At 33.4% G+C, this 144,179-nt stretch overlaps 12 protein-coding genes, 1 long non-coding RNA gene and 1 other non-coding gene across 21 annotated transcripts; 6 read left to right on the top strand and 8 right to left on the bottom strand.

Annotated features, from left to right (window-relative positions):
- The first annotated feature begins 4,330 nt into the window (after positions 1-4,330).
- On the top strand, positions 4,331-13,634 carry LOC105798130 (alpha-glucan phosphorylase 1). Of its 2 annotated transcripts, none has more exons than XM_012628057.2 (15): positions 4,331-4,620; positions 6,138-6,367; positions 6,458-6,559; positions 6,963-7,139; positions 7,303-7,578; positions 7,982-8,253; positions 8,624-8,741; positions 8,830-9,264; positions 9,379-9,531; positions 10,409-10,537; positions 10,738-10,974; positions 11,073-11,149; positions 12,117-12,303; positions 12,382-12,582; positions 13,382-13,634. In XM_012628057.2, exons 1-15 carry the CDS (start codon positions 4,380-4,382, stop codon positions 13,496-13,498), a joined length of 2,952 nt encoding a protein of 983 aa, XP_012483511.1. In that variant the 5' UTR covers positions 4,331-4,379; the 3' UTR covers positions 13,499-13,634. The 2 variants fall into 2 exon arrangements, with proteins under 2 accessions (XP_012483511.1, XP_012483510.1); XM_012628056.2 differs by having other exon boundaries at positions 6,129-6,367.
- A 600-nt stretch (positions 13,635-14,234) lies between these two features.
- Positions 14,235-16,463, bottom strand: LOC105798131 (pentatricopeptide repeat-containing protein At1g63330). The gene has a single exon (XM_012628058.2). It carries the CDS (start codon positions 16,356-16,358, stop codon positions 14,418-14,420), a length of 1,941 nt encoding a protein of 646 aa, XP_012483512.1. The 5' UTR covers positions 16,359-16,463; the 3' UTR covers positions 14,235-14,417.
- A 21,571-nt stretch (positions 16,464-38,034) lies between these two features.
- On the bottom strand, positions 38,035-40,455 carry LOC105797378 (uncharacterized). Its single transcript, XM_012627361.2, has 4 exons — positions 40,244-40,455; positions 39,940-40,120; positions 39,530-39,801; positions 38,035-39,442 (listed from the first exon to the last, which is right to left on the bottom strand). The coding sequence occupies exons 1-4, from the start codon at positions 40,453-40,455 to the stop codon at positions 38,035-38,037; spliced, it is 2,073 nt and encodes a 690-aa protein (XP_012482815.2).
- Positions 40,456-41,505: 1,050 nt separating this feature from the next.
- On the bottom strand, positions 41,506-42,791 carry LOC128032499 (uncharacterized). The gene is made up of 3 exons (XM_052620853.1): positions 42,694-42,791; positions 42,052-42,549; positions 41,506-41,947 (listed from the first exon to the last, which is right to left on the bottom strand). Exons 1-3 carry the CDS (start codon positions 42,789-42,791, stop codon positions 41,506-41,508), a joined length of 1,038 nt encoding a protein of 345 aa, XP_052476813.1.
- A 12,500-nt stretch (positions 42,792-55,291) lies between these two features.
- LOC105798128 (microtubule-destabilizing protein 60) lies at positions 55,292-59,103 on the top strand. The gene is made up of 8 exons (XM_012628054.2): positions 55,292-56,290; positions 56,379-56,424; positions 56,606-56,695; positions 57,167-57,286; positions 57,374-57,472; positions 58,138-58,197; positions 58,282-58,376; positions 58,826-59,103. Exons 1-8 carry the CDS (start codon positions 55,455-55,457, stop codon positions 58,956-58,958), a joined length of 1,479 nt encoding a protein of 492 aa, XP_012483508.1. The 5' UTR covers positions 55,292-55,454; the 3' UTR covers positions 58,959-59,103.
- Positions 59,104-67,704: 8,601 nt separating this feature from the next.
- LOC105798127 (probable mitochondrial-processing peptidase subunit beta, mitochondrial) lies at positions 67,705-73,305 on the top strand. The gene is made up of 9 exons (XM_012628052.2): positions 67,705-68,446; positions 69,556-69,720; positions 69,904-70,041; positions 70,125-70,276; positions 70,397-70,505; positions 70,962-71,060; positions 72,035-72,100; positions 72,371-72,478; positions 72,900-73,305. The coding sequence occupies exons 1-9, from the start codon at positions 67,784-67,786 to the stop codon at positions 72,984-72,986; spliced, it is 1,587 nt and encodes a 528-aa protein (XP_012483506.1). The 5' UTR covers positions 67,705-67,783; the 3' UTR covers positions 72,987-73,305.
- Positions 73,306-74,423: 1,118 nt separating this feature from the next.
- LOC105798126 (biotin carboxyl carrier protein of acetyl-CoA carboxylase 2, chloroplastic) lies at positions 74,424-76,903 on the top strand. Its single transcript, XM_012628051.2, has 7 exons — positions 74,424-74,751; positions 75,581-75,634; positions 75,732-75,883; positions 75,968-76,301; positions 76,397-76,468; positions 76,565-76,630; positions 76,721-76,903. Exons 1-7 carry the CDS (start codon positions 74,599-74,601, stop codon positions 76,742-76,744), a joined length of 855 nt encoding a protein of 284 aa, XP_012483505.1. The 5' UTR covers positions 74,424-74,598; the 3' UTR covers positions 76,745-76,903.
- A 280-nt stretch (positions 76,904-77,183) lies between these two features.
- Positions 77,184-88,948, bottom strand: LOC105798125 (sister chromatid cohesion protein SCC2). 4 transcript variants are annotated; one of them, XM_012628045.2, is made up of 27 exons: positions 88,402-88,948; positions 87,774-87,883; positions 86,727-86,860; positions 86,560-86,653; positions 86,219-86,475; positions 85,602-85,709; positions 85,046-85,157; positions 84,697-84,793; positions 84,424-84,610; positions 83,879-84,310; positions 83,262-83,791; positions 82,940-83,150; positions 82,813-82,863; positions 82,546-82,704; positions 82,252-82,419; positions 81,445-81,897; positions 80,779-80,948; positions 80,426-80,534; positions 80,072-80,233; positions 79,863-79,967; positions 79,548-79,781; positions 79,053-79,186; positions 78,677-78,970; positions 78,169-78,601; positions 77,984-78,076; positions 77,755-77,880; positions 77,184-77,676 (listed from the first exon to the last, which is right to left on the bottom strand). In XM_012628045.2, the coding sequence occupies exons 1-27, from the start codon at positions 88,680-88,682 to the stop codon at positions 77,446-77,448; spliced, it is 5,475 nt and encodes a 1,824-aa protein (XP_012483499.1). In that variant the 5' UTR covers positions 88,683-88,948; the 3' UTR covers positions 77,184-77,445. The 4 variants fall into 4 exon arrangements, with proteins under 4 accessions (XP_012483499.1, XP_012483500.1, XP_012483501.1 ...); XM_012628046.2 differs by having other exon boundaries at positions 86,727-86,868; positions 87,788-87,883; positions 88,402-88,947; XM_012628047.2 differs by having other exon boundaries at positions 87,788-87,883; positions 88,402-88,548.
- A 6,364-nt stretch (positions 88,949-95,312) lies between these two features.
- On the bottom strand, positions 95,313-98,627 carry LOC105798124 (F-box protein At5g39250). Of its 2 annotated transcripts, none has more exons than XM_012628043.2 (2): positions 98,483-98,627; positions 95,313-96,405 (listed from the first exon to the last, which is right to left on the bottom strand). In XM_012628043.2, the coding sequence occupies exon 2, from the start codon at positions 96,306-96,308 to the stop codon at positions 95,559-95,561; it is 750 nt and encodes a 249-aa protein (XP_012483497.1). In that variant the 5' UTR covers positions 96,309-96,405; positions 98,483-98,627; the 3' UTR covers positions 95,313-95,558. The 2 variants fall into 2 exon arrangements, with proteins under 2 accessions (XP_012483497.1, XP_012483498.1); XM_012628044.2 differs by having other exon boundaries at positions 98,411-98,578.
- Positions 98,628-100,904: 2,277 nt separating this feature from the next.
- LOC105798122 (UDP-glycosyltransferase 83A1) lies at positions 100,905-102,673 on the bottom strand. The gene is made up of 2 exons (XM_012628040.2): positions 102,170-102,673; positions 100,905-101,934 (listed from the first exon to the last, which is right to left on the bottom strand). The coding sequence occupies exons 1-2, from the start codon at positions 102,648-102,650 to the stop codon at positions 101,075-101,077; spliced, it is 1,341 nt and encodes a 446-aa protein (XP_012483494.1). The 5' UTR covers positions 102,651-102,673; the 3' UTR covers positions 100,905-101,074.
- Positions 102,674-107,438: 4,765 nt separating this feature from the next.
- TRNAA-UGC (transfer RNA alanine (anticodon UGC)) lies at positions 107,439-107,511 on the top strand. Its single transcript has one exon. It is a non-coding gene; the product is annotated as a tRNA-Ala (tRNA).
- A 329-nt stretch (positions 107,512-107,840) lies between these two features.
- Positions 107,841-111,983, bottom strand: LOC105798123 (ribosome biogenesis protein WDR12 homolog). 2 transcript variants are annotated; one of them, XM_012628041.2, is made up of 14 exons: positions 111,737-111,983; positions 111,291-111,391; positions 111,033-111,139; positions 110,832-110,867; positions 110,635-110,720; positions 110,404-110,462; positions 110,221-110,331; positions 109,983-110,108; positions 109,593-109,736; positions 109,294-109,402; positions 109,022-109,158; positions 108,898-108,933; positions 108,709-108,802; positions 107,841-108,164 (listed from the first exon to the last, which is right to left on the bottom strand). In XM_012628041.2, the coding sequence occupies exons 1-13, from the start codon at positions 111,900-111,902 to the stop codon at positions 108,710-108,712; spliced, it is 1,311 nt and encodes a 436-aa protein (XP_012483495.1). In that variant the 5' UTR covers positions 111,903-111,983; the 3' UTR covers positions 107,841-108,164; position 108,709. The 2 variants fall into 2 exon arrangements, with proteins under 2 accessions (XP_012483495.1, XP_012483496.1); XM_012628042.2 differs by having other exon boundaries at positions 107,841-108,167; positions 111,737-111,982.
- Positions 111,984-125,989: 14,006 nt separating this feature from the next.
- LOC105798121 (uncharacterized) lies at positions 125,990-127,052 on the top strand. The gene is made up of 2 exons (XR_001134928.2): positions 125,990-126,284; positions 126,644-127,052. It is a non-coding gene; the product is annotated as an uncharacterized LOC105798121 (long non-coding RNA).
- A 241-nt stretch (positions 127,053-127,293) lies between these two features.
- Positions 127,294-130,978, bottom strand: LOC105798120 (uncharacterized). Of its 2 annotated transcripts, XM_052621111.1 has the most exons (11): positions 130,893-130,961; positions 130,488-130,731; positions 130,112-130,206; positions 129,932-130,029; positions 129,774-129,823; positions 129,539-129,634; positions 128,909-128,998; positions 128,712-128,804; positions 128,458-128,553; positions 127,963-128,028; positions 127,294-127,628 (listed from the first exon to the last, which is right to left on the bottom strand). In XM_052621111.1, exons 2-11 carry the CDS (start codon positions 130,698-130,700, stop codon positions 127,506-127,508), a joined length of 1,020 nt encoding a protein of 339 aa, XP_052477071.1. In that variant the 5' UTR covers positions 130,701-130,731; positions 130,893-130,961; the 3' UTR covers positions 127,294-127,505. The 2 variants fall into 2 exon arrangements, with proteins under 2 accessions (XP_052477071.1, XP_012483493.1); XM_012628039.2 differs by having other exon boundaries at positions 130,488-130,978.
- Positions 130,979-144,179: the final 13,201 nt, after the last annotated feature.

Below are 144,179 nucleotides of genomic sequence, written 5' to 3'. Positions count from 1 at the left end.
AATTTGTTTGTTGAATCTCATTCCTTTTTTTTCCGGCTTTGAAATACACATCCTTCTTCATTTGTATTTATCATTTCTCCATCGAAATGAACATAAACAAATAATATTTGAGAACTCATTTAAAAAAAAATTGCTCTCTTCTAAACAGAGGAAATTTTTTTTTCAAACTAGACAAAATGAAAGATTAAATACCCTATATATATTTGATAAATTTGGTGCCGGCCATTGGCCGGCCACCACCAAAATTTTTTAAAACTTTTTTCGTATACTGGTGCCGGCCTTTGACAGACCAAAAGTAAAAAAAAATAAAAATTTCCCCATAAAGGTGGCACCGACCATAGGCAAGCCACCACCAAATTTTTTTTTAACTTTTTTCGTATACTGGTGCCGGCTATTGACAGACCAAAAGTAAAAAAAAATTGGAAAAAGGTGGTACCGGCCATTGGCAGGCCACCACCAAAATTATTTTTTTACTTTTTTCGTATACTGGTGTCGACCATTGAGAGACGAAAAGTAAAAAAAAAAAATTGGAAAAAAGGTGGTGCCGACCATTGGCAAGCCACCACAAAATTTTTTTTTACTTTTTTCGTATACTGATGCCGGCAATTAACAGACCAAAAATATTTTTTTTTTGGAAATAGGTGATGCCTGCCATTGGCAGACCACTACCAATTTTTTTTTACTTTTTTCTTATACTGGTGCCGGCTATTGACAGACCAAAAGTAAAAACAAAAAAATTGGAAATAGGTGGTGCTAGCAATTGGCAGGCCACCACCAATTTTTTTTTTAACTTTTTTCATGTCAATGATAGACTCCAGTATACGAAAAAAGTAAAAAAAAATTGGTGGTGACCTGCCAATTGCTTGCACCACCTTAAAAACTAATTTTTTTTTACTTTTTTCGTATTCTGGTGCTAGCTATTGACACGAAAAAAGTAAATTTTTTTTAATTTTTAAGGTGGTGCCGGCCATTGCAGGCCACCGCCAAATTTTTTTTTACTTTTTTCGTATACTGGAACATGCCATTGACACGAAAAAAGTAATTTTTTTTTTACTTTTTAAGGTGGCAGCAAAATTTTTTTTAAATTTTTTCGTATTCTAGTGCCAGCCATTGACAGACTAATACCCGAAAATTTTTTTTCGTATACAGGGGGTGGCGGCCATTGACAGACCAGGACCTAATTTTTTTTTCTTTTTTTTATACCAGTATTATACAATATAAAAAATACACAGGTTTCGGCCATTGACAGGCCAGAACAAAAAAATATTTTTTTAAGTTTGACACAATTATCAGGCAATCATGGGTCTAAAATACGAGGTGATTCCGACCATTGATAGGCCACAACCCCATTTTACTATTCATTTCAGGTTATTTTGGTGATTGTTTTTAAACCTGAGTTATTTTTGTAAATATAATATTTTTTTAGACTATTTTGATAAAATAGCCTCCATTTTGCGGAGATCATAGATAGACATAATACACACAATCCACTGTATAAGTAGCTTGACAGGATCTACCTTATCCAATCAATTACTTACAAGTGGACGGAGTAGAGCTACATAGCTCTCATATTTCCATTCTCACTCACCCTTTTGTCCTTTTCCCATGGCAGGAAATGTTAAAAATATCTCTTTCAAATTAAAATCTCCTCCTTCCGTTACCAAAACAGAAACTTAAACCCCTCATCGTTCAGATCACGCCTCGTCACCAAAACAAGATTTCAATCTCAACCGAAGGCAGCATGATTTTATTTCGGTTAAAATGTCCCTATAGTCTCTATATTTTTAAAAAATTAGGAATCTAGTCCCTGCACTAGTGTATTTATATTTTTTTAGGAATTTAGTCTTTTTACTTTTCAAGCATTAAAATTCAGGTTTAACTATTAACATTATTTTTTGTTGTTAAATTTGTTACCGTGATATTTTGAAATAAAAAAAGTACTCACTTAATAATCATGTAATTTAAAAAAATATTGTAATTAACTTGAATTTAACATGAAATTTTAGCAGTACTAACAATCGAAAATGAATTTTTTTTCCCCATAAAGGTGGTGCCGGCCATTAGCAGGCCACCAAAATTTTTTTTTTAACTTCTTTCGTATATTGCTGTAGGCCATTGACTGAAGAAAAAAGTAAAAAACAAAAAAAAATTTCCCCATAAAGGTGGTACTGGCTAGACCTGTCCATGGGCCGGACCGGGCCCGAAAAAAATTTTGGCCCGACTCTTAGGCCCGGGCCCGGTCCCGGGCCGGCCCGTCCCTAAATATGGGCCTAAAATTTTGTTCAGGCCGGCCCGGGAAAAAAAAATAAGCCCGAGCCTGGCCCGATTTTAAATAAACACAAAAAAATTTATTTTAAAAATAAAAAATATATTTTTAAAGTATTTTAAAATTAAAAATAAAAATATATATTTATTATATTCGGGCCGGGCCGGGCCGGGCCCGGGCAAAAAAAGTTGAGCCTGAGCCCGACCTATTTTTTAAACGGGCCTCATTTTTTTGCCCAAGCCCATATTTCGAGCCTATATTTTTACCCGAACCCTCTCATATTTCGGGAGGGCCGTCGGGCCGGGCCGGGCCGCCCGGCCTATGGATAGGTCTAGTACCGGCCACTGGCAAGCCACCACAAAATTTTTTTTTTACTTTTTTCGTATACTGGTGCAGGCTATTGACAAACCAAAAGTAAAAAAAAAAAGAATTTTTTTTGGAAAAAGGTGGTGCCGGCCATTGGCAGGCCACCCCCAATTTTTTTTTTTACTTTTTTACTATACTAGTGCTGGCCATTGACAGACCAAAAGTAAAAAAAAAAATTAGGAAAATGTGGTGTCGGCCATTGGCAAGTCATCACAATTTTTTTTTACTTTTTTCGTATACTGGTGCCGACAATTGATAGACCAAAAGTAAACTTGTTTTTTTTTTAAATAGTGGTGCCGGCCATTGGTAGGTCACTACAATTTTTTTTTACTTTTTTCGTATACTGGTGCCGGCTATTTACAGACCAAAAGTAAAAAAAAAAAATTGGGAAATAGGTGGTGCCAGCCACCACCATTTTTTTTTTACTCTTTAAGGTGGTGCCATCCATTGGAAGGTCACCACAAATATTTTTTTTTACTTTTTTTCGTATTCTGGTGCCAACCATTGACAGACTAATACTCGAAATTTTTTTTTCGTATACAGGGGGTGCCAGCCATTGACAGGCCAGGACCCAAAATTTTTTTTTCATTTTTTTTCTGTATACTAGTATTATACAATATAAAAAATACACTGGTTCTGGCCATTGACAGGCCAAAACAAAAAAAAATATTTTTTTAAGTCTGACACAATTATCAGGCAATCATGAGTCCAAAATACGAGGTGATTCTGGCTATTGACAGGCCACAACCCCATTTCACTGTTCATTTCAGGTTATTTTGATGATTGTTTTTAAACCTGAGTTATTTTTATAAATAGAATATTTTTTTTGACTATTTTGGTAAAATAGCCTCCATTTTGCGGAGGTCATAGATAGACATAATACACACAATCCACTGTATAACTAGCTTTACAGGATCCACCTTATCTAATCAAATACTTACAAGTGGACGGAGCAGAGTTACATAGCTCCCATATTTCCATCACTCACCATTTTGTCCTTTTCCCATGGCAAGAAAGGTTAAAAATATCTCTTTCAAATTAAAATCTCCTCCTGCCATTACCAAAACAGAAACTTAAACCTCTCACCGTTCAGATCACGCCTCGTCACCAAAACCAGATTTCAATCTCAACAGAAGGCAGCATGATTTTATTTCGGTTAAAATGTCCCTATAGTCTCTGTATTTTTAAAAAATTAGGAATCTAGTCCCTGCACTAGTGTATTTATATTTTTTAGGAATTTAGTCTTTTTACTTTTCAAGCATTAAAATTTAGGTTTAACTGTTAACATTATTTTTGTTGTTAAATTTGTTCTTGTGACATTTTGAAATAAAAAGTACTCACTTAATAATCATGTAATTTAAAAAAATATTGTAATTAACTTGAATTTAACATGAAATTTTAGCAGTACTAACAATCGAAAATGAATTTTGAAATATGAAAAGTAGAGGGATTAAATTATAAAAATACAAGTATAGGGACTAATTTATTATTTTTCAAAAAGTATAGGGACTATAGGCATATTTTAACCTTTTACTTAATCCGAACTCCATAAGTGGTGATAATAACGGTAAACTATTATCCGCGTGGGCCAATGAAGTTTTGCCAGGTGGAAATCAAGGGAAATGAGAAGTTAAATCGGATCACAGGTGATTGGAACTCCACGCATATTATAATTCTCGTGAATCGTTTCATTTTTCCACTTACATTACTTTCGATCTCTTTCGGTTCACTTAAAGTTCGAAGAGAGATGGCTACGTGGCGATATTCAACGATGCCGGGTGGAGCGGAGGCAGTTTCGAGTCGCAATGCGGTGGGTAGATTCGTCGACTTCAGTCACGGCGGTGGTGGAGGTAGAAGAGTGATCAAATCGGATCAGCTGATGTTGATTAGGAAGTGGCAGCTTAGGCCGGTGAAGAGATCGTTTTCGGTGAGGAATGTGTCGAGTGAGCAGCAACAGAAGGTGAAAGATCTAGTAACTCAGCAACAAGGTTCGATATCCTTCTCTAATTTCTGTATACAAATGCAGATACTCTGTTTTTACTTTTATCTTTCAGTTTTCTTTTTCTTTTTATGTACTTTTTTGCTTGCTCAATTGGAAACTTGTGGATTTTGTGTGTGTATGTGTGTTAATATTTGATACTTAGAAACTACTGATTTTGTGTGTGTTAGATTTTTTCTTATTTTCTTTTCAGACATTAATTAATCATTATGAGGTTTGTAGTTGAATGATCATGAGTGAGAAGCATTATATATTATATTGGAGGAGGATTTATTTAGACAGTATTAAAAACATTTTATATGATTAATACTTTAACTATAAAAATTTTTAATATAATCATACTCATGCACATAAAAGCTTTGAATTGCTTTGATATTTTTATCTCATCCATATTATCAGTATACTTTAAAGGTCGAAAGTTTTTTTACATAACTTGCTCAAAACTCGAATAACGTGATCTGATGGCTGGACTGTTAGAATATTAATTATGCAAAAAGGTATGGAAGTATATAAAACTATTTTAATTTTACTTACACTAACATAAGTGGATCCCACTTCTCTCACTATGTTATATTTGAGAGGTTTTTGTTGCGGCGTTCTTACTGTTGTTTGTTACCTTTTGTGCTATCCTATCTCTTGTTTGATACTTTTAGTATCATCTTTATCTCACATATAGAATCTGCTGATTTGAAGTTAAAACTTTGAATCTCTGATATTAGTTGATGCTGTTGTTTGATTGACTGTTGTAAAAAAAAAAAGAGTTTCAGTAGAAAATAATTGAACTGTTTGGATCTGTTGATGTGCTAGGATGGTAACAAGTCTCACTTTACCTTGTTAACATCGAAAAGGGATTGGGACTTATTATCTGGTTGGTTATTAAGACATGAAACGGATCATGAGTCACGTGACCAGTTTATATTAGCTATCTTACTTCCAATGATTGATTAAAGAGTTTTGAAGTCTTCAACAGCTTATTGGTGAAAAATAAAGGGAAAAAATGCTTGCTTCTTAGATGGTTGAGATTAAGCTATGTTCTTATTTTGCTGATTAGCTAAATAAGTCATACTCATATATATAACATATATATATTTTGAAGTTAACTAAGTCAGTGCTGATATGGCATCATGAATGAAAGTTGGTTTTTCTTTTCTTTTCTTTTTTCTTTTCATATGGAAGATGGCTTTGAAATAAAGAATCATAGATGAAGTGTCTCAAAATGAGCAATATTCTTTTCTCATTTCATAATGAGCTAATTAAGTGCAAAATAATATGGATAAAGCACCGTGACATATCTAAAAACAAACTGTAACTTAAAGGTTATACCTTGTCTAGTCCTGTATAGTCTTAGGCTGAGGTAAAATATCCACAGATTAGTTGATTTTTTCCAGTACAATTTGCACTTGTATTGCACTGGAAAAAAGGTCAAATTTTCTATTGTCCCTCACTTTCCACTTTTTCCTTTTCATTTTAACTTATATTCTGTTTCCTTTGATTTAGAATCTCCAGGCAGTTATAATCCTTTCCCTCCAGATGCTTCATCTATTGCCTCTAGTATCAAATACCATTCAGAGTTCACCCCGTTGTTCTCCCCTGAGAAGTTCGATCCTCCAAAGGCTTTCTTTGCAACTGCACAAAGTATTCGTGATGCTCTCATTATAAACTGGAATGCCACGTATGATTATTATGAAAGATTGAATGTAAAGCAGGCTTACTATTTGTCAATGGAATTTCTACAGGTATGCACTTGTTTGACATTCAATACTTGAGTTCTGTAACTTCCTTTGAAGTTGTTACTATTTCAGCCCTTTTTTTTATTTCTTATATAGGGTCGGGCACTGTTGAATGCAATTGGTAATTTAGGGCTTACTGGAGCTTATGCTGAGGCCTTGAGCAAGCTTGGACACAACCTAGAAAATATAGCTTCCCAGGTTGGTTGGTGCATGTAAATTTTTTATTAGTGTACCTAACTTTACCAACACATTCTGACGATAGAGAATGATTTGAGAGGATAAAAGACTCTCCAGACTGCTATAGAATGACTATAGGTGTTTATCTTGAATTGAACTATATTAATTGACTTAGTTATTGATAACTTCTCTGTTTTATCAAAGCAACAGGCCATATAAGACAAAAATTCATTTGGATCCTTTACCAGCTACCATAGTGCGCCACTCTCTAGAAATATAGAACTTTTTCCTTTGGTTCTTTCTAAAAATCTGCCCTTTCTGATTTATTTCGTGTATTTGTCAAAAAGAAAAACAGGGAGGGTGTCCATATGCTGGCATTCACATTGTTCTTTTACGATAGCTAAATTCTTCAATTGATTTACAGGAGCCTGATGCTGCCCTAGGGAATGGAGGCCTTGGTCGACTTGCCTCCTGTTTTCTGGATTCTTTGGCAACATTGAATTATCCAGCATGGGGTTATGGGCTTAGATATAGGTATGGCTTATTTAAACAGCGTATTACAAAAGATGGGCAAGAAGAAGTTGCTGAAAATTGGCTTGAGGTATACTTGTTCTCTGTTTGTTATCTCTCTTTCAAAGCAATCATTGTAGAAATAAATGTACGCATGTCTATATAACATCTGCATAATGAATGCTAATGTTTTTTTCCCTCTCTGAACTGACCAACTTCTTTATCTTTGTCTTGATTATGGCTTCTCTTTTCAGATGAGCAATCCTTGGGAAATTGTGAGAAATGATGTCGCATATCCTATCAAGTTTTATGGCAAGGTTCTTACAGATTCAGATGGAAAGAAACACTGGATTGGAGGAGAGGATATACAGGCTGTTGCTTATGATGTCCCAATACCAGGATATGAAACTAAAACCACGATCAACCTAAGACTCTGGTCAACGAAAGCTCCATCAGGAGACTTTGATCTATCTGTATTTAATTCTGGAAAACATACCCAAGCAGCTGAGGCCCTATATAATGCTGAAAAGGTCAGTCTTTTTTTTTCGTTATGTGTTTTTGCTTCTGGCAATATATCTGTTAGCTCTTCGTAAGTCAAGCTATTTGTTGGCACATCTCTTCACAGTTTCATCAGACTATCTAACTTCCTGGAGCTAAATCTGGAGGAGAATCTGAACCAAGGTTCTTTACACAAAAGTAATACAACAAAATTTCTGAAATGGTTATTGGTCTTAAAATGGAGTATATATGTCGATAGTTTTGGGCAATTGTTCTGCGGTTGTCTTCTTTCAGAAATATCAAGAATTTTAACTGCACTCTGCACCATTTATGCCCCTAATCACATCTAGTTCAAGTTTTTCAATTTTTGTGTTGATTTTTCATGCACAAGTGGTCGGGTGAGGATGACTCATAATATACATATTTGAATATCAGATTTGCTATGTACTCTATCCTGGGGATGAGTCACTTGAAGGAAAAATCCTTCGTTTAAAGCAACAATACACCCTGTGCTCAGCCTCTCTACAAGATATCATTGCACGTTTTGAGAGAAGATCAGGAGCAAAGGTCAAATGGGACGAATTTCCTGACAAGGTTGCTGTGCAAATGAATGATACTCACCCAACTCTTTGCATTCCAGAGCTAATGAGAATTTTGATTGATGTGAAAGGTTTAAGCTGGAACGAGGCCTGGAATATCACCCAAAGGTATACTCTATGCATGAGAAATCCTTCTTTTTTTTCCTTTTCAAACACATATGCTGTGAGGTTATTGAGAAGCTCAAGCCATACTCTGTATACTCTCATCATCAAATCTACTTCTCTGCAGTTTCTAACACATGCTTTAGTGTAATATAAGTTATTTGTGTCCTTCAATTCTGAATTTTTGCTTGGTACGAGTGCTTGTGCATATTGGGCATTTGCACTTTTCACAATTGCTTATTTTTTTTCTCAAATTTAACTTGTTTATGTTGTGGTTTTAGTAAGTACAAACTAAAATAGATTTTCCCTTTCTAATTTCTTCTTTTTCTTTCCCTATAATGTGGTAACTTGTATACCTTGTAATGCTGTTTTTTAGAACCGTGGCATACACAAACCACACTGTTCTACCCGAGGCTTTGGAGAAATGGAGTTTAGAACTTATGGAGAAACTGTTGCCTCGACATATGGAGATTATAGAAATGGTTGATGAGGAGGTCAGATGGAACACATACATCAAACAAATCCAATTTTTTGGATTTCCTATTCTAACTCAATTTTCGTCCCTCTTTATACTGTTTTCAGCTAATTCGTACCATAGTTTCAGAACATGGTAAAGCAGATTCTAACTTACTGGAGAAAAAACTGAAGCAGATGAGAATTTTAGAAAATGTTGAGCTGCCGGCTGCATTTTCTGATTTACTAGTTAAACCCAAGAAAAGTCCTGTTGCTGTTCCCAGTGATGAACTTGGAGAATCCGAAGAGGAAGAAGAAGCAGAAGCAGAAGCAGAAGCAGAAGAAGAAAAGGAAGAAGAAAAACTTAAGCCTGCTGGTGGAAAAATTAAATCTGTAAAGGAAGGCACTCAGGGGAAGAAAAAGAAGATCCCAGAACCAGTACCGGAGCCCCCAAAGCTGGTTCGTATGGCTAACCTATGTGTTGTAGGTGGTCATGCAGTGAATGGAGTTGCTGCCATACATAGTGAGATAGTAAAAGACGAAGTGTTTAATGATTTTTTTCAGGTAAATGCAATTTATAAAACCTCTTTCAACTTGATGATAAAAATTGAGTTTCTTCAGTTTGTATCTACTAGGAAAATGATTCTATTATTGATCTCTGAGCTCAAATTTTGGCAGTTGTGGCCTGAGAAATTTCAAAATAAAACAAATGGGGTCACACCAAGAAGATGGATCCGTTTCTGCAATCCAGAGTTGAGTAAAATTATAACGAGGTGGACAGGCTCAGAAGACTGGGTTTTAAATACTGAAAAGTTGTCTGAACTTAGAAAGGTAATCTGCCATATCCGTGGCTCTTCTTTTTCTTGTAAAACTTCTTGTACAAATATCTTTATGTTTCTAAACATATATTTACAATGTGCTCTTGGTCTTTTAATTGAAATGAAGTTTATTTGCATTCTCTGTTAGTTTTGTGAATGACCAGTGATGGTATAACTTGGAAAATTTTATGAGACAATAAACTAGCAATGTCGGATAAACCTTTTAAAATGCTTCTTTCACAAGAAAAACAACCAAATTGCCTTTTGTAGCATTTTGTCCTATTTGTCCTGCTGATTAAATATACAGGTGGTAAAAGTACCATGGAGGCCCTTATACTAGGAGTCAGATTGCATTTTGCCCCTTTTGCTCAAAATGGGCAAGTTGATCCTTTTTGTTTAAAATTTCATTCCTTTTTACTATTAAAAACTAGCGTGGCTAATAGAATAACTAAACAGTGACACTTGGCATGTCACGTGTACCTTATTCTGACGTGCCAAGACCAGTTCTTAACAGCAAAAATGGATGGAATTTTTAACAGGAAGATCAATTTCCTCGTTTATCCAATGTATAAGGACTAATTTGCCCATTTCTTGAGTAGAGAGGACAAAATGTAATCTGACTCCTAGTACAGGGGCCTCTATGGTACTTTTACCATTCTAATATTTTTATTTCCAGGTTAGGCATAGCTTTTGAAATTCAAGCAGTGATATTTCATAAAAAGCTACCTTCTAGGATTCTGATATACAAGCTCTTGTGTTTGTCTTTGTCTATAAAAATACTAGATGAGCATTTTTTATGGTTAATTTGAATGACTGTATGTACAAGGAAGCATCTGGATCTTCAAGTTATTATGAAAGAACCTAATCAGTGTTATGGCATATGTTCATAGTTCGCAGATAACGAGGATCTTCAGATCCAATGGAGGGCCGCAAAAAGGAGCAACAAGTTAAAAGTTGCATCCCTCATTAAAGAAAGGACAGGCTATATAGTAAGCCCTGATTCAATGTTCGACATCCAGGTAATTTCTCTTGTCAACTACGCTTTCCTCAAACTTTATGTTTTTAGCTCATAATGTCGACATAATATTGTCCGTCATTCAGTATTTGTATGTGATAAATATTATGAATACTTTCAGACCATTGTAGCTATTTCAGATAGTCATCTCAAGACAGTTAGATCTGAATGCTTTGTCAAAATGTATACTACATTGAATTTCAGGTGAAGCGCATCCATGAATACAAGCGTCAGCTGCTGAATATTTTGGGTATTGTTTACCGTTACAAGAAGATGAAAGAAATGAGTGCTTCAGAAAGAAAGAAAAAGTTTGTTCCACGTGTTTGTATATTTGGGGGAAAAGCGTTTGCCACTTATGTTCAAGCCAAGAGAATTGTGAAATTCATTACCGATGTTGGAGCTACAGTTAATCATGATCCTGATATAGGTGATTTACTGAAGGTATGTCTTGACTGCAGAATATCATTAACGGACCTAATACGGTGTTCTTTCCGGAGATCACTAAGCAGACATAATGTCTTGTTATGTTCTAATTTTAGGTTATTTTTGTTCCCGACTACAATGTGAGTGTGGCTGAATTGCTTATCCCTGCAAGTGAACTATCACAACATATAAGGTATTTCAATTTTATACATTATATGGATAATTCTTTACATAATTTTGCTTTTTGCTTAAACGGTAAGCATGCTATGTTGCTTTGACTCTCCTTTTTTCTTAAAAAGTATCCATGTTTGATGCATATTCAGATAGTGAGGATATGACCCTTAGATTCATGGAAATACTTCAAAATATTGAGTACAGCTGTTGCGAACACATAGTGTCCAGCAAGTCTGAGTCCGAGTAGCATAGAAGCAGGAAAGTTTCCTAGCTTACGCTAAAACTGCTACTTGTAAAAGGATGTAATCTTCTTTATAACTTGGGAAAGCCTATATCAGTTTGATGAAGCATTATACATTATATCAGTTTGATGTAATCTTCTTTATAACTTGCGAAAGCCTATATCAGTTTGATGAAGCATTATACATTAGTTATTTTATATTATTGATGGTAAAAGTACCATTGAGGCTCCTGTACTAGGAATAAGCTTGCATTTTGTCTCTTCTACTCAAAAAATGGATAAATTGTTCCCTCTACATTAGACCAAAGAGCAAATTGGTCCTTCTTATTAAAAGTTTCATCTATTTGTGACATGTCATGTGTACCTCATGTTGACGTACGGTGACTGGTTTTTAATAGTAGAAATGGATGAAATTTTAATAGAAAGATCAGTTTGCTCTTTGATCTAACGTACGGGGACTAATTTGCCTATTTTTTTAGTAAAGTAGGCAAAATGCAATCCAACTACTAATACAGGAGCCTTCATGATACTTTTACCTTAAATTGACTCAACTTCAATGCATGAAACATTATCGAGCTCAAGCTGTTGTGGTTTTGACATAAAAAATGAATTCCTGTTTACTCAGATTTGCAATGAGCTCGGTATATACCTTTATAGGAGCCTTCTATCTCGATTTTATCGCTAAGTTGACACCGGGGCATCTGAATTTCTTTCTGTTCTTTTATGTTGTTTTCCCTTTATGCAGTACTGCTGGAATGGAAGCAAGTGGAACCAGCAATATGAAGTTCGCGATGAATGGTTGCATTTTAATTGGGACCTTGGATGGTGCCAATGTTGAAATACGAGAAGAGGTTGGAGAAGAAAACTTTTTCCTCTTCGGGGCTAAAGCACACGAGATTGCTGGGCTTCGGAAAGAAAGAGCTGAGGGGAAGGTATGTGGTCTAATTACTGGTTTTCCTTCACCCTCGGGTTTTCGTCACCTCATTGACATAGTTAACATCTTACCACAGTTCGTTCCGGATCCTCGGTTCGAAGAAGTTAAGAAGTTTATCAAAAGTGGCGTATTCGGATCTTCCAACTATAATGAACTCCTGGGATCATTAGAGGGAAATGAAGGTTTCGGTCGTGCAGACTATTTCCTTGTTGGCAAAGACTTCCCTAGTTACATAGAATGCCAAGAAAAGGTCGACGAAACATATAAAGACCAAAAGGTGAGTAACCTTTTTTCTTTACATATAGTTTTATTTTACACTCTCGTGCATGTTTCCATTGAGGGATAAGCTCTTATATTGTTGGGTAATATTAATTATTAGTCACCCAACTAAGAAAAGTTACAAAATGATCACTCAACTATTAAAATTTTTCTTTCGATCACCAAGCGGGCTAATGGTGATAATTTTTAAAATTGGCATTATAGCAATTTAACCCTTAACATTAATATATTTTGTCAATTTAATCTTGATTTTCAAAAGATCTAACCCGTAACATTTATATGTTATGTAAGTTGGTCTTTTTTTTGAGACATTTTCACTTAAAAAGCTAAAAAACAAGTTTATCAGCTAAAATTGTTTGAAAATATACAAAACAAATTAGGAACACCAACAAATCCAAGATAATAATTTGACTTTTCTCATTCTTTAAAACTAACTTTCAACATTACAATACTGAAAAAAAAAGTCTCGAGTTACACAATGTGTATATTGAAAAGTAATTTTTTCAGAATTAAGATTAAATTGATATAATTTATAAGTGTTGAAGGTTAAAGTTGTTATTTTACTAATATTCAAAGCTGTCAATATTGGTTAGCTGGTGACTAAAAAAGACAAAAAAAAAAACTAATAATTGAGTGATTGCTAATACAGTTTACCCTACATTATTTTACAACATCCCCTTCACTTTAAATTTGAGTACAGTAATATACTAATATCTAACACTCACACCAAAATCTGATCTGAGTATATTGATATATGTTGATCTGTTACCTAAATGTTGTAACTGTGTGTGTGGTAGGTATGGACAAGAATGTCGATCATGAATACAGGAGGTTCTTACAATTTCAGCAGTGACAGAACAATTCATGAATATGCTCGAGAAATATGGAACATAAAGCCTGTTGAATTACCATAATTTTGGTCAGACTTTTTCAACTATGGGGACTGCCCTTTTGCCTGTTAATAACTGCTCTCTTTGTTATAATGCAAGGAAAACATGCATATTGTAATAAGTCAAGCTTCTATAAATGCAATAAAATTTTGAATAAGAATCGCTTTTAGAATAAAATTAATTTATTATATTATCTAGTAGAAAAAATCAACAATAAAAAATTATTACTTATCACATGCCATTTGGCATTATTTCGAGACCAATGTCGCGACCTTCTTCGCATGACAGAACCTTTTTTTTCGTATCAATCTCAATTCTCAAACCTGATGGTATGGGAACTCCAAACAAAATCTCATTTCCATTCATCGTTCAATGTATGTTCCAATAGGGAGTAAAAGAAAATCATCACAGTATGGAACCTGGTGAAAAAAAAGCCATGAACCCTATGTCCTTGATATCTTGAACCCCAAAATACCATAAAGGTCAAATTATATTTTGCTCCCTCTACTAAATAGTTCTTCTACTAAAAGTTACTTCCATTTTTACTACTAAAAACTGGAAAACTGGTCTCTGAATGTTAAAAACAGGACCAAATTGCTCTTTGATCTAACGTACGGGAACTAATTTGTTTATTTTTTGAGTAAAGGAAGTAAAATGCAATTTGAATCCTAGTACAAGGCTTACATGTTACTTTCACCAAAATTTTGGCCTCGGTTAGCAACACTAGAGCCTTACTCTTAAAGTCATTCCCAGGCAGACATGAATTAAGCCCATAAGAATCCTCATTGTGCATAACAATTATTTGTTTCATCAACTAAACAAAAAATAGACCTTAACAACATTCATTCTAGTTTCCAAAAACTTTTAACTTATCTACAATTAGAAAAATAACAGATCGATTCAAACTCGCAAGTGATTATATTTACACCATCTACGAAACAGTTCAGATCAAAATTGGTTTACTAGATTGTAAGATGAGATCAACAAATATGGTAGCAGTGCATAAATCTGCAGAAAAGCCCTTACCAACCATTTCCGTAAGAAGTTGTGTTGCCTTTGAGGTATAGCCATTTCGAAGAAACCCTTGGACCATTACATTATAACAGCAGCTATCTGGCAAACAACCATTATCTCCCATGCTCCTAAACAACCGGTATGCTTCATCTAGTAATCCCTTTTTACAAGATCCATTGATCATTATAGCATATGTGTAAACACTCGGTTTTAAACCATTAACCAAGATTTCATGAAATAATTCCTTCGCAACTTCGATATGCCCAACTTTGTACAAACCATCAATTAGTATATTGTAAGATACAACATCTAGTTTCAACCTGTTGCTTCGCATTGCTTGAAAAAAATTCAATGCCTCTTTGGGTTTACCATTTTTGCAAAAACCATCCAATAAAATCGAACAAGTCACTAAGTCCGGAACTTGTCCAGAAGCAAGCATTGTTCTCAAAAGTTCACATGCAGTTGAAACTTTTCCTAATTGACACATACCTTGCATAAGAGTGCTGTATGTGACAGTATTCGGGATTGGTCCTGTTCGAGATATTTCACAAAAGAGTTCCATTGCTTCGTCTAACATTCTAGCTTTACAATATCCGTTGATCATGATGTTGTAACTATGTATATCAGGTACACAACCCTTCTTAATCATCAACTGAAATACTCTTCTAGCTTTATCCATTTTGTTTCTTAAGCAATAACCGTTTATTAATGCACTATACATAACAACATCAGGTTCAATGCCGAGCTTTCTCATTGTATCAACAGTATTTACAGCTTGGAAAATCGTCCCCTCCTTGCCATAAGTATCAACCAATATACTATACGTAGCAACATTAGGCTCAATGCCTTGATTTCTCATTGTGTCAACGGTATCTACAGCTTTAGAAACAATCCCAGCCTTACAATACGCATCAACCAATATATTATACGTGACAACATCAGGCCCAATATTGCGCTTTATCATTGTACCAACAATACCTTCAGCTTCAGAAATCATCATCTCTTTACAAAGTGCATTGATCAATATGTTATACGTGATAACATCAAGTGAAATATTGTCATCCACAATTTCATTCAAAAGCCTCGTTGCCTCCTTCAACTGGCCCAAATTACACATACCATGAATTAAGCAACTGTAAATAACAATATCCGGTCTAATACCCTTAACTTTCATTTCGGAGAAAAGATCAAGAGCCTCCTTTAACAACTTGTTCTTACAAAGACAATCAATAACAGTACTATACGCTACAATATTTGGTTCAAAACCTCTTTCTACCATCATCCTTAGAAGTCGAACTGCTTTATTAGAATTCCTAATCTTACACAATCCCTTGAGTATAGTATTGTAAGAAACTAAATCGGGTTTATAACATTTTTCAGTCATTTCATCAAACAAACTCACAGCTTGAGAAATCTTCATTTGTTTACAAAGTCCATTAATCAAAGTAGAAAAAGTTACCACATCAGGTTCAACATTTAACTTCAACATTTTCCCCAAAACAGATAACCCTAATTCAACTTGACCTAATTGACAAAAGCTATTAATCAAGATGCTCAATGAATAAACGTTATGGGAAACTCCTAATAATTCCATTTGGCTACACATAGGAACAACAATGGCATAACGTTTTGATCTAACAATGGATGCTAATAATTTAGTGAATTCCACAATTGAGGGCTTTGGGTACTTCACAATCATCATATTAAACTTAGTCAAAGCATCATCAACATTTCCCCTTGAAGACGTTGACTTTTTTCTTAAAGCTTGAATGTGGGTAACAATGGTGTTTAAAGAAGAAGAAAAAGGAGAAAGATTGCTTCGAACATTAACAATTGAACGAAGAAACAATGAAGAATAAAGCTTACCCATATCTTGAAATTAAGCAAAATGGAAGAAAAAGAGATAAGCTTGAAAGGAAACCACCATTAACAGCGCACAAATCCCAGTGATAAATTGCTCTGTTTCAGTTGGCTAAGGGAGAGAGGTTTTGGTAGGGTTTACATTTATTGATAATATTTTTAAACAGTAATTCGAACGTAAGAATTGAAAATTTCATGATCCAAGTCCCTGTACCCTTCACATATTTACAAATTAATCCTCAATCGAATTTCATTAAATTGGGTTATATGATATTTTTAAAATAAAAATTTTAAAGCAATGCGAAAGCCATGAAAAAAATGAGTTTCTGGGGTTTTATTAAAATAATATGAAAAATAAAATTATTTTAAAAATTATATAAATTATAAATTATTTACGAAAATGGTACTAAAGTCACAATATCAAAACCAATTAATCATTATCAAATAATTATTAAAATAATAAAACAAAATAAAATGGTGGTATTGCACAAATAACACGCGACACCCTACAAACCTTTTAATTCACAAGGGTGGGAGGGAAGTAACTATTGTGTTTTTGGGATATTTGTTATTTAGATCCCTTAATTTTAAATTTTTATTTTAATTCCAACCTTAATTCGTATTTTTTTTACTTAGTTCTAACTTTTAATATTTTTAATTTACTTTACATCTTATATGATTTTTTAAAATTATTAATGCATTTGTATGTATATGGTGAAGATTCAATTTATGGTGTAATAATTTTAGTTGAGACTATTCACACGTCTCTTTTAATATAGACATAACACAAAATTATTATACCAAAATTGAATCTTCACCATATACATACAAAGGCATTAATAATTTAGATGCAAACTAAATTTTAAAAATATATTAAAAGCGTAGACTAAATCATAAAAATATTGAAACTATGAATTAAGATTGGAATTAAAATAAAATTTAAAGTTTAGGGATCTAAATATAAAATATCCCAAAACACAATAGCTGCTTCCCTCTAGACTTGTCCGTCGAGTGTCTGTTGAAAAGTAGATTTGGGTAAAAATATAGAATAAATGAGTTTGGACAAAAAAATAAGGCTCGTTTTCTAGATAGGTCGAGCCTTGGGTAAGCTTTTTTAACCTCAGCCCGATCCAAATTTGCAAAAAAAAAAAAATGTTGCTATTTTTTTATTGTTTTGCCACTGTTTTTTTCATTGTTTTTGCTATCATTTCGCTATTATATTACTATTATTTTGTTTTGTTTGGATATTATATAACTATTAATTTTAAACGTATTTGCTTACCAAGTTGTACTTATCTTAGTGTTATTTAAGTGTTTTTTTTCATTTGTTGGGAAACATTTATTTTAATGTTTTTAGTGTATTTGATATATTATATTTTTTAAATTTATTTTTATATAAAAATTTTAATATGGGCAGGTTGAGCTCAGGTTTTAGTATTTTTATCTGGGTTGAGACAAAATTTTAGATCAATTTTTTGAGTCGAGCCCGAGCCTAAAAATGGGCCTAAATTTTTTACTTGACTCAACCCGAACCTAATCCGACCCATGGACAACTCTACTTTCCTCCGACCCTTGTGAATTAAAAGGTTTGCACGATATTATTTGTGCGATACCCATCTTTTTTTTTTTTGAAAACTATAATCAAAATTGGGTTTTATTTAAAAAAGCAAAATAGTACAGAATCTTAACTCACAACCCAGAAAGTCAAATGGCCTAAAACAAAACTAAAGTCCTAATAAACAAAAGCCCAAAATAGGAGAAAAACTAAACAATAAAACCATTAAAATTAAAACAGAAAACTCTAGAAACCGCATTCAATGTTATAACTATTCCCAATCTGAAAAACACTTTGGAGGTCGTCTTATCTTATCATCTGACATTTCTTGTTTAAGACGATTCCAGATTCCCAAGGAGAACTTCTCTGCTAAGCCTCTTGATTATCCACTTTAAGCTCTCCATTTTTCATCTTTTACCTTCCATTTCTTTAGTCTGGTTCTCTCACCCTATCCCTCTCCTTCTGTTTTTCTGCATATTCGGGGACTTTTTCGATTAGGTAAACCTCCTTCTTGCTTCTCGTTGTTTCGATTGCAATAGAGTGTGCAAGACAATTTGCTGTTCGTGGAGTATATTCGAATCTGCATTTTCGAGGTTTAAGCAAGATCTGTTGAATATCATGTATATATGCCCCTATCTGTGACTTATCCTGACTATTTGTTTTGCACTTTTTGATTATTGATAATGAGTCACCTTCTATGATAATGTTTTCCCATTTCATGTCAATGCCGAGTTGTGTTGCACTTCTACACACGATTGGCTCAGCAGCAAAGGCTGAAGCGTCTTGATTGTGGATTTCGGAGCATGCAAGGAGAACCTTTCCTTCGCTGTTTCTGGCCACAATTCCTAGTGCCGAATGAGAAGATCTTTCGTCATATGCAGCATCAAAGTTAATCTTCACAAACTGATCAGGTGGGTGATTCCATTTACTGACCACTGAAAAACTTTTGGCCTTTTCGTTTCAATCTCATTTAATTCCAGAATATAACTGTGGACAAAGCTTACTATTTGTTTTCCAGATTTACTAACCTTCTTATGCACTCTTGCGTTCCTATCTCCCCAGATTGCCCATAAAATGCAGCAGAAAATCCTACACTGGGCTGAACTACTCTGCTCAAAGGCCTAGACTAGCCACTGTGGGAACTCCAAATGATATTTAGATAGAAAAGTCTGGCATGCTAATTCTCCCTATACTGATACTGAAGTCGGACATTCCCGGAATAAGTGATTCATCGTCTCTGTTCCACTTTCACACCTCGGGCAGATTGTAGTGTTTGTTAACCTCCGTTGTTGCATGTTTGCCCGTAAAGGAAGATAGTTCCATGATACTTTCCATATTGTAAATTTTATTTTTGAAGGTAGGTTAAGTAGCCGTAGTTTTTTTATAGAAACCCTTGTAGTCGGTTTGTAAAGCATAAGCTCTAGGATCTTCATCCAAACTTTGTAATAGTTTATAGGCACTGCGAACTGTATACTCTATTGAAGGCTCACCGTTCCATGCCAGAAGATCATCGTGAGGGTCAACTGCCAGTGGAATGCATAAAATCCTATCAGCTACTTCTTCTGGAAAGGTAGACTCTATCAACTCTTTTTTCCACAATATATGTTACATACAAATTTATTATAGCTATCAATAGTAAATAATTTATATTCTATATAATTTTTTTAATTAATTTTATTTTTCATATTATTTTAATTAAAAATTCCATATTATTCTTTTATCAAAATCGAAAAATTTAAAACCTTAAATACAACATTTTATTTGCTTATATGATCTTCCACGAGTGTAATATCGGTCATGTGAACAAAATTTTATTTAAAATGTCACATAATTTAGTTTAACAAAATAATTATATTTGACGATGTTATCCATCGAACTTTATTTATTTATTTAAATAAAATGGACTTTAAATGCATGACGAGCATAGAGAATAAGAAAAGGACTAAATTGTAAAGCTTATTCAAGCTAACCCAAAGATTATTTGATCAATTGGTAAAGTTTTGATGAGATGTCATTGTTGAGAATTAAATGATTTAGGTGTTAGATTGATGGAAATTCAACTTAGTTTAAGAAAAAGACTAAATTATAAAGTTTAATTGTTAGTTTTGTACATTGGGGACCAAATTGTATAAAATGCAATAACAGCTTGATTTTTCAGTGATGTCAGAAATAGTGGTTCGAGGTCACCAAATCTAGCGAGTAAGTTCGTAAATATTATTATTTAATATTTACGAATCAATTGTGATTTAGAAAATATTTTTGAATTGGTAATTTGTGTTTTATCATGATTTATTAGGTCAAGTGGTTTTAGAAAGTGAGGTATCGAGACCTCGTTTCTATAAACCGAGCCGTAAATATTTTTATAAATATTTACGGAGTGTCATTAAGGTGTTATTAAAGTTTCGTTGAAAAATTTTAACGTTTCGTTAACTAATTAAAAAGAACTAAATTGAAAAAGGTGCAAAACTTGCTAATTATAATATTTAAGTGATTAAATGGCTTGATTGATAAATGAGGGAGGACTTAAGAAATAAATAAACCAAAATTAAAAGGTGAGGTGACATATGAAGAAAAACTAATAATAAAATAAAATGATTCAATGGTAAAATAGTAATTTTGATGAAATTAAAAAAATAAAACAAATTGAATTTAAAGGTTTCTAGACATTTCTTCTTCAATTTTTAGCCAAAACAGCCATAGGAGAGAGAGCTTAAGCTGGTTTTTCATACTCTTGCTTTATGTGAGTTCAATTCTTACCTGTTTCTAATAATTTTTATGTTTTTGAGATTGTTACAATTAAGTTTTTATTTTATTAAAAATTTTGGAAGTTTTCATTGATAATTATTAGATTTTTTGATGAATAACATGGATTTAGAGCTTTGATTGTGTTGTATGATGATTTTATAAAGTGATTTGTTAAATATTAATTTTATGATTAAATTGTGAAAAGGTTAAAATATTAGGGTTTGATAGTAAATTTTGGGTTTATTAGGGATTTTATGAAGACCTAGAATATTTGGATAGATTATTAATTGAGAAAATTAGTTAATTTGATAGATTAACTAATTAATGGATTAAATTGTAAAAGTTTGGGGTAATTGTGTAAATTTGAAAAATAAAAGGGTATTAATTGTGAAATGAATTGGAAATGAAATATATGCTAATGAATGAGTAATTTTATATTTTAGATTAAGATCCGTAGATACTCATGAAAAGGAAAAATAGCGAAATAGTCTCTAAACTTTTACAATTACTACAATTCAATCCAGGTAAGTTCGTACAGTTAAAAATTTAACTTTTGTATAAATTGATGATTGACATTATGTATATATATTCTATTGTTGGAAATAATTTATTGTTTAAATTATAATATTGAATTGAATATTCGGTTTGAAATGAACGTGGGATTTGAGCACATTCGTGTTTGGTGTATGATGGTATTGGAGGGAGATATCAGCATTTTACCCAAGTAAATCGGGGTTCAGCATTTTTTGCGAACTCTCGTGTTTTACTTTCTATTTGGCGTGACTGGGTGGATCAGCTCTTACGAGCTTCTGTTAACGATGTATTCTTATCCATAAATCGTTCTTCGAATGAAAAAAATTCGGTAAGGTGATTTATTAAATGAATTTGAAAGACATATTATTCATTTTTATATTGATTTGAATACGGATGTATTTATCAATAGAAGTTATGAATGATAGAAAATTGTCAGTGAATGGCAGGGAATTGACATGAATGATTTTATTTATTTGATTTGTTATAGTAGGTTCGGTAAGATTTTGTTTAACCCATCGAACTTACTAAGCTTAATTAAGCTTATATGTGTTGTTTAATGTCTTTGTAGATTTTTGGAAGGTTGGAAGATCGGATCAGCACTCAAGTCACACTATCCAGCTTATCTCGATAGTTTTTGAAACATTAAATATGGTTTATATGGCATGTATAGGCTTTTGTTTGATTTTGGTCAAAATTTAGCTTATGAAAATATTATGAATAATATTTTGTTTATATAATCAACTTACATATTAGTACGAGAATAAGGTATAATTGTGATGTTAATATAAGTGATATATGTATGTATGTAATTTGAAATATAATAAACTTTGGTAACTTGGTTAGGTAAATTAAATAGGTAAGTTTGGATATTGGTGGACATATTTTCAAATTGTCATTTGAGGTACCTATGGGTATATTGGTTGTATGTGATAAAAATACATGTTTAAGACTTGATTTTAGCTTGTGCTGAATGCCTTGTCATGGCTTGCTGATGTGTAAATTGTTGAGGCTAGGTTGGTATCAATTTGGGTGAGAAATGTGGCATAAAAAATGACCTATTTTCATCCACATTGGTAGAGACACGGGCGTGTGTCTTAGCCGTGTGAGACACACAGTAAGGTGACACAGCCGTGTGTCCCTTGTATCTTTTAACAATGCAAGTCAGTATGCTCACACGACCTAGCACACGGGCATGTGACTCGGCCGTGTGACCCAAGTCAGAGAGTTACGCAGGTATAGACACCGGTTGGACATGGCCGTGTGTCCCTATTTTGAATGTCCACACGGCCTGAGACATGGGTGTGTCTCCTAACCGTGTGAGTCACACGGTCGTGTGTCCCCTACAACTTCGAAAAATTTCAATGTTTTTCAAAAAATTCTTTAAGTACCCAGTTTAGTCCCGACTTATTTCTAACAAGTATTTTGGGCCCCAATGGCTCGTATAAGGGATAATATGTTTGATTTTGATTGGTTTCTGACATGAAAGTGATATTATATGAAATATTTGTTTATTGATCTGTAAACTTCGGCAATGCTCCGTAACCCTGTTCCGGCAATGGATACAGGTTGGGGTGTTACAAAACTAAATTGGAAATTTAGTATAAATATAAAGTAGGATGTCTATAATGAATAAATGTGAAATCGGATTTTAATCTGAAGGTCTAGATTGAAAGTTATGCTTGTCTCAGTTTTAGATACTAAATTGAATAAATCAAAAAATTTGTATGAATTGATAATTGAATGTGAATTGGTTGGAAATTAATAGTGTTGAATGTTTTATGGCAATTCATAGCTAACGTAGAGGGAAAGGAAAGTCGAAAGTCATCGACAAGTAGCTCAGAATTCCACTTTGTATTTCTATGATTTAGGACCAATTTAATTATTGCATATTCATGTTATTTTACATCATATACTATTGAGGTGAGTCATTATTGGATTATTGAATTAAATTGATACAGTTTAGATTGAATATCGAGATAGAGACTAAATTGAATATAATACAAGTTGTATGAATTGATTAATATGTGATAATTGGTATGAAATTGAGTTGATATATACTGCTTGTATGATGATTCAATAAATTGATGGGTTATTTGGACATGATTAAATATGATTTGAACGGTGTTTATAATAAATTTGAAAATTAGTTACCTATTATCTATTCGGAGTGAGTCGGATATAGTTGATGTAACAGCCTGATTTTGGGGCTAGATGGAACAGTGGTTTTGGGACCACAAATTCGACAAGAAAAAAATTTATTTTAAAATTATGACATGGGTTGCATTATGATAGGTATGTTGCATGAAAATACTGATATGGTAAAATAAGAAAATATAGTGATAAAATGGGTAATTGAGTTATGTCAACATTGGAAAGTATATTTATGACATATTAATCCAAGAAAGGATTAAATTGCAAAAGTGAGAAAAGTTTTGTTGCCCAAGAGTAAATACTCAAAACTTGAGGGGTTAAAGTGTAAATATGAAAAGTTGAAGGACCAATAGTGTAAATATTTTAAGGAAGAATAATCTAGAAACTAAGAAAAATGGATGGATTAGGACCAAATTGAAAAAGGTGAAGAAGTTTGAGGGGCTAAATCACAATTTTACCAAATTAAGTGATGACTCAAGGACGGAATTTTAAAAGATCATAAAGGGCAAAATGGTCAATTAGAAGAGAGAGAAATCTAGAAGATAATGATGATGTTGGAGATATTTTAGATTAATAAATAAATAAATATTAGTTTATTAATATTTTAATTTGATTTTTTTAATGATATTATTTTATTGTTATTAATTTATTTAGTATATATATATGTGGAAAGAAGGATGAAAAGTATCCATCCATTCTCACCATTTTGCATGCATTAACGTGAGAAGAAGAGGGAAGAAAGAAAGCTTTGCTTTCTTTACACTTTGGTCCTTTCACCAAAAATCCACCATTTTCACTTAGAAATCAAAAGAATTTCCATATCCATCAAGAGAGAAAGATGGCAAGGAGACTATGGGGAGCTAGAATATCAAGTTAGATTCAAGAAATAGAAGCTGGAGGAGGGAGAAAATCAAGTTAAAGATTGAAATCAATGGCATAAGGTAAGAACATCAAGATTTTTATATACTTTTGAGTTTGATATTATTGAAAAAGTAGGAAATTAATGTTAAGGTAAAGTTTCATTATATAAGGTTCTATATTCTTGTTATGTTAGTAAAGGCAAATAAGAGAAAGTGATGAATATATTGAAGAGAAAGGAAAGGAAAGTGTTATAAATTTAGTTATCAACATTTTACACTAAAATAGTTTTGAAACAGCAGCAGTAGTCTGACTTTGAAAATCTACCAAAAATCATATGAATTTAATTAGAGGATGAAAAAAATATGAAATTAAAGCTTATTGAGTCTAGTTTCTCATAAAAGAAACGGTGTAAGCAATGGAATTGTAAATTATGAGATATAATAGGTTTTGTGAGATAAGGTCAGAATGATTTTGGGTTCCCCTGTACTGACTTTGGAAAATCAAAAAAAATTGGAGAAAAATAATTAGTGGCTTAAATTTATATGTTTAAATCCTTACTGAGTCTATTTTTAATATAAATAAACGGTAACATCATCCGAATCCCGTACGATGAGATAATTAATTTTTAGTGAAGAAGGGTCGAAACTGTCAGACAGCAGAACAAGGATGACTTTAAAGAATAAACTGTACTTATTGGCTAAACTAAAAATTCTTAAAATTTTATGGTAAGAAGATATGTGAGTCTAGTTTCATATAAAATTAACGTATCTTAATTTGGAGTTCTGTAGCTCAAGATATAAATAATTTAGTGACTATGACTCAAGTGGACAACTTTGAATGAATATAAATAAATGTGAAATTATAGATAATGTTACATATAAGTATGTTATATATATTAAGGATGTGGAATGGAGAGGAGGAGGAGGAAAATAAGTGTATGGATATTCTGCTAGCATGGGTTTGCATTTTAAATGGTTAATTTGCATGATTTGGGCTCTGGACCTGAATTGAATAAAAGTAAAACTTTAGGGGTAATTTTGGAAAAATGTCAAAATGACCAAATTGCATGAAATGAGTTGTTTTATTAAATGAAAATTAATTTTAGATCAAGATCGGGTAGAAAATCGAGAAAATGGAAAATTACTAAAATGCCCTTGTATCTTGGTATTTCGCATATCACTGGTAAGTTTGTATGAACTATATTCGTATAATTTTAATTAAAGTGAATGTTATTTTATGATGAATATTATATGGATATGTGTTTTAATATTGAAATTGAATTATTATTGGTAATATGTACAATTATTAGATGCAAGTGAGATGATTATCTAAGCTTGATTGTGGTTGGTAGGAAATGTTACATTATTTATGTTGTGAAGAATTATAAAAGCATGTTAATAATTTGAAAGTTTAACAATTTATGGAATTTTTATAGTTATTAGATGTTTTGAAATGATTATCGGAAGCTTGTTGGAGATATATCACATTATCCACTTGGTTCTATCGGTAATTTTGGATGACTTGATTCTGGTTATTATGGCGTGTATAAGTTAATTTGGTTAACGTTAGCTCATTAATGTTTTGATTTTGATTGGTTATAAATATGAACGTTAGGTAAAAATGAAATGTCTGAAAATTAATTAGTAAACTCCGGTAATGCCCCGTACCCTATTCCAGTGTCGAATATGGTTAAGAGGTGTTACAGTTGACATGTCATAGGGTCAAATTATCAACTGGAAACCATCGTTACCTAGCAACCCAAGGTGACAATTTATCATATTAAGATAGCAATCATTGCCAGGCAATCCAGGGTGGTATTATGTATATGTTTCGCGTCATCGTTGTCCAACAACCCTGGGTGATAGATCCGTGTATCCGTTCCGAGTCCATGTCTGGTCAATAGGGTTATAAACATACAAATCGAATAAATGGTATATGACATGAAATTGCAATGGAATATATGATAGAATGTGAAAAGAATCAAAATTTAGCCTTAAAGGCCAAATAAGTATGAAAAAGCCATTAGGCTCGTAAATGGTTGAAATGCCAATATGAAATGGAATATATGTGTTAAATTGTTGATGTTGGTAAATGAATACATACATGTAACAATAAATGATTATATGAATTGATTCAATTGCTTATGAAATGAATGATAATGATAAGTTAGTATGCATATTTAGTGAATTAGTGTGTTAACATGAATATATGCATATTTACATTGTTTTGATAGTTGTTGGCATGGTGTAACACCCCTATACCCGGTTCGACCCAAGGAACCTGATATAGGAATATTACATTTGGTGCCAAAGTGATTTTGGCTAATCATTAATATATTTGAACATTAAAAAAAATAAAGTTTTCATAACTTATATTTTACTACCTATCTTAAGTACATGCCATTTATTCAAAATTTTGAAACATACTGATTAAATGCTAAAGTTACATATTTTATGTAATTAAATTGGTTAATTTATGAGAATGCACCACTAATTTTGCCATATTTGTTGAATTTTGTGCAGGAATGCAATTTGGGGCTAAATAGAAGAAAAATGAAACAATTGGGCCAAATTAAAGAAAGAAGCAATGAAGGAGGGCCAAAGTAGAATTTTTCCAATATTAATTAGCTGAAAATTTTGTTGACTTAGTGGGGGAGATTATTTTGGGATATTTGTTGTCATGGAATATTTTTTTCCTTAATTTTCTATGACTAGTTGGCTCCTAATTTAGTAAATCCTCTAGTATAAATAGAGCATGTATTGTTCATCAATTCATCAATAAAAAATATTAAGTTTTTGTCTTTCAATACATTCTCTCTTTTCTCACGTAGCATTGTTGTTTCTTTAGTTTCCTTTCCTTCAATTTTTAATTTCCAGTAGCTAATCACCAAATCAAGCCATTTGCAATTCCTTTTTCAAATTTTTTCCAAATAGTCAACCACCCCACTTTAATATATTCCAACCCTCATACTCAATCACATCACCCACCTTTTCACCCATTTATCTTAATTAATTTATCAAATACCAACATGTCTCAAACCTTAGCCAACTAAACCCATTTTCAGCTTTAGGCCGAAATTAGCCTCGTCAAAACCCGTGAGTTACGAACCCGAGCCATTTAACTCCTAAAATTCCAGTACTTATTACTTCTCCGGATTAAGAGTATGATTTTGTTAGCTCATAAAGTCAGATCAACACTAAGTCAAAAAGGACGTCGTTTGATTTAGTGTGATTAGACGTACAGTTGGAATTCCGAAAGGAACGTTTCTAATCGGTTTTCTGTGAACACATTGGCGTGCCAAGTGGAGATTGTTGTTTGGTTCCGTCAAGGGAAGTAGTAACCGGATTTAAATGTCCCACGCGGTTGAGGGCATTGGTTCGAGCTAGGCTCTTCTAGAACGCAAAGCTGCCGGAGTTCTAAATCACAAACGTTTCGTGGTTGTTCGATCAGTAAGAGTTAGTTATTGGACGTTCCATAACTAATTTACACAAGGATGAGTTGGTGTCTGAGGCGTCCTTGGTAGCTATAACTAGCTTATTGGAAAAGAGGAGTTCATCCAGTTTCGAGGATCGGTTCAAAGACGAGGAAAATTCGCGCCTAAAGCTGAGCTCATTCTAATTAATTTTTTCTTAATATTTATTTCACAGTTTTTATTATTTTGTTTTCAACTTTTACTTTTGACGTTATTTTTCATTAATTTCGGTTTTCAAATTTTATCCCCGAACGTCTTGGGCACGACAGCTGCCCCGACATAAATCTGGTCAAGCGAGCAACAATTTACAGTAAACCAGTCTCTGAGGGATCGACCCTACTCCCTATACTGCATAATTTTCAAACTAAGGCGTAGGTTTATATTGGTAGATTCGACACCCATCACATACTCTCTAGGCAATTGGAGATGTGATGAGATGGATGCTCACAACCTCAACTACAACTCTTCAAAATCACTATACCTACGCGTTGAAAATAAACGCGTTAAGTCGGTGAAGACTTAGTAAGTACCCATGATATTTAAATTCTATTAAATTTCTTAATTTCCAATATCTCATTTCTTTGTTTATTTATCATACTCATTTGTAACTTTTTACTTATTTCACAATTTAGTCCTTAAGTCTTCAAATCAACTTATAAAAATTACTACTATTTTTATACATGTATCATATTTCACCATTTAGTGTAAATTTTCATGATTTCCTAACTATTTCTTTCACAATTTATTTTTACATATTTAACTTACTAGTCTTTGTATTTCTTATACTTCCTCAAATACGTTCAAATTACTTACGTATTCTCTTTACTAATTTAATATTTCAAACATTAATCGAAGATAAACCTTTACCTTGTAACGAAAATTGTTTACCTTTTTAGCAGAGGCCCAATAGACTAAACAGAACACTTACGATACACAGAACTGATACAGAGGTGCATTGTTATGCACTATTAAACAGAGAGCACTAAAGTTGTAACACCCTTAACCCGTATCCGTCGCCGGATTAAAGTTTCGAGGCATTACCATATAAGACACAATTCAGCACAATCATTTATCACCTTTCATGCACCAAAGAATAACAATACATTTGTAACATTACTAAACTCAAATGTCCACGAATCATTTATACTAGATTCGAATATATGAATCATAAAGCCAATCCACATTAAAAGTTTAATCAAACTAACATATGAAAACCAAATTCAAACTGTTGACACCATTTTGTATTGAAAACGGGGTCGACTTGGGTTTTGAAAATGAAAACGAAAATGGGAGTCGCCACCAATCCTTTTTTATGAGGTGTGATCGGATCACCTCAAAAAGCAATTGTTTTTGATAAATAATTTAATTTATTAAAACAACAGTTTTGATCTACGAAATTTAGAAAAATGGGTTCGGGAGTCGGTTACGCACGAGGAAGGGTTAGCACCCTCGTAACGCCCAAAATTGGTACCTAGCTGATTAGTTCACGTCTTAAATGTCGAAAATGAAAAAGTAAAAAAAGTTTTAAAAAATACGATCCTTGTATAAAAATTTGAGAAAGGCATATTTTCACGTTTATTCGAGAAAAAGAAATCACGTCCCGTAAGTTAGGACACGATATCAAAAATTCCCGATGTGAGAATGAATGCCCAAAAATACTTTTGGAAAAGCTCAATTATTTCGGGTTTTATTAAAAGAGATCATGTCCCGTAAGTTAGAACACAATCTTTCATAAATCCCCGATAATATTTAAAAGTTTTGATTGAAACGATTCGTGTATTCGAGTTTTCGAGAAAATTGAAACCCCGTAAGTTAGAGTACGATTTTCTTGAATTCCTAAATACGACATGTTGCTTTATTTTAAAAGAAGTTATTTGAGTATTTGATGAGATGTAAATTTAATTTATGCAAACACAATATAAGGACTAACATTTATTTTATACTATACGAGTACAATAATACTAATGCAACATGAGATAACTATATTAGTAGATTATTAAAAAATAAAAAATAAATCATAAATCATAAGATACAAAATAATATTGACATAATTATAACAATAATCACCCAAATGTAACAATAACCATATTAATTATGTATTCTAGTACTAGAAATATAAAAATGAAATAAACATTAATAAGGATGATCACAATAAATAATAATAATAATGTAGTGTAAGTAAAGGAATAAACAATATAGTAAACCATAAATACAAGAAGAATAAAGAAATACATAAATGCAAAAATAAATAAATGAATGAATAAAACAGAACAACAATGGATGAATAAACTAAATGAACTTGACATTAAATAGATACAGGATCGAATTGCAGTTAAAACAAACTTCGAAGTATAAATTATAATAAAATGAGTGAATAAATAAAAAGGACTAATTTAAACTGAAAATAGAACTTTGGGGGGCCCAAATCGCAAATAAATCAAAAAGGGGTGGCCCGGGACTGAAATAGACCGCGCTTAAGGGACGAAGGGTCACCTGGGCAATATTCCCAGCCCCCAAACACAGTGTTTTAATAATCCAGACCAAAAAGAAAAAACAGAAAATTATATGGTCAAAAATAAAAAAACCACGAGGACCCTATTGCCCTACAGCTCAAAAGAGGAAGGGCTCTTAGCGCAAATAAACCCTTCACCGCAGAAACACGCGGATCCTGAGGGCCAACGGGTCGGGTCACGGGCATTAGGTGAAACGGCGTCGTTTTGGCCACAATATTCAAGCTCAAAACGGCGTCGTATGATGACCTGCATAAATAGCAAAAAAAAGCAAAACAAACATTCTGGTTTCATTTTTTTTAAAAAATAGAGAACTCTCTCTGTTCTCTCCCTCTTTAAGTCCGACCGTCAGACTTCCAGGCCGAAGGCCGCCGTGATTCCACCGCAGGCGGTGGTCGGTGCCTTCAAACACCGGTTTTTTAAAACCCCGCTTTCAAACCCCGCAAGAGAATTGTCCCTTTAGTTCCGGAAAGAAGAGAAAAGAGGGGTCTTTCGTGCCCCTCTCGGTCCGATTCCAACACCAGAAAGAAATTTCGGCGACAGGCTTTCGAAACCGGTAGGCACCCTCTTCCCTTTTTTCTTTTCACTTTCCTTTTTAATTTACAGGAATAAAGAGAATAAGTAAAATAATAATCCTATCAGTGAAACGAAATGCGCAAGAACAGAACAAGAAAGAAAAATTTTGGGATCAACCTTTCTATTTCTTTTAATCTGCTTTTCTGTATTGATCTCGTTAAAAAAAATACAAGGGGAAAATCCGACCTTTTATAGCCGATTTCCTTCTATTTTTTATGCTATTTTTGCTGTGTTTCTTTGCTGCTTGCGTGTACGGTTCCTGTAGATGATTGACGGACGACAGGGGCGGTGACAGACGCGCGGTGGTGGGGGCTGAAGACCAAAGGTCTGCAGCAGGAGGCGCTTAGGGTTTCAGACACTGAAACCCTAAGTTGACTTTGGTTTTCGGGCTTGGGCATTGGTTTGGGCTGAAGGGTATTGGGCTATTCGGGTTTGGGCTATTCGGGTTTTGCTAGTTGGGCTGGTAGATTAGTTTAATTAATTTGGGTTTGCCCGGGGCCTGTAATGTTATTTGGGTATTGGGCTAGTGTTTAGGTGGGTAGTTGGGTTTTGGGTCTGCTGGAAATGGACTGGGTAAAATTGGTCTGTACAGCTGCCCCTCTTTGCTCGTTGTCGCGTAACGAGAACAGAGCAAAGACTAAGAAAGACCAAATTTACCCGGTCTCGCCGAGTCTTGATTTCTCTTAACGCCTTTCTTCAAGTAGCTTTGTTTCAGTCCACTATGTTTTGTTGCGTCGATCCACTCCACTACACTTCAGAAAGATACGATTTGTAGCTTCAATCTTCTTTGCAGCAACTTCAGGGGGATGAAGTTTATGGTTTTAGTCTGCTCCACCATAACATCAAGGAGATAATACTTGTATCTTCGGTCTACTCCACTGTGACTTCAGGGAGATAAGACCTGATGCGATCTACTCCACTGTAACTTCAGAGAGATGAGATCCTTTATTTTAATCCGCCCCACTGTAAACTCAGGGAGATAGGATAGTGTCTTCGATCTACTCCGCTGTAATCTCAGGGAGATAAGATCTTTGGCTTCAATCTGCTCCACTGTAACCTTAGGGAGATAAGATCTGAAATTCTTCGGTCTACTCCACTGTAACCTCAGGGAGATAAGACCTGATGCGATCTACTCCACTGTAACCCGAGAGATGAGATCCTTTATTTTAATCCGCTCATTGTAAACTCGGGGAGATATGATAGTGTCTTGATCTACTCACTGTAATCTCGGGAGATAAGATCTCGGCTTCAACCACTCCACTTATGTCGATGAAGGTAAGGTTTTGTTTTTCGATCTTCACCGATCATTCTCTGGGAACATGACCTGTGTAATGCCTAATTATGCCTAATGATTAGGATGGCATGATCAAAATGAATCAAATGCTCCTAACTAGACACGTGTAAATGGTGTTTGCAAGAATGCAGGATTTTATTATTATTTTTTGAGAGTGATCCCACTTAGGTTGTCATTACTTGAAGTTTATTAAGGCTTTGTAACTGACGCGCTACAACGCCTCCTCACTTGACTGGCTTTTCTGAAGAAACATTTAGCCAAGTTGCCCCCCACTGTAAACCTCAAAGTTAAATCCATTAGGGCGCATCACTGCAATCCAAGGGTAGAAATATGTGGCTTTTCCTCAATCTTCTCCTGCTGTAATTTAGGGATACAGGATCTGAATCTCCTTGGTCTTCTACACCATTCTCAAGGTATCGCACCAAATGTTTATGCATGATTGTGGAATTCTCTTCCAAAAACCTTCTTAACACTCTGTGATCGTTGCTCTTTTGTTCATTGAAGCTTTGTCACCAACACGACATTTTGTCGTTTTGTGCAGTCCATGTTTGGGCAACAAAATCCAAAGAAAAAGTCTAAATTTAGACTCTTCTTTCTCAAATTTCCAACTCTTGAATTTAGTGTTCTAAACAATTATCCTGTTTCAGGTTCCTATATTATTTAGAAATTTTCCAGAGTAATGTGCAAAACTTCTTTCTTGAAAGTTTTATTAGTTCGTTAATCATTATTCCAATGCAACATGTTTGCGAAAAGATCATAACAATGGATAAGAATGAAGCTAGTTCTGATCATAACTCAAATAAAACATCAAAGATAGCGAAAGAAAGGTAACAAAGAAGTGGATTGAGAATGTGCGTTTTCACAAAAAGAAAGGAAGAAAGAAGAAAGAAAGAAAAGAAAAGAATGTATTTTCAAGAATACACATAAGAACTAGGTGCCCCAGTTATCGCAGCTTGAATTTCTCTGTACAAACTTTCTGAAGACCCTTCTGAGTTTGACATGTGTTCAGGAGATCTACAATACTCTGTCAATGCTCCAAGACGTTGCATATCCTTTCTTATTGGTTCAAGTAAAGCAAGATCATCATATGCCCCCGATCAAAATTTGATCCGCTCAAATCACCTGATGTCCCAATCCTGCCCAATACTTGAGTCGCCCTTTCCGGGTTTTTGATAAAGCGGATTGATAGCGGAAAGAAGGGAGTGCGATAGGGCATCATCTATCCGGGTCGGTGCCGGACTCGACTCAAGCCCCCTTTGGTCTCAAAGTGCCCTTTACGGGTTTTCACCTTGGCCTCTCCAAAGTTTTTTTTAGGAAGCAAAGCGCCCTTCACGGGTTTTCACTTTGGTTCCCCTTTCTTTCAAGTGAAGTATTTCTTGACGGAGTCTGCGTTTACAGGATTTGGTAAACTTTTGCCATCCATCTCGCATAGGATCAAAGCTCCACCAGAAAAGGCCTTCTTTACAACATAAAGGCCTTCCCAATTTGGCATCCATTTTCCTCTAAAATCTTTTTGCATAGGAATAATCTTTTTTAGTACCAAGTCCCCTTCACGAAATTCTCGGGGGCGAACCTTTTTATTATAGGCTCGCATCATTCGTTTCTGGTACATTTGCCCATGGTGAATAGCTCTTAGCCTCTTTTCCTCTATTAGGTTCAACTGATCATACCGAGATTGGATCCATTCGGCTTCATCCAACTGTAGCTCAGATAGCACCCGTAGAGAAGGGATTTCAACTTCAATGGGTAATACTACCTCCATTCCATAAACCAGAGAAAAAGGCGTTGCCCCGGTAGAAGTTCTAACAGATGTTCGATAGGCAAGGAGAGCAAATGATAATTTCTCATGCCACTCCTTGTAGGTTTCAGTCATTTTCCCCACAATCCTTTTAATGTTTTTATTGGCCGCCTCCACTGCACCATTCATTTTTGGACGATACGGCGATGAGTTATGATGCTTAATTTTAAATTGGCTGCAAACCTCAGCTATTGTGCTATTATTCAAGTTCATCGCATTGTCGGATATGATCCTCTCAGGCATTCCATATTGACAAATGATCTCCTTCTTCAAGAATTTGCTGACTACTGCTTTCGTGACATTTGCGTATGAAGCAGCTTCCACCCACTTGGTAAAGTAATCAATTACTACGAAGATGAAGCGATGCCCATTAGAAGCCTTTGGTGATATTGGCCCAATAACATCCATACCCCACATGGAAAACAACCAAGGAGAGGTCATGATGTGAAGAGGTGAAGGAGGCGCGTGTATTTTGTCTCCGTAAATTTGGCATTTGTGGCACTTCCTGGCATGATCAATACAATCTCCTTCCATGGTGGGCCAATAGTACCCAAATCTCATGATCTGTCCGGCCATCGTGAAACCACTGGCGTGCGTCCCACAAATACCCTCATGGACTTCTTCCAAAATTTTCTTGGCTTCCACAGCATCCACACATCTTAACAGTACTTGATCCTTCCTTCTTTTATATAACACTTCTCCATCTAAGACATATTCAATGGCTATCTTTCTCAGAGTTCTCTTGTCATTCTCTGTCGCTTGATCAGGGTATTCCCGATTCTTCACATATTGTAGGATACTCTGATACCAATGACAATCATCTTTTCCCTCCTCCTCAATATTGCAGCAATTAGCCGGGGTCTCAGAGATACTCATCTGAATATGCCTCATTGCCTCAAGTCTATTCACCTGAATCATCGAAGCTAGAGTAGCTAATACATCAGCCATTTGGTTTTCCTCCCGTGGGAGGTAATAGAAAGTGATATCGTCAAACTCCTCAGCCAATTCGAGAACTAGTTTTCTATAACCGATTAGCTTAGGATCTCTAGTCTCCCACTCCCCTTTGAGTTGGTATATCACCAACGCTGAATCCCCATATACTCTCAGCACTTTGATGTTCCGTTCAATGGCTGCACGAATGCCCATAATACATGCTTCATATTCTGCCATATTATTTGTACAATCGAAGTCCAACTTGCTAGCAACAGGATAATGATCTCCACTTGGGGATACCAAGACTGCCCCAACTCCATTACCCGTAGCATTTGAAGCTCCATCAAAATTTAACTTCCATACGTGATCCATTTGAGGATTTTCTTCAGTGTTCGCCACATACATCAAGTCCTCGTTTGGAAAATCGAAATTCAAAGATTCATAGTCCTCCAAGGCTCTACTAGCTAGGAAATCGGCTATTGCACTTCCTTTATGGCCTTCCTGATGACATATACTATATCAAATTAGAGCAAGATCGCCATCTAGCCATTCTCCGTTCAAAGCGATCGATTCCATCATATACTTTAAAGGATCTAACTTTGAAATCAGCCAAGTCGTGTGATACAACATATACTGCCTTAGTCTTCGGGTTGCCCAGATTAGAGCACAACACAACTTCTCAATTGATGAGTACCTCATTTCGTAATCGATAAATTTCTTACTGAGATAGTATATTGCCCTTTCTTTCTTTCCCGTCTCATCATGTTGGCCCAATACGCATCCCATGGAATTCTCCAACACTGTTAGATACAATATCAATGGCCTATCTGGACTTGAAGGTGATAAGACTGGAGTATTAGCCAAGTACTGCTTTACCTTATCGAAAGCCCTCTGACACTCTTCATCCCATTCATCCGGATTATGTTTCTTTAAGAGCCGGAATACTGGATCACATTTCTCCGTCAGTTGTGAGATGAACCGAGCAATGTAATTCAACCTCCCTAGGAAACCTCGAACCTCCTTCTGAGTGCGCGGGGGAGGTAAATCTCGTATTGCTTTTACTTTGTCTGGGTTAACCTCGATCCCCTTTTTGCTAACTATGAAGCCTAATAACTTCCCTGATCTGGCTCTAAACGTGCATTTGGCTGGGTTAAGCTTGAGCTGAAATTTCTTTAATCTCAAAAATAACCTTTTTAAGACCTGAACATGCTCTTCTTCCGTTCTAGACTTCGCGATCATATCGTCAACATAGACTTCGATCTCCTTGTGCATCATGTCGTGAAACAAAGTCACCATAGCTCTTTGATATGTTGCTCCCGCATTCTTTAATCCGAAGGGCATTACCTTGTAACAAAATGTTCCCCATAAGGTAATGAATGTGGTTTTCCTCATGTCTCCAGGATGCATCTTTATTTGATTGTATCCAGAGAAACCATCCATGAAAGAAAACAATGAATAGTCCGCCGTGTTATCTACCAAAGTATCAATGTGAGGCAGTGGAAAGTTGTCCTTTGGACTAGCCTTGTTCAAATCCCTATAATCCACACACATTCGTACCTTTCCATCTTTTTTGGGCACAGGGACGATGTTGGCTACCCAATCCGAATACTTGACCTCTTGTAAGAATCCAGCGTCGAATTGTCTTTTGACTTCTTCTCTTATTTTCAACACAATGTCAGGTCTCATTCTCCTAAGCTTCTGTTGAACGGGTTTACAATCCTCCTTTATGGGCAGACGATGCACCACAATGTTAGTACTTAGCCCAGGCATATCTTGGTACGACCACGCGAAAACATCTTTGAACTCTCGGAGCAAATTAATGAGGTCTTGCCTTGTCTTTGCGGTGATTTCAGTTCCAATTTTCACCTCTTTTCCATCCTCTAGGCTCACTATTTCTAATGATTCCCTATGAGGTAGGATCTGCTTATCCTCTTGTTCCACCATTCTTAACAAGTCCGGAGACGCATCATAATCTTCGTCATTTTCAAAGTCGTGGGATCCCTCTAAACACATTTCTTGCTCAAAAATAGGCTCCGCGTTTGAAGCAGCGTCACTCATGTCATTGATATCTGAAGACCTATGAGGGCATATCAAAGAATATACCAAGAATATATAAATTTGTGAATATGTTTGTGCAAAAGAGTTACAAATGAAAGAATTATTTGTAAGACAATCAATCAAATGAAAAATATTTATTTGCATATAAAAGGAAAAAAAGTGACTGATCGAGATGAACGTAGACACGTATTTCATTAAAATAATGATATTTAGGCCCAAGGCCTATTTCACAAAAGATTTCATATCGTTTCTAGGCCAACAAACAACAGGAATGTTTTGAGCATTACTCTGAATAAGCCCTAAAGACTACGAGGATTTCTTGATGATCTAATTGTTTAGCTTCGCTTGTGCTCATAAGGCGGATCTCCAACAAGGCCCTCCTTTCCGTTGCTTCTATGGCGTTGGTATAAACATTTTCCAACATTCTTCCCATGCCGTTACCGGACACTCCACATTCAGAATGAATAAATCCTCCCGACACAAAAGATGTAGATATGTGGGGAAAGGTTAAAGGCTCACACTTAGCTTCATGTCCATTCAAACGCGCCCTTCTTTTCTCTTGTCTCTTCTCTACTTCTTTCTTCTTCTGCTTCATGTCTGGCTTGTATCCTAAGCCAAATCTATCAAACTTTTCCTTCGGCATTGGTGCCTCAATCCTTCCCTGAAGATATTTTCCCAATCCTTTCCCGGGTGAGGCTCCTCTTCCTACCATCAATCGCAACCCCATTTCAGTGGTCCTGGATATTTTCGGTACTGGAATTCTACTTCCCTCCGCAATAAACATCGCGTTCACAAATTCTAACGACCGAAAAGAACATTCTAGTGCCTCATCGTTGATGTCCACATAAGGTGCATCGCTAGTCATCATTGCGATAATATCCTCCTCTGCATCTATTGTTACCAACCGATCATCCGATACCAACTTCACCTTCTGATGTAATGATGAAGGTACTGCCCCTGCTGAGTGTATCCACGGTCTTCCCAATAGACAGTTGTAGGAAGGCTTAATATCCATTACCAAGAAATCCACCTCATAAGTGACTGGGCCAATCCTTAATGGTACCTCAATTCTCCCCATAACCTCCTTTTTTGTTCCATCAAATGCCCTTACTATGCTCTGGCATGCTTTCATGTGCGAACTGTCTATTGGTAATCGACTAAGAGTGGACAAAGGCAATACATTGGTCAGAGATCCATTATCAACCAAGGCCCCAGAGTGTGTACCCTTTGCATCGGACAGTAACATGCAGGGCTTTAGTAGAACCTCTTCCTCCGGATGGTATTTCATCATCATTGAAGAAGATAAAATTGTCAGCACCAATATTGTTGATCAACCGATCCAGCTTGTTTACCGAAATATCGTCAGCCACATATGTTTCGTTTAGCACCTTTAAAAGTACATTCTGATGTACTTCTGAGTTTAAGAGTAAAGCTAATACAGAAATGCGGGCTGGCTGTTTGTGCAGTTGCTCCACAACACTGTATTCACTGTGTTTCAAAAACTTCAAAAACTCCTTTGCCTCCTCTTCTTTTATTGGTTCATTTACCAATGGCTCAACTTCTACTGCTTTCCCTTTCCTCTGTTCTTTCTTCCAATCCTCTTCCCTGGACGACTCTGCTTGAGCGTCATATCTTTTTCCATTGCGCGTGTAAGAACCTATTTCCTGATTTCTTTCTGCTTCTTTTCCCAAAATGGTCACATTACACCCGTAATTCCACGGCACCATTTTGTTATCCCTATAAGAGAAATTTGATGGTTTCTGGATTACAATTTTCGGTGTTACCTGAGCCCTAACCTCATTACCCTTAGGGCGTGAAATAATGACCACAGGATGATTTATTTTTGGAGCCTTTGTTCCCAACTCTGTCGCGTATATACTCCTCATTTCTTTCGCATCTTCATAAAACCTCATCTCATTGTTATCCATCATACTTTGAACCAAAGCCTTGAATCCTTCACATTCTTGGATTACATGCCCTGTTTTATAGTGAAATTCACAATAATTTCCCATCTCATGCCCTTCCTCAGAATCTGAAATAACCAACCCTCTTTTTGCCATTTCTTTCCAGACCCGTTTCAATGGAGTTTTTACTTCAGCAATGTCAGTCTTGACTTCTTCTCCCGTACCTTCGCTAACCATATTCACCCCCTTATCTGCATGATTAGGTAACAGATTCTTTGCGTTAGGTGAGTCGAGAAGTTTGACAACACCTAATTTGATAAGTCCTTCTACTACCTTCTTGAAAGCAGTACAATTTTCTATCGAGTGCCCAGAAATTCCCGCATGATAATCACATTGCGTGTTCGTATCATACCATTTTGGATACGGGGGTTGTAGAGGACTCAAGTAACGAGGAGCAACAACATGTGCATCGAATAAAGTCTGATACAACTCCTTGTATGACATCGGGATTGGCATGAATTGGGGCTTTTCAGTAGTTTGCCTAGCTCCCGACTCTTGTCTTGATGATCCCTGTTGATTAGCAACCACTTTCTTTGGTTGATTCACGGTAATTGACCTACCATAAGCATTCACATTATTCACTTCATTTTCTCTTTTCCTCGGGGGTGCCCTCCTATTATTTTCTCCTCCATCTATTTTTCCACTTTTAATGGCATGCTCAATCATTTCACCATTCATGATTATATCCGAGAAATTTTTTGAAGCGCTTCCCAACATGTGAGTGATGAACGGGGCTTTCAAAGTATTAATAAAAAGCGTCGTCATCTCTTTTTCCAAAAGCGGTGGTTGCACCTGAATCGCCACCTCTCGCCACCTCTGCGCATATTGTCTGAAGCTTTCGTTCGATTTCTTCTCTAAATTTTGCAGAGTTATCCTGTCAGGCATCATTTCTGAGACATGATTGTATTGTCTCAGGAAAGCCTGTGCTAAATCCCTCCAAGTAGCAATTTTAGCTCGGCTCAGCTGATTGTACCACTTTGACGCAGCTCCCGTAAGACTTTCCTGAAAGCAATGTATTAATAATTGATCATTATTAATATACCCCATCATTCTTCTACAAAACATAGTAATATGGGATCCTGGGCAACTAGTCCCGTTGTATTTCTCGAATTCCGGCATCTTAAATTTGTAAGGGAGTACCAAGTCCGGAACCAAGCTCAGATCTTTTGCATCTATTCCATGATAGCTTTCGATGCTTTCTATTACCCTAAACTTCTCTTCTATCCATTTCCATTTCTCCTCAAATTGTTTTGGAAATTCCTCCTTCGCCTTGTCCTTTTCAACCATCTCATCAAGATCTGGGACAGCAATATTATTCGGGCTATCACCGGGATTAGAGCCCGCTCCGGGTTAAAAATTCATTGGGATTGAAGCATCGCCTTGGAACTGCTGGGGCCTAACCGACACAGAGGGTCTCCGCGGATGCAGCTCAGTCTGTACTTACGCATGCGGAGGCGTGAAACCTGGAGGATAAAGTGGTTCACCATTGTTTTCTTCTTCACTAACAATCACAGGACCTTTACCCTTATCTACTCCCTTCAATAATTGCGTCATCTTAGCCACCAGATCATTTTGGGACTCCTCCATCTTTTGCACCATGTCACGCTGAATCTTTTCTATTTGCTCTTTCATTTGCGCCTGCAACTGGTCTTGCATTTCTTTTTGAAGTCACTCTAGCTTCTCCAACCTTTGGTCCATAATTTTTGACTTAGCTCGGGTGCCGTAACTTTGTCAGTTTTCCAGGTTAACTGAAATGATTTTATTCGATTAGGTTTTTTAATGGTCATTAATGCATATGATGTGATGCAATGCATGAAAAGAATGCAAAGAAAAAGAGGCACTGATTCTAATTCAACTTCATTAGAAAACTTTACTAGATAAAGAGTTTCTTTACATAAAATAAACTACATATATGGCTTTGCCCTTACACTCAAAGCCTTAACCTTTCTAAGAAGCCAAGCTAATTCTCGGCCCCTGTCCGACTCTGACTCATACTTCAAACTTAATAGATCAGCCTGAACCGCTAGAGTTTGCAGATGATCAGCTACTTCGCGCACTTGAGCCACCGCCTCTCCCATAATATAATCTCTTTCTCTAATCTGCTCTTGAGACCGACGGAATTGTCTTTGCCACTGCTCATTATTTTCTTCCAGAAGCTCTATCCGGATTTCACTATTTTGCAATGCATTCTCTAGCCCTCCTATTTGTCCTTTTAATTCTTCAATTTTGTCTAAGCTCGCCCTTATTCAACCGTAGTATTACGATTACGGTACTAGTGAAGCGATCTTTCTAGTTCAGTTATCCGGACCTTTAACTCCGTCTTCTCGTCTTGGCAGACTAGTAGACTCTTTCCCAAGGCGACTTCTCGAGCCCGAGTATCCTGAAATTTCTTTTCCCATTGATTAGCTTTCGTCTTTTCCTCCTGAATTTCTTGTCGCCATTATTCTGGCATTTTACCCAAGCCAGCAGCTCTTACCGACCTACGCAACTTCTTGTAATCTGTCTTCAGGCTGTCTAAATCTTCTTCTGCTTTGTTCTTTCCTTTTCTCAATTTATCGGCCTCTAATCTTTGAATGTCCACATCCAGTCCTAACTGCATTTTTTCTTCCTCTAGTTGTTCTATTTTCTTCCCCAATTCTAAACTCCTTTTTTCAAATTCTTGTTTGATGATTTCTATCTCAGAAGGCAAAACTTGTAAGTGTTCCTCTAAAGATCGAGCAGTTTCTGGATTTGACGCCGGATGTTGTCGTTGATCCTTTGATCACGCCACTGACTATACTCGGGGGTAATTGCCGGACCCACGGCTAAGATCTTCATTCGACGAGTCTGGTTCCAGGCATTAGATATTTCTCGAACCTTCTTCTTGTAATTGTCCTCCCTATAGGAAAAATCACAATAGGCCAACCCCTGCGTTGCTGGTATGAATTGTCGTGATCTATACTGTCTTGATACGAGTAGAGGAGCATATCCGATAGCTCCCCATATCCCGAGCAGCGGAACCCAGTCAAAATCTCCACATCGGTACAATATCTCATCAGGAATTAACCAAGGAGCCCTCCATTCAATATCTTCATCCTGGAGATTCTGGAGTATCTCTATCCATTTTTCTTTTGAAATATCATCCCGTCTTGGCGTGCCACCAATTCTCCTAGAGGGGAGTAGCTATCAGAGAATACCCGATAAGAGACCTTTTTGACTTTCCAGAAGTGGCTATGGAACCATGCCAATAAGAGCTGCGCACATCCAATAAACCTTCCCTCCCTTGCTTTTCGACACGCATTCAAGGATCTAAAAGTTTCAGCAAGTATTGCCGGAACCGGTGTAACCCCTTTACTAAGCCGATCGAACAAATCAGATACAGCCTCGTCTATGTGTCCTAAAGCTTTGGGAAAGACCACTAGTCCATAGATACCTAAAGCGAAGACATCGACCCTTTTTTTTAAGTCAGGATGTACAAGCACCAAATCTCGCAAACTTTTCCAAGGAACACATTTACTGTCGCCCTTCTGTTGGATCCGGGCAGCGACCCACTGCTCGCTCATCCCAGTGATGTTCATTAATTTCTTTAACAATGGAGGGACACAAGCAGTTCTGGAATAAGCCTTGTCGACTTGAATCTTTGGGCACCGAAGCAAGGTCGTATACTCCTCCACAGTAGGCGTCAAATCTACTTTTCCAAAAGTGAAACAACTGTAGGCAGGATTCCAAAACTGAGCAAGGGCTCGGAATAAATACTTGTCCACTTTGACACTAAGCAGATAAGGTAGGTCACCGTAGTTACAATAGAACAGCTGCTTGGTCTCGACATCCCATTGATCTCAGACTTCTTTCATTTCTCGAAGGTCATTCTGGATTACACTGATACGGGTGAAATCCCACAATTCTGACACGTACCCTTCGGTAAGACTATCGCCTTTCTCTCGTTGTGTCGTTTCAGCCCATATTCGCACAGCCGCATTATCCTCTACTTTATCAAAAAACCCATTTTCCATGATAAGCTTTCTACCAAGAAACTGAACGTAAATCAACACCTCTTTTAGAATGAAGATGCCATGCAATCACAAACAAAGTAAATTAGCATTAAACACAGAATAAGATTTAAAATAAGCGACAATAAATACAACATTCATTTGGGTAAGCACTAAAATTTGGAGTAGCTCTACCTAGGTCAGTTCTTATGGCTCATTACATGTGGTTTGGTTCTAAAGTAGGGTACCTGAACCAGCAGATTCCTCGATCCTCACCCATTATAGGCTCATATGGACCGAGTTCGATTCAGGGGGATACATTTCCCTATGGCCATGCGGAGATGAAAATCTCACGAAGACATAGGTACGGATATATCCCGAAAGCGATTCACTATCCCATGCGGAGGTGAAAACCTCACGAAGGCGTAGCTTCTCACTCCCACTTAAAAAGGTGTGACCAACGGTCATGCAATGCAATGCGGAAAGATACCAAAATTTAAACAAACAGAGCAATTATAAACCCCAATGATGAAGATTATGATAAAGACAGATAAAATGCGATGAAAGGATCGTAATTTTAAACCGAATTTTTAATTTTTGACAAAAGACAAAAAGTAATCACCACGTGGCTTCACTCTCTTATCGGTGTCCCCAGCGGAGTCGCCAAGCTGTTGACACCATTTTGTATTGAAAACGGGGTCGACTTGGGTTTTGAAAATGAAAACGAAAATGGGAGTCGCCACCAATCCTTTTTTATGAGGTGTGATCGGATCACCTCAAAAAGCAATTGTTTTTGATAAATAATTTAATTTATTAAAACAACGGTTTTGATCTACGAAATTTAGAAAAATGGGTTCGGGAGTCGGTTACGCACGAGGAAGGGTTAGCACCCTCGTAACGCCCAAAATTGGTACCTAGCTGATTAGTTCACGTCTTAAATGTCGAAAATGAAAAAGTAAAAAAAGTTTTAAAAAATACGATCCTTGTATAAAAATTTGAGAAAGGCATATTTTCACGTTTATTCGAGAAAAAGAAATCACGTCCCGTAAGTTAGGACACGATATCAAAAATTCCCGATGTGAGAATGAATGCCCAAAAATACTTTTGGAAAAGCTCAATTATTTCGGGTTTTATTAAAAGAGATCATGTCCCGTAAGTTAGAACACAATCTTTCATAAATCCCCGATAATATTTAAAAGTTTTGATTGAAACGATTCGTGTATTCGAGTTTTCGAGAAAATTGAAACCCCGTAAGTTAGAGTACGATTTTCTTGAATTCCTAAATACGACATGTTGCTTTATTTTAAAAGAAGTTATTTGAGTATTTGATGAGATGTAAATTTAATTTATGCAAACACAATATAAGGACTAACATTTATTTTATACTATACGAGTACAATAATACTAATGCAACATGAGATAACTATATTAGTAGATTATTAAAAAATAAAAAATAAATCATAAATCATAAGATACAAAATAATATTGACATAATTATAACAATAATCACCCAAATGTAACAATAACCATATTAATTATGTATTCTAGTACTAGAAATATAAAATGAAATAAACATTAATAAGGATGATCACAATAAATAATAATAATAATGTAGTGTAAGTAAAGGAATAAACAATATAGTAAACCATAAATACAAGAAGAATAAAGAAATACATAAATGCAAAAATAAATAAATGAATGAATAAAAGCAGAACAACAATGGATGAATAAACTAAATGAACTTGACATTAAATAGATACAGGATCGAATTGCGTTAAAACAAACTTGAAGTATAAATTATAATAAAATGAGTGAATAAATAAAAAGGACTAATTTAAACTGAAAATAGAACTTTGGGGGGCCCAAATCGCAAATAAATCAAAAAGGGGTGGCCCGGAACTGAAATAGACCGCGCTTAAGGGACGAGGGTCACTGGGCAATATTCCCACCCCAAACACAAGTGTTTTAATAATCCGCACCAAAAAGAAAAAATGAAAATTATATGGTCAAAATAAAAAACCACGAGGACCCTATTGCCCTACTGACTCAAAAGAGGAAGGGCTCTTAGCATAAATAAACCCTTCACCGCAGAAACACGCGGATCACGAGGGCCAACGGGTGGTCACGGGCATTAGGTGAAACGGCGTCGTTTTGGCCACAATATTCAAGCTCAAAACGGCGCCGTATGATGACCTGCATAAATAGCAAAAAAAAAAGCAAAACAAACATTCTGGTTTCATTTTTTAAAAAAAATAGAGAACTCTCTCTGTTCTCTCCCTCTTTAAGTCCGACCGTCAGACTTCCAGGCCGAAGGCCGCCGTGATTCCACCGCAGGCAGTGGTCGGTGCCTTCAAACACCGGTTTTTTAAAACCCCGCTTTCAAACCCCGCAAGAGAATTGTCCCTTTAGTTCCGAAAAGAAGAGAAAAGAGGGGTCTTTCGTGCCCCTCTCGGTCCGATTCCAACACCAGAAAGAAATTCCGGCGACAGGCTTTCGAAACCGGTAGGCACCCTCTTCCCTTTTTTCTTTTCACTTTCCTTTTAATTTACGGAATAAAGAGAATAAGTAAAATAATAATCCTATCAGTGAAACGAAATGCGCAAGAACAGAACAAGAAAGAAAAATTTTGGGATCAACCTTTCTATTTCTTTTAATCTGCTTTTCTGTATTGATCTCGTTAAAAAAAATACAAGGGGAAAATCCGGCCTTTTATAGCCGATTTCCTTCTATTTTTTATGCTATTTTTGCTGTGTTTCTTTGCTGCTTGTGTGTACGTTTCCTGTAGATGATTGACGGACGACAGGGGCGGTGACAGACGCGCGGTGGTGGCGGCAGAAGACCAAAGGTCTGAAGAAGTAGCGCTTAGGGTTTCGAATCTTGAAACCCTAAGTTGACTTTGGTTTTCGGGCTTGGGCATTGGTTTGGGCTGAAGGGTATTGGGCTATTCGGGTTTGGGCTATTCGGGTTTTGCTAGTTGGGCTGGTAGATTAGTTTAATTAATTTGGGTTTGCCCGGGGCCTGTAATGTTATTTGGGTATTGGGCTAGTGTTTAGGTGGGTAGTTGGGTTTTGGGTCTGCTGGAAATGGGCTGGGTAAAATTGGTCTGTACACAAACCATACGTCAAAAATTTATAATATTCATACATGTCTACCACTTAATCAACTAACTAAACATATTTTACTATTATAAGACATCATATTGTAATATATATACATTATAATTCCATTAGCCGACTTTTGTGTCTATATAGTAAGGCATTTGAACACCTAAATAAACATCAATCATATGTCACTTTCATTTACTCAACTTACAACAATACATCTATTAAAAACAAACTTACCCACTTGCACATATTTAAACCACAACTAACTATATCAATTCATAACATTAACTAATATCAATATAAATTAATTATGAGTTTTGTACATGTACATATTAACTTAAGTTGAACTATACTACATGGCAAAATAGGCAAAATTATACAAGTACATACAAGCATTTCTACATGACTGAATTTCAATTGTAAAACTAACCAATTCATACATTGCCCACTTGACTATCTTTAACCATTTTCTAAGTTCAATAATCAAATTTAAACATGCCAAAATTTCATATACACAACCAAATCCATTAATCCAAAATTCGGTCATCAAATTTAGCCTAAAAAAATTCATGCCATTTCCATCTTGAACCGTACCTAAAAAAAAAATCACTCATTCAAGCATATAATATGTGCATGCTTAACCATTACAAACTGATTTAAATAACCTTTACACAATCGAACATAAATTCATCAATTCACCTCATCACTGAGCCGAATCACAAGACCAACCACAAATGCACATCAAATCATGTATCAAGCTTACTAAATGAGTTATTTATAAGTCATTCATGTCATTACTCAACCAAGACATATAACCAAAACACCATTCATACATGTCATGGAACATACTTACCAAAATATGCGTATACCATGACCAAAATTACACAACCATCAACTAACTCATTAATCAAACCAAACCATATAACCAAATACCACACATATATACACCATGAAATATACTTCCATAATAAGCTATTGCCATGACCGAAAACACATAAGCATTAAAATCAAGATTAAGCCATTTTCGCATGGCTATATATATATATATATATATATATATATATATATATATATGCATTTCAAAACCAAACATATCAAGCTAGACTATACATGCCATATATCTTAAGCATAAGTTTTCATTCAAGATACCAAAATGGATATCGATAGTGTGAAGACGTTCCTCGATGATCCCGAACTTGAGCTACCTTTAAATATCTAAAAAAAACAGAGAAAGAATACACAAGTAAGCTTTGAAAGCTTAGTAAGCCATAAGAAAATAAATCATCTCAAGTTTATTAGTAATTCAATTCAACTAGGCCGAAATTTAACCAATCTAAACCACACAAACACTCATCACACTTGGAAATTCATAAAATCACATTAAGTACCTTGCCTACCTTTACTTATCATAAACATATAAATTTCATACATACATGATTCATTTAGCTTAATTTCACAATCGTTCTCAATTTGTCATTTCCCGTTGAACCATTCGGAATCAAATAGGATACTTGAATATCTCAAAAAGGTCGTACAATGCCAACGTCCCATGCGTGGTCTTACATGTAATCAAATATCGATGCCACTATCCCAGACAGGGTCTTACACGAAATCATATATGATGCCGATGTCCCAGACATGGTCTTACACGTAAATCTCAAATCGATGCCACCGTCCCAGATATGGTCTTACATGAAAACATATCTCGGAATCCTATGTCATGACATATGTATCCCAACTATTCCTATGATTCATATGAGACTTTCGGACGTCGTAATTCGATCAATTTAAGCTTAATACTAGTCACACCATGCTTAATCAGTTCGACAATATGTCAAATATATACATACCAATTCGGAAATATTTAAAACATATACATTTGAATTTAACAACATTTATTTACTTATGAACTTACCTCGTACAGAGACGAACGGACCGGAATGGCTATTCAACAACTTTTGATTTCCCCCGCTCCAAATCCAATTTATTTCTCTCTTGATCTAAATTAATTCAAATTTGATTTGTTTAATAACATATTCACTCAAATTCATCCAAAAATACATAATTTGGGCAATTTACACTTCAGCCCCTAGCATTTCATATTTTTACAATTTAGTCCCTATTTCAAAACAACACAAAACACTCAAAATTTCACTAAACCCATGTTAGGTCGAATTCTCCTTAGGTCCCTAGCAGCCCATTTATTTCACATTTTGACCCCTAAGTTTACAAATTTTACAATTTAATCCTTAATACACATTTTTATCAAAAATTACTTAATTAAACATAATAATCTAACAACTTATTTTTATTTTCCATCATCAAACAACAAAAACAACAATTTCTCATCAATGGAAAATCACAAAATACACAAAAAAATTCAAAATTTCAAGCATGGGCTAGCTAGTATTCAAAGCAATGATATCAAAAACGTAAAATTTATCGAAAACCAAACAAAATCCATACCTTAATTTAATCTCCAAGGTGTCGAACCCTTAAACAAAGAAAATTGCTTCTTTCCTCTCTTACATTCGGCCATAAGGATGAACACTCCACTATCTTTTTGATTTGTTTTATTTATTTACTTATTAATCTACCATTTACAAAATTAACCTTTGTAATTTAATTAGAAAACCATATAACTAATGCCCACTACCGTCCATACTTTTGTTCAATGGTCAAATTCCATTTTAAGGACTTTAAAATTAAGAAACCATAGCATATAAGTGCTTTAACAAATAGAAAGCCATTTTTTCATTTTACGCGATTAAGTCCTTTACTCAAATTAAACAATCAATCGGTAAAATTAATTCACGAAATTTTCACACATATAAGTTAATATGCTATAAACACCAAAAATAATATTAAAATATTTTTCTGACTCGAATTCGTGGTCTCAAAACCACTGTCCGACTAGGGTCTAAACTAGGTTGTTACAAAAGTGCTATACAGAGAGCACTAATATGCTAATAATCGGAGAGCACTAATGTGCTAATGATCAGAGCGCGCTAAGGTTCCTTAATGACATGCCACTAATATCCTAGTAGTTCTAATCTCGTCTACTTGGGCAAATTATATCATGCACACATATCACTTTTACACTTTTCACATAATGCTTTTACATACTTTACAATTTAATCCTTGTACCAATAATCCGTATACTTATATCTTCACTATCTTTAATACATGTAATATATTTCTAAATTCATTATTCATCCATAATTCACTAATAATCCTTATCATGTATTTCACATATCACTTTTATATATTTTGTAATTTAGTCATTAGCACAATATTTAGTGTAGCAATATATTTTACTTTTAATAACACATATAACATAATTCAATACTTATTAATATTCCTAAATTCACTACAATCAATTTTTCTCATTCTAAGTGTTATGCACTTCACTTTTCTATTTCTAATATAAATTTTCCCAAATTTACGATTTAACCCTTAATTCCCACAACTTAAGAAATAATTGTAGTTTGGATTACAAATTTCATATATTCTTTTATTTTTCACTATGTGCTTTATTATCAATATTTCCTTGTAAACTTTTATAATTTTCCAATTTAATCACCTTTTTTCATAAAAGTTCTCTATTCCTTATTACACAATTTTTCTTTGACATCTCACTTAATTCACATAATTAATTTCACTATCTCATTTTCCACATCAAATTTCTCTGTATTTCACTTGTATTATTTCCACCACATATTTCTCAAGTCTTTCAATTTAGTCCTTGTTTCCATAAAATTTCACATTTTCCCATAATTTCACTTATCTAATACTTTGTATATTTTTGCTAACACATAACCCAACTATTATACTTTTATTTTCCTCCTTCACTTAAGAAATTATTTCACACTATATATATTACTTAATTACCACTTACTTTACAAAATCACATTTTAATCCTTAAATAACAAGAAAGTTCATGGGTACTTAACTCTTTTCTATCAAAATCTCTTATTTTTCTCTTATCCTACCACTTGATTCACTTACTCAACTTCTCTCTTCATCAACATGTCAAAAACACAATATTTCCTCATGAGAAATCTTTACTTTAACACCATTTTTATGCTTTTCTATCACTACTAAGCTTAAAAATAATATAAAACCTTAACATCTATACCTTATTCTCTTGAAACCAAACTTTAACTTGACTTTCTCTCCCCTCTAACTTCTATTTTCTTGAATCTAACTTGATATTCTAGCTCCCTATAGTCTCCTTAATATTTTTCTCACTTGATGGTTATGGAAATTCTTTTGATTTCTAAGTGAAAATGGTGGATTTTTGGTAAAAGGACCAAATTGTAAAGAAAAGAAAATTTTCTTTCTTTCTTTTCTTCTTCTCACGTTGGAACCAGGGAAAGATGAAGAGAATTCTTCATCTTTCTTTCCTTATATACTAAATAAAAATTAATAAAATATAAATAAATGTCAAATCAAAATATTAATAAACTAATATTTATTTAATTAATCTAAAATATCACCAACATCATCATTACTTTTCAAAATTATCTTCCTTGCTAAATGACCATTTTGCCCCTTATGATCCTTCAAAATTTTCCATTGAATCATCACTCATTTTAGTAAAATTCTGATTTAAACCTTCATACTTTTTTCACTTATTCAATTTGGTCCTAATTCATCCATTTTCCTTAGTTTCTAGATCCTTCCACCCTTAAAATATTTGCACTCATATTTACACTTTAACCCCTCAAATTTGAGTATTTACTCTTGGGTTACGAAACTTCTTTCACTTTTGCGATTTAGTCTTTTCTTGAATTAAATACATCATAATATACTTCCTAAATAGATTTTGTTGACAGAACTCAAACTTTGTCCTTTTTTTTTTACTTTATTTCCTTATTTTACTGTATCAAAGATAATATCTCACTTTCTTACTGTAGCAACTTTCGGGGTGTTACACATGGATTTGCATAAGAAATGCTTATGAATTGGAGTTGAAATGAGTAAATGCATATTGGTTTTAACTTGTACATCATTACCTTGAATCATAGATTTACCAATGAGCTATTTGCTCAACGTACGATTTGTTTTTTTCCGTGCGCAGGTAAAGTAGATCCTGGTAGTTCGAGCAGTTGATCTTATAACACCCCTAACCCGTATCCGTCGTCAGAATAGGGTTTCAGAGTATTACCAAGTAACCATAATCTAAATCATTCATTTTCAAACATTAAAAAAGACAATATAATTCATCATTAACATGCATAGAGTCCCTTATTAAAGCCTTTGAGGGCTTAAAATCACTTTAGAAACAATTTGGGACTAAATCAGGAATATTTGAAAATTTTAGGAAAAGTTAGAAAAATTTTAATTGCAGGGTTCACACGGGCGTGTGGCCAGGTCGTGTGACTCACACAGTCAAGTCACATGCCCGTGTGTCTGGCCGTGTGGGCATTCGAAGTAGGGACACATGGTCGTGTCCCAGCCCATGTCCGTGCCCATGTAACTCACTGACTTAGGTTACACGGCCAAGCCACACGCCCGTGTTCCAGGCCGTGTACCCTTCAAAATGGCCTCGCACGCCCGTGTGGACCTAAAATGTGCCTTAAACAACAAGTTTACCATTTCCTACTTGCTCGGGTATTAAGCAACTCAAAAACTGTTCGTTTAACCTATTCAAAACACTATCAAACACATTCAAAACATGCCAAAACAATCATCCTAGGTGCCTAACCAATGTACCCTCATTGGTACCACATTTATATCATCAAAACATATCATCAATGCATCATTCAAATCAAAATTATAAACATGCCAAAATCCATCAATTTGGCCTAGCTCGTATCTACTTAAAACATTAACTTAAATTCACATGCACATATCAAACTTTGGTTCAATTTACCATATCATACTATGGCTTCAAACACAAACACATGTTTATATATATCAAACCAATATTACACTTATAACCTCATTTACAATCTATCAACAAAATAACTATCAACTAAACATCCTAGGTACATACCGACACAAAAGATAAAAATCACCACATTTGAGTTCGGGATCATTGTTGGATGTTGAATCGGCAATCAAAAGTGAAGTACCTAACCTACGCATAGAAAAACAAAACCGTACGTTGAGTAAAACTTAATGATATATCTATATTTCAAACATTTAAAGACAAGAGAATACAAAATGCACAATTTAATTATAAACACATATTAATGGCTAAGATCACAACTATCATATCCCAACCTTTTGAATTCATACATATTAGCACATCATTTCATACTACATTCAATTTACACATGCTATCATATTTCATTTGATTAACAATGTCCTAATTCACACAATTGCTATATAAATAGCTATTCACATATCCAACCACATTTCATTTAAACAAGAGCATTATCCATTCCATATTCAATTCATGAGTATATAACTCATATATTCCATGTGTTTACAACATATTTCACATTCTATTTTCAATTCACTATATCACTTCCATTTCTCATACCATGCCATTTCAATTTCAATTATAGAACTTTATTATTTATTTACCCCTATTAATACGACTCGGACTCGGACGGATACACGAATCTAACTAATACACCAATTTGGCACCCAGTACCTCATCGGATAAATCCAAAGTAATAACTGCGCCTAGCGCTATATACATTGACACCCAGTGTCTCATCGGTTAAGCCGAACAAATTGGCACCCAGTGCCTCATCGACTTGAAGTCGAAGAAATCCCTGAACTCTTCTTATCCTATGGCATGTCATCTATATCCAACTCAACCCGATACAGTTAATAGGGTTCCAATTCACTTTCCAAATGCAACCAATATCCAATTATTATATTTGCACATCATCACATTTACACATATATATTTATTTCAATTCAAATAATCAATACATTCATAATATATATATCAATTCAATCAATTTCAATCAACTTTAATTCAATTCAATATCAAAGTGTCAAATACTCACCTCAACCACTTACCATATGCATTAAATAAACAATACAACAATTAGTAACTAGGTTTGGATTATAGAAATACAAACCGTGAATTCCGAGCTATTCGACGTCGATTTTATCCTTCCCCTTTTTAGTCGAGGATTCCGGTACGACGTTAGCTACGAAATTAAAACAATTAAAATTCATCAATACAACACGATTCAATTTCATATTAAATATTTCAATTTTTACTCAATATTAGCCAAAATTCCAATTTAGCCCCTAAACCGAGACTAATTTTTATTCTTTACATTTAATTCTATATTTTCATACAAATTTCACTTTAAAATAAATTTAACTCCCTATTTTCAATTAAACTCCTCAATTTTGAATTTTTCACAATTTAGTCCCTATTACTCAAAATTTACAATTTGTTCTACGTTTAATCCTTTTCCATTTCTAGCTTAAAAATATATCAATTTAATCCTTAATACTAAAATCATCCAACATTAACAACATTTAAATCTTAACAATTGCTAAAATTTCAACATGGGTCGGGTAGTCCTAGATACCGGGATTCCAAAAATATTAAAATTACAAGAAAAGGGACTAAATTGACTAACCAATTAAAATTTGAAAGTTTGAATCCCTTAGGACATGCGTCTCTCCTTTCTTCTTTCTTTCTCTTTCTTAATTTTGTATGTCTTTCTATTTCTTTTTCTTTATTCTTTCTTTTAATACCTATTTTGTTTTATTACACTAATTATTATATAATACATATATACATTTAACTTAATAATTAAGATTTCTTAATATTATAACATATTTTTATAACATATGCAGTCCACTATTCAAATATAGATATAATTACTATATTGGCCCTTTAATTAATTTTTAATTTATAATTCAACTTTTAACTAAAATGTGATTTAGTCCTTATACCTAATTACTTTTAATTCAAGTAAATTCGCTTAACCGAAACCTAATTAACTACACAACTAACTTTGTAAATATTTATTATAAATATTTACGAGTCTGATTTACAGAAACAGAGTCCCGGTAATATACTTTCCGACACCCCTAACTATTGGATCGTTATAGATCCAGCATCTAGCAATCAATCCTCAACTCAACAGATTTTGTATAAATCCAAATTTTGTCCTAAGTTTAGCATGTACCTAAGTAGAGTCAATTTTGATTTGCTTCTAAGTTCATATATCCTTTAGAGGTAGGGCTTAAAGGAGTAAATTTGGTTAAATAATTGTCACATATTTATAAATTTTGTGTATATATGATTTAAATGGTATGAAAAGCTGTAAGTGCTAATGACATTAGTGAATTTAGTATGAATGTATAAGTTTTGAATGAATTGCACTAAATGGTTGGCTTATAGGTGATTGCATTAGTGTAATGTTGAATAAGGTATTAGAGTGCATGAACTAATGCTACGAAATGACATATATTGGTTGGCTATGAATTGCTTATGTTTGGTAGTTTATTTGAAAAGTTGCAGGTTGATATTCATTTAGAATTTGCAGAAACAGTATGTAACACCGCGACATCAAATGAATATCGTTGCGATGAGATCAAGACTTCAGGCTACAGTGCGACGTCGAATTTGGTCACCAAAACGAGGCTAAAGTAGTATGTTATATCGCAACAAGGAACTCCCTATGTCGCGACGTTAAGCTGAAGTTTTTTCAACATTACAATTTAATCCTAATTCGGCCTCGGGTTAGCATTAGAGCTTTCGTAAGACCCAAAAAATGATTATATGTCATGTCATGTGCTTATATTATTTGTATTTTCATGTTAATTGATATTAATTGAATATAATTTGATTGTAGTTGCTTTGGCAACGAGTGTGACACATTGTATCTTGGATCCGACAATCGGTCGGTTATAGGGAATTAAAGTTTGCATATTTTTATTTAAAAAAATACTAAAATACTCTCGAATAATATAACTTATTTTAAATGCAAAAGGATATCAAAGTAACTTTCGTAACCGAATTGATGTCTAATTGATTTATGATGCAATAATGTAGATAAATCATTCATCACAATATCAATAACTAGTTGGAAAATTAGGTACCATTTTAACAAAAACAATAATAAAAATATAATTAAAAATATAAAAAAATTGAAAATACATTACCAAAATTAACTCATTATAGCACTTTCAAAAAAAAAAAAAACCCTACTAGCCAAAATGGGCCCAGATTACGCTAAACTATAATCCCATTATTGCCCAAGCCAAAATGGCTCCATTGTAATTTTCTAATTAACGAAGGGTATTTCAATATCCACATGATCTGATCTTCTCAATTCATAACGGTTTTAAAGCCCTTAATCCAACGGTCAATAAATAAAACACAACATTTTTAAGCAAGTAATCCTACGGCTCACGGACAACACAAAACTAGCCGTTAGAGCGTCCCAAAAGGCCAAAAGTCCCTCTTAACGTTCCTTTTTTCTTCTCCTCTTTTCTTTGATTTCTTGGTTCCTTCTCATTCAATTCTTTACATCAAAGACTCCAAATTTTCTCTCACTTTCTCGGAATTCTCCATTTTCCCAATCATTCATAAACCAAAACCCAGATTTTATTTTCCAATTTATTGAAAGATTTCTTTTTTTTCTTTTCAATGGAGGTTGCTAAGATTTCAAAACAGAGGACTCCTGTGAAAGACCCAGAAAGTAGTTCTCGATCAAAAACCCAAAAGGTTTCTAAACTTTCCGAGAATTCAGATCCCAACATCTCTAATTCAAGTTCTCCATTAACGAAATCTTCAAAATCCCAGAAATGTTCTTCTAAGAACCCAGTTGTATTATATTCACCAAGAAACAAGCTCCGGGAAAGAAAGTTCGTGGTAGCCAAGAAGAAGAAAGAAAGATTCGATTCGAATCCAACGGCTGTGATAGATTGCAAATGTAAAGACAACAACTTTGGTGGGAATTCAAAGAAGTGTTTGTGTGTTGCTTATGAGAATCTAAGAGCATCCCAAGAAGAGTTCATTAAGAAAAAAACTGAAACTGAAGCAGAGACACAAGAAGAGGTTGATCTGATTGAGAATCTTAGAGAAGGGTATGGATCAGATGATAATCAAGAGATTGATGATGAAATCGAGAACTCAAGCCAAACAGGTAGTTCTACAATCAAGAGAAGGAGGGATAAGTTGATGGAAGAAGCAAGGAATAGTGTACCTTATTCTGGGAAAGTTATGCATTTGGTTAAGGCCTTTGAAAAGCTTCTTTCAATACCTAAAAAAGAAGAACCAGAGAAGAAAGAAGATGAGGAAGAGGAGCCAAAAGAAGATCAAAAGAAGAAGCCAATGAAGTGGGGATTACCTGGATTAGAGCCACCAACGGTGACTACTGAGACTAGGGATTCGTTCCTTCCATCGGAGTTTGTTTTGACTGCTGAGAATCTTGGTTTGGATCGGCGTTTCTCGGTTTCTTCTTCGTGGGATAGCCAAAGAAGGTTAGGCACACCAACTGTTTGATTAGTTACCCCACTACAGTACATATATATTTGCTTTTTGTACTAATGTTCCTGTGTTTATCTGCAGTGTTTCAAGCAGGGATTCTAATGGGGGTCGAAGAAACCGAAGAAATGTAAGTAACCAATCACTTTCTGCTAATTTATTGAATGTTAAATGAGGCTTTTTCCATTGTTAAGCTTTGGTCTAATATCTTATAGCTACTTGTTTTATTTAAGTAATCTCTCAGGCTAGCTATTTTCATATTTCTCCTATAGATATTATGTCTTTTCTTTTAATTTATATGTGGATTTTAGAGCTCTGAATCTACTGGGAGAATTGGTGGGAGGAGATGGAAAAAGCAGCTCAAACCTACTTCTCAGAAACCATTCAAGCTAAGAACTGAGGTACATCTTTTGACTTAAAGTCTCAGTTATCTGAGTGTGTATGGAAGAAGCCAGAAGTTTATATTTGGGGGGAGAGGGAATAAATTATAAAATTTTGATGAGGCCAAAGTACAAACTATCTTTGTATATGCTTGTTATTTTAGAATTTTAAAGGGATTAAACTGAAAAGTTTTCATTTTGGGGCCCAAAGTGTATTTTTACCATTAAACTAACTTATAATTTTAAAGACTTAAATGCCGTTTTTGGGGGGCCAAGCCCCCTGCCTGCCGCCTTGGCGCAGACTCTGTGAGTGTGCAATCGGTTGGTTCGATTAAAAATAATTGAAAAAAGACGATTGGTATCAGACGACCAACGTAATATCATGACTGAATTAGACGAACCTACCTAGTTGGACTTGGACCACGTATGTTATTTGTTTTGATGTATTCTTATTTTATAAGCTTTTCAATTACTGGTTATTATTTATTACAGCAAAGAGGAAAAATGAAGGAAGAAGAATTCATGAAAAAGATCCAAGAAATGATGGTGGAAGAAGAGAAGCAACGGATCCCCATTGCTCAAGGCCTCCCATGGACAACTGATGAACCAGAGGTAGTAAGCCACAAAGAGACACTTAATCATTTAAATGAATTCAAAAGTATACTTTATCATCTATTTAACTGTGTCTTGTTAATGCAGGTCCCCATCAAACCTCCTGTTAAAGAGAACACAATACCAGTAGACCTGAGACTACACAGTGATGTGCGAGCAGTGGAGCGTGCTGAGTTTGATCATCAGGTTCATTTTAATACGTTGGCGTTTCGTATTTTGAAGTACTTTAATGTGTATTTGGTTGGTAGTACATATAGATTTAGCTTTGAGGCACTAAAATGTAGAACCTAATTCATGTTTTTGTGCTATGTTGTCCCAATTTTTCTTCCCTTGGAAGTGCTTATGTCCGACACATAATCAAATAGAGGTATTCTATTTGAGATGTGACCCACCAAAAAGACCCTTCATATGTATATGCATACATACGTTGATGTTCATTGGTACTCTTGAAGTGCTTTATTGTGTATCCAACATATAGACTGGTAATACATATAGATTGAGGTTTGAGGCATTAAAGGAACCTTGCTCATGTTTTTGTGCTAGACTGCTCAAATTTCGTATATATTTTTTGAAGTACTTATGTTCATATTTTTATTTATATATATTAGTGTTGATATTTTGAAGTGCTTTCATATGTATTTGATTGGTAGTACATATAGGTTGAGGTTCAAGGCATTAAAATGTGGAACCTTAATCATGTTTTTTGCGCTATGTTGCTCCAACTTTTCATCTTTCTTAAATCATTATGTTTGATGCATATTTAGATAAGAGTATCGGTATTGGATGTGACGCTCCAAAGACTCTTCAAATACATTAAAAATTTTAAAATAGTTTGTACGTGTGTGTCACAGGTAGCTGAGAAGATGAGTTTAATAGAGCAATATAAAATGGAAAGGATGAGACAGCAAAAGGTAAAAGGATGAGAAAAATGCATATGATATAAAGTTGTTTGCTTGTTTCAGGCTCTATCTAAATTAGTGTTTTGCCCTTTGTAGATGGAAGAAGAAGAAGAGATAAAGAAGCTGAGAAAAGAGCTCATTCCAAAAGCACAGCCTATGCCCTACTTTGACAGGCCTTTTGTTCCCAAAAGGTAAAGATTTTTTGCGGTTAAAGTACCTAGGAGGTCCCTATATTATACAGACAGATCAAATTAGTCCCTCAATTATTAAATCGATCAATTTAGTCCCTATACTATTAAAAAGAGTCAAATAAATCTAAATCGTAACAGAAGTAACATTTACCATATAAAAAATGTCTTGAAACTTATCTTTTTCAAAAGATTTTATTTATAGAAGTATAAACTTTAAAAGTATTAACAGTAAATGATGTCCTTTCAACAATAATGTTAACTCTGTTCTAGTTAAATTGTTGAGGCTGCTATAATAGAGAGACCTCTCAGATACATTCACCAATTTTTGCCTTTGGTTTTTAGCTTCAAACTTCTCAGAACATCATTTGAATGCTTACCGATCTATGTCACTCTAGTTCTTCATTTTGTTTGTTTTTTATGGTAATGTGTGCGGTTTTTATGTTTTTAAGGTCAACAAAGAATCCAACAATACCAAAGGAGCCAAAGTTCCACATTTCACAACATAAGAAGATAAAATGCTGCATATCATGGAGTGACATGAGTTCATACACTTTCCAAGGCAATGAAGTGAGAGATATATAGGTTTTCCCTCTCTGAAGGATGATTTGATTTTTTTGTACATGAGAGCAACTAATTTAGTTGCAATTTTGTGCCCTTTTTTTCCTTCTTAAATGTGGAAAACAATGGGATCAATGAAATGATAAGTGTGCTGCTTGTTAACTTTAAATTACTCATAAATTTGAAGAGCAAAAAACCTATTTTAATTTCAACATAAATATTGAAGTGAAAATGTTTAGCATCCTATAAACCACATTTTGTAATGTATAAATTAAGAATTTGAATTTTAATCTAATATATTAATCGCAACTGCGCGCATAGGAAAACTCAAATATTTTAAGATGTAGTCTCAACTTTTGCCAACAATGTCAAGACTCATGTATTTTGACCGAAGCAAATCTCTTTATATGTTACAAATCTTAACTTTGTTAATAATTGTTTTAATCCAATGGATCTACACACCTCTATAATTTAGTAAAAATCCGGTGAATTTACTCTTAATTCACTAATGAGACCAAGTTTCTATTTGTTAATTTTATCAAATAATTTAATTTGAAATATTTTTCTTTAAACGTATATAGCATGTACATTTTTGTTTTTCTTTTGATTTTTACATAGACAAAAAATATAGGAAAATAGGACGATTTTGGAGAGAGAAACATAAAATGCCTCCTCCAAAAGGCGTTTTTGTCCAACAGTCATTTTATCCAATGGTAATTTTTTTTTCAATTGTTAAAATTTTAAACAGCTAATTACATTTTTACCTTCCAACGACTATTTCATTTTTCGTATAAACCCTACTTATTTTATTTTTTCTTCATTCAATCTTATTCTCTCAATTCTCTCTACTATTTTATTCTCAATTTTTCATTCAATTTCTCTCAAATTCTTCTTGTCTTAATTTTATATTTCGTAATTTCTTTAATTTTATTTGATTTTTATAATTTTAAAATGTCAATGCATCTTATTCGTTTGGATGACAAACACATTTCTAACATCCAATTACAAATAGTTAGAAAATATTATTACTATTTTTATTTTAATTGATATAATTATTAAGTTGTTAATATTATTAATTTTATAAATTTTCTATGTTTATATAATCAGACTGAAGATTGAATTATCAAGACGTATATGCACAATTTAAGTGTGAGGGCACTGCGTGTTATTGAACCACATTTGCGAGAGAAAGGATTCTTGCATGTGTCTCATACGTTGGGGGGATTAAATTGGAGCCCCCACTTATCAGTGCTTTGGTGGAAAGATGGAGACCCGAGACACATACATTCTATTTTTTGTGCGGTGAGTGTACAATTACACTCGAGGATGTAGCATTACAACTCAGTTTACTGATTGATGAGGCAGCCTTGCGACCAACTATTAGGCAAGGTTCCACACAAGTTTAGTGGTAGTCGGATAAAGATGAAATGGTTAGAAGACAATTACTCATATACCGACAACTCCGTTAGTGCCATTGAAAGACAACAATACGCCTGAGCATCCGTACTAAGGTTAATCGAAGGTTTTCTAATGCTAGATAAATCTTGAAATCTGGTACATTTAAGGTGACTCCTACAACTAATCGACTTAAAAGAAGCGAGGTGACTCAATTGGGGATCAGTTGTGTTGGCGACATTGTACCGAGAGGAAGTACAAAAAATTAAAATTGGTAATTGCATACTCCTTCTTCAATCATGGGCATTGTACCGCCTACTATTTTTACTTCCCCGAGTAAACGTCCCTTATGAATTCTCACTCATAATAAGGTAAAATTCATTTAATAATACAGTTATCATAATATTTTTTTCATTATTATAATTTTAAAATAACATATTATTTGAATAGGTGGAACAATGACGCGAGTCATATGGATATATCAGACGAGCTCGAAGATATTTGATTTATTGTTAGATCAACAATAAGAAGCTGATGTTAGTTTTTGAAATTTTCAAATATATAATATTTACGTAAGGATTTGAAATTTAATATCAGGTACGTAACAAAATTTATAATTTCATACTGTAGTTTGAATGAATGTCATACTTTGATCTGAGAATTTAAGAATGCATTCTGGTAAAATTTTTAGCGAATATCAATATCTGGCACGTTAAAGTGTCATTGATAGTTTTTGCAACAGTTGAGATACACAAATTTGACCAGGAGATGTGCCAATTCGAGTTTATGCAAAATATTTTGCCATCACCCCAGGAACTTGATGAACTTCATAAGATAAACTTGTAGGGAGAACCGGTGAAGATTGGTCTAAAATCCATGCCAAATATATCTACATATGGGAACATAGGTACAATTTTATACCTATGCACAAATCAATTGTCCGACCGGATTTGGCAACCTCTTCGGATTACATGACATGGTTTAAAATTCATGGTAAGCTATAACTATTGCTGGAGGAGGAAAGGAGTAGGCAATGTCATCGTAGAAGGCTAAGACGACCCCACATAAGGCCACGATCGAGAGTACATGCATCGAGTTCATGATCATCAGCTTCAATCCCAAATACTATACTGATGGGTGCATCACCTTTCGGTCAGTATGGTTCATATTTTTCTGGTGCTTTCACTAACCCATTTTTTTGGATGATCTTGTGACATACCTACAACAACACAAGTATTTCAAAATAAGTAAGACAATGTCAGAGATTAGGTCAGAATCTAATTTTGGACGATCTTGTGATGTACCTACAACAACATAAGTATATGGAGCATTATATTTCTTGATTATCCAAAACCTCGTCTTCTTTCTCACAGGTGACATGATTTTTTATGGATATCTACTGTTATGCTTTGCACACTAGGCCTCATATTTTTCTGATTGAAATTTTGTAACCTGAAAGTTGACCTCATATTTTATGTTATACCGCTTCACTACAGCAACAAAAACATCTTTGGAGGAAAACTCCTTTCAGCTTGTAAATTGTCGACATTTAGCGAAGAACTTGCATAGTTCGATCTTCTATGAGTAAGTTTTGGAAATTCTAACCCACCTTCAACATCAAGATCAACATTAAGCATGTGGGGTGGAGGTACATATGTCGTGGAACCCGGATGGGTTCTTCCAGCATTATCTAGACCTTCACCTTTAGAACCACTCTCTTCTGGTTCAGTAGAAACGACCTTTGGTTTAGAAAATAATGTAATTTCTGAACCATCTGGCTCGAACTCCTGAATTGGATCGTTATCAATTTTAGATCCCTCTTCGTTATCAACCTCAGTTACATGTCTAGGGTTGGATGTCCCTTCGTCGGTGCATGTTGTAAGGATTACATCATCCATTCTTGTAAACTCTACATTAAAACCAAAATTACTTGCAAATTGCCCACTAATGTAGGCTTGATGGCATACTCGTATAAGTGTTTCCAGTATATAACATTGGCATTTTGTAGTTAAAATCAAAAGCATTAACAAAATGTCGTGCCAGATTCTCAGGCTTGAGAATTTTGAGTTTAGGGTTAGAGTTCAGCAGAAAGAAAATGTGTGGGAAGAAAACGCATTCAGCACAACCTTAACCCTATCAGGGAATCCCATGATAAAATTTTAGAATCCAGGAATCTCAAGATAATTTTCAAACACCCCATCCTTGGAATCCCAGATGGTCACAGGCTCTTAAATACTTTTTTTTTTAAATTTCCCCCAATTGCCTATATAAAGGGGGTTTTGCTCTCCCTACTCCATCAACTCCCTTACCCACTGTCTCTTAAAAAAAAGTTTATTTTCATTTTTTTGTTGAGTGTTGAAATTTGGAAGGGAAGGTTTATTTATGTTGGAGTTTTAGGGATAAATTGTGATAGTTTTAAGATATGTTTGATTTCATGGTGATATAGTAATGCTCGGAGACCCATACATTTCATTTGTCGTGTAAGGAGTGCACCATCACCTTAGAAGATATCACATTGCAACTCGGGGTCCCAGTTCACAATGGTTATACAATCACCTTTTTTTCAAGTATAACTAGAGCTCCTAGTTGGCGGTGGTTATGCATCACGGGTTCAAGTATAACTCCGGTCCCCAATTGTCGATGGTTATGCGGTCATAGGTTCAAGTTTCATGTCACTAGAAGAGGATACTTTATAAACCCTTTTTTTCCTATGATTATATCTCAAAACTTATGTATGGGGTTTATAAAGTATTCTTTTCTGGTGGCATGAAACTTGAATCTGTGACCGATAACCACCGCCAATTGGAGGGTCAAGTTATACTTGAACCCATGATGCATAACCACCGTAAACTAGGAGGCCTAGTTATACTTGAAAAAAGGTGACTGTATAACCACTGTGAACTGGGACCTCAAGTTGCAATGTGATATCTTTTAAGGTAATGGTGCACTTCCCACACGGGAATTGAATTGTGTGGGTCTCCAAGTGCTACCGTATCACCATGAACTTAAACATACATTTAAACTATCACAATTTCTTTCTAGAACACAAGTACAAATAAATCTTTCTCCCCAAATTTCTAACACCTAACACAATTTTTTTTGGAAAGGACAAAAACGAATCCTGGTGGAAGCATTTTTAGCTGAGGTGGCAGTCAAGAGGCTGAAAGCATGTCCTATAGGACGTGCACATCAGCTAAAAACGTCTTCTGTAGGGGTGTTTTCTGTTTCTCTATTTAAAATCAACCTATTTCCCTAAATTTGAGAAAAAATGACCTAATTTGCTAATTAACTTTTAAAAGTGACATTTTTTGCTAATTACCCTATGTGTATGTCATGTCACCACATGTTTTTTTCAAAGAAAAGTTCTAATTTGACAAAATTAACAAAAAAAAAATTATTGACCTAAAAAACTAAAACTATACATTTCAAAAAATAAAAAAAATAAAAGTGGGTAAACTATACTAAAGTAATGATCAAATTATCAAAAAAGAGAAATAATCAAATTATAGTAAATTGTCTAAATCCACAAAACCGCATGGTACATGATCTTTTATACAATTTGACTTATAAGTTATTATCTATATTTATACTTATATTAAGTTAGGGTTGAGAAAAAAAAAATCTACCAAGCTGAAAACCGACCGGAATTAAGGTATTTGGATGGTTTATGGAATGCAACTTCAAAAATTACGGTTATTCGAAACCAAACTAAAATCTATTTTTTACTTAATATACTTTTATTTTTATTTTTATTTTTTATGATACAAAATAATTATTTTATATTAAAATAGTTAAATAATTTAAAAGTTCTTCAAAATTTATTGTTTTTTAAAATACATTTATGATTTTTTTTTGAAATTTTGTCAAATAATATTCAAAAGCCATAAAATAAAGCTCATTTTATCAAAATAAGTCTAAAAAATCAGAACAAAAAATTAATATGAAAAAATCGAGAACCAAATTGAGCCAAACCGAATTATGGAAGGTTTGAAAAATCTAAAAAGTCTGACCAAACCGAACCACTATCACCCCTTTAAACCCCTAATTGAGTTGGTGTCATGAATCAATCAAGCACCAATTTAGTTGAAAATTTATTAAAATATTCTTTTATATACAAAGTAAATTATATTATAATGAGGATGTTTTTATCATTTTACATTTTATATAAAATCGATAAAAAAAAACTCAATCTAAAAATATTTGAACCCCACGTAATAAATTTTGAATCTTTACTTTTACCTTTACCATTCCAACCAAAGATGCATTTTATTTTTATATCATTTTTAATAAATATATGTATTACATAGATGAGTTAATCCGTATTTTGGGGCTTGAGCTTTGGTTCCTACATTGGGCTGAACTTTTATATTATTAACTAAGTTAATCTTTCAACTAGATAATTGTTCTTACATTGGGGCTCAAACTACAGAATTGTTCTCACATTTGGGTCTAAACTTTTTTCTTGATCCAAGTTAATCCTCTAACTTGACAATTGTTCTCACATTAGAGTCTGGATATTTTTCTGTCCAACTTTTTTTTCAAAGAAATATCAGGGACTAACTTATAACCAAGAAAAATATAGGCCTTAATGTGGGAACAATTGTCAAGATCAAGGATTAACTTGGACAAAAAAAAAGTAGACCCAATTTGAAAATATTTGCCAAGTTCAGGCCCCAACTATTGCATTAACTCTAATTTTTTCTCATCCACATCGTAGGTACGCCATAATCTAGACTAGATTTAAACATATTTCTTTAGTATACCAAAAACAAAAATTATGAATCAAACTTTTGTTCTCTCGAAAACCCTAATTTCAAGAGTTTTTTAAATGGTGAATACTTAAATTACGCATTTACCTTTTCATCTTTAAACTTAAAGATGACCTGGTTTTAGTAAGATTTAAAATCTTTTAGTGCATTATCCATAATAAACGACTATATACATCTCTTTCCACATTTCACCACTCAATTTCCTCATTTGCCCGGTTGTTGTAGAAAAGTTAGGATGGTTTTTCATGGTAGTTCACATTGTAAGGGGTACGTCGAGTCATTAAAATAGGGGGTTCCCCTCTTAAATAGTGTGAAAAATTACTAAAAACGAAGAGATTCGCTAGAATGAGTCAATTCCATAAGAATGAATTTATGATAAAATCTCCATTGAACGGATTAGCCTAATTTGGTAAACTTCATTAGAGTATATATGTAATGAACTCTAAAATTGTCTTAATGCCTTTTGTTATTTTTTACTTTATTTTTTTCACCTTTTTTTATGTAGTCTTACTTGGCATGTTGTAGTGTTGTCTATTGAAGCCTTAAAAGGCTATGCCCAATGGGCCTAGCAATCGTTTTTTAGTGAGTTGAGGTCTTAAGAGACCACGCCAAATGGGGCACTAGAGCCGTAAGAGGCTTCTCTAAGAGTGACATTGGAGCCTTTGGTAGGACAACACTAAAAACGACATTAGGGTCTTAAGAAGCCTCACCCGACGGGGATTTAAAGCCTTAAAACGCTTCTACAATAACGGCATTTGAGGTCTTCGGTAGGCCTCACCCAATGATGTATTGGAGCTTTAAGAGGCTTCTTCGAGGAGCGACATTAAGGCCCTTAAAAGGTCATGGCTAATAAAGCGTTACTTTGATAAAAGGTTGTTCCCGTTGCAAACAAACTACCATACTTACCAAATTTGTAAAAACTCAAAATTTTTCGATGTCAAAAAATTTGTAAAGCATTGAAAATAAAAAATCTAAGACGTTCTGGAAAGTTAAATAAAGATGTTTTTCGAAAACGGGTATCAAATTATTTTTATGACTTAGTATAATTGAATATCCATTATTAAATTGCATTAAATTAATTAGAGTTTAGAAATTAGAATTTGAGTTATGAACTATTTTGAAAGAAAATTAAAATTAGTGAGGCAGATGTCTTTAATATAGAAATTATAATTAAAAAGATGAGGAGGCCTTAAATGGCTATTAGATGCTATTAGACCAGAGACTCATTAGCAAATGACCCATTAGCCAATTTCAATTGGAGGGAATGTTATTCTAACTCCCATTAACTCCCTCATTCATTTTCTTTTATTCTTCATAAAAATTTCATTGATCTCAACAAGGTAAATATAATTTCTTCATGAAAATATAATTTCATTGAGACTTCACTAAATTAGCAAAAAACCAAAAAAGTACAAGATAGAGATAATTTCAACAAATAACCTTAAATTCTGAAGGAACACAACATTTTGATTAAAACTTGAAATTCCCTAAAATTCACAAAACTCTCTCAACCTCAAAGATGATGATGGTGATTAATCTAGGTTATAACAGTCCCTTTTATAGGCTAAATTCGCAGGTTAAACATGACTAAAATAACCATAAACTAATCAGAGTTTAACTGGGAAACAATAGCAGAGTTTAACTAGGAGAAGAAAACCCGATTGAATTGGAAACACTTCGCCACGTCGCAACTCATATGTCCCTCGTCGGGACGTCATTTTTTGTGTCATCGCAACATTGATTCATAAATACGAGGCACACTCCACAATGACATTAAAACAGTGAATTTGAGAGTTGGTATGGTTTTGGGTAGATTATTGAAGTTTTGGATGAGTTGTAGAGGCTGATTTTTATTGGTTTTATACAGGGTTTAAAGTGTTTTCAAGTTCTAAATCTTAATCATACAGCTTAGGTGAGATTAAATTGGAGTTTTTGAGAGTTTTGGTTAAGTGTTAGAAAAAGCGATGTTGAGGTTTTACTTAATCAAATGCATTGTTACTCATTACTTTTTGACATTCTAACTTGGTTCTATGTTTCTCTAAATTATTGGCTTCGGTTTAATTTGTCATTTTTGGATGAATAATTCTATTAATGATGTTTTGAGATGAATGTTTGAGACTTGAAAAGTGTTGTGGTAGAAATTTATGTTACCATTTGAAAAGTGTTCCGATATAATTGACATGCCATAAGACAAATTTACTTAAACACTCGAGAGTTATGTTTATGATGCTTGTATGCAATTGCTGGTGTGTCAGAGGCTTACCAAAACAAAAAATTATGAATCAAGCTTGTAAGAGGGGTAAAGAGACTACATCAGTAGTCACTCAATTATTAGTATTTTTTTAATCACCTAACTACAAAAAGTTACAAAATGGTCACCTAACAATTCAATTTTTTATTTTTGGACACCAATTGGTTAACATAAAAATGGAAACACCCAAAAATCAATAGTTGGGTGACCAGAAAAAAGGAAATTGAATAGTTGAGTGACCATTTTATAACTTTTCATAGTTTGATGATTAAAAAAGAAATTTCTTATAGTTGGAGGACTAAAACTGTAGTTTACCCTTCTTCTTTAAACTTAAAAACGACTGCAGTATCCCTAATGAACAATCACACCCATCGTCTCTTCCTAATTCTCTCAAACCCTAAAAATTACACAGTGGGGAAAAAGAATCATCAAACATGGCGACCAAGCAGCTGCTTTCTCTTGCTCGCCGGTCCCGCAAGCCATCATATTCTTTCACCGCCGCTAGATCATCTTCTTCGGCCGCCTCTCCGCTCGCCGCCGCCGAATCTAAAGAAATCTCCCCTCCTCCACCAACCGCCATGATCTACGATCGATTAGCCCTCGCCGTTAAATCAAAGCTCCAAAAGCTCGAAAACCCAGATCCTCGTTTCCTCAAATACGGTTCCCCTCACCCAACCGTGACATCCCACACCCACATCTTATCTTCTCCCGAAACCAAAATCACAACTTTGCCCAATGGCCTTCGTGTGGCAACCGAATCTACCCTGTCTTCCCACACAGCCACGGTTGGGGTCTGGATCGATGCAGGATCGAGATTTGAGACCGAGGAGACGAATGGGACAGCGCATTTCTTGGAACATATGATATTTAAAGGGACAGAGAAGAGGTCTGCGAGGGAACTGGAGGAAGAGATTGAGAATATGGGAGGCCATTTGAATGCTTATACTTCTAGGGAACAGACGACTTATTACGCTAAAGTTATGGACAAAGATGTCTTTAAAGCGTTGGATATATTGGCCGATATTTTGCAGAATTCGAAGTTTGAGGAACACAGAATTAGTAGGGAAAGGGATGTGATTCTAAGGGAAATGGAAGAGGTAATTAAAAATCATTGATATTTGGGGTTTCTAAGTAAGGTTTCTTTTTATAATATATGTTTTTATATGTTTAGAATGTATTGTTCTCAGGTATTATAGAAGGGAATAAATTTGGGTTGTTTGTGTTTTTGCTTGGCATTAGGAGCTGAATAAGTTATGTGTTTATATATATATGATCTTTAGGAAATGTAGAGTATAATGTTAAGGAAATATAATCAGCAGGGAGAAGGATATGATTTGCTAAAAATGGATTTTTTAAAAAAAATTGGTTTTGGCTTGATGTGTGTTGGGAGGTAAAAATTGTGTTTGAGCCTGTGTTTTGCCTGATTTTGATTTGGTTATTAGTGTGTTTTTGAATGGTTTGTGTTTTAGTGGTTAATTTAGGAAGTTGACTATTTACTTTTAGGGTCAAAGGAGGTAATTGGATTGTTAGATCAATACAAATTATTATTGGCTTCAGGGTTTTTATAGTAAAGATATTAAATTTATTTGTTTAAAATAATTTTCTTGTGTTTTTTTACTAATATGTGATGGAAGTCCTTAGTTTCCGAGTAGCTGCTTTAGATGGACTATTTGGTTGAGGCTTGGCTGGATCGAGTTTCACTTTTCAAGCTGAAGCTCAATTCGAGATAAAGACCAAATTGTTTTAGCTTGTTTGATTAGGCGTATTTACTTAGTAAAAAATGAGCTTAATTCAGATTTTCTAATTTGAGCTTGATTGGAGATAAAGATTGAACTGTTCAAGCTCAAGTTCAAATTGAAAGTTTCCAATGCTAATTAAAAGAAAAAAAGCTCAATTAGGTTAGAAAGCTACTCAAGTCAAACATAAGATATACGAAATGGCTTGTATAATATTTCAAGTTGCTCAAGCTCAAATTGTCAATGATCAAGTTGAATTCAAACTTTTTAGAATGTAATTCGAGTAGTATGCAAGCACAGGTGTCTCATTTGTTTCCCCAGGTGCGCCTATTTGGTGTTAAATAATCTTTTGTCAAGTCTCATAAAGATGTTTGTTATCATTCTTTTCTTTATAGATAATGCCAAATGCACTTGTTTTGGTTCTATGTTGATTATCCATAACGCAAGCTATCTTCTGGGGAATTTTGTAGGTTGAGGGTCAAACGGAGGAGGTTATTTTTGACCATTTGCATTCAACTGCTTTCCAGTACACTCCTCTTGGTAGAACTATTCTCGGACCTGCTGATAATATTAGGACGATCACCAAAGAGCATTTGCAAAGCTATATTCAGACACACTATACTGCTCCTAGAATGGTATGCAAAGAACTAATCATCTTCTCTTGTTGTTCATTTAACACGACATGGCTATGCGCTTTAAAGTTTAAACTAAGGAATACCATGTTATTCTGTTGATCTCCAAGCATATTATGTAAATACTTTGTGCAATAGTTGTTGATCGGTTCTTATAAAATTTGTGTTATTTGGTAACTATTACAGGTCATTGCTGCATCTGGTGCTGTTAAGCATGAGGAAATTGTTGACCAAGTGAAGAAGTTGTTTACCAAGTTATCGTCTGATCCAACCACTGGTTCTCAGTTAGTTATGAACGAACCAGCAACTTTTACTGGTTCTGAGGTGGGGTGTCATTTCTTTCGTAAATTTTGAACTGTTTTATTCAGTAACATTCACTTTCAATGCGATATACCCTCTGAAATCAGGTTAGAATGATCAATGATGATGTTCCTCTGGCGCAATTTGCTGTTGCTTTTGAGGGAGCTTCTTGGACAGATCCAGATTCCATTGCGCTCATGGTTATGCAGGCAATGTTGGGTTCGTGGAGCAAAAATGCTGGGGGTGGAAAACACATGGGGTGAGCTTTATTCTTATGCTGAATCTTGAATCATATTTTACACTAAATTATGTTCAAGTCTCACAATGAAACTCTTATGTTGCAACAATGTTTTGATTAGCTTTCAAATCCTTTAAACAGCTCTGAGCTGGCACAAAGAGTCGGCATTAATGAAATTGCAGAAAGCATGATGGCTTTCAACACCAACTATAAAGATACCGGTCTTTTTGGTGTCTATGCTGTTGCCAAGGTGAGGTTGCTGTGTTTCTGTACTATGTTATGATTGAAATAAAAGTTTTGCTGAAAAAAAGGAGGATCAAATCCTACAAGTTTGATTGACAATTGTTTAGATAAAAGATCGTAATATTACTTGATACCATCTGAATAATTTTAATTCATCTTCTTGCTGCATTTTCCTATGAGAGTGGTTTAACCTATGTTGCTCCAACTCTGCCTTTTTCTTAAAGTACCCAAACACTTTTTTGGATACGGGTATAAGATCTGATCTTCCAAGGACCCACCAAATGCATGAAAAATCTTAAAAAGTTTAGCATACAAATGTTGGACACTCACCAGTAACTGACACACCTGAGTCTGAAGAACATAGGGTGTAAAAATTTTGTTTTGTTCACCAGTACTTGGCTATTTGTATATTTTTGTTCTTTTTATTTTATTTTGGGAAATAATTTCTGTGTTATGGTTTCAGCCTGATTGTTTGGATGATTTGGCTTATGCTATTATGTATGAGACAACCAAGCTAGCCTATCGTGTTTCGGAAGCTGATGTCATTCGTGCTCGTAATCAGGTAACTACAAATGCTGCTATCTTTTATTATCGTTTGATACATGCTAACTTTGAAACTTTGTTTGATTTCGTTTATTCAAGCCAAATTCTATTTCTTAGTTTTTTACTTTTATAGTATAAAAATAAATATTGTTTTCCTAAATTGTTGAAAGAATGAAAAATTACTATTAAAAAAATGTTTCTTTTTAAAAAAGTTGAAGTACTGATGAACTGATCCAAACTTATCTACAATTTGTTTTCCGAAACCAGACTGAGCCATTATCATCCTTGATTAGCAGACAGAGACATCTGTATTCCAATTTCCAAATCAATGCCTGTGCCCTATAAATAGTGAAGGTTAAATTCTGCTATTAGTCCTTGTATTTTCCGAAAGTTGTGGATTTAATCCCTATACTTTAATTTGGTCATTTTTGGTCCCTATACTTTTCAAATCTTAAAACTTCTTTCCTTACCAAATGATAACTATTAAATTCATTAAGTTTATTTATTTATAAAATCTTATGTGCCGAACATATTATCATAAATCTAATGTTATGTCAGCATATTATTTCCACACATTACTCACTAAAAATTCAATTAATGGATTAATGACTATCATTTACCTCAAGGCTGAAATTTCAAAATTCGGAAGTATAGGGACATAAAATAATTCAATTAGAGTATATGGATCAAGTCTACAAGTGTACGCGTAGTACATGACTAGTAATTGAATTTAATCAAACGAATTTGATTGCTACTGTTTTGGTTAAGACTAAAAGTTCAAAATTTGAAAAGTACAGTGACTAACATTGACCAATTTGAAAGGCACAGGGATCTAATAGATAAAATTAAAGTATAAATGCTAAATCCACAACCTTTGTGAAGTATAGGGACTACTAGCAAAGTTTAAGCAACGGTGAATGTATTGTTTCTCCTGTAATTAACTTGCCTATCGAACTTGCCATTTGCTTAACTACTACTGTTTATTTTTTGCAGTTAAAATCATCCTTGATGCTTCACATAGATGGAACCAGTCCTGTAGCTGAAGACATTGGACGCCAGGTACAGTTTTTTTCCGAAACTATAAAGGGTTTTAATTCCAATGGTGCATGGAATTCAAGCAATCACATAATTTGAATCAGCACAACAGCTGTTTTTTATCCAAATAAAGTTCTAAATGATTCAAGGACAAATCTCAATTCACTGGAAACAAAGATTTTGTTTTGCTCATACGGAATTGTATGATCTTAAATAGTTGTGGCAAAACACTTGTGTACCTTGTTTATTACTTATTTCGAGCACTTATTTGCCTTTGGCCTCCCATCCTTGCAGCTACTTACATACGGTCGGAGAATCCCATTTGCTGAATTATTTGCTAGGATCGATGCTGTTGACCCCAGCACTGTTAAACGTGTGGCAAACCGATTTATTTATGACAGGGTATGAACTGCAACTAAACCTAGCCCTTAACTACCTGTGCCACCTTACGGGTCGAGCTAATGAACTTTTATGGGATGAGAAATTGAAATTCTATGAGAAAAAATATCATAGAGGTTCTTGTACTGAGAATCAAATTGCATTTTGCCCCCTTTACTTAAAAAATGGTAAATTAGTCATTGCACGTTAAATCAAAGAGCAAATTGGTCAAATTACTGTTCAAAACTGATCCTCCTGTTAAACGTTCATGTGCTAGTTATTTTGTTAGCTAAGCTGGTTTTTAATAGTGCAAATGGATGAAATGTTTTACTAGAAAAGGTCAATTTACACTTTGAATAGAGCGCAAAATGCAATCTGACTACATGATATAGATGGTACTTTTACCAAATTCTATGATATAAATGTTTGTGTTTGGTTTATGCAGGATGTCGCCATTGCTGCCATGGGTCCTATCCAAGGTTTGCGCGACTACAACTGGTTCAGACGCCGTACTTACTGGAACCGGTATTAGATTAATTTGCTTTTTCTTTATCAATGGGATCACCTTCTTGGGGGGAATCACAAGAAAAAAAGACATTTTGGCACTTTTATATACAAGCAAAGTTTCCAGGGAAACAAACAATCAAGGGTAAATTTTATATTCATTTTGTAGTCTTCTTGGTTCTGTAATAAGTATGGCTGTCTTTAGTGTTTGAGCTGAGAGAATCAGAAATGGCCGTAATGTATGTTCTATTTTATTTTATTTGAAGTATTCATGTCCAACACATTGAGAGGAATATGAAGGATATTTCAAATAATTTGGATATGCCCCTGTTGGATGCATATATTCATTTGCTTGCCAAGTAACATAGGTTGGAATGTTGAGCTGCATTTGTGGTTGGGGGATGGTAGCACTAAATGTCATTTATTTTTGAGCTGAAAATATTGGGTGTCACCGCTGGCAGTCCAACTGCCAGTTTGCTAATTGCTACCCATCATTTATATTTTGCATTAGCTGGTTAAATTTTGCTATTGGTCCTATACTTTGTAAGATTTGTGGATTTAATCCTTATATTTTAATTGGTATTTTTAGTTCTGTATTTTTGGATTTTTAAAATTTTAATTCTCGCCAAATTCATCAATTTGATGCGTGAAACATATTAAATTTCATGGTAGTCTTTACACTTATTAAAAATTAATGAATAAATTAATGATTATAATTTTGAAATATTAAGTTTTAAATAGTAGAGAAATTTAAAATAATAAAATATCTATAAAATTTATAATTATACACATTATTGTTATTATTTTGATTAGGATTAAAGTTTTAAATTTTAAATAGTATAAAGATTAACGTGAAAGAATATTACTTAAGTTTATAAGTTCTAGGAAGTAGAGGTATTAATGACAGTTTTAACCTTCTAATTTTATGGTCCAAATTGATTGATGCCTTTAATTTATATCAGGTGATGCAAATAAGGATCTTAATTTTGAAATTGATGTTTTTTCAGTGCATAAATTTTACATTTTGGGTTTTATTATTGGGAATATTTTAATTTACTAAAAAGTCATAATAATGTTTAATCCCAAAATTATTTAATTTTAGTTTTATGTGCTTAACCTTGGTGTGATATTAAGTTAGGGATTATAGTTTTACATAAAATAACATTCTGTGTCTAAATATATCATTTCAAAGCAATTTAATTTGATAATTAAAATATATTTAGAATTTTATACCATTTAAATTCATTGAACAAAAAGTCTAAAATCTAATTTTTGAAGAAATAATATTTGATGGATTATCAGTGAATAATAATATAATATTTTATTATTGAATAAAATAAAATAATAGTGAATTGAGTTATAAAATTATGAAAAAAAAGAAGCAGGCGACATGTAGTTGAGGTTAGTTAAAACCACGAAACAGTGTTCATCGTAACTATCGAACTTCAAATATAAATAAATAAATAAACAAAAATTCATTTGAAAAAAATTTCTGCTTTCGCTTTTTGCTATTTTGGGGTTTCTTTTCTTTTGTTTTTCCGAAGATTTCTCTCCCCATTTCTTAAATCTCATCGCCGTCATTTCCTTTTATATATAAAGCTGAAAACTAAGCCTGGGTTTTGCTTTAAACCTCCATTAAAATGGCTTCTTCAATCTCTGTTCCATGCCCTAAGATCTCTTCTTTTGTTAAACCAAAGCAAACCCAAAAGATCTCTTTTGCTCTTCCTCATTGTTCCAAGTCTTGTTTCTCATTTGGATCTTCAATTAAGGTCCCTGCATTTTCTGGATGCCAGGTTGCTTTTTTATTTTTCTCTTCTTTTCTTTTGGTGTGTTTTGAATAGATATGGGGCTTAAGTTGATTATATGGTTAATGATTTTTTTTTTGAGGATTTTAGTTTGCAATAGTTCATGAATGACTTGTTTATCATTTTATTTCAAGTACTTAAATGTGATTAATTTGTTCTTAGAACCTTATGAAACCATGGTTGAGCACTGCAAAAAGAAAATGAAGTTACTTTGTGTTTTATTTAGCAATGATGCATAGAATTGCATTAAATATAAATCCATGTATTATAGATCAATAGCAAAATACTTGGGTAAAAGTACTATGGAGGTCAGTTAGATTGCATTTTGCCTTAATTTCGTCCATTTGTACAATTAAAAACTAGCATGTTTGACAGAGACTGCTTTTAAAAGTATAAATAGATGAAACCTTTAGCACAAGGATCGGTTTGCAATAACTAATTTACTTTTTCTTTAATAGAGGGGGCAAAATGCAATCAATGTAATTTGACTCTTAGTATAGGGGCCACATATCCGTGTCTAACATTCGTACTCGAGTTCAAGCAACATGGTTTGACAATTACTATGTTTCTAGTATTCCCCATATGAGAAATCAATTCTAGATGAATATCTTAGTTTTTTCTGCTTGGGTTTTTAGTGACAGAACATTGAAGGTTTCTATCAAACATATTTGTTTTTTGAGACAATCTCGACATATATGAACATAAGTGTCCTTTTTTAGCAATCGAAAAATGCCCGGATACGATAATCATGTCTGCATTGTAGTCATCGGTTCAACATCTCGGTGATATTGTTTCTTGATGTGGCTGTGATTTACAGTGGCATACTGAGAAGAAAACTATGGCCTTCAAAGCACGTGCAAAGCTTAACGAGGTGTGTTTTTTGACGGAGAAGTTAATTGTTTTTCGCATTTAAAATGAGAGATATATATCGATGTTGTACTACTAAATATAACTTTGTGAACTTTAAGGTTGCAGCAGAGAAATCTTCGAATTCTGTACCGGTAGTTGACATGAAGTCTAAAGCTGCATTGCCAAAGGAAGATGATAAATCTACTGGCAATACAATACCGGATGTTGCAGCAATCTCGGCTTTCATGACACAAGTATCGGACCTTGTTAAGTAAGTTGGTTCATTTACATAAAATGTGTTGTATACGCGAAGCATCAATTTCGTAATCGATGATGTTGGTGTTACTGTGAATAGGCTTGTTGATTCGAGAGATATTACAGAGTTGCAACTGAAGCAATCGGATTGTGAACTTATAATAAGAAAAAAGGAAGCTTTGCAGCCACCGGAACAAGCACCCCCAGTTTTCATGCCACAGTACATGCCTCATCATGCCATGTTTCAAACCCCATTTCCGGCAGCAGCCCCAACAGCATCACCGGCACCTTCAAACCCAGCCCCTCCACCACTAGCACTGCCCTCAGCTGCATCCCCGGCTAAAACTAGCAGCTCATCTCATCCTCCACTCAAGTGCCCCATGGCTGGAACCTTCTACCGGAGTCCGGCACCGGGTGAACCGCCATTTGTCAAGGTAATTGCTTGTAGCTGACTCATAATTTAGTCGGAATTTTTCATTCAGTGATACATGAAGAAGATTTGGATACTCATTTCAAATGGTTTTTACAGGTGGGAGATAAAGTACAGAAAGGTCAAGTAATCTGCATCATTGAGGCAATGAAACTGATGAACGAAATCGAAGTATGTTCATACTCTTGAAAGTGTTTACTCCGATCATTTTTCTTGTTGAATGTCTATATATTCATTTGTGATTCATAATTTTCGGTTCCAAATCAGGCTGACCAATCCGGAACCATAACTGAGATACTAGCTGAGGATGGAAAAGCAGTTAGTGTGGACATGGTAACCTTATTTTTTCCTATTCTATATTTTCTTTTCGTTATATATATATATATATGGTCTGAATCCACGGTCATATTTGGGAAATCGCAGCCTCTATTTGTGATTGTACCATGAAGGAGCAGATTGAAGGTTACGTGACAAAGAAGAGCATTGGTTTTGGTTTAATCTGTAATTTTTAAACTAATAATTATGGTTGTGTTTGTGGTTTTGGGAATTATTAACACTACTGTTGATGTTTTTTGATATCAAGGCAGAATTATTATTATTATTGTAGAGAGCTTTTATTTAGTATGAATTTTGAATGCTCATTTGCACATAAAAATCTCAAAATTATGTTTAATTATTAATTCTTTTTATGAACTACAGTTTCAACAAGTCGATTTGATTTTATCTTTTAGTGGGAAACTACTCTAATTTAATTATAAATTAAGAATGTCAAAGATCAAATATCAATCATATTATTAAAACAATGGAAGTTTCAGTGTAACGAAAGCCACACTTTCAAAACACTACCTGCATTTGGGAGATGCATAAATGAATTCAGACGAATAGATTTCATTAATTTTTTCCATCTTATAAAAAGACCACAAAAGTTACAAATGGTGTGTTGCCAAGGCAGCAGCAATGACCCAAACATCCCATTCTTAAAATATCAAAAGTGGATTTGAATTAAAAACACTACAAAATGGAAACCATCTAAAATGAATAAAACCCCAAGCAGTCCTCATCACCCTAAACCTCCCTATTTCATTTCTTTTTTCCTTCATTCTAATGTACATGTTAGCGTACCTGTCATTTTTATATTTACATCTCTACTATCGCTGCCGACTGCTGCTTCTTATGTTGTAACTTTTCCGTCCGCTGTTACTCATCCGACGAACACCACTCCCACCTGTCCACTCTTCATCGTAATCATCGTCTTCATCCCCACCACCGTTCGTTCGCACCGCTTTTCCTCCTTTCCTCGGAGTTGGTCGCTTCCTTTTGATATTGGCTGTGAATGTTGAGTAATCGATTGCATCTTCCCTCAACGCGTTTTTGTATTCCTGTATAAAAGCCGTGTAAGAACAGTTGACAATGAAGTTCAAACTTCTAAACCTGACATCCTAGTTTGTTCAAATTACCTGATATCTCTGCACCAATTCTTGATAGGTGCTAGGCAAGGTTGTCTGTGTTTCACTGATGTCAAAGGGAACGTTCTGCCTCGTTAGAACATCCCCCGGTTTTATGGGTTCAGTTGGAGAAAAGGCCTAATTTGTACAAAATAAGATTCACCAATGAGGTCAGTTTCGTATCTGCGATTCATGGTAAAATGTTCCGAAAAAAAAGAAATGGCATAAGCGTAAGTTCAACCTGGCATCTTTGATCGTTCAGGCTATAAACAATTTTTAGATGTCTTTTTAGCTTCATAAGAAGCTGTAATGCAGTAGCGGCAAGAACGTCAGCCTGAAAATAGAAAAAAATGGTTTTCATCCATGAAATTCAAAACCAGTCGATGCAGGCCATAGAAAACTAGGGTTTGCAGGGTTCGAAAGTACCTGGATTTTTTGAATTTCATCTTTGGAAAGAGCACGAGGTTCAGAAGGGGCCATCTTATGCATTGTTGTCTCGATTGCAGGAGGATAATGTGAAATAGACTGATAACTGAAGTTTTGTTGGATTGTACCATTCAAATCGATTGATGTCATGTGAAAGAAAGGAGGCTGAACCACAGGCGGCTCCTGAAATGTTCCGTTCAAATCAAGCGTAGCCATATGATTATAAGCAGCTTGACTATAATCCGGCTGAACTATCCCGTTATTACTAGTCATCATCTGAGCATCTGTTTGCAGTAAATTTGAACTCAAGGTTTTCAAATTTGCCTCAAGAGCCCCTGCTCTGACTTGTATCACTCGATTTATGGTGTAGATCAAATAAAGTGGTTCATCCGGAGATGAAAATGGTAACAAAGCAAGAGTTTCCGTACAATACCTGTAAAAGGGAAATCAACTTCTCAGCATAATTAATCAAGGAAGAAAGTTTTAGATTTGGCAATGAGTAACTCACATCAAGAAAGGTATAACGGAATCATTCCAGATAGGAGTATCAAATTTGCGCACAATTGAGGACATGAATTTGTTCCTAGCAACCCGATTTCCACGAATGAGCTTGTAAATTCTAGAAACTCCCAACCTTGCTTGTGTTAAAGACCCAGCATCAGATTTCCCTTTCAAATTTCCAGGAAGCTTTGATTGGGATTTTTCATTAGGATTTTCATGTGCATTGCCACTAATTGAGCGCATGAAGATAAATGACAGCTGAAGCCCATCCCCCAGTCGGCTCTCGAAAAAAGCAGGATATCTGAAAATTAAAGCTTTTATTAATTAATTACGATAAGCAAATGTAAGGACACAAAATGATTTCAATAGCACAAGGGAAGTACTTCTCATTCATATTCATTAGCAAATGATGAGCCAACTTTTGGTTGACGTCCAGAGGATCCGTTTCTAGGGCTATAAGGCATGGGACACAAGTAATAGGATGAACAAGACCTTGTCGAAGAACTACTTCCACTATCTGCATCGGTAAAATATCACAAAAATTATCAGTCCAAACAGACCTTGTAAAGTCAAAATCAAGAAAGTCAACCATTTTACTGATTAATAGAGAATCATACATGCAGCATCTGGTAATAGTTCGATACTAGAATTGGAATCATGTAAGGCTTTCAACGCATCGATTTTTCTTTTCCTTTTTCCCCTTTTCAAAGTCTACTTTCTATCCAAATGAACAAATTGTACATAAATTTTTATAAATTTCTTAATCCGGACAAACTGCCACCCATAATTTTGTTGAAATCTTACATATATTCACTCAGATTCAGAGTACCAAAATTGCTTCGTCCCAAAGAAATAAGACAAGGTAAACAATTTCTCACCTTTAGGGCAGATTGGCGAACTTCTTCGTTAAAGTCCAGGCATCTCCCCAGAATATTATCCCAGTACAGCTGGACTATACCCCCACAAATGTTAGTATCGCCAGCACCTGCGGCTACAGGTACACTGTGGCCACCTTCTACAGTATACTGAACTTGATCATCACTCGCTTTATCCGTTTCCATTTGACTTTCCGCATCAAGAAGATATTCCAACAAATTTTGTAACATTTGCATCTGGTGGAGAGAGTTGCTTAGCATGCATCTTGTACATAGAAAGATAATTGTAATAAAGAAATTAAGTGATGACAATTTTACCTTAAGACGAACATTAGAACTCGCTGCTAATGCTGCCTCTAAAATCTTTCCAATGTCCTTTTCCAACATATATTCAGGTCTAGCAATTAGAGCAAAACCTAATGCCTAAAATAATAAGCCATAGGAACAAAAGAATATGTTATATATTAAAATATGTTCGCACGGAGATGAAGTAAACTCCGAGATAAGTAGGAAAAAAAGGGTCTTACCTGCAAAGATCTAACCTTTATGCTAAAATCATCCATTTGAAGGTACTTTTTAAACAAACTAATACTGCTAGCAACATCGATATTTTTGCTACTAGAACCACCAAACAAAGAGTTTCCGTAGCGGATAAGCAATCCAAGACAGAAGAGAGAGCGCCCCACTTGCTGCAAAAGATAATAATAAAATATAAAAGGAGCTGACTTCAACTTTATGATTCACATATAAAGTTTTTCATAGAAAGAAAAGACAACCGAACCAAACCTATTTCCATAATCAAAAAGAAGATCTGTACATATGAACCAAACTAGCCAAAAAGATTGCAGGTGGGAATAACAATATTATTTATAGCAATGAACCTGCTTGTTATCAGTTGCCCGGGAATCCAATAATTTGAAAAATAACTGAATGAGATACTCAACAACATCGCCAGTATTCCCTGCCTTTCTACTCACTGAACAAAGACACCTGCAATGAGAAATAAAAATAAATGAGGGAACTGAAAGCAGAAACAGAATACCTTTTGAGTAGAAACACCTGCCTTTTTACTCACAAATATAGCATAGAATCACATTCCAAGCATACAAAAACTCGAACAAACAATAAATTTAGACCTCTGGCGGAAATAGAATTTAATATGAAGATTAAAATTTAGCAAACAACTGGAATCACACAAAAGTTGAAGACGCTAAGAAAGGGAAGCTGAAGATACTTGATGCAAGCGTGGACAACAGTCAAAAAAGAATGCCGGACGATCATGTGCTTCAGATCTTGTTTTAGTTCATCACCAACACTAGGAGGCAACTTTCGCATCAACGGCACAACGGCATCAATTACAAAGATTATACTCTCCAGTAACTGTGCACCAACTCTGTTATCAACCTGAACACAAGAAGTGAAAAAGCAATTAAGGTGAAACCCCCACAGCCTATAAACCATTGGATTACAGCAGTGAAGAAAAAATACAGGAAGCAAAATTTAGAAAATAATCAATGACAATAGAGAAAATTGAAGGAATTAGCCTAAAACCTGAAACAACAAAAAACTGGTCCAATAACAAGAACCATAAGATTGACATGCCCAAAGATGAGTGGAAAGGAGCAAAACTTCAGTGCAGTCCAGAGACAAAGAATATCATATTCGATGTAATCCAACAAAAATAAGACTAGTCTGTTATTTCAAAACTAACATTATTGGCTTTCTGGCAATTAAAGCTACTAAAAAAGCAGGTAGCACAGAATGGTTGGTTATTCAAATGAAGATAGCTAGACTGTAAACACAAAGATCATGACTTAAAATATGAATGCAGACAAGAAAGCTAATAGATCCAAAAGACACCTGATTCCATCAATGTCATTAAAAGAAAGTATAAAATAACCTGACTCTTAAGGTAAGGCTGTAGTGTGATAACAAATTGGGAAGGATCTGAAGCTGGCATGCAAAGTGATGGGTCCACAACACAAAATGCGTGCAAGGCCAACACATAGGGGAGTGTAGGAACTTCTGCTTCCACATTACTTGTTTCTTCTGTCTGCAATATTCTTTCCAATAAGCACTTGCACATCACTTCACATCGCCTGCGTACCGCAGCAAGGGAGACAGGGTTGATTCCAGCAGCTTTCGCTGATTGAGGGAAAAAATCAAGGACCAAGTTACGTTTAATGACAGTTACAAGAAACTGATGATTAGGCAACTGCCTCAGTGTTTCAACAATCTGCTCAGTCTTCTTAGCCACCTCCAACGGAATGGAACTACCATCTCCAGGATACTGAGTCTGCATTCCAGATGGTTCTTCAAACCAGAACTCATAAAATGTCTTACAAACAAGATCCTGAAGATGAAAAAGAAGAGACTAAGAAAGAATACTGCCAGAGCAATAGTTTTGATGTTAAAATATATATTACAAAAATGTCCAATGTCACTTCATTAAGTTAAAACAAAAGAAAAACAGGACTCATAGTTTGCATCACCAGGTTCTAGGTACCACGGTAATGCCCTTCATACAACAAAAACGCCCCAAGATGGTTTTTAATATACAAGAAAAGGATTATTTGCACAACAATTTTGCTGATGCCTCAGTCTAATATTTGAAAAGAAGAAAAAAGTAACTCTTAACACCACAAAGGTACTGGCATTAGTGCCTCAGTCTTTGACATGAAATACATTGTTATTGTTTCAGAATTACCTGAATACTTGATTCATCGTCACTAACACGAGAAATAATCTCAATGCAAGCATTTGTAAACCCTGAGAAGTTAGGATCCGCATTGCACATATCTCGAATAATTTTGATTGCTCGTTTCCGTACACTGACTCCAGTATCTTTAATCCTCTCTGCTACCTTCTCAAAGTACTAATCATCCCCATATTTTAGGAAAAGAGAAAAAGAGGGGGGGGGGGATGAAACAGAAACAAGTGTTGTCAATAAAAGATGCCCAGCTTTAATAAGATGGACTAGTGGAGTTCAAGTAGGAAGTACCTTTAAACTAACATCTGGATGTGAAGCAATGTGCCTGCCAACTAGTTCCAATGCAGCTTCCCTGACAGATATTGCAGAGTCACAAAACCTTCCCTCAACAGCCACTTGAACACGTTTGTCACCTAATACCTCTGGATCGACTTCTACAATAATACTAACCTGCCATGATCAAACACATGCAGAAACTTGGTTTGTCAACATAAATGAAAAATGAATATGCTAAATCCAAACAATAGTAATGACAAGTTGCAAGAAGTTTTCACTTACTGCTCGTAAAGCCTTGGCCCTAATAACAGGGGAGTTTTCTCTTAAGCTAACCTGGAAAGAAAACATGTAATAAGAACCAGGCCTGCCTTACCTACTAAATCAAGGACTTGCAAAATATTTTACTAACCAGAAGCAAGTAAAGAATCTTGTCAAATCCTCTAGAGAAAGAATTATTTTGTCCCAGTGCTAAAGCAATTTTCTTGACTGAATCCCTTAAAAACAGTGAAGAAACAGTCCCCGAATCACGCACTATTGCTTTTGATCTCAGTCTAGAAACATAGTAATTGAAATTTTGTTGAGATTTTGGGCCGTCTTTATACCATAAGCAAAGATAACACCTGCATCAAAGAACACAAGTTTAAACAAAAAACCAATTAGGAAGAGTTACTTTGAGTTTTCAATTCTCACATGCATAACAGCCAGGAAAGAGATTTCTTAAAAGTATATACCATCGAACAAAAAGATGGGCATCATCAGCAGAAGCAGCATCTTGAAGATGATTCAAAAGCATCTGCTGAACAATTTCAACTTTCGTAATTGGATCAGAAGATTTAGAACTTTCTGAGCGACCACGTTTCGGTTTCTCATCATCCTTGTACTGCGATTCACAGTATGATTGCAATACAAGAAGCTGCTTCTTACACATGCAAAACTGGCAGTACCAACTACGGTTAGGACCTTCTTGTTCTCTTACCCCCATACAATCACTGTGGAAAAATCTTTGACAACCTTGACACCTATATAACACTTTCTCTTCCTTTCCATCAAAACAAATAGAACATGCACCTTTTGGGTAACTACGATCAGTATCATCCCCACTAAGCAATTCTTCCGATATCCAGAACTTGTCCTTCCTATTGAGGAGAGCATCATGCTTCAACCTTGCTGCTATTGTGCCTAGAAGATCAATTGCCATTGCACGAACAGAGGTATCCTTAGATTTCAGACCTGCATTTTGGAGCAGTAAAACACAAAGAACCTGCAAACAATAGCTCCTTAGTTTTGAACCACTACCATCTTTATCCAAATACTAATGATGAAATAAATATAATCAATCTTTTTTCACCTCTAAAATAGGAGCAGCAGCAGGGTATTCAGGTAGATTTAATGTTGTCAGTAAATCAGTGACAAGATTCTCAATCATCAGTTTCAACTCAGAGGCCTCTTGAGTCTTTACAGAAGCAAGACGTTGAAGGACACGAGTCCAGAAATGACAACATGTATCCTGAACGGATTCATGGCATTTAGTTAAATAACCAGCATCAACTGACACTTCCAAGATGGGACTTCCAATTGATGTTTGATTTAAAGCTTCAGGAAGGTTAGCACTGCTATGAACCAACTGAATCAGCAAAGCTGTAATCATCTGGATCTGCCTCTGTTCTTCATCAGGTAGGTGATACGCTCTTAATGCTCGCTTTGAAACAGGCAACTTCCAGAGAAGCTGAACCATTTCATCTATTATATATGTTCTATGTTGGGTATATGAGTAGAATATCTGTATCAAAAATAACACTCGGATTAAAGAACAACATCTAATTGCCATAATTTACCTTAAGCATTTAATCATGTCTATCCTTTTAACCGCAAATTGAACATCTGGATCCATACCCCAGTTAGCAAGCCAATTGCTTTGAGTTGCAAGAGCTGAATGTTGTCCACCAAAAAAGTAGTAAAGCTTGTCTTTAATAGTTGTAGAACACAACTATCAGATAACTTCTCAATCAATAACAAGTCTTTGAGTAAACCAAGAATAGTGCAGAGCTTTTGTAGTATAGCATTCACAGCACCAGAGACCCTATCAAGGAAGAAGTTAAACAATAAGAAGACACCTAACTTCTGCTACACTAAATTATTTTCCATAATACTAATGAATAAACACACTTATTCATCGCTGATTTCTTTGCTTTAGCAGTCTTGGTACTGCGTCTTTTCTTGCTAGCAGACCCCAGTTCAGCATCAGGCTCCTCATCATCATCATCTAGAGGAAAAAACGTAAAATTAAGCTGTTCAGTACTAGAAAACTAACATAATATACCCAGTACCATTTGACTGACCATGAAATCTAGAGAACAGACTAGAAAAAAGATACAGTTTTATTATAAAAAATGAAGACAATATGAACTTTTGACACACTGTCACGATTATTGATGCAAATGAAGACAATTCTGTCATTGGTAAGATGCACAGAAAAAAAAGATGCAGCACATTTTGCATAAATCAGATGGCTAACCTTCAACTGCTCCATTTTCACTTGGTTTATGCAAGGCACGATATGATGGGTCATAAGCTGACATAACATCTGTTATCTGGTGCCTAGAGAATTCTAAAATCCTTTCAATAATCTGGTGAGAAAAAAGAGAATAAATAATCCATGCTACAACGGCAGAAACAGACAAGCAGAATAAAAACTGAATGCAAGGTACAGCAGCAGGGATCATCGTTTAACAAAAGATATGATGTGAGCAAAATGCACCAGCCATAGCCTTCAAAAAGTTTCATTTTGATCCCTAACTCTCAATTTTTTAATTTAAATTCCAAACCTTTTTTAGTGTTATCATTTAGTCCTACCCATAATGAATTCAATTAAAAAATAGAGAAAGAGCTTGCATGAAAACCACCCTCTTGACAGATGAGACTTCCATTTATTTTAACAGATTTTTAGCAGTCAGGAATTATTGGAATAATTTAAAAGGTTTGGACTTTGAATGGAACAACAGAACGCATAAGGACAAAATGAAACTTCACCAGAAGGTCAAGGTTAAGAGCTACCCAAATGAGGCACATACCTCTTCATGGTATAATTGCTTTGGCATGTCATTATGTGCCATTATTGCCAAAGAAGCATGAATGGACTCCAGGGCACAGAATACTAATGAGAATACATCTGAGTCTTGCTGAAACATTTGAACAAAAATGAGTTAAGGCTTATGAACCACAAGATGCTCCTGATATAAATCCATAACACCAGGAAAACTGAAAAAGATCAGAAATTTTTAATAGACTTTATAGGAACACCACACAGATTTGTTTAATTCATATTCTGTTATCTATTAACAGTAAGCACATTTTTCATTTTTGCTTTCAAATTCCTCTTGCATTGTTACATATAAATTAATAAGAATCCTTCAGCAAAGTAGAGGAATCCTTGAAAAATAAGACAAACATGAAAACTAATCTAGGAAATAGGCACACAGCATCAGTTCTGATTGATCAAGAACCATCAAGTGCCAATGCAAAACCTGAAACAAGATGCTGCTAAACCATCCATACCCAAAGGCAAAATGATATTGCTTAAGTTTGAACCTAAGAACTATCCCTTCCTGTTTCCAAGCATGATAACAGATGAGAACAAAATAATAGTTGCAACACTACGCACACCTAAAGCCAGATAATCATCACTTACATGTTCACATTCATCAATAGACAAGCCTTCTGCCCGATGTATCTGATGATCTAGAACCCGTAACAATTTCACAAGAATATCTACAGGAACCAAATGTAGAAGTCTCTTTGCACGTACTGACATAATTTCATTTACAAGCATTCTAACATCATTAACTGGCAATGATAACCACTCCATCTCATCCCTATCATCAGTAGGAATTTGAGCTCTGCTGCAGAAGTCTTCTAGCAGCTCACGGAAGTTCCCAATTATAGCATCTAAAGAAAAACATTAGAGGCAAAATAAATGTGTTAATACAAATGAGAGGAGGGAGCGGAGGAGTAGGAAAAAACCAAGGCAACCTTGAAGCTCTGAAGGATCTGGTAGAACTGATGACCCAGTGTCATCAGCCTTTTTCTTTATTTTTGGCTTCTTGGAAGACGATTTTGGCATATCCTGCAATTAAACTATAAAATTAAGTATGTTAAGATAGTCAGGCTTTAATAACTAAAATGAAACCCATCCATACATTAGCAACAACATCAGTCTGCTGATTGCGATTGCCGCGAGTCTCTCTTTGGAATTGACCAATAAGAGGAGCACTTGACTCAGATGGCTTCCTTTCAAACACAGCGCCACCAGAGTTTTTCCCCTTGACAAGACCTGAGAGACTTGAAGAAATGCAATGAACAATAAGCCCAGATAACAACATCCAAGAATGTGGGAAAGAATACAACACAGAAGATTGCAAACATACAAAGTCAATGGACAGTAACAAAACAGAAAGGACTTTATTATATCAAGCACTCCCAAAACATGCTTTAAAATGCAGTGGAAAGTGGAAAAGCATCAGTGGTATGAAGAATAGGATGATAAAGTATACCCAAAAGGGAAAAATAAAAAATTGACTTGGAATTTAGACATACACTTTTGCTTAACCAATTCATAGTAAAAGTGGCAAATCAGCACACGAGAGGAGCTGTAGCTTAAGTGCATTCATGCATGTACAATTTCCAGAAACACACATGCACCATAATCTTCCTACCAACACATCCCATCCACAATTTCTCTGCATTACTCTACTAACTTTCATACAACAAACCATAAGCTAATATGCCCTATTTCTTATATGGAACAAAAGCATATAACCAAAAGAATCTACACCACTTTTCATATATATATATATATGCCGACTATTTCATGCACAATGCAAATCATCTAAGTTAAGGGCTACACTATCGTGGTAGAGATTTTTCATTTAATAGCATCTCTGATGCAGAATAGAAGGATATTGAATTCTAAAGTAGCAGCATATCAGTCTTTCATCATGCCATAAAGCTAAGTGGGATTCATCACAACAGTTCTCTTGTAGGTAAGTACAATTTTACAAAGACTTCAATAAGCTAATGAAATAATTCAGTGATCTCTCTAGAAATCACACTCTAATTTTGTAAAGGGACTTCCCCATCTACATATATCAGAAAGAACTATCATGCATTGGCTCAATTCCTTTAGTACTCCCATTTATTAGGGCATCAGATAAGATGAACAAGAGAAACGAGAATACTTTGTTTACCAGGGGTAACATACTCAAATGCTGCAGGGTTGTATTGGAGAACTTGTGCATGAAGTTCCAAGGGCTCCAAATGGTCATGCGAAACTGAATCTGCCTCATCCCTAAGATTCCTGCACCAAAAAAAGAAATATATTCACTTGCTTACACCTAAGACTGGCATCTCAAATCCATAACTAATCATTTAAAATTCCGTTGTTTGTTACTTTTTTTATATTTGGCTTTTTTTTATGGAGAAAAAATAAAAAATTTCTGAAAAATCAAAATTACAGTTATTTAACATAAAACGCATAATTTTCCTTTCATCTTTTCATAAATGATAGAATTACATATGCTCTCTATATATAAACCGTTCTTTCAAACGAGTATAATTTTACCTTTTAACAACTTCGAACAGAAATATAGAAAATAGCGAACGCCGAACAGCAATTAAATCAAATAGCAACTATGTGGGAGCTTTAACCAATAAATTCAAATTATTCAAAAAAAGAAGAAGAGATAAAGCTTATATAATCAATAACAATATCAAAGACTTAGAAGTCCAAATATTTTCTTTCAGATTTCACTGCATTGAGAAAACACTAAAGAATTGAGCTAAAATTTCAAATTCACTAGAATTTTAAACACTTACAGATATGAAACGTCAGTTTCGCGAAGCAGATCAGCAATTCGACTAGCCTGAGCTATAATTTGAGGTCGGTTCAAAGACCTGGAAGCTCCAACAGCCGGGTCGTCAAACAGCCGGAGCTCCAGATCCGAAGCACCACAGAAAACAGGCAACGAAGGAAGCGGCAAGCACTGCGCCACCTCGGAGTGGATGGTGTTGGTCAAGCCGATACCACAGTGGGCCATGTCCATTAACCTCTGCCCCGGTTGATCCGAGACCCAGGACGAGCTACTTGGATTGCTCATCGATCCGTGAGGGATTTGGTGCAGATAGAGAGCATGAAGAGAGTTGAAAATGAGTGGCTCTTTTAGTAAATATTGTAGGAATCTAAGGGTAATCTAAAAGGAATTAGGGTTTCATTTGAAAAAACCAAGAACAGAAGAGGTTTTGAGCCCTAAGAAAAAAGAGAACAGATTTGGGAAGAAAGGAAAAAAAAAATTAAAAGAGATAAAATAAATGGCGGGGAAAAAGTGTGAAATTTTGGGGGGGGATTTTTCCTTTCCGTGATTTTTATTATGACAAGAAAAAAGATTGAAATTGGAATCGTCGAAATTTAGCAAGTTACTAAAATGCCCTTGGTTGACCCTATTTCACTGCTTTCTTGTCTTGCTGGCTGTTAGAGTCTCGCAGAAAAGCTATATTTGCGTGATTGAATTGGACTAATTTTCTCTTAGTCCCTGTACTTTTGGTATATTTGAAATTTAGCTTCACTACTCTTTTGGTTTAATAATTTAAGTCCAACGGATAACATCGTCAAAAGCAGGGGCGAAGCCAGAAATATTTTTGGGGGAGCCGAGATTAAGTTATATATTTTTTTATGATAGTTAAAATGTAATTTCATCATTGTATCAGGTTATATCTATATGATTTTCAAAATGATTAAATTGAAATTCTAACATTTTTGGGGTCAAACTATTATTTTATCATATATTTTTTGATAAAGTGATACAAGAATGTGAGAGATAGGAGAAGGATGTGGAGGCCAATTCACCCAATCGGGATGGAGAGCCGGAGGTTACAAAGAGTGAACGTAAAGGGAGGGTAGAGACTAGGTGCGAGGAATAAGTTGCTAGGGTGTAGGCTTTATTTGCTTGGGAGTCGATCCCCTCTTTATTATTCTTGGGGGTATTTATAGGCGGGGTTTCGTGTAACATGATGTTAACGTTTTGAACTTGCCATCTAACAATCATTGCGGAATGCGTGGAGTGAATGTCTTCGATATGACGAGAATGTCATTCGTGTTGGGAACAAATTTTTTATTTTTTATTACTTATATGGCTTTCGCAAGGCATTAAATTAATCACTTGACTAAATTATTTTTATTTTGAAAATGTCAAAAAAATAATTTACCGATTTATATCTATTAGACTTTAATTCTTAAATTCGTGAGATTGAGTAAAAGAACTTCATTTTAAATGTGCAAAAAGTACGAGGACTGACAAGATAGTTAAACATTATCTTTATCATTAAACTCAAATTATTTTTGCAAGAAAAAATAATGTGAGTTTCTTTATATGTACTTGCTTAAGCAATATAAGGAAAGCTTCACTATTATTATTGTTAAGGTTGTTGATATATCAAATTGGTTTTTCATCCAGCTTTGGAGTGCAAGTCATAGATTTGTTTATGAGTCAGGTCTATAGATAGTATTTATGTTGATTTTATTGCCCAAGTTTAATTTGACTTAAAAATTATTTGATTTTTACTCAAATAGAAAACTAAAAGTTTGAGCTTGACCTAACTTGCCCATATTTATATTTTTAATTATTATTTTTGTATGAAAAAGATTTTTTTAAAAATCCTTAAATACACTTAAAATAGCTAAATTAAATACTCCCAACACATTGAAAACACATTAAAATAAAATATTGAGAACTTAAAAACACCTTGAAATAGTAACATTACCAAAACAACAAAATATATTATTGTACTTTAACACATATAATTAATATATTTATAATATGATATATGTTAAGGCAAGGTGAGCTGATTATTGCTAAGTGACACTTGGTAATGCCAACTACAGACTGCCATTGAGGTAGTTTTTTTACTTATCGTATTTAGATTGACAATTTAATGAAGAAAATATTTGGATATGTTTATGTGTTGTTATATTGAATATACTTTGGTCCATCTATGGAAACCAATCCATAGGCTTTGAAGATTGGATTGGATTTGAGTGAATCAAATTAACCCCTAGAATGTGGTGGATCGATGTAGATTGTGTTGTTTTTTTGGAAATATATATTTGATTGGTTGTGTTTGGAAAGTTGTAATTGCAATAACTATTTTCAATTAATTACTTTGTATTCACTTAGATTCTATGTTAGCAAGCCGAAATTGATATATGCTTTAAGGCTTTTTTGGGTTATGTATGAGAGCTTATTGAGTGCATTTTAATCTGTTCATTAAGAAACCTTTTTTTTTGTGAGAGAGTGCAAACTGTTGTTGTAAACATTGTTGAGTGTTTCTGCCTAAGTTCTCAAGCGGAGGATTTGAAAGTGAATGTTCTAGTCTTTAGGTACAAAGGTGAGATATCTATACTTGGGGAATGATGGAGTGTGAATCGCTTGTTGTATTTATGAACAAAGATAGTTGAATTATTCATTAAGCTAGGCTCCGCAAACGTAGGGAAATCAAACTGCATAAACAAATCATTGGTGTTATTTGTTATTCACTAAGCACTTCGATTGTTGTTTTCATTTTAAGCAAATAAGCAACTTAAGGTAGCAACAATTAGTATCAGAGTGAACACTTAACGTATTTAGTTGTGAATCTTGTTTTTTTTTTTTTTCTGACTATGGAAGGTTCGTCAATTACCCGTCCCCCTGTACTTGAGAATGGTAATTATCCCTACTAGAAGGCTGGAATGAAAACCTATATTAAGTATGTTGATGATAGGGCATAACATTCTGTTCTCATTGGCTAGCAAGCTCCTACTATTGATTCAGATGTTGGAAAGGTTCCTAAGACTGAGGTTGAATGGACTATTGGAAGAGAGAGTTGCCAACGCAAAATATAAGGCCATGATATTATCAAGTAATCCAAGATGTTGATTTTGACCACCAAATTAAAGACTTTGAGAATGCAAGGTCTTGAGGCAATTGGTGAGTCATATACTAAGTTGTGTAACCTGTCAATCAGGTATTTGCCTTTGGTGAATAGTAATCCAACTCTAAACTGGAAAGAAAGGTCTTCAGGTTATTACCTAAAAGGTTTTCTATCAAAGTGACTGCTATTAAAAAGGCCAAAGACCTGGAGAGCTTGAAGATTGTTGAGTTGATAGGGTCCCTACTGATTAGTCATAATTTGATATGTCAAATTAGGCTCTCGAGTATTTAATGAGTTTGTTTTCAAGTAGTTTATGAGTTTTTTTATTTTTTTTCAATTCTTATATTATAGTGTCAATGATAGGTTTTCTTAAAATTGTAACAAGTTAACACTTATTGTATATAAAATATCTTGAAACTTATTTTTTTCAATTGATTCTTTTTAATAGTAGAAAGACTAAATTGATGAAATCCGACCTCTTAATTATACTCTATAAAAAGAGAGATAATAACGTAGTAAGTTTGTTATGATAGTGAAGTTGTTGTCAATTTTGATGTCTATCCAGCTAGGAAAATGGTATTAGGTTAAGTGTCGCATTTTCCTATTTTGACTCTTTGGATCTCATCTTATTTTTGGCCTTTTTTTTCTTTATATATATTTCTATAAAAGGTTTCATAAATGATTTGTTATTCAAATTTTATATTTGTAGGTTAAAGTACTACGGAGATTCTTATATTAGTAATTAGGTTATATTTATCTCTTTTATTAAAAAATGGACTAATTACCCTTTCTATATTAGATCAAAGAACAAATTGGTCTTTCTAATAAAAATTTCATCTATTTCTTCTTTTAAAAATTTATCATTATACGTCAAAATGAGGTATACGTGGCACATTATGTAATCTATCGATTATTTTGTTAATCTCTTGATTTTAACAATATAAATGGATGAAATCTTTAATAGGAAAAATCAATTTGCTCTTTAATCAAACGTAAATTAATTTATCTATTTTTAAATAAAATAAAATACAATTTAACTCCTAATATAAGGTTGTTGATAATGATTTTACCAATATTTGTGTCTTTTATTCAACGAGATACCCAACAACATTAGGTTTCTTTAACACGTGGCATGATGACTCAATTATAGAAATAACTAAAATTATAGAAAACAAATATTTTAGAAAAAAAATTATAAAAAGAGTCAAAGTTTAAAAATATATAAATTCTTTACGATATCAAAAATAAAATTGTAAAACATAAATTAGCTAAATTTTTTAAAAAATTACAAACAATAAAAGTATATAAAATACAAAAATCTTTACAAAAATAAAAAAATGCACAAAACTTTTAAAAATATATAAAAGTTAGAAAATTATAAATATATAAAATTAAAAGTTTTATTAAAATTGAAAAAAATATATAATTCAAAAATAAAGTGACCAGCATTGACCGGTCAACGTCAGTGAATTTTGTTATCCAATTTTAAAATATTTTTCGAATATTTATTTATTTTTGGAAATTATATATATAAAAAATATTAACTACAAATTTTTCAATTTTTTATTTTATGTATATTTTAATCAAAAGATTTGGTAGAAGTAATATATATTTGAATTATTAGAATTTTAGTAGACCTGTCCATGAGTAGGCCCGCCCGCCTCAAATATGGGAGGGTTTGGGTAAAAATATAGGTCCGAAATATAGGCTTGGGCAAAATTTTAGGCCCGTTTTAAAATGGGCAGACCTCGGCAAGATTTTTTGGCCGGGCCCGGCCAAAAAATATTAAATATATATTTTTATTTTAAAATATAATAGTTTTTATTTTAAGTTTATTTACTTTCATTTCCTTGACTAGTGTTACAAAATAATAATAATAAAACATCAAGTTTGTTTTATTAATCAAATGTTAGATTTTGTTACAACAATTAATACAATTAATACAATTAATACAATTAATAATTTGATAAATTTACTAATCAAATGTTAGATTTTATTACAACAATTAATACAATTAACAATTAATAATTTGATAATTTTACTAACAATTAGTTTTAATTTTATTAAAAAAATAATTTTAATTTTAATTAAAAACGGGTCGGGCCGGGCCGGGCTCGGGCCCTATATTTTTTCTTCGGGCCGGGCCTGGGCAAAATCTCAGGCCCATATTTCGGGCCGGGCCGGCCTAATAAACGGGCTGAAATTTTTTGTGGGCCCGGCCCGGCCCATGGACAGGTCTAAATTTTATTATAGATTTTTATTTTTATTTTTTTATAATTTTCTAAAGTTTTAAGGTAGTTTTTGTTTTGAAATTTTTATATATGTTTTTTTAATTTTTATATATTGGATTTATAAATTTTTATTTATGTTTTTATATTTTTTAAAATTTTTATGAATTTTAGTGCATTTTATGAATGAAAATTTTCTCTTAAGCTCACTTGAACATATTCTAAACGCTTCACTCTTTTTCATTCATAATGCTTTTAGTCCGTTCCGTACTTTTATTCTCTCACTTTGCTCTTAACCCTCACAATGTTTTTATTCACTCAACCTTTTTTTTTTCATTCACGCATAGTTTGCGAGAGTTCTATACTCATTATATTGTACCTTTTTTTTTTTCACTTTTCACTCATTTATTTTGAAACCTCCTTTATATCTCTACCTATCCCTCAATATCTATGGTCCGGCGTCTAATCCAGTGCAAACGAAGAAAAATGAGACATAGATGGGATGAGTATATACTCAAATTTTGGTTCAAGGTTTCACTAATAAGGCTTAAGCAAGAAAAGTAAATTTCATGCTTGAATCCAGGTACTAAGGTTACATAGCATAAGGGTTAGTTCACTTAGACCCTAGCTTGACCAAACAATACCTTAGGTCATTTCTAGACAGTTTAGCTCATGGGTTCAATCATGCCATTTTATGATTCCACAATAATTTAAGGTTCAAAGCAGATATATGTGTCTCCCTATACAGCTATTCATCATATGGTATAAATTATAACATAATCACCTCTAACCTGTTACATGTTGTAATAAAATCAACTAATTAATTTAACTCTAGAAACATAGAATTTTTCTATTATCATGCTAAATTTACATGTATAAAGAATGCACTACCCATCATTATATCACAGACCAATCATTTGCGCTGTGGCAAGCTCGAGTACCATGCAATAAAAATAAAAATAAATTGACAGCCAAAAATAGGTAAGCATAAAAATTCTATGTAAACCAAACCAGATAGCTTTGCAGAAGGGACATGTCCTGAATAGGTGGTGTAGGGTTGGGTTTTGTCGGCATTTCCACATAATAGGCACTGAGAATTTGAAATTATTCGACGATGACTGAGGACTTTTTGGAGAGGAAGGCGATCATGGCAGAGTTTCCATAGGAACACTAGAATTTTTGGGGGAAGTCGAATTTCCCAGAGAGCCTTCCAACTGATGCGATAGGTATTACCGGGGGTTCTGGGTTGACCTTGGCTTCAAGATAGTGCCTATTTGTTCTGGAACGCGCAGTGAATCTCATTTATGGTTGCATGTGTCTCTAAGCCATGATGCCAAAGTTTGAGTGGATGATTGGCTGTAAAGTGCCATTTTGTTTCCAATGATTGAAACCCCATCTCCATGAGTAAATGGGGCGTGGTTGCAGAAATAAGAAATCTTGGGAACCGCAATATTTTAGCAAGTAACAGAGATTGCAGAGGAGTGCATCATACTAGTTTTTAAAATCAATTGTTGAATTTATTCTATTATCAAATTTGATCACCTCCACCCTAAATACTTGTCAATGGCATTGTCGTCTCCACAACACAAGCTTACATTGTGATTCAAATGAGCAGTGTGGTAGCCATAGAATATGTGAAAAGTTAAAATAAATACGAACCGTTCATATTTATTGATTACAATGAAACAACAGACAAACTATATACAAACTTATGGGCATGACATAAAATTATGTCAATTGAACTATTTCCAGTAAAGAACATCCCGTCAAAAAGCACAAGCACGGTGAACACTGAATCTGGTTCATGTTCCATCCCGAACCCAGCTTCGACGCTTCTGCCATTCATTTCCAGTCTAGCATGTCCAAAAGCCACAATACCTCATCTTTGGAACTGGCAGTATTGCGAAAATCCATTTCAATCCCGAAAACATCAATGATACCGTCGTCTCCATCTTCCAAAAATAGCAAAGAGATCCATGCTCGGATTCCCGAAATGAAAGGGTAGTTGGGAGAGAAGTTGAGGTACTCAAAAGCTAGAGCCCTTGAAGCACTGCGATCGATATAATCAAACAGGGATTTATTAATTATGCAGGCAACCTTATTGGAGTCCTTCCGCTCCACAAGCACTGAAATGCTCACAGTGTCGCCCCAAGGAATATTGAACCTCGGGTCAACTGGTAAGGTCATCTTGTACTCAGGACTCTCAAGGTGAAACTTAAGTGTGTTACAGATTCCAGTCGGCAGGAACTTGATTCCGGTCTGCAGGACAGGGCCAGGGACAACTTCGGAGAAGACCAATTCATCTTCGTTCCAGATATCAATGAAGAACTCTAAATCATCAAAGGAAAGTCTCGGAGGAAGAAGAGGTTGTGGACGCTGCCGTTTATAGAAGGTTCGATAAATTCTGTAGTAGGTCACGGTATGAGAGTTTGGTCGCTTGCAAATGGAAGGCCATCGTTTCGCACATACACATTTCCAAAAGTAATCATCTTGAGCCATGTGTCTCCATTGCTTACAGACCACCATGCAAACCGCAAGGTCTACGCCATCTAATAAAGGAAAAACAACCTTCAACACTTCTTCGGATAACATTTTCTGATTGCAAAATGAACATCAACAGTTGACTCCTGCAAACCAGCAATTGTTCATGGCATGAACGGGTCTTAAAGAAACTAATAGCTGATGATTCCTGTGAAAAATACAAAATTAGGCTTTAAATCCCAATAGCGTCCATGGACCGGCATCTCGAAATAAAAATATTGCACATAATGAATAAAGATGACCGTATTAAGAAAACAGAAAACAGCAACATGTAACAATGCATTTAACATAAAAGATTGTATAAAAAGATATTAACTTCATCCAAAACTAACACATTCATTCATGCAACATGATCTGTCCTAAAAATGTCCTCGAGAAAAGAAGAAGAACACCAGTTTTTGTCTCAAGCAAATAATAAAGGTTCTAGGATCTTGAGTGCGCCTTCCACCCTATAAAACACTGTTCGGGTCAAAGACTTCCTCTTAGTACGAATGCAGCACATACAAAGTCTAACTTTCAGCAACAACATAATATAAACCTATGATTTGAGAGCTAAACCCGAACTGAGGTTAGAAATGCAGCTCATACAAAGTCCAAGTGGCAGTGACACCATAAGACAAATCTATGGCATGAGGGCTGAACCCAAACTCAGATTACAAATGCAGCTCATACAAAGTCTAACTTCACCATAACATAAATCTATGATTCAAGAGCTAATCCAAAAATCGGATTGCAAATGCAGCTCACACAAAGTCTAACTTTCAGCAACACCGTAACATAAAATCTATAATTCAAGAGCTAAACCTGAACTCGGATTACAAATACAACTCATAAAAAGTCTAACATTCAGCAAAACCATATATAAATCTATTACAATAGAGCTAAGCCCGAACTCAGGTTATAAATGCAGCTCATGCAAAGTTTAACTTTCAGTGACACAATAACATAAATCTATCAAACGAGGGCTAAACCTGAATTTGGGTTATAAATGCAGCTCATGCAAAGTTCACAACATAAATCTATCAAACGAGGGCTAAACCTGAATTTGGGTTATAAATGCAGCTCATGCAAAGTCTAACTTTCAGCGACACAATAACATAAATCTATCAAACGAGGGCTAAACCTGAACTTGGATTACAAATGCAACTTATACAAAGTCTAACTTTCAGTGACACCACAACATAAATATATTATATGAGAGCTGAACCCGAACTCGGATTACAAATGCAGCTTGTGCAAAGTCTAACTTTCAGTGACATCATAACATAAATCTATTATGAGAGCTGAACCCGAACTTGGGTTACAAATACAACTTATACAAAGTCTAACTTTCAGTGACACCATAACATAAATATATTATATGAGAGCCAAACCCGAACTCAGATTACAAATGCAGCTTCTACAATGTCTAACTTTCAGCGATACAATAACATAAATCTATCAAACGAGGGCTAAACCAGAACTCGGATCACAAATACAGCTTAAACAAAGTCTTAACTTTCAATGACACCATAACATAAATCTATTATATAAGAGCTGAACTTGAACTCGGATTACAAATACAGCTTATACAAAGTCTAACTTTCAGTGACACCATAACAAATCTATTATATGAGAGCTGAACCCGAACTCGGATTAACAAATGCAGCTTATACAAAGCCTAACTTTCAGTGACAACATGACATAAATGGATGATAGGAGAGCTAAAACCGGACTATGGTTACCTTTCCTCCTTAAAAGGATCTGATACACAAACGCAACAAGAAAAAACACACGCATTATGAGATTTTAAAGCACTTTATTTACAATATTAACACTTGAAGAACATGATCAATAAGTTGCAACTCACATTATATGAACTCAGAAACACATAAATCTTAAGCCTGAGCTAAAAATTGTCACTACATCCCTTAATTCTAACAATTAAAACAAAATCCAAATTGAAATTCTATAATAATATAGCCCTCAAAAACTAGTTTCGACAATGAAAGATGACTAAATTAACCAAAATTAAAACAAACCCAGAAACATAAACATCAAATCAAATCCTATAATTTATTATGAGTAAAAATTAAACTTTCTATTCCATAAATGAAAAAAGAATCACAAAAAAATGGGAAAAATTTTCAGAAAAGAAAGGTAAACGAACGAACCCGAGATCGAGATTAGCCAAAGAAATGAGAAGCAAATTTGGGTAGAATAAATGATTCAGAAATATAACACACCTGACTGATCCGTAGAAATTTGGGGATTTTTCTTTTGGGTTGGGGGGGTTGCGGTGAAAACAAGATAGAAAATTCTGATTAGAAAAGCAGAGAGGGCTGCTGATTAGCAAAAGTGGATATTAATAAAATATGGGACAAAGCTTCCACGTACAGCAATGGTTGTTGACCTCCCTTTTTTTTCTTAAAAAGAGATTGGTTTATTTCATTTTTGGTCCCTCTATCATGTAATTTTTTTAATTTTAGTCTCTTTACTTTAAATAAGGAAAGGTGGCTGGGGTTATTTACTTTGTGGGGACTTTATCTTAAGGAATAAAGTTAGGTTAAATTGTTTGGAGGCAGAGGAATTTTCATATTTCAAAATTTGTAAGTTAATAAATAATAATATTACATTTTGATCCTTTAAAATTTATTATTCAATTCTGACCCCAAAAATTAGTATAATTTTTCAATTGTGTCTATCAATGGTTTAATATTTTAAAATATTCATCCATTTTACTGAAACTCTTTTTATATTTTATTTTTAAAATGCCAACCCCATTTATTGCAATTTAAAATTTTAAAATTTATTGCAATTTTAATAATTGAAGTGAATATAACACAACAAAATTACATTTGAGACCATAATTTGTTACTAAAATATTATGAAAACAATTATTATTTACCAAAATAATATGGTCCCAAATTATTTATCAAAATATTATGTTTTTTCACACTAATTTGAATTTTTATATTTTGATCACTATCTGGTGATCTAGTATCTTGAGGTTACAGAGATTCTTTATCTTGTTAAACTTGTCATCTCGAAATCCCAGATTACTCTGTCACTTCAGGACGATTTGGGTCTCGGGATTCTCAAATCGTCACCAATGATAATAATTTGGCGTTAAATTTACTTAAATATTGTTTATTTCATATTATTTTGACAAATAATTCTAAGCACATTATTTAAGTAAATAAATTGTTTTTTAATAACATTTAGGTAAAAAAGGCATTACAAAATGGTAGATTTACAAGATCCAATTTTTTTTCATTTTTGTTTTAATTAAAGATAAAACCTAGAACCAACTAGAGATGAGTGCAATGTTAAATAACATTGCATTCTCAAATTTAGATTCAAAATAATAATAATAATTATAGACTCGAAAGAATTAATATTTATGAATCATGAATAATTACATTTAATCCAATATTTCTACTATCAATATTGATGCACATAAGTAAAATTGATAAAATGTTAATATAAAAAAGGCTTAATGCTCAATTTGGTCTCAAACTATGTTGTTTTCTCATTTTATTTATTTATTTTAGACTGACACTTAAATTATCAATCTGTTACTTAATTCAATTTATTTTTTGCTACGATGTTAAAAAAACGGTTGTCACATGGCACTTAGACTTATTTAAAATAAAAACAATGACTCACCATTGACTAGATGTTGACTGGCTATTGACTTGTGTTAACTGTCCACATCACCTTCTTTTTGTATTTTAATATTATATATGATATATTGTTTAAAATGTAAAAATTATATATAATATATAAATAATTCAAAAATAAAAAATCTAAAATATATAAATTTAAATTTTAAAAATCAAAATATTGTGTAAAAACTATATAAAATTAATTTTCTTTTCATAAATTTTAATTTTTTCAAAAATCAAAATTCTAAAATTCAAAAAAAGATAAATTTCTAAAACTTGAAACTTTTATGAACTTTATCTATTTTGGAAATTTGGATATATTGTTTTGAATTTTTAGAATTTAGAGTTCTTGAAAAAATTATGACAAATTTTCTAGAATATAAAATTTTGAAAAATTAAGTTTTTTTGGAATTTTTTAAATTAAATAAATTTTTAAATTTTCTAAAATTAATTTTATATAATATTTTGATTTTAAAATTTAAATTTATATATTTTAGATTTTTTTTGAATTATTTAAATAACATATTATATATAATATTAAAATACAAAAAAGAAGGGTGGCATGATGTGTTCTAATAACGCCACGTGGATAATCAAAGTTGGTCAACGATAGTCAATACCGATTAACATATGGTCAAGAGTAGATCAATGTTTTCATTTTAAATAAATTTAAGTCTCACGTAGCACATTCTTATTGATTCCACGCGGTAACCGATTTTTTAACATGGTTACTAACAAATGAGTTAAACCAAATAACGGAATGATGATTTAAGTAAATAAAAAAAAGATTAGGGACCAAAATAAGAAAACAAACCAAAATATTGAGAATTAAACCTTAAAAAAATACTGTCTTAATTTAACATGGATCTTTTAAAGCTGACAAAGTGAGTTCTCTCATGTATGGGTTGTTGTCCACGTTGGCATTCAAAATGTTTTTTTTATTAACACGGTCCACAATTGTACTTGTTTGCACCAATATTACACGTAAAAGGACTAAGAGGGACCAAATTATAATTTTTTTTATTTTTAAGAGCTTTTTATAATTTTTTTTAAAATTTGAATTATTATAATTTTAAAATTATTTGCTAACGTAATATAAAAATAAATAACACATAGATACAACTCTCCCAAACAGACGTCTTGTCCAAAGTCTGTGCATATGTAATATACCTATTCATTTAACCATTTGACAAAATCCTTCAAATTATTGTTAGATCCACCGGTTTCTGCGATGCTGTTCATGAGTGTTTCCTTCAAAGCCATTGATTTTGCTTTGTACTTTTCATTGCCCACCAACTGTTCGACCTTATTCCTGATTTCATTCCTTGTAATGGTCCCTCTCCCATCTCTTTCAAACCCCAACCCAACACCCCAATACTCACAAATATAACTTTGGTTAAAGAACTGATCAGCAAAATAAGGCCAACACAAGAAAGGGACGCCATTGCTTAAACCTTCCATTGTTGAATTCCAACCACAATGGCTTATAAAACATGCAATGGAAGGATGGGAAAGAACCTTTTTCTGATGTACCCAATCCACCATTTGGCCTCTACTACCGATTCTCTCTTGAAACCCTTCTGGGTAAGCACTGTTTCTTCCATTTGGTATATCAGATCGAACTACCCAAAGAAAGGGTCTGCCTGTGAGTTCGAGCCCAAGTGCGAGTTCTTGGAATTGGGTGGTGTTGAAGGTTGTGAAACTGCCAAATGCAACATAGATGACTGATTGTGGTGCTTGTTGGTTCAGCCAGGTGAGGCAATTTGAATCAGTTGGTTTTGACTTTGGTGCTAACAATGGACCTATAGGTTTGATATTGGGAGCCATTGTGAATGCTGCTGGTTCAAGTTCATAGGCTGAGTTGCAAAGCAACCAATCAGTTAATTTGATGGATTCATTGTTTCTAACCATGAGTTTGAAGATGTTTTTTTGTGCATTGATGTTGCCAATGCAGGCCCAAACAAAGTTCATTGTGTTCATTGGGGGCATATTTGGTGACAACTTGATCATCTCTCTTTTTAATGGAGTTCCTGCAAAGAAAATCCTTTCAATTAATAGTTGCAAACACAATGGTTTTTCTTGTTCAGCCCTAGTCCCAATATTGGAACAATTACCAAGTTCAATGATTAACTTAAATAAAAAAAATTCAAACCCAATGCGAAAACAGTTACCTCGTTCAAATCTCAAAGTGAAAACAATTACCAATTTATTTAACCCCAAACAAAATATGCTAACAATTGAACATTTAGAGATATAGGAACTTACCATCTTGATCAATAACTCCATCATCAATCAATTTTGGGATACTAAATCCTAACACCAACAATGCAGCTGCTGCAGGACAAAAAGCAGCTCGTTTCATTCCATGTTTCTTTGCAATTTCCAAAGCCCAACCTAAGCTTTGATCTGCAATCACACAGTTTATCTTCCTTTCTGATCCATTAATCACTTCAACAAGCTCCTCTACTTTCCTTGGCATGGTCTGCAATATTGCTTCAGATATCTTCCCTGGTTGGTTCCTTTCCTCCAATGGTCCGAGCCCGTCTGGAACCGAAACGAGATGAACCCGATTACCCATTTCTTCTCCTCTCAATGCCAATATATCCATGGCATTTTGATGATTAAACTCCAGGGTAACAAATGTGATTTTGAAGCCATGTTTGAGTAAACATGATGAAAGGTCCATTAGGGGAATTACATGGCCTTGTGCTGGGTATGGAATTACCAAAATATGTGGATTTTCCATGTTGTTTTGGTACTTGAAATCATTTTTCCGTTTAATAACATATATATATCATTGAGATATTGTGTTTTGATGTTGTTCTTTTGTGAATAGAATCTTGAACTTGAAATCTGTACTTTTTTCTTCATCATCATCATCATCATCATCTTCTTTGTTAACTATAAAATGGGTGCATTATTTCATTGAATTATTGAGCTCATTCTGTTTTCATTGACCTACCGATGATGCCGACATTTTTGAGTTCTTGTGGATTTTGCACTCAACAATTAATTATTAATCATTAGTTTTCAATAATTGGTAAATTAAAAAAAAAAACACTACCACACTAAACTTTGCTTATTAATAAATTAAATCATTTATGCTCACCCTGAGGCAAAAGAGTGACAAAGAAAAATAAAATTACAAAAATAAAATAAAATTATACAATGTTGAAATATTAAGTGTTAAATTTTTATAGAATTAAAATTAAATTGACATAAATTATGAATGTTGAGGTTAAATTTGCTATTATGTCAGTTTTAAAAGTGGCCACCGTTAGCCAGCTGATTATAAAAAAGGATAAAATTAAATAGTTGAGTGACCAAAAAAGAGATTTGCTAATAGTTGGGTAATCATTTTGTATCTTCAAATAATTGGGTGGCTTAAAAAAATTATTAATAGTTGAATGATTACCATTGTAGTTTATCCGATAAAATAAAATTTGTATGCATGTTGTCCATTTGAAGTAATTAATGAAGTTATTATAAATAATTTATTTTATTGATAATAAAAATCTAACCATATAATTTAAAAAAGAGCAAACTATTAAAATAGTCACTTTTGTTTACCTCGGGTTACATTTTAGTCACTTATGTTTGAAATGTTATGTTTTAGTTACTTACGTTAACGTGTTGTAACATTTTAGTTACTGAGCCATTAATTGTCGTTAATGGTGTAACAGTAAGCTAATGTGGCACGTTAAATCATCATTTCAAACAAAAAATTTAGGTTAAATTATATAATTGATCCCCATATTTTTTTCATTTTGAGCAATTTAATTTTTTTCTTTTATGTTCTTTTAACTTTTTTTTTACTTTCCATTTTCTTCTGCTTCTCTCTCTGTTTTCCTCCATTCTCTATCTCTTTTAATATAGTTTTTCTATATTTTCCATTTGTTAAAACATTTTTTTGTTTATGAAAAAAGAAAAGGAAAAAGTTGAAACTGAAATAAAACTTACTTTGCATATTCTCACCCCACAATTACAAACCCTCATCGTCCATCATCGCTTTAACGAATCAATTTGGATCGTTCAATGACCTAGTCCCCAAGCTCACCTCACTTGAAGACCTCGCCAATCATGACTTATGGCAGTCCATCCTCAATAAAGTTTCCTGAGCACGTTCCTTTAACCTCCTAACTAACCTCACGACCACCTTATTTATCTTACCTACAACATTCTCGCTTTCTCGAAACTACGTTATTTCATGGATTCTTCAAACGAACTCTACACTCTCAATGACTAAAACAACCACCATACGAAACTTACCCTCAACTTTACCCAAACCAGTTTGGTTCCATGTCCCTTTCTCTCTTCAGTTCATCCATGCTCGACTTTCAATCAACTTTGCCTGGGAATATCCAAAAAGGTTTAGATCAATTTTATCGTTTACTTAATTTTATTCATTAGAAAATAAAAGAAAAGGAAACGAACAATTGACACGGTTCTATAAAAGTTTGGAAATGGAAAAAAATTGTTTTGAATATAAAGATTTCAATTTATGTTTAGATTTGATTAAGGATATGGTTTTTATATTGATTAGTTAGATCTAATTTTAGTTTCAAAATTAGTTTATATTCAAATCAAGATTTGATTAAGAATGATTGATATTCGGTTTTCAGTGAAATTCAATTTAGAAATCATGTGAAAGAAACAAGGACTTGGTTTATTTGGTGGGCAAAAATAATGTTTCGTGTTGAAGAATATGAGAAGAGAGAAAATAAATGGGAAGAAGAAAAGGAAAATAAGGAAATAAAAAGAAAAAAAATAAATTGTTCAAAAAAATAAAAGTATAAGGACTAGTCTTAACAAATGAAAAACATAGAAAAACCATGTTAAAAGAAATAAAGAAGCGAGGAAAACAGAGGGAAAATGAGAAGAGAATGTAAAAAAAAGAGAATTCAAAGAACATAAAAGAAAATAATTAAATTGCTCAAAACGAAAAAAATATAGGGACCAATTGTAGAATTTAACCTAAAAATTTTGTTTGAAATGATGATTTAACGTGCCACGTCAGCTTACTGTTACACCGTTAACAACAATTAACCTTCAATGACTAAAATGTTACAAGACGATAACATAAGTGACTAAAATATAACCTGAAACAAACAGTAGCAACTATTTTAATAGTTTACGCTTTAAAAAATGATGTATTTGTAACTTTAATGTAAGTTGATGTTGAATTCGGTTAAAATGTATCAATCATTTTGATAAAGTTTATTTTAAAATATGTTGTACTATTTTCTTAATGTAATTGTTAATTGATAAGATTAAGATAAAAATTAGATATTAGGAGATTCTATTTCATGTTTTAAGAATTTTAAATTGATAACAATCTTATGTTATTTTATCTTCATTCGAATTATAAATATACAATTAAGGGTTAGCGTTCGATGAATCGAGTTAAGGGTCATTTGATTGTCGATAAAATATTTTCCGTAAAATGATTTACGGAAAATATTTTACTTTTCTATAAAATGATTTCTTGGAAAATATTTTACGGTGTTTGATTGAATCTGTAAAATATTTTCTCATTGCTTGATGATTTTTGAAAATATTTTTCGGAAAAGTTGTTTTACATATATTAATATATATTAATAAATTTTATATTTTAAATTATTTTTACATATATTGCAATGATTTATTTATAAAATACTCAATTATTAAGCTACAATATTAATCGTTATAAATTGAAAAAACTAATATCAAATAAATTATTTGTAGTTGTGTTAAAAAACAAGTATTGAATAATTAAAAAACAAGTTCTTGGAAAATCGATAAATGTAAGCGATTTTCTCACGGAAATGAAGGAAGGAATGAAGGAGGCGATAGAGAGGAGAGCACGGAAAATGTCTTACGGAAATTGAAAAGGTAAGACATTTTCCCTAAAATGTAACCCATTTTCCCTTGTTTTGGAGTTCATTTTCCAAATGGAAAATGTTTTCCGCCAATCAAACGCTGGAAAAGTTGGAAATGATTTTCCGGAAAATCAATTCCGTCAATCAAACAGACCCTAAATTTTTTTTTGAGTTACTTGAACTGACGAGCCTTATTTTATCATTCTGAGTCGATTTAGAAATTTTCCTAATCAAGCTGAGTGAAATTAAATTTGCACCGACCGGAATAAATTTACTCGAGTTAAATTTTAAAAAATAAATCAACCGAATTGGAATCATGTTCACAATAGAATTAACTTCCGAGTTAAAGAATATAAATTCGAGTTTTTTTAAAGCAAAATAAGAGAGGAAAAAAAGAGATAATTTAGTATGATAAACTTGATTTGGTAACTTATTTGTTTGAGGTTCAAATTTATTATTTTGGATTTTATGAAAATTTATAGTTTAATATTTTATATGATTTTAAGAATTCTACCTTTTGAATTTGTATATATATTTATAAAATTTGGGGAAAAAATTATAAATATTTTAAAATTTTGAAGATTATTTTGTAATTTTTTAGAGAAACCAATTTACTCGTTTTCAAAATTATCAGGGACCTAAAGAGTATTTAAATCAGTTTGTTATTGAAGCTACAAAATTCAATTTGACTCAAACTTGAAAAATCAAATTAAGTATTCGAATTGATTCATAACAACCAAATAACTCGAATAATTGAATTGTATTAACTTAAAAAATCATTTTCTTTGTTGACTTCTACATATAACATGGTAGAAGTGGGGTCCACTCCACTATTAATTAAATGCACTCCTAAATATGCACTTGGGAGTGAGTAAAGGTCGGGGTACAAACAAATTTATTTTCTATTTTTTCATACTAATATTTGTATTATTTAATTAATTTAAAATTACTTTTTAGTAATCGATTAAGTCTTGAATTGATTAATATGGATATTGTTGTTAATGCAGTAGGACGTGGGTTCGAGTTCGCTGAAGTACATTATCCTCCTATTTATGAATTGGGAGCTATGAATAGTTATGAGTAGTGTGTCCAAAAAGAATAAATACGATCAGAAATTATTTATAATTTATTAGAATAAACTATAAAAAATAAATTTTGAACACTCAACTATTAATTTTTACATTTTCTTAAAATTACAATTATTTAAACTAAAAGAAAAATTGCAATCCATGCCAAAAATTATTCCAACCACCATTTTCCCTCAAAACCAAACAATAATCATTCATATAAAACTTGAAAATATTGATATGTAAACGTTGGGTAGTTTTCTATAATTTCTAATTATATTTTTATTTTATAATTTATATTTATATTTTTATTTTTAATACATATTGAAGTGTCACATGGCACATACTTTTTTTTTTTAACCACAGTGGCTGAATCGACTAAAAAAAAGTAACTTTAGATACCAAAATGAAAAAATAAGCTTTAAGCCAAAAAGAAACAAAATCGAATAATTGGATAACAATATGACCAAAAAAGAAAATTATCAGTAGTTGGCCCACCTCTGCTGCATTTTACCCTTTTTATAGAAATTTTAATCTACGTTGGGTTAAATAAAAGAAATCCTATTTACATAATGAAATATAGTTTTTCTTAAGACCAAGAAATCAATCGGGGATGTAGCTCAAATGGTAGAGCGCTCGCTTTGCATGCGAGAGGCACGGGGTTCGATCCCCCGCATCTCCAATCTTTACATTAAACAATAACTATTTTTGTACAAATAATATCTTTGATAACTGTATAAAATGTTTGTAGAGATAAAACATTTCACCTTCTGCTTCATCATTTCTTTTGATTATGGGGTTGAAGAGCTTGTTATACAAATATTTTGAAAACTTTAATTAAACCTCTTATAAAATTTTAAAAAAATTCTTATTACAACTTCCAAAATTTTTGAAAATTCTAATATTTTAATCAAAGCTTCGTTATATTGGAGTTTTGTCATATTTTAAAATAAATTCAATTATAAAATAACAACTATATATATATATTCAATGTAAAATGAACTGCTGAAATTAACAAACCAGGATCAGGTCCGAACAAGTCTTTTTGCTATTCGAACCTAAACCGAGCCGGTAAACATATCAATATCAGACACACACCCATATTCGAATTCGAGTAACATAAGTTTTGACCTTATATCCAAATAAAAGAGAATTGAACACAAATAGAACATAATCCTATAAGTTATATAACACTTGAAGGAAATGATGGCTTGTTTACATATCCTGAACAAAATTGATAGACATTTCAGACAATCACAACCATTCTTTAATGCCTAAACCCCTCACTTGATACCAATTTCACCAGCTCCCTTCTCGGCTCCAAACATGTTCTTTCTTCTTTTGCAAGAAAAGGCCACCATAACATGATGAATGAAACAAAAAGTAGACATCACTTATGTGAGGAATAAAAACCCGGACCAGTTGAATTAGTTTAACATACATTTAAATAAGGTTTACCTTTTGCTATTAGTGCCTATACTTTTTTCAAAATTTTAAAATTTTTGCCTTCATTAAGATAAGTTCTGCTATTTCCAAAATCTGATGAGGCAAACATATTATTATTTGTGTAATGCCATGTCAGCTTATTATTTCCACAAGTTACTTACTAAAAAACTAAAAATTCAGTTAATGGATCAGCAACCATCATTTGCGTCAAAACTGAAATTTCAAATTTTAAAAAAGTTCAGGACTAGCAATTGAATTAAAACAAACGGATTTAACTATTACTATTTGGGTTAGGATGAAATTATCAAAATTCAAAAAAGTATAGGGACTGAAAATGACCAAATAAAAGTACAAGGACTAAATCCACAACTTTTGCAAAGTACAGCGACTAATAGCAGAATTTAACTTCTAAAATGATATAGCTAAAATTTACCTCAATGGATAGAGATGTCCGAAGAAATTCGGAGCTGAGTGTCCACCCCACCGCTCACCACGCAGTCACCCTTCCACCAGTCTGCGCATAATACCTAAGACAGCCAGGCCACGACATTAATGGCGGATTTTGGATAGGTTTCTCAAAAACTACATCAAAAGAATTTAGCAACAGAGATTAGAATTGTACCTTGTCTTTGTGCGTATCGATGATAGAAACAGGCCACTGCCACACAAAAAGTAATCATCAAAACGATGTCCAGAAAAACAATATACAGTTAAATTGTGAGAATGTAGAGAATACAAAACGATACCGCTGTTCTTAGATCCCACAACATTACTTTCCCATCATAAGATGAAGAAAGTAAATGAAGAGGAGACGTATTGTGCCACTTGCAAGCTGAAATCCAAGAACTATGTGAAGAGAACTGAAACGTGGGTGCCGATGTTCCTTGAAAAGTAGAAAAAAAGTTTCAAGTGAGATGGAGTTTCAGTGGTTTCATGTGTCTGCGCATGCAAAAGTAGGAGAAAAAGAGGAAGGGAAAAGAAAAAAAATATATCATACATGAAATTATGAATGACAGACCTGGTTTACGAGGATCCCATATTCTAAGAACTGGATCGGAACCACCAGCAGCGATGAGAGCCAATCCTTCACCTCCTATATCAATGCAGTTGAGGGCCTTGCCACAGAACTGTGCATGAAAACAAAAGAGGGGCCGGGTCAGGGAAGTGAAGTAAATGAAAGCAACCTAAGAAATAGTATCCTTTTACCCTTTTTTCTCAGATGAACAAAAATGGTACATCCAAACATAGAACACAAGTGCATGCAAATGAAACAAAAAATGGATATAGAGGGAGAAAGAAAGAGACAAATAGACATACTATATCAGACAAATCTTTGCCTGTCTCGACATCCCATTTTCTGACAGAGTGATCCCATGATGCCGAATAAATTGTATCGTGCTGAGGCCAAACCACAGAGGAGACGCACTGTGTATGGCCCACAAGTGTAGAGACGGCCTCTCCCTGCACAAAACATGAAGGATGTAAAAGAAAAGCCAATGCTTATAAATAAATGCCCAAGATTCTTTAGAATAAAATTGTTATGTCATAAAAATTTTGGAGAGAAACATCAAATTAACAATAATGATTATGACAAAGAGCTCATTCAAAGCAAGGATATTCTTCGAGGCAGTTTATATGAATGATGGTAAATAAATCAGCTACATGAAAATCAAAATGCAGAGGGAGCAAATGAAAAGGAGGGCATACCTCTGATTGAGACTCCTCAATTTTATTATTAACCTTCCTTTTCTTGATTGATACCGTGTCCCCATTTGTATCAGTGTCATTTGTCCGCCATAAATTGATCGTACAATCCCAAGAACCTGAGCAAATCTAAATTAAGAGACAGAGGCAATGACACTGATGTTAGAAATCAACATTATCACAATATGATAAAGACAGATAAAAAGAAAAAGAAAACTACGGTTCAAAGAATAGCTAATACCATGTCTCCAGATGTCTTTGCTGCAATGCTGTGTACAGATGCATTATGCCCACGTAATATCTTGAATGCTCTTATCCTTGCAGGATGGTCAGTAGAGTCCTCTGCATCAAACTTTTTAAGGAAAAAGATGTATCAATTGGTACTTATTTTTGCACTTCGAAAAGAATTCATTTTTCATATTACCTTCCACAGTCTCAGAGTTCGATCTTTTGAAGCAGTGGCTACTGTTGCACTTCCTGCCCCTGCACATGCAAGCAACCCTAATCATCAGTACGATAAAACAGAAAAGGATATACTTAGAGTAGACTTAGGGACGTCCACTAAATATCGGAAGAAAACAACAGCTTGTTTGACACAATCATACATAAAAATGCTTAATATTGATGACTAAAATGTTATAGATGACCACTAAACCTTCTGAGTTGATGATACGAACAGATGAAATTGCACCACTGTGTCCTTCTAGTATATGCGTACACCATCCAGCTTGTTTCCATATCCTTAAGGAAATTATATAGAAAAGAAAACAAAAACACTATTTCTGTCAAATTAAATTCCTCCGAATAAAACGTCCATAAACAAAAAAAAAACATGAAATTTAATCTATTTACCTTCCCAAACTATCATAGCAACCAGTCAAAATGAACCTGCAAAACAATGTGTACTAAGCAGTTTTATGGAAGTGTAATGCCAACAAAATCAAAGTCATTTAATCTTCCTTTATAAATAAGACTAATACCCAGAATAACAGTAATGCTACGGTAAAAGCAAAATGAAGCACCCGTGCAATGGTAACATATTGGAAGGCTTACCTAGGACTAGAACCGTCAACAGCACTGACCCAATCATCATGCGGAGAAGGCTCTTCCTCTTTTCGAGGGGCAACAGCTCTTATGTATTCAATTTCCAAAATTTTCTCCTGCAATTGTTCATTCAAGGAATTAAGTATAAGGACCAAAACATAGTAATTGCACATTTCTCTTTAGTTGTTTTCACAAATTCTTTTCTACTTATTTAAAACTCACTAAAGTAAAATGCAAACATTAAAAGGGTTAAAGGTAGAAAAGTACCGCAGAAATGCCTTTGACAAGAAGAAACTGCTCAAGTGACATCCGAACCAGCTCCCCATCGATCAGGAAATCAAAGGGCTCGGTTTTCCACTCAGAATCCACTGCTCATAGCCACAAAATTTCCAACTTAATAACAGCAAGAAATAATAATGAACCAGAAAACAATTAACTGAATTATGCAAACAGCTCTAAAGCCAATGGCTTGAACTAAGTAAGAGTCAAATAAAATTTTAAGCATCTAAATACATTACCAGCTTAAAGGAAACTATAAGTTAAAAACCCAAAATTACTAAAGAAACCAAGAAACATTCAATTACCCTGAAATACATACTTTTAATGACGTTATTGCAGAAACCCAAGAAAACCCCAAATCAAAACAAAAATAAACTAACTTGATTACAAAAATAAAAAAACCAAAAATTTCTTAAGAAACTAAAAACCAATACCAGCTTGAAGAAGCTTGTTAACAATGGAGGAAAGGCCTAAACGAGAGAGGTCAGAAGGGATGGCAATGGCTGTTGTCGGAACTTTATATGGTGCTTTTAATTTCGTTATAAATCGGACTTGAATCCTCCTTGAGTTGCCTTCATTGGTTTCTCTTTCAATTTCCATTTTGAAAGAGGAGACGAAAATCAGGGTTTCAAAGTTAAGGGAAAGTTAGGGTTTAAATAGGGTTTTAAAAATGGCCTAAACGAAACTGGGCGGCGCTGAGAGTTAAATTTGCACAATTTAAATATAATTATTATTTAATTAGTTATTATATTAATTTATTAATTGTCGTAAATTATTCCGTTCAACTTGTAATAATGGATTTTGATTTAACTTTTGATACAAAATTATATCTTTTTTTTTTTGTATCTAATTTTTTTGTCTCGTTTTTTTATAGATAAAAACCAAAAACAATTACAATATTATTCCAGTATCACCATACATAAACCGACCATCTAACCGTAAATGCTCCACGATCGTTTCTGGGGGTCTTTGGAATACTATCGAGTCATAAGGGAAAGTTGTCATCATTCCAGCCAACCTATGTGCAGCTACATTAACTTCTTTTAGAATCTGCTTTATTACCACTTCTACTGCCTCTTACAAAGCTCTTGGATTCTCAAAGTTGGGTCCATGTACAATTTCCCACAAGATCAATCTAAAATGACTTCCATAACTTGAGCACAATCTGTTTTGACCATAATATTTACCCAATTAGCATCCCACGCCATGATGAGTCCATCGTAGATAGCCTAAAGTTCAGCCTGCACGACACTGCATCTACCAATGTTTCTCCCAACTCCGCCACGCCATGTACCAAATTCATCTCTTGCCACAACAGTTATGTACGCAATCCCCGAGATAGGGTCCTTTGCTCTATTTGTGTTTAACTTTATGCACCGCGCTAATGAAAGTGTCCAGACTTGATCTTGTCTCTTCCTCATAGCACTACTCACGGAAGTTTTAGGCCTATGTTTGATGGAACTCACCCAACACCACATTGAATGGAGAATGTGAGAATTATTAAAGACTTCCCCTTGAATTCTAGAAAATAATTTCGTATAAAGATTGCCATTCAACTTCCATAAATACTAAACCAAACTCATTTCTTAAATTCATTGAAAGCCACTCCACCAACTGAATAGAAAAAAAAATTGCACTAGAATCCTCGAAATGATTACCTACTTCCATACTTCTCGTGCGTTAACACAATCACGAAAAACGTGAATAGTAGACTCTTCAACATTCCCACAAAGTGTACAAGAAGGATCCCCAACCAGACCTCCTGTACTGTTCGACATCGGTCAGCAAGTGCTCCTTAAGCACCAACCATAGAAAATGTGTTACTCTTTGGGGACCAGAAAAGGACCAAGCCAGCTTCCATTTGTTACCTTTTGGATTTAGAGAATTCTGAGTAAGGAAGTTATAAGTAGATTTAACAGTGAGCTTACCAAAGGCGGACCAACTAGAGATCAATTCATCTTTTCTAATTAAAGGGCTTGAAGGTGAAATGCCTGCAATATCAGAAAATATGTTATTATCCAAAAAACATCTTAGGTAATTCCAATCCTATCTACAATCAGTTAATGAGACCTCCTTTAAGGTAGTATTCACATTAATACTCTCAGTGTTATGACATAAATTGGTTAAAGGCCCGATCTCTAGAATCTAATTATCACTCCAAACCTTTATAAGACTACCATCACCAACTGACCAAGCAAGATTTTGACATAAGATTGACCAAATCTTAGACAAGGATCTTAAAACAAAAAAACACGACCCCCTTGAAATATTTTCAAGGCACACCTCCGTAACATTGTATTTGGCTCTAAGAATCTTAACCCACAATGCTTGTTTATTAGTGAAAAGATTAGACCCTAGCTTAAGCAAAAAGGAGTCATATTTAAGATTTTGGAAACCAAGTCCACCCTTAATAAGAGGTTGACAACAATTCGACCATTTAACCAAAGACATATTTTGCCTTCTTGTATCTTTACCCCAAATAAATCCCCATGCAATTCTTTTAATCTTGATACATACATTAATAGGCATTTTAATAGTTTGCATAAAATAATTGGGTATCGCTATGAGAACCGACCACACACGAGTGACTCTTCCTACCATGGATAGCATTTTAGCATTCCAACTATCTAATTTCCTCCTGATTTTATCCATTATAAACTTGAACGTGCTTGTTGTCACCCTTTGATGCATCAAAGGCATACCCAAATAGGATCCCAAGTCATTCGTTTCAACAAAACCAATAATACTACAAATTTTAGCTTTTTCAAAAGGCTGCATATTTTTAAAGAAAAACACCTTCGTCTTACTAGCATTCACTTTGTGTCCTGAGGTAGCCTCGAACACATCTAGTACTTTCCTCACCATCTGTGCCTAATCAATATTGACTTCCGTAAACAAGAATAGATCATCAAAAAAAAATACATGCGATAAAGTTAGGCCATTCTTTACAATCGAAATAAGCCTCCAAGAATTGTCCTGAACACCTTTATGAATAATTTGACCCAATCTCTACATGTAAAGAACAAACATATAAGGGGAAAAAGGGCACCCTTGACGGATTCCTCTCATCAGACTAAACCCCTCCGAAAGACTTCCATTCCAAACAATCTGCATAGACACAGAAGTAATGCAATCCATAATGATCTTAGAAAATGAAGAAAGGATACCTGCATCAAGTAAAGTGTCTTCGATAAAACCCCACATTAGTCTATCATAAGCCTTTTCCATATCCACCTTGATGGCTATCCACCCCTTCATCCCCTTCTTTGTTCTCATTGAGTGAACGATCTCTTAGGCAATAATAATATTATCCGTTATGTAACACCTCAGCCTGATCTGATTCACCGGATCCAGATTTCAGGTGTTACCAAACACAACATTAAACAACTTTAATTTATTGAGAAACTTTTATTGAATTACAACATTATCTCTCAATAATTTGAAGACATAAATAAATATAAGAAAATACATGATAGTACCTGTAACAATCTGTTTTTCAGCGGTGTCGAAAATAGTGGTTTCGGGACCACAAATTCGACGAGTAAGTTTGTATAACTAGTATTTAAATTATACGAGTCAATAATAATTTTTATATTGAATTTTGAATTGATGAAATTTAATTAATTGAATTAGTGGTTAGTATAAGTGGTTTAGTCCAAAAGTCAAGTGGTTTTTGAAAATGAGGTATTGGGACCTCGTTTCCGTAATTTAAGACCATAAATATTTTTATTAAATATTTATAGAGTCGTATTATAGGTGTATTAAAGTCTACTCTAGAAATTTTAGTGATTTGCTCGTTAATTAAGGTAAAAGGAGTTAAATTGTAAAAGAGGTAAAAGTTATTCGCTATAGATTTAAAATACTAAAGTGACCAAAATGGTGATTAAACCATGGTCAAAAAGTCCAAGCGGTTGTGACGTGATTAAACCCACTAACTTTTGGGCTATTTTCTCATTTAGTCCTAATTAGTTTAAGGTTAAATTGAAATTAAGCTTATTTAGTTAAAATTTTAAAATAATTGAAGGAACAATTGTGAAATTAAACCTTTCTTAGATGATAATTATACCATATTTATATATTATGGACATTTATGGACATGTTTAATGATTTTATAAGTTATAATTGAAGGTTAGTTTTGTAATTAGCTAAATGATAATTTAAATTGAAAGATTAAAAGGATAAAGTCATCATTTTCTTTCCTTTTTCATGTTATGGAAGCTGAAACACCATGGTTAGGGGTTTGGAAGCTTCACCAAGCTTGAGTTCTTCAATTGGGTGAGTAAACTTCGCCCGTTTTTAGTAATTTTTATGTTTTTGAGCTCGTATTAGCTTGATCTAGCTAATCCGGAGACTAATTTGTAATACTGTTAAACGTTTGGGATTATTCCATTGATGAGGTTGGATATTCTTGAAGTTTTATGATGGATTATTAAGTTTGTCTGTTAAATAGGACTATTTTGTAAAGTAGTTTTTGTTAATTTTAATGTTTAATGACTAAAATATAAAAGTGATAAAATTATAAGGACTTGGTGTGAAATAATAGCAAGTAGGGGCTATAGAAAGGTATTGAATAATTCGGCTGAAATTAGTTGTGGTTAAAAATGGTTAAATTGCGTGTTTTGGATTTAGGAACTAAATTGCATAAAAGTGATATATTGGGGGTAATTTTCTAAAATGTTTGAAAGGACTTAATTGCATAAAATGAGTTAATTTTACCGTTGGAATTAGTTGAATGAAAGAAATTATTATTCTAGATCAAGAATGAGTTGAAAATCGAGGCATAAAGAAATTATAGAATAGTCCATGTACATTTGTCATCGCTGCAGTTTAGTTAGGTAAGTTCGTACTATTATTTTTATGCTTATAACAATTCTTACATATTACATGTTTTATTAGAATTTGATCTAATGTTACATTTATCTATTGAATGTTAAAGAATAACTAATAAATCAGTATAATGAGTACATGGTGTACCTGAATACCAGGCCTTGGGCCGATGATTATTAGTAGGCTTTGAGCCGGTAAGCATTTAGAAGGTACTATGTGTCAGTGATCATTTAGCAGCTACTATGTATCAGTGATATAGACCGTAGCGATGACTTGAGATCCTACATATATTGTGAATTCTTTGCAGCTTGTGTGTGTAGCATCGTGAGCAGGTTAAAGTTCTAAAGTTAACTCGAATGAGTGATACCCTTTCGATTACCTGAAATGACATATTATTAGAATGATGATTTGGTTTATGATCATTTATCATATGACATTTTGATGATATGAATTATCCAAGTATAAGTGTTTTCGAAAGTTGAAATAATAGTAAAATGAAATATGATTTTAATTATTGTACTGCGCAATACTCACCTGTTATGAGTTGTGATTGGCAGGAATTCTGTTAATAGCCTTGTGGCAGGAACTTCTTTTCATTAATCTATTTATTTGAATTATTAGGTTTAATTCGGTAAGCTTTATCGTTTAATCGACGAGCTTACTAAGCTATATGAAAGCTTACTCGAGTTATTATTATGTTTCCTTGTAGATATTGTTTTGTGGGAATAGGGAGATTGGATCAATCTAAATAAATCACACTATCGAGGATTTTGGTAGATTTTGAATTCGACTTGGCTTATATGGCATGTAATAGGAGCATTTGGTTATGTTATGTAATGTTTTATAAGTACATGTAATGTGTTTTGGTTGTGCATTCGATATTGTGGTATGGGTAGCCAAATGTGGTTTGTATGTGTAATTATAAAGTTTAATCCTAAATGGACAAGCATGAAAAGGTAAGTATGACATGAGTGAGGTATGCAATGATAGAATTGAGTGCAAGGTATTTTGAGTGTGGAATGATGCATAATTACTTATGTTGTATAACTTGGTGTGCTTACGATTTTGGTGAGTTTTACAACTCTTGATACATGTATGCATGATCCCAACTTAGACACAAATGGGTACAAATGTGGGAGTCAAATGGTAAGTTGTTAACTTATATGTATGCTAGACGTGGTCAAGTGTGAAAGCATGGAAGACTAACCAAGGTAATGAATTGTTAGATGATTGAGACGTAGTGTCATGTTTAAGGTATGGTATGGTGAGATTGAGATAGGTTAATTGGTGTATATGCTATCATTTGTGAATGGTAGTTAGGGTGGTGAAAGGATAAATTCTCACAATATGATTTTATGTATGATATATTAGTTAGGTCATAGGTTCTTGATTTGGCATGTTATGTTGAATTTTGAATGTGTTTTGTAGCTTGAAAACATATTTCTTGAGATGGTATGGATACTTATGCATTTGGATGAAAGATAGACTTATTTTGAGCCATTTTTAGGCACACACAGTCTGGGACAAGGGCTGTCACACGACCGTGTGTCACACACAGGTAGCCCACACGGACGTGTGCCCTAGGTGTGTTAGGTGCAGGGTTTACACAAGTAGTCACACGAGCAAAAACATGGGCGTGTGGCCCAAGCCAGTGAGTTACACAGGTGGACACGCGGGCACGTAGAGTAGTCGCATGGTTGTGTGGGATAGCCACACAACCATGTTTAGAGCCACACAGTTTGGGCTCTGTCACACGGCCTGGACATACGGCCATATGACCCTTGTAGTGAAAATTTTTATTTTTCCCTAAAAGTTCTAATTCATTTTGAATTGGTCCCTGATTGTTCCTAAATTATCTTTAAGGTCTCGTAGGCTCGATTTAAGGCCTGTAAGTGTATGTTTATTTCATTATGAGTTAAATATGTATTTGTTAAATTAACCTGATAATGGAATGTTATTATTATGAATGTTTCAGTTTGTATGGTAATACTCCATAAGTGACGGAAATAGGTTATGGGTGTTACAATACCTGAAATAATTTATCACAAAGCTTTTCCATAAAATTCCCTTACTATATAAAAATACCCTAAGAAACAGACTTTTAAGGATAACTCAACTCAATAAAACAAAATACTATACACCACCACCACAGCATTGTACGTATAATAACCTGATACGTCTCTATCCTTCGCCTAGTCTTGGCATAGTCCTTCATGGTGTAGTCTCACAATACTCAAACCTACAATAAAGGATTTATCAGGGATAAGTTCGTGAGAACTTAGTGAGAGAACACCATTTACCTTAGCTGGTACTTAGATAAAGTATATGATAGTTCATCATAGCAATCTTCTCAGTCTCAGTCACATGGTTTTGCTTCTAACGAATACTTTCCTTAAACTCAATCTTTCCTTTCTATAAACACTCCAATACCCAAGCCTTGATCTGTGCCCATTTCTGTATTTAATCGATGACTTCTATTCTTCATATATTTTCTTCACTCTTATTATTCATAAGTCTATGCAAATTATCTTTCAAACACCAATGCAACTAGAATGTCACTTCATACGTATACTTAGCTTAGAACTAATGTAAACAATCACAATTCATAGAAGAAAAGTTACACAATTGGCAGAAACTTTCTTTGGACATTCAGATACACATTTTCGTTCAAAACATCTTTCCACTATTATACCATTTCAACCCAGTATCTCTTCGGTCCATTAAATTCCATTCATGTCTTAACCATGTATAGTGATGAACATATGGTCGATTGATAATTTATAACACATAGATTTAACTATGCACACCGGAAAGCCATACTGAATGCACAAGAGTTCTTGGTGGTATATCTCCATGAGAAACTATATGTTTTTTTCAAGCATTTTGTTCAGTATTAGTAAAGTGGCATAATATAGGCATGAACCTCGAGAGTTTCATTAGATAATCGTGAAATGAATTCTACATTATTTGAAGGGTACTCTTGGTTATGGCATTGTGTTCTCTCCAAGTGCATTACTATCTCTAACTGCTTATTTTGATGTTGATGATCGACATTGCACATCTGTTTATTGTGTTTTTCTTGGTGTTGACATTGTTTCTTAGAGATCACAAAAACAACGGCTTGTATCTAGATCAACAGTTGATGCCAAGTATCGCAGCTTTGCTGACACTGTCTGAAATCATTTGGCTTCATGCTCTGTTGAAAAATTTTGACATTACTTTAGTTGATCCACCCAAAATTTGGTGTGAAAATTCAAATATTGTTGCCATGACAGTCAATCCAATTCTCTATTTGAAGACTAAACATGTTGATTTAGACCTTCATTTGTGAGGGGGAAGGTGTTTAACAATTAATTTCATGTTGGTTATGTTCTTGCTAAACATTGGCTAGCAAACATTCTTACCGAACCTCTCATTCAACAGTCTTTTCTTAAGTTAAGAAACAAGCTATGTGTTGTTTCTAGTAATGATGCTTTACACATGCTCTCTCAAAACGAGTCAGAAAACAGGTTGGATATTAACCAAAATGAGTGTTCATACTAGCCAAACATTCTATCAATGTCTATTAAATGAGCTGGAATTTATCACTTATGTTTGCATAACACGTTAGCCAGGTGGTTACAACAAATGGAACATTTGTTTAATTTGTTATGATAATTATCCTTTCCCATGTTCTATAAATGGGGTCATTTTCTCTCTACTGTAAGTAGGCCTATATGGAATATCAAAATGATTATTTTATCTTCTTATTAGTCTCTGGTTCTTTATAGCTCTTTAATAGAACTTGGCTTATAATTAGCGAGTCTCATTGAATTGAATACAATTGAAGTTAGAGGTAAGCATTCGATTGAATCGAGTGAAAAAAGTTTGAGTTAGTTGAGTTGACGAATCCTATTTTATCAATCAAACTCAATTTGAAAAATTTTCCAAAAGAGTCGAGTTATATGAAATTCGAATTAAGTTTAAAAAATAAATCAATTCAAAAATAATTATAAAAGTTTTATTTTTCAAAAATAATTATATATTTTTTTAATAATATAAGTAAAGGTTTTGCAAATTGATCTTTTAAGTAAGTGTTTTTTTCTTTTTTCAATAAGATCCTCTCTTATGTCATGTCCCTACTACCGTTGTAAAATATATAATAGTTGGAATTATCATAGATGTTCCAAAGATGAAAGGTGCACTAGACAAAGTCGTTTAAGCTTACAATTCATTGCCATGAGTACAAGTTGGAATTATTTGGTTTTTTTGGTTATTCGAGTTAACAAAATTTAATCCAATTTGAATTTGAAAATTCAAATAACTTAAAATTTGAATTTTATTTTTAAAAAATTTCGAGTCGTTAAAGTTTTGCTCACCCTTAATTGAAACACTCCAAATTTTAAACGGATGGTAAGAATTGGAGTAATTACACTTAAATTCAATTTTCATATACATTGTTTAAGTTTAAAATGCTATTGTTATTCAGTAATAATAGTTCTAAATTTTATGGCATAATTTTATATTTAAAATATAAATATATTTTATTTTATTGAAGAGAAATAATTTTAATACATTTTGACTTACTAAATAATTAATTAAATTAATTATATAAAACTTAACTAAATTAATTAATAATTATTTATACTTGGTCAATACACCAATCGTGATAATAAAGAGTATATGTTTAATGTTTGATAAGAAATAACTCAACAAATAAGAATACTAGAGTAATTTGTATAGGGTATTTATTTTTCTTATTAATAGTAAATGTATCGTGGAATGCTTTATTGAATTAACATATTATGCATGTTGATTTGATTTTAACGGTACGTTTGATTCATTGAAAAATGGTTCCCGAACATTTGCATAATTTTTGAAAATGTGTCTAAAAGTTGTCACAAAATAAATATTTCCATAACTTAAAAATATTTCTATAAATTTAAGTATTAATTATAAGGTAATAAACAATACTAATTCAAAACACATTTTCATAAAATATATTTATTGGTCAGCAAAAAGCTTTGAAATTTAAATTTACAAAGTCAATCCTTATTTCAAATTTTGGTAAATAAGTTGTAACATTTATAGAAATATGCATAGTAAAGTAGATATTGGTGAGAAAATTTCCTTTGCTATATATAAATTTGATAAACTGTAAATTATGAGTTGAAATTTTTTTTCATAAACTTTTAATTTTGTATGGTTTTCTTTTTTATGGTTGTTAATACAATATTTCAACAAGGAGAAGGAGATGATGGAATTAAAGAGGTTGGTTCACCTATGATAGGTGGAGAGTCGGAGCGGAGAAAATTCATGGAGTGGGAGAGGAGAGTAAAGTGGAGAGGATTGATGACTTAAGACGTATTTGGTTCATTGAATGTAACATTATGATCCGTAATATTACATTTCAAAATAAGATTACACTACAGTGTTTGGATTGTCAATATTTCGATCATTCCATAATCACATATCATGAAATAGTGTTAAGATGCCGTAATATAATGTGAAATCTCATTACGATCCATTTATTAGGTTATCTCACAATTATGATTGGTGTTGCAATCACTTTTAATGAATTGTTATAATTATAATTTATAACTTTATTTAAACATCGTATATTTACTTATTAATATACAATTTGTAATAAAAGTTAAAATTGTAAAAAAATTATAATAATTTTATGAAATTGATATTAAAAAATATTAAAGGAACTAAACTAGCTTAAAAAAATTATAATAAGTACAATTGAGTAAAACTGCTTTTGGGTAATCTTATATTTCGTCAACCAAACACATGAGTATTATATTCTAGCCAAATGAACCAAATAAGATAATCTCACATTCCACTCATAATCTTATATTCCCGTAATCTTATTATGGAACGTAATTTAAGATTCTACGAACCAAATGCGTCCTTAAGGTTTTGGGGTATTTATAGGACTGCCTTTTATTTGGTAGTGCCACACAGTCGGTAATACGAAGGGTAAGCCTACTCGTAAAGTTGACTAGGTGGATACAGATTAATTATTGCTAAATGTAGTACATTGTAATCCTGTTTACTAAAATAGTCGAACCAAATTGCGAATATTTTAGACAATTTTAATAGAATTGCATCATTTTATGATGCATGCCAACCAAATTATTTACTAATTTAATACCACGGAAGAATTAATTTAACAAGTACATGAACCCTTAACTTAATAGCAACGTATTTTTGACTTAACAATAATGTTTATATGTCAAATTTAATGTTGAAATACTATTTTATATAAATCATATATTTACATTTTACTTTGATTTAAATTTCACAACACCCTATATAAATATATTTATCCATTCGATTGTGCTTTGTGATATTGGGTCGATATTATTACATACAGGAGTGTCTTGGGCTCGTTTTTATATCAATGGTAGGAACAAACAACAGGCCGAGTTGGTTGTTGAGAGATTCTGCTGGACGATGGTTGGTTTGGGGATGCTTTGGTGTTTCAAGCGGAAGCTTGATCAGTGCTGGAGGGTCGATAGGGGGTATAGAAAGGTGGAACTGGAGAATGACAACGCTCTACTAGTCGAGACCATTCGCCGCGGCATTTCTGTGATCAGTGGTTTTGAACTGCGACAGCTGAAAGTACTTTGTAATCGGGACTGGTATCTCGTATTCAGGAGTGTAATAGCTGAGTTGACATAGAGGTGTTCAAACGGTCAATTTGGTTAATACTCAAACAAAATGCAAAAATCTTTAACTAGCAAGGAGGTCAATTTGCTTCGAGTAGATAGGCCAGGAACGGATGGCATGACTGCAGATGCGGCTGCTGGAAAGTTATTACTTAAACAAAACTCTAAAAATAAAATATAAGAAAAAAGTTGTGATAATTATAATTTACAATTATTAGTTTAAAAAATTTGTGACGTAAACAAAAATTGTGCTAATTCTTTTTATGTAAAATAGAGTTATTACTTGAATAGAATTTTAAACATATTAATTATCACTTAATTAATATTAGAGTTAATTATGTTATTTAATTATTTTTAGAATAATGATAATTTGCATTAATTATATAAAGTAAAACTGTATTAGATATTAAATAGGTTAAAAATGCTTTAATTATTGTTTGAAAGTTTTCTATTATAATATTTAATTGATAAATTAATATATTTGAATTATATTTAATAATTCAAATAAAAATTATTTTATGCTAATTATTGCAATTAAAATATAATATTTTTAAAAAAATTAATTAAATATTAAATATTTCCTTATAATAACAATTTTAAGTAACTTTAAAAAAAATAAATTTTTTCATGGTTTAGGAGAAATTATTTTATGGATCCTTCTCACCACATCATTTGAATTCGAAAGTTAAGGTTCAGGGTTTAGAGTTCGAATTTAGGTCTAAATTTGTAGTTCGGAGTTCAGAATTCAATGTTTAGTGTTCAGGGTAGAAAATTATCAAAATGATGTGTCAATAACATAGAAAAATTAGCTGAAATGTCATTGAATAATTGGAAAGGGACTAAGGATGATACGATAGGAAGGGTCTATGGTCCATAAAATAATTTCTCTATAGTTTAGGGATTACTTAATTTTTTGAAGAACTTTTATACTACATTTGATAGGAGTATTATTTTTTACATATGTTTTAATATATGTGTTGACACCATTTTTTTGATAAAACGGAGTCGACTTAAATTTTGAAAATGAAAATAGGAGTCGCCACCAATCCTTTTTGATAAGGTGTGATCGGATCACCTTGAAAAGTGGTTGTTTTTAATAAATGATTTGTTTTATTAAAACACCAATTTTGGTCCACGAAATTCAAAAAAACAGGTTCAGGAGTCGGTTGCGTACGAGAAAGGATTAGCAACTTCATAACGCCCAAAAATTAGTACCTAGTTGATTAGTTAATATATAAATGTCGAATATTGAAAACATTAAAGAATTTTAAAAATACGATCCTAAAAACTTTTGAACAATATGGGTCGGAATTTAAGATTCTCTTATTCCGAAAGAATATCATATCCAGCACCTTAGGATATGATACTTTAAACTCTCGAAACCAAGATCACCTTATGGCTTCCAAAACCCGTATTTTGAAATTTTAAAAGGATATCAAGCTATTTGGCTAAACGAGAAATCGAAACCCAACACATTAGGACACGTTTACTCGAATTTCCAAACGCAAAATATTGCCTTTATTATTTATTAGAAAAATCCTCATCTCGAGAAAAAGACATGTCATATCCAATACGTTAGGACACAACGTATCAATGCTCGATACAAGAATACATGCCAAAAAATTTATTTATTTAAAAAAAAATTAATTATCTTGGGTTTAGAAAAGAGATCATGCCCAGTAAGTTAGGACACGATCTTTTCTTAATTCCCAAAAGCATTTAAAAACTTGAATTTGAAAAGATTCATTTATTTAGATTTATTATAAAAATCGAAACCCAGAAATTAATGTACGATCTTCTTGAATTTCTAAATACGAAATGTTGTTTATTTTAAAACCATATTGAATAAAATTAACTTAACATAAAATGGTAGGAATAAGCATAGCGTTAGCATGTATAACAAAATGATAATGATGATACAAGCACAACTAATATAAGCAACAATTAAAAAGATGATATACATATAAAGAGTCAAGTATATATAAAATAATAGGTAAATAAAAGGAATTAAAACATCTCGTAATGATAATAACGAGTACATAAATAAATATCAAATAGAACGACAAGAACAATATGAATAATAATGGATAAAATATTTACGTATGTATATCAATATATTTAAGTTATAAATTATAAAAAATGCATGAATGTATACATGTATATAAAACAAACATACATATCTATGTATACATAAATTATAAAGCTTAAGAAAAATAAGTATGTATATATATATAAATAAAAACATTGCATGTATATATAAAATTATAAATCATAAAATATGTAGGGATGTATATACATATAAAAAAATCTCAAATACGTATAACTATGCAGGCATGTATAAAAATTATAAAGTAAAAACATAAAGAGGTATATATATGAGTAGAAATATATATGTAGAGATATATACATATGAATTTTAAAATAAGTATTTACATATATAAAAATATATTTTTTAAAATATAAGGAACATGTACAAGTATGTATATATATTCTTTGAAATTATAAAATATGAAAGACATTTATATGTATGTATATGTATAAGTTATAAAATATACGTGTACGTATATACATGTATTGTAGAAACGCATGTGTGTATGTGTACATATATGTATGTATATAAGGCATAAAGTATAAATAGTATATATGAGTATGTATACGCAAATAAATTAAAAAGTATGTACGTATAACCGAATGAATGTATGTATACAGCAGAAAAATTGAAATTAAGATAACATAAATAAATGCATAATAACAATGATGATAATAATAACGTAATGTAGTGGCAATAATAATGTTAAAAATAATTAATTAAATAATAAAATAACTAAAACATGGACTAAATTGAAATAAAAACAAAAAAAGTGCAGTTTCGAAATAAACAAAAGAGGAAGGACTGGTTTGAATGCGCGAATGACATAGAGGGGCTGGAAGGGTAATTTTCCCTTCTCCTCTAAAACGGCGTCGTTCAAATAAGGATCGAACTGAGATCGCGGAAAATTATGGGGTAAAAATTTAAAAAATGTAAAACTTGATTAAAAAGAGTTAATAAAGAGGAAGGACTAGGGTAGCAATTATACCCTAGTCACAAAACACGCGGATCCTCCTGGTAATGGGTCGGGTCACGCGCGGGTCGCGCAAAACGGCGCCGTTTTGGCGCTGAGGTCGTCAGCTGAAACTATGTCGTTTCGCTTCCTCTATTTAAACCCAATTTTTAATTTTTTTTTCATTTATTTCCCCATCACAGAAAAAAAACTACAAAAACCTCTGAAACCCTTCCCCTCTCCGGCCTGGGCTTCGACCAGTAGCCACCCGCGGCCGGCGCCGCCGTGCACGGTGGCCGGCAAGAGTAAAAAGGGTCCCTTTTTTAGACCCTAACCCTCTGAGCCCGGATCTAGTCTCAAAACAACCAAAAAGCAAGAAAAAGGGGGCGTTCACGTTCTCAACGATCCATTTTGGCACCGGAAAAGAAGTCTCCGACGACAGACGCGAATCGACTCCGGTAAGTTCTCTCCCTCTTCTCTCTTTTTATTCTTATTATTAGTATCTAAACATAAAAAAGAATATAAAAGATGGACAGAAAGAAAATGATGCAAATCTTAAAAAAAAAGCTTTAGAAACTTGTTCTTGTTTTCTTCTTTCTTCAATCTCATAAAAAAGGAACCCCCTTTTACAGTGTATTCGGTCTTTGCCGAAAGAAAAGGAAAAAAAACGAAGAAAAATATCCCCCCCCCCATATTACAGTGACGAAGCCCCCCTTTTGATAATGATCTCCCGCCTTTTTTATCCCTCCAAATGATACAATAAAAATGTTATTTTCTACTGCTTGGTCTCTGCTTTGCGTGTTCTTTCATCTTGCAGGGAGTCAGAGGGCAGGTATGGCAGCAGCGTACGGCGCACATGGGAGCAGCAAGGGATGCGGCGCCCTAGGGTTGGGGATTAGGCTTTTTTGCTGAAACGTTTTAGGTGATTGGGCCATTGGGCTAGCTGTTTTTGGGTTTAATTGAGTTTGTTGGGCTGGGGCAAATTTGGGCTTTGTACAATATGAGTCGGTAATGAATTAATTTAATTGGTAATACATGACTTAATTTTAGCCAGAAGTAGAAATAATATCCGCTTATTTTGAAGATGTTTTATTTTTTACAAGAGTTATTACTCATCTTCCTAATTTCTAATTGTTCTTTATTTTGATGTAACTATTGTAAAACATTTGTAATAAGCGTATTATTACACTAGTAATCAAATGAGACATTAAAGATTTACGTAATCATTTCATGGTTTACCCATTAATTTCTTAAGGTTGTAACTAGTAAGAAATTAAGTAACTTTTCATGGTTTAAGATTTTGTTATTTTTTAAAAGGCCTTTAAGGTTTTAAGTAACTCTTAAGAAATTAAATAATTTTCTTAAAGACCCTTTAAAGTTTACTTAGTTTCTTAAAACCCTTTTACCATCTAAGAAATTATGTAATTTTCTCATAATTTAGGAATTAATTAATTTATTAAATACTCATTAAAGTTTAAAGTACCCATCAATAGTTCCCATTTTTTTCTTATTTCTTTCTTTTTAAAAAATATTTATATTATGTATATATACAAGAAAAAAGATAACTAAGAGACAGAGAAATCCACAGTTGAGTTATTACTTGAACTGAAAAAGCCCTAATGCTGATACTAAAGCATCTACCTTCTGCAAATCTGCTGCAATGGCTCTTGGTCTCGGAGTTATTTGGCTCGAGCAAAATCCGCAATCAACTTCACAACATTCCGAGGCTTATCGACATGACAAAGGTGACCGCAATCCGGCAATCGTTGCATGCTTGCATTCGGAAGCTCGAAACGCAGTCTCTTTAAACATGTCAAGAAATAAATCACCAAGTTAATAGGGAAAACAACAAGATCATCAAGAATAACCATGAAATAATTTGTGTTCAACAAGTAGCTCTGTAGACTCTTCATTTCCCCTAAGGTATTCGTATCCGCCTAGCACATACTCAAATACCGATTGGTATGAGGTATGATTCTTTGGATACATGAAAACTTAAAAAGGAAACTGAGTATATCCTTAACGGGTACATACTCATCCCGATAGTCACTCATGAGTTAGGGTAACATGGTTATTCTCCGACTATTATGCGCTGTCCTAAAGTATGATTTCATATGGAAAATGCCGAAAACTCACCATCGCCAGTTGGTTGCTAACTATCTTATCATTCTCGCCGCAGATGATCAGTGTTTTCTGTTTCACCTACAGAAGCGGAATTCAGACAGAACATTACAACAAAGCATCGTACTTCCTAACATAAATTTTTCTTTGACTTCAGACAACTTAATATTATGTCAAGATGTATCAAACCACTCGTCCTTCAAAATAGCTGGACCAATCAAGAAAAATAACCTACCATTTGGCCTCATGTGCAACATATACGAGAAAATAATACTTTTCAAAAGAAGCATTCTTTAGCGGTTCTTTTTGTGCATTCTATAAACAGTACACGTACAAAAGACTCAAAGCCTTAGAATACTCGTCCCCCCATAGTCCTCATTAACTTATTACAGGTCCATACGTCCCATGTATTACGAGAACAAGATGTTAGAAACTACGTGCAAGGGCCTATAAGGACCGATGTTTACATTTTAAGCCAACATATGAACCTTGAAATTTTCATCACCGTACCTGCTTTATTTTGGACACTACATTGTACCCTCCACTAACCATAAAATTAACAGTCGCGTCTTTCCACCAAGGCATGTGGCAATGTAACCGACCAACCTATGTTGTCATCCAAAACCAAAAACGATTTTAGCTTTTATACATAGAGACTTGTTGCAGGAGAACAAAAAACAAGAAGAGCGTTAAAATTTAAATCTTGGTGTTCAAATAGTAGCCGGAAATGGAAGGAATAAAGGAAGTCTGATCTTAAAACTTACATTTGTCCAGTCTAAGCTCTTGGATAATGGAATGCCATCAAAAGCTAATAGATTAGCATAAAGGCGTAAAGGGAATGTTTTTAGTAATGAAACCTAATCCATAAGAAATATGAGAATATTAGTATTAAGCTCTTTGATAGAATATATGAACAAGGTAAACAGAAATATCGGATTATGTAACGGAAATGAAACATCACCCCAGCATAAGCTACTACTTTCGGTAACTTTGCAAGGTTTCCCGTGCCTTCTGCATAAACACTCGGATTGATCAAAACCAACTTTTCAACCTGAGAAATATGGGAAGTATTGTTTTTAGTGCGAAAACAGGAAGGCCGAGTACACAGACTCATAAAAGCAAAACGGACAATACTTCAGTAAGCTATTCTACAGCATATGCAGAGCTAGAATGCCTCTGCAACTGCTACTTATTTGGGCAGGCTAGCTTAATCAGTTGTTCATTGACAATTGATCCATTTTGGACCCTCAATCTATCGTTCCAGCTAAAGATGGATATTCCATGTGCCAGGACAATTTCAAGTTCAAATACTCCAATTCAGAGCCACAACAATAAATAACGAAAAAGATCAGATGACTGAATGAGAACTACTACACATTTGCACCTGATACCAAGATCTTTGACATGGATATTTCTTAGAATTTCTTTTTAATGGAAACTATTTGACATTTGCCAGCGATTCTATGTTACTCGGACTTGGAGGTACTGTCGAGTACGGATATGTGTTTGACATGAGTTTGTTCAATTTTTACAGCAGCCACCATGCAAAACCAGCCATGACAATGAGGTAAATCATAGAGGAGAGACTTACAGCTTCGGGATAATTTACTGCAAAATCGATTGCAACAGCAGCACCGAGACTTGGTCCGACTAAAACCATTGGCCTTTTGATGTACGACTTCCAAAGCTAGAATAATAAAAAATAATATAAATTCAAGGACTGATCACCCACACATCTTGAGCCCAAACACAGATGCAATGTTTACGAATACATGGCAAGAGACAACAACCGAAGAAGCATTTAAAAAAGAATTCGATGAATATACCTGATAAAAGTGGTAACGCTTTGATGCTACATTACAAGGTGGAAGCCTTCCTGGTAAGGGGGGAAAAATATAAACACAAATCGTCATCAAAGCACACAGTAAGAAAATAGACATAAAGACAAATCCGGTGGAAATAGTTAGACGATGGGAAGATGAACCTAAATCAGAGAAACCCCAGCCGAGAATATCGAGAGCCCATGCTTCCAAACCGGATTCTTCCAGCAACGGATAAGCACGCCTCCATTCTAAACAAGAACTAAAGGACAGCAACATAATGAAACAAGTTCAGTACGAGGCAGGAAAAACTTATAATTATTGCAAATCAAAATACTACTAACCTATCAAAGCAATGGAGAAGTGCAACCGGATTGGCATCGGTTTGTGCTAGTGGTTGTACACAACTACTCATTATATAACTTTCAGAACATCCAATCTGCAATTGTAAGAACAACATTGACATTAGTTCATAAGTACTGGTATCCGACATAGGTGTGGTTTTTTACCATATCTGTGTCGAGTACATACTTGTATCTGACCCAAGTACGAGTAACATAGTACTAGACAAACTGTTCTTTTATCCCAAATACTGAATCAATTAAACAAAAAAATCTAAAAATTCTCCAATCACATACACCAGCAAACTCATAGAAACAAACAAACAAGTGGAAGAAGACAACAATATAGGCAGTTAAATGAAGGGAGAAAAAAAAAAACCTGAACTGGGAGTCTTTTTATTCTCCTAGCTAAATTTCTTGCAAAAGGGTCTTTGATTTTTTCAATCTCTTTGGGAAGAAATGGAGGGAACCCATTGTCGCCACCACCGTCACCGACCACCTTAAATCCACCATTGAATCTTTCACATTTCTTTGTTACTGTGATTCCTGTTAATGTTGGTGGTGGAAGTGAACCCAGTCTCAGAGCCGCCATTACCGTACCTTTTTGCTTCTTCCACAAATCCCTTAAGGCAAACTCTAAACAAAATCAAATACTAACCCGAAGCTTAAAAAAAAAAATGAAACTTTCAGAGTTCTCTCTTTTTGAGATTTGAGGAAGTAGAAAGCTGAGAATGGAATTCTTTTTGTTGCGTAGTACAGTGCTTGTTTGGCATTTGTTGCTTACTTTAATACAATGATGAAACTTGGCTTCTAACACATTGTCCAAGAGACCAAAAATTCAGATGCTTGTCAGTCAGGCTAGACTACCAGCAGTTCCGTATGAACACCATATTTAATATGTTTGATAATAGGGAAATTTGTTAAGAAATGGTAAAAATTGATGTTACTATTTTTCTAATTTTAATTGGTATAATAATAAATTTAGTTCTCAAAATTTAGATATTCTATCAATGTGGTCTCGATTTAACAAATAATGTTTGCAGCATTTGTATAGATGTGTAAATGATGTGGCTAAATTTATTGGACTTTTAAAATCAAAACCAAATTGACAAAACATAGAAATGGCTAAATTTGTTGTTATACCAATCAAAATTATGTACAATTGACAAAAGGCATTAATATTGTGATTAATTATCCTTATTTGCTCACTTTCAAAGTTGATAGGGATTAAATTGCTCTAATTCTTTTAGAAAGATCAATTTACTCAATTTTAAAATTGAGAGGACTGGAGAGACCTTTTACCAAATTTTATTTAGTCATCAACATTTTTAAAATTTGATTTTTTGGCATAATAAAACAATGTTTACCCATTTTATTTTAATTTGATCCTAATTATATAAAAATTAATAATAACTCTTAAGGTTTACATATTTTATCAATTTGATTCCTATTCTAAAAAATTCCAAAAAAATTGATAACAACTCTAAAATTTTATAAAATGCATAAACATTTAATTTTTAATATTATCAATTATAAAATATTAATTATTATTTAATCTCCTATAAATTTTGGTTTTTTTTCTCTCATGCACATTACAGATACTCTTCACAAATTAGAAATGGTTTAACAATTTAGAAAATTCAATTTCCAACAATGGTTGCCTTCGTCATTGGTACAGCCAAACCCAAAATAACTCAAAATTTTACTCTTAACTTCTTTTCAATCTCATCATTCCAAATTTTTTAGTGTTCTTTTCACCAAAATCTCCCAACAGAGTGTAGATCTTGGATTGTTTATCTTTTGTCAAATAGTTGCAATAGTAATTTTGTAAAATTAGTCATACGGTGAACCAAACATACTTGTTATACTCTTATTCGCGATAAGACATGTGGCAAGCTTAAAAGACGCTTGAACAATAAGCCTGCTATCAATAAGCTGAGAGGTCACCTGTGAACTCACCCTTCCGGGAGTTCGGACAATGGATGGCCTGATCTTAAATATGGAGTAGTTTGGTCACCAAACATCATGTGGGCTCAACTACTTTATTCCATTGGAGTAAAAATGAATGACAAGATCTGTCTTAACACAGACATCCTTATCCCATCGAGGACATCCCTCCAACAAGCTTCGTAATGATGGTTAGATGGCAAGTCCAACACGTTAACACTATATTGTACGAGACCTCTGCCTATAAATAACCCAAAGAAAGTTGAAGATTGTTGGATCTGGTGCCCTAAATATAGTATATTCGTTTGTACACTTATAATTTTTTCAAACAGACTAGTTAGTAAAATTATTCATGAATTACATTAATACCTTTTGTATGTTGTCCTTGTTGGATCTGGGACCCTAAGTGTAGTATATTCATTTGTACACTTATAATTTTTTCGAACAGATTGGTTAATAAAATTATTCATGGATAACATTAATATACTTTGTATAATGTCCTCATGTGATTTTTGTAAGTAAAGCAAAATAGAAGCAAATATTAGCTCACTGTTTATCTAATGTTTAACTAATACTAAGCGGTATTACATCGTTAGATCGTAATATGAAAATACAACTTATATTAGTAGACGAACCTAAACATGTCCTTAGTTTAATCGAAAATGAGAAAACCAATTGAAAGACTAATATATCGTCTATCAAGTCCAATTGGGGAGATACTTTATTTTGGGCATCGGAGTGGATGACCCCCAGAAAATAGAGAAATATATGTGACTAACTGGATTGATAGTAAATCAGATTGAAAAGTAAACGTGGCCATGAGTCGTTTATCTTTGTGATAAATGACTTGATTACTATTTGATAATAATTGACTTTTCATGAAAGAAGATGTAATGATTACCATGAGATAAAACAAGATCATATTGGGAGAAATGCTTTATCCCAAAGAGATTAAAGATATCCTATGAGGGTAACACACTGATGACAAGATCATTGGATGAGCATTGAGTAAGTAGCTTTCGTAATGGTATGTAATAACGGAGAGCTCAGTCATGATACTATAATGGAATGATTTTGTGACTAAATAAGTTTATAATTAATAAGCAAAAAGTTAAAACTTAATTATTGTAACACCTCTACCCCATATCTGAAGTCAGAACAGGGTTACGGAGCATTACCAGACTTATAGCTCAATCAATCAAACATTTCATATACATTTCTCATTCAAATAAAAAACAATTCATAATCAATCATATTGTCCCTAATACGAGCCCCCGAGGCCCCAAATAGACATTAAAAATGGTTCGAGACTAAACTGAGTACTCAAGAAATTTTTAGAAAAACATTAAAAATTTTCAAAGTGCAGGGGACACACGCCCGTGTGGCCAGACCGTGTGTCTCACACGGCTAAGAGACACACCCTTGTCTCAGGCCGTGTGGGTATTCGAAATGGGTCATACGCCCGTGCCCTTGCCCGTGTAACTCACTGACTTGGGTCACATGGCCCGACTACACGCTGGTGTGCCAAGCCGTGTACCATTTGAAATAGCCTCACACACCCGTGTGTCAAGCTGTGTGCTAAGCCGTGTGAAGCTACTGACTTGATTTCTATAGGGGTATCAGGGGACACACGGCTGAGAGACACGCCCGTGTGGACAAAAATAGGTCATTTTCTAAGCCATATTTCTCACCCAAATTGGTACCAACCTAAGCTCAAAAATTTACATACAACCATGTCATAAATAGGCATTCAAAACCAACCAATATCAAGTTTATAACATGTTATGACCATACATATAACATGATGTCTATAAACACCTCAATTGACCACTTATAATCATGCAACTGTGAATCTCAACATACCTAAATGGTCAAATACACATATGCATCATTGTGCCTAAAACTTAACATGTATATCACTTATCAATCCAAACCATTAGGTACCCAAAATACCAATTCCCAACCAAGGCATTCACATGGCAACCATACATCACATACTATAAGGCTATTTACATAACCAAATTATACCAAATTCAAGCCAAATTAAATGGCTAAAACGCAATAAAATATATGGGCTACCATTAGCCAAAATGACCTATACATGCCATTTAACCTAAAATATAAAGTCAAAAGTACCAAAATGACGTTTGATAGTGTAATGTGGTCTCCGATAACTTCCAATCCGAACGAGCTTCCGAATCACTATAAAACACGAGAAAATAAACAGAGTAAGCAATTAAGCTTAGTAAGTTTGTATAATACAGAATTAAACTTACCATTTAACCACAAATTTATGTAAGTAACTCAAAGCATAACATAATTCAATTTGGCCAAAGCCTATCACATAACCATTAACCAAGTTAGCCATATATTCATATAAAACCGAGAATCATGTATGAATTCAGCAATTATTAAATTCCATGTACATGTACCATCTATACCGTGTATCCGTATATCATATATAAACCATTTCCATGTAAATACCTGTACTAGTTCGTATTGAACTTGAGTAATCTAGTAATAATACTACACCCGTTGAATCACTTAGAATATCGTTAGATACGCGAGTAGTACATGCGAGATGTACTAAACTATAAATCTGTAAATTCTTGTACATGTATGCTCATACGAGCGATAAACATAAGCTCCTTCGAGCTGAATATTGGTAAGCTCATATGAGCTGTGAAACGGTAAGCTCTCACGAGCTGAAATCGGTAAGCTCATATGAACTGTGGTGTGTCTGCAACACATGCAGGACCACAACCAAATTGGTAACCCTAATGACATGTCATTTGTATCATACTAATTCTTAAGGTTCAAACGAGGCTTGGTATTTTTCGTATGTCATCGGTTATGCGCTCGATAATTATACATAATAATTAAACCATTCGCATACATATATTTCAATTAAAGCATATAAATACACAATTTAATTATGCGAACTTACCTCAAACTCATACGAAGTTAAAATGATTGGTTAGTCCACTACTTTATCTTTTCCCCGATTTAATTTCGGATATTGCTTTTATTGATCTATATAATCAAATTTAACCAATTTAAACCTCACTCTATTTAATTCAATCCAAAATTCATGTTTTGGAAAAATTACTATTTTGCCCTCATACTTTTGACCTTTTTACAATTCAGTCCCTAGGCTCGTAAAATGAAATTCATGCAATTTCATCCATACTCAAGCCAAGCCGATTTCTATACATGCATATAGCAGCCCAAATATTTCACAATTTCACACATTTACCACACAAATTTCATATTTCACAAATTAACCCCGAATTGACAATTTCAACAAAACTCACTTAACAAAAGTTGTTTATTAAACAACAAAAATTCATTTTCTTCCATTAAACTTCAAAAAATTATCATATTCATCAATGTAAAATCTCAAAATATTCAATAGTTTTGCAAATTAGTCCTCTAGTTAGCTAGGTTAAGCTACAACTATTCCAAAAACATAAAAATTAATAAAAACGAGACAAGATAACACTTACATGCAAGGGACTTTCTTTGCAAAATTTTCAAGTTTTTCCAAAGCTCTTCTTTGTTGAAAAAATCAGCTCATGCATGAATGAAAAAGATGACTCATTTTTGTTTTATTTAATTTTAACCTTTAATTACCTATTTACCAAATTACCCTTACTTAATTGCCAGGCCATGCACATCCACTATCACCTTTAATGTTCTAATTACCATATAAAGACCTCCAATTTAATGTTTTATAGCTATTTAACACCTTTAGCTAATAGAACACCACTTTTGTAGTTTATGCGATTTAGTCCTTTTTCACAAATTGAGCATACAAACGGTAAAATTTCTTAACAAAATTTTTATACTATCATATTATCAAGCTGTAGATATTAAAATAATATTAAAATATTTTTTTGACTTTAGATTTATGGTCCCAAAACCACTGTTTTGATTTAACTGAAAACGAACTGTTACAATTATAAATTATTTGAGCCCTAATTACATATGTCCAATCGGTCCTTTCGGTAGCTTGTTGAAACCAAAAAATAATTGCATGTAGAATGAAATGAACAAAAATGGATAGAAATGATAAAGTAGATAAATGAATCACATTCCCAAATTTTCAAAACTTGCTATAAATATATATCACAAACCGGGTCAATTTTTAAATTTTTATTTTCCATTGTGCAAGAAAACCATTTACGAATCGAATTTTTTCCAACACGTAAAGCCCTTAAATTTTGCGCACCCTGATGTATGTGGCCCCATGAACGTCAGTGTAAGAGGTGGTTACGATTGTTATGTAACCTTTATAAATGATTATTCTAGATTTGGTTATGTGTACCTAATGCATTAAAAATGTGAAACCTTTGAGAAATTCAAAGAGTTTCGTATGAAAGTAGAGAAACAATTAGGTTTACCCATAAAGACACTTTGGTCTGATCGAGGTAATGAATACTTATTGGATGAGTTCATAAGGTATCTAGTAGAGAATAAGATATTATCCAACCTATTCACGTCAGAACTCCATAATAGAATGGTGTGGCAGAGAGAAGGAATCAAACTTTATTAGACATAGTGCCCTTAGTGTAGTATATTCATTTTGTACACTTGCAATTTTCAAACAAATTGGTTTAATAATATCCATTAATTACATTAATACCCTTTTTATATTGTCCTAAATGGTTTTTTCATACAAAGAAAAATGAAAATAAATATTGGCTCACTGGTTATCTAACATTTAACTAATACTAATCAGTATTAAATGGTTGGATCGTAATACGAAAAGATAGCTTGTATTAGTAGATGAACCTAAACATGTCCTTAATCTAAACGAAAATGAGCAAATCAATTGAAAGACCAATATGTCATCTATCAAGTCCAATTGGGGAGATGTTTTGTCTTGAACATTGGGGCGAATGACTTCTAAAAGATAGAAATATAGATATGATTGACGGGATTGACAGTACACCAGACATGACCCAAGTATAATAGATCCTAGATATTTTTATGGATTTATTCACTTGTGACGTTCGTAGTGTGACATACCTTAATCTCGAGTGGATGATAGAATATGTATGCGTGACTCGTATATTTTGATGTAAGTAAAAACCCAAGTTAAAAAAGATAATGAACGAAAAGCTGATGTGTTGGGTATACGACTTCTGCTGCATGTAGCATAATTGAAAATAATGGAATTTATAGCCCAATTAATTGGTAAATGATATTCTTTCACTGGCATTACATGATAGATGAAAAGTAAACTTGACCACGGGTTGTTTGTTTTTGTGATAAATGACTTGATTATTATTTGATAATAATTGACTTTTCATGGAGGAAGATGTAACGATTACAATGAGATAAACAAGATCATATTGGGAGAACAGATTTATCCCAAAGAGATTAAGGATATCCTATGAAGGTAACACACTAATGATAAGGTCATTAGACGAGCACTGAGTAAGTAGCTTTCGTAATTGTATGTAACAAGGAAGAGCTCAACCACAATGCTATACTGGAATGACTTCAAACTCCTGAGATTTTATTACTTGAATATAATTTGCACTTGAGTTATAGATCTAGAAAGTGTCCGGCATATGTTATTATAAGTTTATTAATTTTAGTTTTAATCCTAGATTAAAAGTAATATCATATGATAGTAATAATAATACTCACAATAATGTTTTGAGTAAAAATAAATGTGAAGTAGAAAGATGTAGTTATGGAATAGGTATTATAAAAAGTTAAACTCAAAAATGTAAGTAAATATATTGTGATATATAAGTAAGAGAAGTTTAAATTGCAAAATTCTGACATAAAATCTTTCAATTTAAAGAAGTAAATGAAATTATTCTCTAAACCTTCATCCTTCCATTGGTTTTTTAAATTATAATGTAAAATATAATATATTTTGGAAATTAAATGTGAAATTATTATCACATAATATATTTATATTTTAAAAGAGATAATGTTAGCATTTATTATGGTTTGTAATGTGAAATGATATTCAAAATACCATATTGACCATCATGAATTGTGGTTACAACATTTAATAGTATTATGTATGAATTAGTTGAATGGTGGTTACAACATTTAATAGTTCTATGTATAAGTTATGTAATGATGTTGGAATTTTTGAATGTAGTAGTATTGTTGTGGGATATAGAAGGAGAAGTGTTTAAACGGTCGGTTCAATTATTAATTGAATTATTTGAAGCGTAAAATTTTTAACTGTTAATCGAACTGAAATATTTCGATTAATTCATTCGAATAATCAAATTAAATTAATTTATTCAATTAATCTTGTTTTAACTAAACTATAAACACCTTTAAATGTAAGTACAGTCTCATTTAATTTGCACAACCTTTTCCTAAAAGTAACACATGATAAATAGTAACATTCCAATGAAGTGTCAACTTCCAAAATAGTTGGATTACTTGTACTTCTGCCAACCTATTGTAGAGGATGAAAAATTTATAATGATATTAAAAAATTACTATGAACTATCTTGAAAATAGTAGTATCCAAATATATATTCGTCTTGATCGGTGTAATAAATTCTTCAATTTCATTATGCACAATTAATTTATTGATAATAAAATATTTAGGGAAATAAATATTTGGTGTGAACCAAAGATTGTGTTGCCCTCAAAAGTGTAATATATTTGGTTAATGTTTGATGAAAATTTATTAAATAGAAAAATATGAATATAGAATTTAAATGACTTACCAAACTGTTAATAATCAAGCTCGACCTTGGAATTATTTGAGAATGTAGTCTTTTAGGGCCCAGGGTTGGAAGGGTAAAATAAATATATTTTTAACTTTTAATGTGAGAAAAATATCAGACTAAAATAAATTAATTAAGTATTTAGGGTTTTCAATTTTCACCATTAATGCTTCATTTATTAGAATTCCAAATTTTTTAACTCTTATTATATTATATTTTATAATTTATTATAAAGAGCCTAATTTATTTTTCAACTAGAATCCCAAAATATAAAAAAAGGACCTTTCATGGGACTGTAAAATGGAATCATCTATTTGATAAACAGTAGAGCCCCAAAGCATAATATTCACAAATATCAAATTAATTAAAATTTTAAAATTAAAATGTAAATTACCTACACCATGTCTTCTATTTATATCATCCTCTTTTATAAAATAATAATCCTAATATAATAAGTTCACATAATTACAATTAATATATCTATATAATTATAATCAAAATCAATCAGTATAATACGTAAATTTATTGATAAATATAATTAATGGATTTGTATTAAATATTAGAATTAATCATTACAATACACAAATTAATTATAAAATAATAATTAAAATGCTCAAAATAAATCTTAAATAAAACCCTAAAACTAAAATAAACATGAAATGAAAAATTTCCAACTCACATGGGATACTATTTAGCAATGCATTGATTTTCGTGAAAATGGTTCAAACTTTCCACACGCATTTATTATTGCTTTATATATTTTTTAATAATCTCGATATAGTTGTGATTCTTTTTAATAAAATACTTAAACTACTCATAGTTTCTCTCAACTCATAATTCAAAGAATAGCGCACTTCAGCGCACTTAAATCCACATCATCTTATATTGACAACAATACATATATCAACCGAGTTAAGACGATTACTATCATAAATATAAATATGCTAAGAACATAACCCCACTATCGGCTTGACTTTTAAAATTTTATTTTATTTTATTTTAATTATATTATTTTTAAATAATTTAACTTAATTAATTTAATTTCAATAAATATACTTTTAAAGTCAATAAATATGGTTTAAGGTGTCTGTACTAAAATGAAACCTACATTACATGCTTCATGTTTACAAATTTGATGAGTAAAACTTTTAAGAAATTTTAAAGTTAATCAACCTAATTTTTTTTTATTTTTTATGATAAAATACAATTTTAAATTAATTTTATTGTGATAGAATACATAATGTGAGAGATTGCCTCTTATTTTGACTAAACAACACGTGACGTCTCGATGAGTAGCACATCTTCGTCCTGATACGATGATCACTTCGTCCCGACAACACAACTGTTCTTCACGTCCTGATAACATATCAAGCCACATCATGACATGTCAACGTGTAGTCCAAGTTTTTCGACTTTTTTTCCCATTTAAACTCTAATTAACCTAGAGTTATTCTAGTCAAATATACTACGAATTTCAACCTATGAATTGGCCTTATTCACTTTAGGTTTTATACACAACAGAAATATTTAGATTGAGAGAATTTTGTTCTTTATTTCGAAGAGTTTTTCTTGTGGAGTTTCGGGTTTTCCTTTAATTCTTTCCATCTTTTGTACTCTATTTTATTAAAGTGAAATCTCCTTTTTCTTGTGGTTTTTATCCTCTTTTGAGGAGTTTTTCCGCGTTAAATTTTACATGTTCGATTTTTCATTTTGTTTTATTTACTTGTTTGTTGCATACACGAGTTAATTCCCTACAAACTGGTATCAGAGCTAAGTCGATTTTTGCATTTGGCCCATTCAGAGATGGCAGCATCAATGTTTAATATCGACAAGTTCGATGGCATCACAAGTTTCATTTTGTGGCACGTTCGCATGTTAGTAATTCTAATCTAAAGTGATCTTGAGAGGATCCTTGCAGAAAGAAAATTTGACGACATGGAACAATCAGAATGGGATAGGCTAGATAAAAAAGCTCTATCCACAATTCAATTATGCCTAAAAAATAATGTATTACATGATGTTTTGAAGGAGAAAACAATATACACGTTATGGAAGAAACTGGAAGCCTTGTACATGACGAAATCATTAGTCAATAGGTTAATATTAAAGTAACATCTCTACACGTTCAAAATTATATTATAAAAATAATTTATGCATTTTATAAAGTTAAAACAAAATATATTTAAAAATTATTATAAAAATAATTTATATGTTATAAAAGTGTGATAATATATTTATTTATAAAAATTATAATCAAGTACGAACACAATTTATTTATATATCCATGCTATATGTTACAAAATAATATATTTATTCATAGAAAAATGTTGTAATTTTTTTATCATAATTTCTTTTAAAAACAGCTCTTTAAAGTTATGACAAAATGTTATATTATTTATAAGAATAATTATGAAATATTTAGGTAATTTATAAAATATTTTTATATTATAATTTTCATTTAATTTAAATATTATAAAAAGGATATAACTTAGTATAAGTATTTCTCCAAATTAAATTTATATAAGGTTTTATAATTAAAGCTACAAACTATTTAGACTGTAAACCCAAATATTATAAGGTCAATGTTAATTATGCAATTAAAAAAGGTAGAGGAGTTTTGGGGAACTCCTACTTTGGTGTGTAGCAGAGTTAAGTAGAACCTATTCTGATTAATTGAAATTGCATTGCATTCGTAAGACATACATGGCTTTGAACATTGAGATATTATGTAGATGAATTGATTTGATTTACTGATATTCTGTATTGCTAATTAATTGTGATGTATTCTATGAATTGATATTTTGTATGTTTTGTCTACTATTTGCATTGATTTTTTTGTGACTGAACTCACACTGAGCTTCATAGTTCACTCTCCCTTTTATTTCTATTTTTACAGATAATCCACTAGATTATGATGCGGGCGCAACATACGGGGAGCTCAAAGACGTTTTATTTTATGAATGTATTATTAGGCTTATTTTTATAATTCATGTTATTCAGAACTGTACTGTTTTATTTATTTTGTAGCATGAGACACATATTTAGGGTTTATTTAGCATGCATAACCTTTAAACTTACTTTTAAAATATAATTTTATTTAATTAAGACATGAAATATAGTTTTATTAAAACCAAGTAAAAATCACTTTTCCATTGCCAAATGAAAATTAAGTATTGTGAGTAATAAATAAATAAAAATTAACTAAGTTTCTTAAAGTAGTCACCATTACATAGAAAAGTTAAATTAAATTGGTTTTTGATAACTAGTGAGTTTTTTCGAAAGTAGACTAAATTTTCTTCTAAAATAAATAAATGTTTTAAATTGACTGTTTTATAAAACTTTGACCATACTAGGCCATTTCGGTGGCCGATGTAATCTCCTGAATTCGGGTCTAACTGTAACACCCTAAAATCCGGCCTAGAAGTTAGACCGAATTCCAGAGGTTACATTGACCATTGAAGTGATCTTAGAAAAATTTATGAAAGAACTGTTTAAAACTTATCCCGAATACAATTTGCTAAAATCAGACTAAATCATTTAACCATCTATGTTTTGAAACAATAATTAAGTGGCGTTAGAAACAATTTGGAATAAAATAAATTGACGTTTCTTGTACAGTTCGAAATGCATCAATTTTGCCAAATGTAATTCAAAATTTTCATATTTAAAATTTGTGTGGAAAATATGTTGATCTTCTCAAATTTGTGCGAAACTTTCAAAATGTTGTTCAAAACCGAAATCGCATAGTTTAAGGAAAAATTCAAACCGAATCCCATACCACAGTTTATATAATCCCTTTACAAATATTCTAAAAACCAACCGTAATAAAACTTATGAAAATTTTAACAAACCGATTCAAACCAAACTTTCTGAGACTTCCGATGTACCTAGTTCGTAGCTTAGTCTCACGAATACTTGAAAGAAAGAAAACTAAGAGGCGGTGAGCTACGCGAGCTCAGTGTGAGTCCGAAAGTAGTATAAAATCAAATGAAAAAGGTTACAAAGCGAAAATCCCAGATAAGAGTACATAGTTAATGCTAGAAATTCATGAACCAACAGTCAGAATTACAAATACATTCCCATAAGCCATTCCAACTTAACTCACACATAAACCCACACACATGGAATCATTTACACACCAAACTATTGCTCAAACGGTAACTCAATATACATACGTATCCAAAGCATACCAAAACATGTATTAACAACCCACACCTATTACGTTAATCAAGTTGTTAACACACCAACACTCACATAGACAAACATATAACCAGATGCGTAACGAATGCAACAAATCAAAATAATCTCACCCCACCAACCAAACGCCACTCCAACCACCCTGTACACCACTTATGAGCTATATTAAGCCCATCCACCCTGCAAACCACATAGGACCATGATAGGCCCATCCACCCTACACACCACGATAGTGGGTCTTAGCCACTCAAAGATATATGCAGCTGTGCTGACATATATATGAAATAGTGCAGTAAACCGCTATACAGAAACAGTGCAGTTAAATTGCCAATTCAGTCTTCCTTCTCTTGGAACCAATATCCCAAAATTTTATATTCAGTCTTCCTTCTCTTCGCAACCAATATCCCAAAATTTTATGCAAATGTATGTATGCAAACAGTTCAATAACAGACTTACAGAAACAATGGTTCATACTTAGTCAGACAGATTCAAAGTTAATACGCTTATACACATTTAAAATATATGAACAAGAAAGTATCTCACATTAGCATATTTTTTGATTAACTAAAATTAAATCACACAAACACACACACATACTTGAAACCAAGTTGTAATAGAGTCCAAGGCACAATTACTGAAGCTGAACCGAGAGTCGGATTACATAGAAACATTAAGCAAGTTAAAATATGACACAGCAAAAATCCACGAAACAAGGCAACACGGCCGTGTGGAAGGGTCTAGGCTGTGTGAAGATCAACATGGCCATGCGGAAGGGGCACACGCTCTTGTGCAAGACCAACACGCCTGTGTGTCCGAGTTACATGGCCATGTGAGTAGCCCGTGTAACTCATTGTCCAAAAGTGCCAAAATAAGAAGCAGAGTATACACAACCATTTGGAAATCCCACACCCCCGTGTGGCTAAGGGACACAACTGTGTGACCAAGGTACACGCCCGTATGAAAATCGACAAAATCCCCAAGCAGTAGCCACACGGGCGTGTGGCACCAAAAATCATCAAAAACCCTAATTTCCCAATTGTACATGGCCGTGTGGACCGCCCATGTGTGGCACACGCCCGTGTGGCCATGAAACCACACCAAAACAGGCTGAAAAATCAAGCTTTAAACATCGAAATGGTCCCCAACCTTTGGTAAATCAGAAATATATCAGAATTTGTAGAATAACATGCACTTCATCAGCGATTAAATACCCA

This window comes from Gossypium raimondii, chromosome 9 (genome assembly GCF_025698545.1).
Source record: "Gossypium raimondii isolate GPD5lz chromosome 9, ASM2569854v1, whole genome shotgun sequence".
Classification (NCBI taxonomy): Eukaryota; Viridiplantae; Streptophyta; class Magnoliopsida; order Malvales; family Malvaceae; genus Gossypium; species Gossypium raimondii.
The sequence above is the reverse complement of the archived record's forward strand: the minus strand, read 5'-3'. Positions and strand labels throughout refer to the sequence as shown.

Excerpts from the sequence above, each read along its gene's own strand:
- LOC105798130 (XM_012628056.2), top strand. The coding sequence starts at position 4,380 with ATGGCTACGTGGCGATATTCAACGATGCCGGGTGGAGCGGAGGCAGTT. Across the intron at positions 4,621-6,128 it reads TCTAGTAACTCAGCAACAAG|AATCTCCAGGCAGTTATAAT; the intron begins GTTCGATATCCT and ends CCTTTGATTTAG. Across the intron at positions 9,265-9,378 it reads TGTTTAATGATTTTTTTCAG|TTGTGGCCTGAGAAATTTCA; the intron begins GTAAATGCAATT and ends AAATTTTGGCAG.
- LOC105798131 (XM_012628058.2), bottom strand. The coding sequence starts at position 16,358 with ATGGGTAAGCTTTATTCTTCATTGTTTCTTCGTTCAATTGTTAATGTT.
- LOC105797378 (XM_012627361.2), bottom strand. The coding sequence starts at position 40,455 with ATGCAAGACCAGTTGCAGGCGCAAATGAAAGAGCAAATAGAAAAGATT. Across the intron at positions 40,121-40,243 it reads GGTTTCACGCCTCCGCATGC|CCCGAATAATATTGCTGTCC; the intron begins GTAAGTACAGAC and ends TCCCGGTGATAG. Across the intron at positions 39,802-39,939 it reads TGAGCTTGGTTCCGGACTTG|GAAAGTCTTACGGGAGCTGC; the intron begins GTACTCCCTTAC and ends CATTGCTTTCAG.
- LOC128032499 (XM_052620853.1), bottom strand. The coding sequence starts at position 42,791 with ATGGAAAATGGGTTTTTTGATAAAGTAGAGGATAATGCGGCTGTGCGA. Across the intron at positions 42,550-42,693 it reads GGCGATAGTCTTACCGAAGG|TGTCAAAGTGGACAAGTATT; the intron begins GTACGTGTCAGA and ends TTATCTGCTTAG. Across the intron at positions 41,948-42,051 it reads CGAAAAGCAAGGGAGGGAAG|GAGAATTGGTGGCACGCCAA; the intron begins GTTTATTGGATG and ends ACTCCCCTCTAG.
- LOC105798128 (XM_012628054.2), top strand. The coding sequence starts at position 55,455 with ATGGAGGTTGCTAAGATTTCAAAACAGAGGACTCCTGTGAAAGACCCA. Across the intron at positions 57,287-57,373 it reads GGACAACTGATGAACCAGAG|GTCCCCATCAAACCTCCTGT; the intron begins GTAGTAAGCCAC and ends TTGTTAATGCAG. Across the intron at positions 58,377-58,825 it reads AGGCCTTTTGTTCCCAAAAG|GTCAACAAAGAATCCAACAA; the intron begins GTAAAGATTTTT and ends TATGTTTTTAAG.
- LOC105798127 (XM_012628052.2), top strand. The coding sequence starts at position 67,784 with ATGGCGACCAAGCAGCTGCTTTCTCTTGCTCGCCGGTCCCGCAAGCCA. Across the intron at positions 71,061-72,034 it reads TCATTCGTGCTCGTAATCAG|TTAAAATCATCCTTGATGCT; the intron begins GTAACTACAAAT and ends TATTTTTTGCAG. Across the intron at positions 72,101-72,370 it reads CTGAAGACATTGGACGCCAG|CTACTTACATACGGTCGGAG; the intron begins GTACAGTTTTTT and ends CCATCCTTGCAG.
- LOC105798126 (XM_012628051.2), top strand. The coding sequence starts at position 74,599 with ATGGCTTCTTCAATCTCTGTTCCATGCCCTAAGATCTCTTCTTTTGTT. Across the intron at positions 75,635-75,731 it reads CACGTGCAAAGCTTAACGAG|GTTGCAGCAGAGAAATCTTC; the intron begins GTGTGTTTTTTG and ends GTGAACTTTAAG. Across the intron at positions 76,631-76,720 it reads AAGCAGTTAGTGTGGACATG|CCTCTATTTGTGATTGTACC; the intron begins GTAACCTTATTT and ends GGGAAATCGCAG.
- LOC105798125 (XM_012628045.2), bottom strand. The coding sequence starts at position 88,682 with ATGAGCAATCCAAGTAGCTCGTCCTGGGTCTCGGATCAACCGGGGCAG. Across the intron at positions 86,476-86,559 it reads AGATCCTTCAGAGCTTCAAG|ATGCTATAATTGGGAACTTC; the intron begins GTTGCCTTGGTT and ends GTTTTTCTTTAG. Across the intron at positions 82,705-82,812 it reads GGGCCAAGGCTTTACGAGCA|GTTAGTATTATTGTAGAAGT; the intron begins GTAAGTGAAAAC and ends TGATCATGGCAG.
- LOC105798124 (XM_012628043.2), bottom strand. The coding sequence starts at position 96,308 with ATGTTATCCGAAGAAGTGTTGAAGGTTGTTTTTCCTTTATTAGATGGC.
- LOC105798122 (XM_012628040.2), bottom strand. The coding sequence starts at position 102,650 with ATGGAAAATCCACATATTTTGGTAATTCCATACCCAGCACAAGGCCAT. Across the intron at positions 101,935-102,169 it reads TGGAGTTATTGATCAAGATG|GAACTCCATTAAAAAGAGAG; the intron begins GTAAGTTCCTAT and ends TTTTCTTTGCAG.
- LOC105798123 (XM_012628041.2), bottom strand. The coding sequence starts at position 111,902 with ATGGAAATTGAAAGAGAAACCAATGAAGGCAACTCAAGGAGGATTCAA. Across the intron at positions 111,140-111,290 it reads TTGTCAAAGGCATTTCTGCG|GAGAAAATTTTGGAAATTGA; the intron begins GTACTTTTCTAC and ends GAACAATTGCAG. Across the intron at positions 110,332-110,403 it reads GAACTCTGAGACTGTGGAAG|TTTGATGCAGAGGACTCTAC; the intron begins GTAATATGAAAA and ends TTCCTTAAAAAG.
- LOC105798120 (XM_012628039.2), bottom strand. The coding sequence starts at position 130,700 with ATGGCGGCTCTGAGACTGGGTTCACTTCCACCACCAACATTAACAGGA. Across the intron at positions 130,207-130,487 it reads TAAAAAGACTCCCAGTTCAG|ATTGGATGTTCTGAAAGTTA; the intron begins GTTTTTTTTTTT and ends TTACAATTGCAG. Across the intron at positions 129,635-129,773 it reads AGCGTTACCACTTTTATCAG|CTTTGGAAGTCGTACATCAA; the intron begins GTATATTCATCG and ends TTATTATTCTAG.